Below are 137,953 nucleotides of genomic sequence, written 5' to 3'. Positions count from 1 at the left end.
AGTATATATATATTTATTATACGTATATAACATAATAATAATATATAAAATATATATTACACATATATAACACGTTAGGTTGCTGCCTAGTGCTGTTACCTAGCTATATACGCGCGTTGCCCCTCTCATTTCCGCACCGACATCAACTGCGGCCATATTAAATAATTATATGTACAGGTACATTTTACAATTAGATCATCGTCGTTATTACAATAATAATAATGTGCTGGAAAACACTATAATATATTTTTCTAAAACTCCGCGCCACCGTACGATACGTGCAGCGTTTTCAGTTCATATTATTATGTGGGAAGTGCGCGTATAATAATAATGTATATACCTTTATGTACACCTAACCAACGCACGCATTGATTTGCTCTCTTAGGCGGACGTCGCCCACACCCACATTTCAAAGGGTTTGACATTGGCCATTTTGACACGAGTTCGGCTAAATTAAAATTATAAACCTTAAATATACTTAAATATTTTTTCAAAGTAACGTTTTCAAGTGGTCCTGTGACAGTTACCTTTACCGTTGTTGCCTGTCACGTGATTACGATATAGATTGTATATATAGAAAAACGGTTTCGTGCGAATACAAATCACTTTAGCTGGCTCCTATCGTTGCGATTCAAGTCCGTGCCCTATACCTAAGGAATAATGTATATACGATTTCGACGAATCGTTACAAGCCCTGTTGGGATAGAAAATAACAAAGAAGATTATATAATATACTTTGCTGTGTTGTAGCGTTTTTAATTTTTTGATATTACTCATACAAAAAAAGTTATTATTGCGTTGATCCATAGTTTTTTTTTTTTATGTATTTTCAAACTTAAATACTTATTTTACATTAGAGATGCAAGAAAAAATATATGTGTATAAAACGACGACGCTGTAGAAAATATTTTCTTTTATTTATATATTATATCGTGTACTTAAATAAATTTTATTACTCAACTATGGTTGCGCACAGTCCCAGTAGTTCATTTCGTGCTGAACGCTTTTCACAAATAATTTATGGGCGTGGTGGCGTACAATCAACGCGTATATACTTCGAGACTATATTATTCGTTTTAATTTTCGCAACGTTTCAGAACGTCAAAAATCAAACACAACGAAAACGATCGAATAATATAATACGGCGATTCGAAAATTCGCACGTCTAAGCTATTTATGTTATTATAATATATATGGAATATATGGGCCATATTATAATATAACGCGCAGACCGATCGCTTCGCGTTCCTAGACTAAAATCGACGACGATCGGATCGAAACATTTATTTTTAAACATTTATCCGTTTATATATTATATACACATAAAATACATATAGAAAAGAGTCCTACGTAAAAAAAAAAAAAATCAAAATGTGGCAGGGATTATCGCCGTGTATGGAACCGCGCGTATATTATATGTACTGATGCAGCAGTGACGGTATGGACCGCGTGCCTGGAGAAACACGATAACGCCTCCACGGTTGCCGAGCAATAATATACGTGGGCGGATGAGAAGTTATAATATATTTTAAAACGAGCTTCCTTTCCCTATATACGCAGCGGCTTAAACGAAAGAAAAAAAGTCGTGATGGTTATGGCGATGGTTATACCGCACGACAATATATAATAACGAGTAAAATAGAATAGCGATCGGCCGCGTCGTTATAATATAACATAACATCGCTACTACATATACATTACCTACCTACTTATTCGATAATTATTTGCATCACGATGAGGTTATTATAAAATAATATATAATAATATTATTATATATACATATTATGCGCGTTGTAAGCTTGTATATGATGCTATATTATATGTACAACCTGCAGCTATGGAATATTTCTCTATAGACCGCGTGCCATTTTCTGAATTGGTAAAATGTCCAGCCATTATAATAAACTTTGGCACTTTGCAGTTTGCACTTAGAGTTGCCATGCCGTGTTCAATAAGTATATAGGTCATATTTTAGATTTGAGAACGATGCATCATTTTTTACTCCACCCGAGCAAAAGTCACTTAAAAGTATTAATAAACCATAATATTTACCATTATATTATATTATATTTGTAACTATATTTTATATAATATTGTATTTGAATATTTCCACACACCAAAAGCCAAACGGTAAAATCCCTTTTTTAGTATAATATAGGACTTCCATAATCTATATAATCGAAAGTTTAATACAAACATATTTTTGTTTATCATATTTTAAGGACTATAAGGAGCTAGTCATAAAGATGTTATTTTTAATTTAAATTATACTTTATACGCATATAGCAACAAAATAATTCTAAACTAAGGGAAATCAAGAATACAATACGTACAAACATCAGAAAAATAGAAAATATTATAAAAAAAAAAAATAGAGAATCGTTACTGAATATAAACTAAGTATTGAACATATGGTATTCTATAGTGGAAAAATAATATCCAACAAATCCGTACGTAACCTGTGGAGTAACCCTGTCAGTCAATCACACGTTGACAGTATGTCACAACTTTCAAGTAAATGGAAGAACTCAACAAATTTAAAATACCTACATCTTAGATACGATTCTGGTCCAAATCCAAAATATAACCAACAAAATTTAATGTTCTTGAAAAAATAACTAAATTATTACATAAGGAATATAAAAATAAAATAATACAGAAAAATTGTAAAAAATTAATAACCTATGAAGCCGAAGTTAAAAATGTATATATTTCATAGAACGTCACTTTAATCTCATAGAATATTTAGAAAACAATATACATAATTTTATAATACAAAAATAAATAATACATTAGAATTATATTATAATATCCATAGTTATAAATTATAATATTTGGGATAACTATAACTTAAGGATAATACGTAGTTAAGAGAAAATATATTTGTGTTATTTATTAGATATTTATTTATTAAATGTAATATCTTATAAAGTTATAACTATTTGACAACTTATTAAATATAATTTAAAATATATTGCCGAAAGACCGCTGCAGGTGTACAAAAAATACTGAAATGATACCGAGGTTCGGGCGTTCGGCCATTTATTTCGTTACATTATGTTGTTGAAATTACTAACTGTTATACCCACTATCTAAATATCACATATAATATATGTGTGTAGTATGATGCTACTGATGCAGTGTTTGGTGGGATGTTCCATGTTTATAAATAAATATTGAAGATGTGATGGATAAAATTGAAGTCGATAATTTATTATGACATAGTACTTATTGTTTACCGAGTATAATTAACTAATGATATAAGTACTAATAAAGTCAAACGTTTCAATTTTTTTTTAATTTTGTAATAATTTATAAATTTGTGTAAGACAACAATATATAAATATATCACACGTAAAGGGATCTATCCCCTATATAAACCGTAATTACGCCCCTGCATGATGGTACCTTCATCGACTATCTGTTAAGAATAACGTAAATACAACGTGATTGGTAATAATCGATTAGGTATATAGTTTGCTCTCATTTTCCGGTACTTCAGTTTGCTTAATGTTATGTTTAAAAATATGTCAAAAAAAGAAGTTATATTCGGTCCAATTAATTATCCTTTATATGAATCATAATACTTCAAAAGTGAAAACTTTATTTGGGATTTTTTAATTTTTTAAAGTAATTTCATTCATTTTTAGTGCATGCTTATTATTACACATTTTTTAAGTTTTTATAGCGTAAAATTAGGTAATACAAAATATTTTTACATGCAATGTTAGGTTTAATAAAACGCTCACAATTAATAGGTATAAATTAATTTGGCGAAAAATTTAATATGAGTTTTATATATTTTTGTTTGCTTAGAATGAACATTACGACTCCAAGGTGGTATTGATTATACTGATTAAAACTATTTTTAGTTTTTTGCTATTCATTTTCTAATCTTAAGATATTATTAAAATATGTATTTAGTTAATTTGGTATAGTTTTAAATGATGTTATTGCAGTCAAAGCCTATATTTTTAAGACATTTTCTGCTATTTGCGAGATCGCATTTGTTGATAGTTTTCAAAGCGTCGTATTATTCATTGGCCTTAATGATAAATGAGAAAGATTTTGAAATTTTGTGCACAGCATATTATATTTTGATGGAAATCGCAACGCTTTACGAAAAGCCGTTAAAAATAAAAACAATTTCTCTGTAGTTTTTTGGGAAAATTCATTTCTTTTTTTACGAAAACCATACCAATCTACAAATGATATGAAAAAAAAACGATGTTTTCGAAATATTATCAGTGTCTACTTTTCAGAGATTATAGAGGGTCAATACTCAATATATATATAGGTATGAAACTTTTACCACCCCAAAAAATGATGGCTAGTAAAAAAAAGGCAGCAGCGTCCCGCGGGGAATTTTTACGGCCGCGTCCCGTGTACTGCAGTCGGCTAAATCCTTGTCCCTGACCGCGCCTGTAGCTAATCGTCTGTAAACGTTAATAGACCTTTTGCGTTTTGCTGTTTTGCGCCAATAAGCATATCACAGATTTATGGATATCATTATCAAACGTAGTTTCTCGAGTTTATATTACAATATCATAATATATTACATAGGTATATTGCACTATGCGATATTGTGTTCTCGACGTCATCGCCGAGTTCTCAGTTATATATATATATATGTACGTTAGGTCTTTGGTAGCTGAAAAATATAAATATTAGACATGTTAAGGATATAGTCTTGTGCACTATTTCTGCAGGCCGATCAAAAGTTTTTGTTTAATCTGTATCTGCACGGGTATCGACGCAATGTTTCCCTTTTATAAAATATTTTTTAAATGAAAATTTATTATATTATTCATGCTTTTTATTAATATTTAAATTATATCTTAATATTTCCATTATTTTAATCTACATGATCATCCGTCACAGTGGGCAATAACATTAAGTGTACCGATGAGTACTGGTTGTGAGTATATGCATCAGGACATAATGATATGTAATGTCTGAGATCAGAACACGCCTATATGTTTTATTGTGAGCAGGTGAAAATTCAAAGTAACATTATGGCATTACTATTTAATATTTATAATAGATTCGTTTAATGGATTTTAATTATTTTTAGTATACCTACCCAGTTGAAAAACGCTTACTGCGTTTATAAATTATAATTCGATCAATAAATACATGATATCTAACACAATATGTTAAAATAATATTGCTAGGTATAAATCAACGGCATTCATATTTCATGTAGTCGTATAACCAAAGCACGGATTTATTTATGCAATAAAAAGTACCAAAATATGCTATAAAATATTGTGCAGTAAAAAAAAAGGAAATATGCAACAAATATGCACTAAAAAAAAATGTATATAATATGTACGTCCGTTCATATACCTTTAAACTTTTTATTTCATATAGTTACATACATATATTTATAAATAAATATATGCATATATACTATATATATTATATGTACATAATATTATTTATTGTTTAAGTATAAACAAATTAAAAATAAAACCACTTATTCCCACCGCATTTCGATTTTATATTCATATTCTTAACGGCACGATAAATCGTCAGTTACAAATCGTTTATTATATAGGTACCTATGTGGTATATATATATGAATATATATGCGTGTTCATTTGTCGGTATTATTATTTGTTTACTATTTCAGGATCATCTCTATTGTCGTGACTCGTGGCTATTTTATATTGTTACTGCAATGGGAGTAATATATAATTTAAGAGTTATGTTGAAAAAAATGAATATTTTTATAACAATATATAATAAAGATTGGTGCTACAATAAATTTTAAATTAAACATAATAACATATTTTTTTTGTATTGATAAAAAAAAAAAAAAACTTCAACGGCTTCATTGGCCATCGGGTTTTTACAATTTTAACTATTTTACATTATTTTTTTTCATAGATTACGACGGACAATTATTTTTTTTTTTTTTTTTTTAATCATATTAAAATGTTCAGGTTGTTTTTTGGATCTGGTCCCATGGCCACATCCAAGGTGATAGGTATTTTACATTTTTTTCCAGTTCCTCCGTGTACTTACGACATTCGGTCAGTATATTTACTACAGGTTTGACATATTGGTGGATCTTCTTTTACCATTTAAGTAAACCGTACGACATTCTGGTGTGTTCGATTCTTAGATTATTCAGCGTACCTGTATCGTTTTTTCTATATTCTTTTCAACTTGGATATTTCTATTCATTTATTGTATTTTTGATTTCCCTTAGTTTAGATTTATTTTTTCCCATTATATTTTCCATTAACTTTAATTTTGTTTTGTATACAATGTTTTATGTCGGTATATATAAGTTGTTATCTGTATAAGAGTGGTGTATTTATTAGTTCGGTTGCCCTTTAGCGTCTTAACTCGCTTTTCGTTCCCTTCTACTGCGGTCCCGGTATCTAAATATATGTTATGTTTACTTCTATGTTTTGAGTTTGTATTGTTTTTACTTTTACTGAGTTTAGTAACGTCTGTATAGTGTTAGTAATATTTTTTTTAACTTTTCAACGTATAAGTCTGTGATACTGAAGTTATTTTTGTGATTATTTTCCAATTTGTTTACTATTTTGAGAATTTGTGATTTTCTCAGGTTTGTGAATAATTTAAATTCCTACACCTCTTTCTAGTTGGAACCGTCTATAGAATAATATATATGTATGTATGCCATTTTACGTTTGAAGTATTTTTTGTAGGTACCTATTTTTTTTTTTTAAAGTATAAGTGGAATTGCATTTTCTTTTATTGAATTTCATTGCATCAAGATTTATACGAAATTTTGTGCTCTATAGGGGGAAATGATATGGCTGTATTTTTATTACGTAGAATGTAGATAATAAAATCTATACTTGAAAATTTTGATTTTTGTCTATATGTTTATTTACTGGGTTATCTTTGTTTCTAATAGTTATTAGTTTCTTACGACATATACGAGAATTATTTTTAAGATTTCTTATTTGTTCTAGATGAGCTTAATATATTACCATAACTGCTATGTTTTGTATGCTTTCGGCTATAGATCGAAATGCTACAATGGTAAGTCTTGTGCTGGTGTTGAATGTAGTTTCTCTATAATCACGCTATTTAGATATGTATAACCTTGATTTAAAATAAAAAAAATATCTCATGCTGTTTTGTATTATAGAGCTTAATATTTAGAACTTTTAAAATCATTTCTTATTTTGTTTTAAATTGTATATAACAATTAACAATTAAACAATATATATTCATATATCAATCTCTCTTTGGCATTGGCCAATCTTAATTTCAGTTTGACCTTTAGAACTTTTTAGTCTACCTCTATAAAATCTTATAAATTATATAATTCTTAAGTGACCAAAGAACTACAAAACTGCATTATGTTGATCAAAACTTATATATTATGTAATTGCAAATCGCATCGCATAATGCTTATTCAAGGTATTTTATTTCATTCGTTTATAAAATATGCAAATAAATTCATAATACATTATATTGATAATTGTCGGCATAATAATTAAATGCATAATATACAATGCTTCAAAACTATATTGGATCCGAAAACGCTATTCATGTGTGACAGCGATCACACTTTATTTAAGGGTTTGGGATGTGTTTCCTATGGAATGTAGCTACTGCGCGTAGTGCGGTTAAGTGCTAAAATATGCAATTATAATTGCTATTCAAGTTTGAAAATAAGTAGGTAGTAGGTACTTTAAAAATCACTTATTAATATTTAAATGATTAATCGACAAATATAATATGTATACACTATACGCATTAGAAGCGGGCTACTACTGTTGAGAATTGACCTGTTTTTAGAATTTCGGACTTGTGTAGTATGTACATATTTGTATATGATTACTGTTGAAAAAGCAGCAAAACAATATTTCTTGTAAATTTCTATAAACTATACATTATGATATTTAAATATATATCTATAATAGTAATTAATAGTACATACATATCATGATATATATTATTTGCATTTTTCCATGATTTTAATATCCAAAACATATTAATATATAATCTGTAAATAGAAAATAATATGTTGAAGCTTATGAGAATAAAATGATAAAATTGATCATTAGTGTTTAAAAAATTGTAATTAGGTGTATGTATTAACAAGATAAAAGATTATAAGTATACTCTTTTATAAGTTACAAAAATATTATAATTTTGTATTATTATGTACCTGAATATTAATTTTCTAATTTTTAATTTATTAAATATTGATTAGGTATATTATTCTGTGCAACTTTCTTGCTTATTTTCCGTATAAAATCTATTATACATATATTTGTCTGAAAGAGTTAAGACTTCTACCAATTTCCATTATGACGTCAACCCAAATAACAAGTAACAACCGAGGGTTACTGAATTCAAAATCATTAGTTTCAAGAAAGGGTTCGGGTTCATACATTATTATCTATATATAGCCAGTTCTGATTATTTTATTACTGAGTAGTGAGTGGGAATATACAAACACATTTAATTATAAAGGAACTTTCACATTTGCATTTTACCAACGTCTATGTATAGCTTCTATATTATATATAAATATAGACACACACACACGCATACATATATAATATATATATAGCTTTTATATGAATATACGTATATATATTATACGAACTTAATATTTTAACCAACCGTAAATATAAAAATGCGATAAACCGAGTATATATATAATACCTATATAATCTAAACTATAAATAAAATTAATCATTTAAGATTCCAATAAATAAATGCAGGGTCGCACGGGTCTTTTAGAGAACTAAATCCCAACTAGAACTCTTTGAGGCCTCAAACGAATAAACACTATTATTTATTTTATTTATGGACATGTTAATATTTTCGTAAAATAATACGGATATGCTTCTATATCTCACTATTCGAAATACATTTCTGATCAGCGGATTTCCTCATTACATTTGTCGTACTTGTTCAGTTGTTCAACACTTACAGTTATAATATAATCCATAATCGCGTGTATTATTATATATTATTTCTTATGTATTTTTAATGTAAAGTAAAAGAAAAACAAATGTTGTAACTGTACTACATATTATAACTTCTATAAATAATTACAATGACAATGATAATGATAATAAAATCGTCCGATATAAGACGGGGATGTGGTCGGATTAGAACCTGACCAAATCCCTCGATTTCCGGCACGGAAAACCCATGTCGACAGTGTTTTGGTTGCGTATACCTAAAAAATATATTTGAATAAATACGCTGCAACAATATCGCAAAAAAAAAAAACGTGAACGATTTAGAGTGAACATTACTGCACATGTATATGCGTATATATACATTATACAGCCCGAGATTTTTTCAATTAAATAATTCTCGCGCGCGCGGGTGAGCTATGCTGGTTATATCGTATATAATGTATATACTGTATATACATACTACACTGCATGTATACATGTAATATATCATACGCCCTCGTACAAGCTGCAAGCTCGTGCTTACGATCGTTTTCTCCGTCAAATCGTGCGTATATATATACGTATACACCCTTCGTCCTCGCACCCTCCATCTGCGCCACACTCGCGCGTTATATTATTATTACACATACATACACACACACACACACATACACACACACATATATATGCGTACTCGAAATCTCGACCCAAATTGTTATTCGACTACACGGACGTGTGCAGCTGGACGTCACACACTATATATATATATACGCGATATGCATAATATCATACGCATATGTATATATGATGATTTATTATTATAAATAGTACTGCAGACAGACAGGTCGTTTAACCGCGCAGGCAGACGAATTATGACTGACCGAAGGACCAGTAAACTATTGGTCAGGGCGTTTGTTTTAGTCGCGATTTCGCATTAAATTATTTACCCGCGAGATTAGAATACACGCAAATTTCCATATTTCGCATATATGGTTTATTTTTTTCGAGGAGCAGCCAAAGTTCAGATCCACCGCCGATTCGTTTCCTAACGCATGATACCTATATAATATGATAATGGTATTGATATTATTGTATAATCACTCATCCGCTGTATGGCGTTATATTATATGTGATGTATTTCGTGCACGTTCGTTATTTATAATACAGGCTTAGCACGACCGTTTTTCGGATGTGGATTGTTCTGCAGATCATTAAAACCGTTCTCGCACTGCATTGACACAATTCGTTTAATTATCGCCGTATTCACGGTACATACCTGCTGCAGCAGTTATATCGCTGCGGTAACTACATTTGTCCGCACCGACACATGTTGGATGACACATTATTCAGTATGTGGTTCGTGAGATTTTATAATGGAGGAGGATAGCGAAAACTTCATTGCAAAGCTATCCATAGGGTCTTAGTTCTACCCCCCGCAATAACAATAAAAAGCACATTAAATCTCAATAAATATTGTTTTTAGTATGCCGGATCGTATGTTTAAAAACAATTGTAATTATCATTTATAAAATTAAATACATCTCTTGAGTATTGAGCATGACATCAAGAACTCCTTCGGGATCAATAACCACTTGTCCACGGATCATCAACAATATTAAGACGGTTTTAAAAAATTACAATAGTCAATGTTTGAGATAAGCATACTTTTATAAATCATCGTTTATTTCTATTAAATATATATGTTTTCAGTATTATCATATAATAAAATATTCTTTTCGGGCGAATCGACGAAGATTGGTACTATACTTTAAATAACTATACGGGAAGTATTGAATGGAATTCATAAAGTTAGGTAAAGCATCTGCTTCGATGATCGTTATAGGGAATTTACGATTTGTTTGCATTTTGCCTGCTATGTATTCTTAGTTATTAGCAATAAAAACAGTTTGAATGTCTGGATCGAGATAAAAATATATAATACGTTTCTAAAATAGTTGATATAGGCACAATAGATAATAATTATTATAAATATAGATTATGGGGCAATGATAACAAATTAAAACAGTATATACGTACACGAAAGACATTTCGATATGAAAACTAAGTATACCTGCTGTTATTTGGAGTTATTAAAAAAAAAAAAAGGCACGGCTAGATATATCGCCCTATCCGCTCCGCTAGAACGTCCATGATACTTACTGTTGTCTGTTGTCTATATATATTATATATATTACATAATACTATGGCAATATTTTACTGCAAAGGCTAGACAACTAATACGAACTTATATAATATATGTCATATAAAATAATATAATATATTGTATCATGTAATTTTTAAAATTGATGAACGTATAAAACGTAAAATGTATTGTAACTCGTGTCGGTAGGTATATATGTGGTGTCTACTGTTATTAGAGACATGGGTTTTACGCATTTTTATAAATTTATTATTTGATAAACGAGATTGGTATTTTTGTTATAAATTATCTTTACAACTATACGGTGTGTTCCCATTTAAAGGTACCTATACTAAATAATATTTTTGTCCAATGGCCACGGGTTAAAATGGAGTTCTCGGTAGGAGTTAGAGAATCTGGAAATCTACATTACTATTTCGTCAATTTTCAAGATGTTTAAATTAAAGTTCCTATTTAAATGACTTAAAATTCCAACGATCGACCTATGGTTTTCCTAAATTCCATCTTGCGATGTTGCGTGTTGGAAATACGTCATGTTGCATTATTCGAATATAAATACAAATCTTATAATCGAGCATGCGCATACTGAAAGGGTTGAACATTTGAAAATTGTCAAAACAATTCTACTTTGATCCAATACCATTACATAGATAGACATATTTTGTGTTATAGGTAAAGTTTGAAAGGTATAACATATTGTATACATAGTACCTATCCAAAGGAAGGGTGGTTCGGCCTCTGTATAGCTCCTTTCGTTTTCAGTCCTGTACTACAGGCGCTCAACTGTGAATATGGGTTAGACTATAATATACGTCACATAAATCCTTGGCCACGCGTACAGCGATAACCGTATGTCGTTTTTAAATCCCGTCATACTGGCACATATTTATAATACGTGTTTGTGTACTGTGTATATATGTGTTGTATAGCGTATATATTGTATATAAATATAATATATAGGTATCTACGTCTCGGTGTACGTGTATTATTATAATGCGGTTGCTGCGCGGCCAATTTAATTACAATATATCGCGTGCGTGTTCCGCCGTATCTCCTGCAAAACAGCTCTGCAGCCAAAAACCGTCCGACTATAGCAGATAATGTCGAGCCTGCAGAAAGTTTGGTATATAGGTATACCATTATAACTACATAATGTACACTCTCACCCGACTGTAGTAAAATTTAATAAACACGCGCATACAATTATAAATTATATACGAGTATAATGTATATAATATAAATAGCCGTGAACTTGAATACATCAGCCGATTTTACAACACATTCGTTCTTTAAGAATTTTTCACGAAAGTGCGCAGCTAATCTTTAATTTCGTTAGATTTTTCGTCGAACACGATTCATTAAACTTAACCAATTTATTAAAATTCCATTCGTTTATGCAAAACGCGATTCTTTAAGCGTTGTCACTTTTTTTCCTTATGGATTAAATTTAATTTATACTAAACTTTAAAAAATTGATGGACTCGCACCCGTCTACATATTACTCAAAAATACACATAATAATACTTATATAGTTATATAGTATATTATATTAATAATGAGGAAAATGCCTACGTAGTAAAAAATGATCGAATCTATATCGGATAGTTCTAATATCAAAAAATAATCATTTCAAAAACTTTGAGAGCTTTTATAATAATTCACATAATTTTATGTCAAAGAACAAAACAATATATTATTTGGAAAAAAATTATATTTTCTATTATTTTTTTATCGTATTTTTAACTTTTTTAACTTTTTTTTTTGTTTATTGATGACATATATTTTTATTTTCTTATTCTGCAAAGCAGAATATTTTTCGTTTAGTACTGCAATTTACATAAATCGAATTTTGGACGAGTTAAGCTTATGAGTTATAACTTATAAGTATTTATAATATTGTTTTAATTTTAGTTTTTAAGCATATGTATCAATTTTACTCTCTATCTTCGCCACAAGCCTAGCTTACAGAAGATAGATAATTCAAATGTACAATTGATGTAAAACTGTATATTTGTTTTTAAATAGAAAAAATTTAGATTTAGATGAGTAGGATGTGATGGCACTGGCACATCATGGGTACTTCGTAAAATGTTGATTCACTACTTGACTCATCAAAAATTTAAACACTTCTGAATTATATAACTAATTGATTATTCTTCTTGGCCCGCTTAAAGCAATTAAAGTCGATCGCCGCATCAACAATATTCCTCCATTTATTGTTCACTGATATTTAATTACATTCTCTATACCTCAATAATATAATACTGTGATATTTTATTCAATCTGACAAACGTTGCGTGGGTTGTCTATTCTCTGGGTCGTTTTAGTTCCAGTCAGTATCCTCTCAGATCTCCGTATATATTCAGCTCATCTTACTCTGTTCCACTTTTATAATACTGACTTCTTCATTTAAACTTCTCAATTCCTCATTTGTTATAATTAGAAATTCTCCTTCTTTTGTTCAAAAACTTTCTTATAACTAGTTATTAGTTAATTATTCGTTTAAAATTTAATTGTTATGCTTATTGAAATACTTCGAAAAATATTCTGTTTCGCAATATTAAATTTAAAAATACGTATGTTGCAATTATAAAAAGAAAAAACTTAAAACAAAAAAAAACGATAACGATAACGATAAAAAAAAATATCTATAAATCGTCGATAGTTTTTGAAATAACGAGTGTTATACCTTAAATAAAGCACTCTAGTTTAATTATTTTCTAGTGTTGGCAAAACGGCGTTTTATAAATTATTACTGATGTGTTCTATACATTAAATATACACAGCGAGAGCTCTTCAAAAGTTGCGCTGTTTTCGTTTTGATCGTCTTCACTGTTATATATTGTATTATTAATGTACGTCTATGCACACCTCGCTATATACACGGTGGCACTTAAATTCGACGTCTGCTTTTATTTTTTCTTTCCCCCGACGCGCGTTCTATACGTCATTGCCGGAAATGTATTTCGTGAATGTTATATCCACCCGAATGTACTTCGCACCTTCGCGGTATATAGTGTATATAAACCGTGCGGTAGGTGTGTATGTATATAGGCGGTATACAGCAGCACTACAAAGGCCGTTTTGTTGTTTTTAGGCACGTCCGGCGTCAAATTGACGCACGTCGGCGGCTAGACGCTCTTCCTCGAGTCACGCGCGCCGTCAAAAACGTACCTATACATCGTCGGTTTTTTCGACTACCGTTTACGTGCCCGCGTTATTTTCGCGATATATAATATTCAATAATCATGTATCGTCGGCGATTGCGGTTGCATAATATATCGATTCGTTGGCAAAGCGTCGCGCACGATCGTACAGTATAGCGTGGTTATGAGACTGTATTTGACTCACACATTTACCACGCCGTCCCTGACAATTATTATTGTTTCTTTGTGTATAATATATTTCTACACGCCGTACAATAGGTACCTATACGTTAGGAATATAACAATATACTATACGAGTAGCTAACTCGTAACTATGGCTATTTCGTGATTAGGTATATTGTAGGAATGTAGGATACATGAATTGATTTAAAAACGGATTCGATTGACGTGAAACAGGGTCGTGTTTACAATTGGTTTTTATCATGAAAATTCTTGTTAAACATTGTTTTCTATGTGGTTTTTAATTTTTCTTATGAGTTAAGTTGATTGATAGGTATGTATAACGATAAAATATATGATTAAGTAAAGGGAAGTATATTTATCGCCATCCAGGGGTGGATTTAGGTGGCTCCTAGGCGGAATGCATTATGGAGACCCCTTATACATAAACAAGGAAATATATTTTTTTACTTATTAAATAACATTTATTTATCATATTTAGTAGTAGTAACTAGTAACAATAAACTACTTATTTAATAATAAATGATTATAAAAACAATCAAATTGAGTATAAAAAAGTTTAAGTAATATCATCATAATATTTTTCCTGTATCCTAATTTAAATATCATAAAATTGTGGGGAACCCGAATTTGTGGGGGGCCCCTGGGCCGCAGCTCACTCAGCCCTCCCCTAAATCTGGCCCTGTCACCATCACGGAGTGATTCACAGCTGCTAGATGTTATACTCATAAGTAATAACATATATTACATAAATACATAATACACTATAAATTATAATTCCTCTTTCACATAATTAATAATATATTATTAAAATTAATAAGTATTAGCGGGTAAATTCAAAAAAAAAAAATTATATATACATGTAATGTTAGACATCTCGTTGCAATGTTCACTAAACGAAGAGGTGATAAATTCACTTTAACGAATACTTGCAGTGGTTTTTATGTCAATGCGCATATAGATGATGATAGCCGATAGATATAATATACTACGAGACAGCGTTGGAGTTGGATTGAAAACGAATTCGTATGCGATTATTTTATTTCCGCTACTGTCCCTCCACACCATCGTACAGCCACCATATACCTATATATAAGTCAACTGCAATTTCCTACTACCCGAATTGACCATTTTGGCCCATCTATATATCTTATTTGCTATATATGTGCGTTAAAATAGGGCCTGAATTATACGTATATTATATTTATAGGTATACCTCTAAATAATATTATACAAACGACGTTTTGCCACGACTATGAGACTAGTGTGCACGTGGTATCAGTAGGGTGGCGTGCACGTAAAAAAAAAAATAAAATTAAAAAATACAACCCAAACATTGCAGAAATGGTATATACTGCACTATACATAACATATATATAGTACGTAAATATTATGCATATATTATGTATACATAGTACACGTGCTATGTATATATATATATATTTAACACGCACACACATTCACAAATAAACAAACAAACATATATACACCGCATTTGTGTGTGTGGCGAAGGTATATATATATATATAGTGGCCTTTGCGCAAACGGTATATATGTATATAGTACGCCGCCGAGTTCCCGGGACCCGGATGTGTGCGGGAGCGCCGGCAGTGGCGGCGGCAGAACGGAAATTATGTCCAACGCCGGGTTTCCGGGACTCGGACCTTTGGTCGTCGCGCCGCTCGCGCTCGTGTGCTTAGCGTGTGCGTCTGTAGGAACTTGCGCGTGCGCGAGTGTGTGTGTGTCGATAAACATTTCAAGGGGGTCTTTCCCACTGCACCCTTCCCGACCCGGTGGCCGCTCAAGTGTGTGTGTGTGTTTATATATATGTGTGTGTGTGTGTGTGTGTGTGTGTGTACACGAACGTCTCCTCCGATGCGCGGTGGCCGAGTCCTCTCAGCATAATATATGGTCTTCGAAATCCGGTTCGCCCGGTCCGAGAGCTGCAGTCCGAAGTCCCGAGTTTCGGAGTCCCGTCGCCGCCGTATATATTGTGTACACACACCCACACACACCATAATACATACCGTTTTCATTTGCGGGATGGTCTCGCCGTCGTTCCTTTCGCTATAGCGCGCGACTCCCTGCACGTACCCACCCACGCACGCACACCGCGTCACGCGCGGCGCCCGACGTCCCGACGCGGGGTTAAAACGTGTGGAACCACATTTTTTTTCGTTTTCCTTTAAGTTTATGTACATTATATTATAATATATGCTTCGACATGTAACGACATCTCAGTCCATTAATGTTAAGAAAAAAGTTTTGTATATTTTATATTTTCTACGTACATATACCTAATTGCCATGGCGACCAATAAATAAATAAATATTGTTATTATAATTAAATAATTGTCGTCGTGGGCTGACGGGTGATCGTGACCCCCCCGAAGAGGGTTGTCGGGCGAAGCGAGCAAGGGCAAAGCCCGCTATAGTCATGTATAGTATATTGTATAATATTATTCTGCTCACAAAGCTCTCAGTCTCTGCCACCGGCACGTCTGTGCACACTCGCAGCATATTATTCACGGAAAGCAATTATCGGTTTAATCAGTCCAATAAATGATTGTTTCCACTGCATTTTTAGGTTCCGTCCGCGACCACAAAACTATCATAATATTAAATATTATGCAAAAGCTGCTTTGATCTTTGGTTACTTTTATTAAACATTCAGTTATCACAAACATACATTTGTAAATAACTATCGAATTTAATATTATAGAAGAAACCAAAATAGCAGTTTCCTAAATTAAATGTTTGTGACGGGAATTAAAAATCATTATTTATATATAACACATCACAGGAATCTCATTTCAATAATTTTACATGTCATGTTATAAGTTGAAGCAACTATTTCTGTATGCACTGTATATGTACAGCATACAGTATCCATCGTTTGATAAATCATAAATGCAAGACAAATTATTGTTGCTTTTGAAATTCTACTATTAACTTTGATAATACAATATTTGTATTACTATTAAATTTAGTATTTACCATTGGTATACACTTTGACATTTGATTGATTGAATCACAATTCTTATTCTATCCGCAAATATATTTTATAAAAGCTACACGAAGAAATTCGATCAGATTTATTCGGACGATTAGTGTTTTGCATTTTATTAATTTGTACCAACTACAAGATGTTCACTATTTTCAAACATTATTTGGTTCGAATATTATTTTTTAACAATACTTTTTTATGTAGCGATGACATCGAACATTGACGACGGTCATTACTATATTGTGTGTAATAACTATATTATACTATGATACTTATTTCTTGTCGCCACTGTACAGCCGCAAGCAATGCGATAATTTTACTAAAATCTACGCAATTACTTTTTCCCGACATGCATCATTAATCACTTGGATATAATAATATTCGCATTTTAGAGGTACATTCAGTCGGGAGCATTGAGTACCTAAATAACATTTTATATAAACGACGCCAATGACGGATTTCAGAGTTTTTCTCATCACGTTTATAGAACAGGTATAATATACTATTATAGTGTTATGCATACATTATGCAATATCATAACAACGATAATGACGATGATATTGCGACGGAAAACGTGTGTGTAAGTATCCGCAACTGCTCCGAAGATCGCGCGCAGTCGTTATAACCTCGAGGAGTCGCCGATATTATATCGTGCGCATTCACCGCACATCGTTACATCCTAATCATATTATATATCATCAGGCATAATCGGTCGATTAACGTGCGCGGCACACGATATATAATATATTAAAACGTATCACGTTCTGTGCGTCTCATGTGTCGTGTACGCGCATATACAGGTATATATAGGTACACAGGGGAGGCGGCGGCGGCAGGCAGGCAGACGTGAAAAAGCGGTGAAAAAAATAAACCCCTCTCGGAAAACACCAATTCTTACACGCCGGTTATATTGTATTGTATACGTATATGCGTACACACGCACATCATAATAATATTATAAGCGCGCCCGCGCGCGCGTGTCTGTCTAATAAAATATGTATACCTCTTCTACCTATATATAATAAATATATATATATATATATACACTGCTGCACACCGACAATAAATACACATATGGTATTATAAAATATATTATGCACGTGTTGTACGTTGTACTACGATATTAATAAAAAATAAAAAAAGGAAAAAAATATGACGGAACGACGGGCGGGATAGAGAGAAAACAGCGCGTAGTACATACGATAATAATAATAATAATAATAATAATAGTAATATAATCGTACACATCATAGGTATATAGAGGGAGCACCTGTCCGGGGCGCCGCCGCCGCCGTAGGGGTTAGGGCAGCCAGCAGGCGGCAGCGACGGTGGTGGATAACGTGTCATCGTCGTCGTCGGCGGTCACAGTCGTATGTGTGTGTGTGTGTGTATCGGCAGTGCATTATAATTATTATTAGTGCAGCACGTCTCGTCGACGGTCCGTCCGTCCGTCCGTCGGTCGGTTGACGCGGCGCACGCGGTCTGCCGCGGCGGCGGTCGCGTTATTATATTTGATCGGTAATCGCGAATAATAATAATCATTATTATCATTATTGACCCCCGAACGCGCGCGCGACTGCGGCGTCATCGTCGTCGCTCTCCCCAGCGCTCGCAAGTTATATGGCTGATGCACCATATTATATACGAATATTATTGTTATTGTGATGCCGCGTGCTCGAGCGCGTATGTGTGTGTGTGTATATTATATATGTTCAATAATATCACATATTATGCGTGTGCAGTATTATAATATGTGCGGACGACGTTCGTTAAAACGGTTTGGCGCGTGTCTAATTTTTTCTCTTTTTTTTTTTATTTATAATATATAATATACGTGTGAATGCGGCGGTGCACCATTTATCGACGTGTCGCCGCCGCCGTGGTTCGTCCCACTGCCGCCGCCGCCGCCGTCAACCCTCCGCCGCAGCGACGTATATGTGCTACAACCGCTCAGTTTTTCCTATACATATATATTGTTATTATTATGTGTTATCGTGCTGTACTATTTGCCGCCGATCGCTCATATATATATACGTCGTCCTCTCGGCGATACGCAGCATCACCTATGTTACGTGTACCTATATCTCGCGGGTATCGCTCTCTCCGCTGCGCGCGTTCTCTCGCATAACTCGCGACTCTCGCTGCGTATTTTTATAATATGCTATTCTCATCGAGTAGCGTAGGTATATCGCGATGGGTGCACAAGTACCGCGCGACGACCTCTGCGCGCGTGTACGTATATACGCGATATATTATATATAAAACTGAGCTGCGTATACATATATACAGAAAGAGTCACCGCGCGTGTTGTATATATATATTGCATATAGCGAAATACATTTTTCTCCATTAACTTTTGCCTTGGCATACACACACACACACACACATATATATATAAATACGTATACACACGCGCGAGTTGTGCGGAGACTATATATATATGTATATATAATATACGGTGCGCGCGCAAGCTTCAACGTAGACCCCCTCCTCAACCCTTGCAGTTGGCCGGACGATGGGGTACGCGGCTGGGGAATACACTCGCACACATATATATATGAACGCGCGGGGAAAAGAGTGCGCCGCCGCTGAAGCGATGCGAAATTTCTTTGTGCGCGCCGCGCGTGGAGGGCAAGCTGCAAGACAAATGAGAGTTTCGGGGGCCACGTATATATATATATATATATACAACGCAAAACGGCAGGGGGGTAGGAGGGGGAGGGGCGGCCGTAGTTTTCGGCAGAGCTTATATATATCGTATGCTCACGAATCGCGGGCGCACACCCACACACCCACGTGTACCATAAACGAAGCGCACGAACTTTTATTTTACCACTTTTAGTCTGTCTGTGTGTGTGTGTGTGTGTGTGTGTATGTCTGTTGCCATTTTATGCGAACCCTATATATACATGTACACACACACACACACACACACACACGCCCGCGCGCGCGCGCCGCCCGCGTAAACGGGTGGTGGATGAATGGTAACAGCGGCGGCGTCGAGCAGTATATATATATTATGTATGTGTGCGTGGAATGTGTGTGTGTGTGTGTGTGCGCCCGCGCGTACAGTCGTCGACGGCGGAGCGGGGCAGAGTCGGGATTTCACGGCGCCAGGACGCGGCGCGCACGGACGAGGCGGCGGTGGCGGGCGGACGACGGCTCCGGCTCAGGACGTCCATCATTTGTCAACGTCCACGACACGGGTACACGCCCCGTGCCGCCTGGCCGCGTCGCCATGGATACGCGCGCGCGGCGGCGGCGGTCGTCTCCGCTGCTGCTGCCGCCGCCGCCGCCGCGGTACACGTCGATTCCACTCCGTCACGCCGCCAACGCGAGCGCACACACGCACGCGGCGGACGACCGACCGAGCGTACAGTGCGCGCGCGCTCACGTTTTCGCTTTGTGTGGCGGCTATACCGCCCCTAAACGTCGTCGTATATCGCGACGGCGCGGCGGCGGAAAGGTCGCCGCCGGAGCGAAGAGAGGTCGCGCGCCCGAAGACGGAGCGAATTTCTACAGTTTTTATTTTCCATCTCCTCTCTATATTCTCGCGATAACCCAAACACGATTTTTTTCCACGTACACGTCGGCACTGGCCACGGTGCATATTGTATAAAACGATGATGTTATATTTTAATAATATACAATAATATTATATTATTATTATCATGACCACCGGTATAATAATAACAAACGCACTTGGTTTTCGTGTGTGCGCGCGCGCGCTCGTGTAACCGGTTTTCGATGACGATTACAACGTTAAGACTTCAGCTCTCGCGCGGCGACGTGTGATATGTGATCCGGACGGACGGCGACTACGTGTTACGTGTTATGTGTCACTGTGCGTCCTTATGCACAGGCGCGAACGACACACGCAAACTGCACGCTGGTCACCGGATCGCGTCCGGAATTAGGAATAACATTGCGGGTAAATGGCGCACGTTGTCGCAGACGATGGCCGATTTGCGATATCATCGAATCCGTTGTGTTAGGTTAGGATTCGTACATACATATTTATATATATATATATATATATGATAATAATATACCGCACAAACGTAGAATAGGTACTATATAATATACTTATAAGTGCCGCAGGTGTACAATCTGTACCCGTTATATCATAATAAGAGTTCCTACGCTAATGAGCGATGAGATCGGGTTGGTTGTTTTCGGTCGGCAACACAATAATATATTATTATGTGTGTCTATATATATGTAAATAATAAATTGAATTGCATAAAACATATTTTATTTGCATATATATATATATAGCGATTTTGTACACGTTCCTTAAAAGATATACCTATATTATAATAATATGTAATAATATATATATATATATAGATATATATATAAATAAGAAAGAAAATACTAAACGTTTTTCTTGTAATTATTATTATATAATTAATATATATATATTATATTTATAATTATTATTATTATTATATTATTAATCATTAATTATTATGTTTATGATGTGATGATTACATATTATACATTATTATAATCATCATATTAATATTATTAATTATTATTAATTATCATTATTATATATCACATTGTAAAAATTATACACAACTATAAACGTTACAATCTATATGTACAAGTTGCTGCTGCACGCATTTTTCTTCCATCAAACATGTAAATCTTAACCAACTATATATATTATGTAAAGAACATACAAAAAAAAAAAAAAGAACATATTATACAACATGCATATATATAGAGACACATATACAAACACATACACATATAATATGTATATACACACACATACATATATATTTGTATATCAGACGATGACTATATATATACCTACTGTAGTATGTACATAAAAGTTTCCTCTTATTATTATTATAATGTATAGCTAAAATAGTAAAAGACATTTATTACAATATATACATTTTATAGGTACGTAATAATTATACTTATACAGATAAAAAACATCAAGTGTATTATACTGGCACAAAAAAAGCAATGTCTAGCACGTATTTATAATATATATATAATATATATATATATAAAAGAACAAAAAGATTTGTAATTCAGACATCATCGTATTATTTTGTCGATGTGCGTAGACCGCGTTGTTATTGACGATGTTGATTTTCATAAACATAATAAAAAAATTACCTATTACACTACTTCGTAAATATAACAATAAAACATTATCGCGATAATAAAAAGTATTAAAAGTAAAAAAAAAAAAAATAGGTGAAATGTGATCATATATGAATCGAGATGGGACGTAATATAGAAAATAACGAATAACAATAATAATATTTCATATGTGAAAACAAAACAACAACTTATTATTTTGTGTACATAATATAATATACACTGCAGCGTTTTTTGCATATATATATATATTTATTCTTTTCAAATCAAAATGAAAATCCGCCAATATCCGTATACCGGTCGGAACGTTTAATTTTTAAGTTGTTTTGTCCGCGAGACACGATGTTCGGAAAAATAATTCACCATTAAAATTTTTGGTAACTAAAAAAAAACGTGTAAACAATAACAAACGAAATAAATTTCAACTTTTTCTAGACATTGTACAGATTAATATCGAAATAATCGTGAAATCATACGCTAGGTAATAAATATTTTTTCTCGGATTCATATAGTTATTATACATGTCAATACAGATATTGTTACGACACTATTATTAGAATAATCGTAATTATCATTTTAATATTTATATGGTAATATAAAATATAAAACATGACTAGTAGTTATAAAGTACGTGAAATATAATATTACATATATTTCTTTTTTTTTTAGAAAAAAAAAGATCCGAGATTGTACAATATATACTCATGTGTAACTTTGTCATTTTGTGATGACGGCAAATTTAGGTTTTAAAATGTCGATATATTTTATTATTCTTGTTACGTTATACGTAGTAACAGAGTCAAAATTGGAACAGCTAAATATCAATTACTGCGTAGCAACGACAGGTCTTCCGCAAAAGGCTGTAGACCGTGGATTCAAAGGACCACCCGAAAACATAATCGAAAACGGTCAAATCCCATGTATAGCCGCCAGAAAACGAATAATATAATGATAAAACAAAGAAAATTGACGATGCTATAAAGGAAATACTGCAACTATATATATAATATTATATATGTGTATTATAATATAGGTAATCATATATAGCTCGTTTGGCTGGTGTGCTCTGTACATTTTTGTATTATACCTACAACTGATTACAATTCGAAATGACGCTCGAACTTTCTTTCGTGATTTATAATATTTTATAAGATTGAAAATACCGTTTACAATAATATCGTATTTCGAGTTGACGGGTAATAATGCACATGCACATTAAGCGCGCATATACACATTAATATGCTTTATAATATCGAATTGCCATTGTAATGCAATGTACCTATATATACATAACACGCGTACATTTAACATTGTCCTACGCGGACACATTACATTGTTGTTATAAATGTATATAATACTTACGTACTACTATACACGACTAACGTGTTTACGTCGACTAAACAATAATGAAAAAAAATAGGTCTAAATTATAGGCAATAACCGCCTTACATCGTAATCAATAATATTATGCGTGTACACATATTATAATGATGAATTATCTGGCACTATTATAATATATACATAACGCGAAACAGATAGGTAGCGACGCACAGCATAATATTATGATTTTGTTTAAATCGAATGTTTTCGTTTGTAAATTATTACATTGACAATAATGTTTTAATTACAACACCGGCTAATTAATCGTTATTAAAAAGGAAAAAAAACAATCCGTATAGTCTTATTTTAAACATAATTAAAAAAAAATAGTAATAATAATAATAATAATAATAATAATAAATAAAATAAAATAATAATAGCGACCAGTGAAAAAAATATACATCAGTCAACCAGATTGTTATCAATCATTGTAATGAAACACGAGTACTAGAATTCAGATTGTAATTTACGGTACTACAAATGACCGTAGTATTGGGCCGGGTAATGATGATATTCGTTGTGATAGGCCGGGTCGCCTGGGGGTCTGTGACCTGCCGCTGCGAGCATCTGAGACTGTCCGTCCATCATGTATCCGAGACCGGCTGCCTCGGGGCTGTACGCTCCGCTGGGGCCGGCATGCGGTGAGAATACTGAAAAAAAAATAAAAATAATAATAACTACGATGTCCATGTACAAATAAGTCACGAATCGATTTTTATATTCCGATTGTGTTGTTTACACATAACATATTATATATTATATAATGTATAATATGATATAGTACGATATATGATGTTGAGGATACGTCGAAGAAACTGCCGCTGCGTCATCTACCGCGATCGTTTCACGCGAAAACGACTTTGGACCGACGAAATAGTAATTTATTGCCGCTTAAAGGAAACACTACCACTACTATTACTATTACAACTATTACTATACTGCAGGCGGTGGAAGAGGTGAAAACTTGGTCTGTCCCAAAGCGAGCACTTTTTTTTCTTATCAGATACTGCTGGGGATTGACGGATTGCAGTCGCACAGACCCTTCGGGGTCGAGGTCCATTTTTCTTGTCCCCAAACACGAGAAGGGACCTCTAGCGACAAGATATATTGTTGTCCCTATACATATACATATATATATTCCTTGTCCACACCATTACTGTACTTCCCAATTCCCGCGTATATATATATATATATATATATTATGTGTGGACGCGGTCGTTCGCCTCACTGGAGAAATTCATGTGTAAATCGCTATTGCAGCAGCAGAATATATATAACATAGAATTGCATAATATACAAATACTCGAATATTAAAGGTATATCACGAAAATCACTGCTACATCAGTTGCAGTTCTTTACAGTCGTTGTTAAAAACATCAATTTTAAAGGAAGGATAAATTTATACTTAAAAGCGTAAACGACGTCATGTTAACAACGCCAAACGAAACGAAAAACAGTAGAACGGGAATATATTATTAATAATAAAAAACAGCGTTGCGCCAAGGACGAAACACTAAAAGCTTTTGTTTCATCTCTTCTCCGTTTTGTCCACTGTATAATAATAATAATAATAATAATAATAATATATAATATATATTTCACGAGACGTTAAACACATAGTACTGCGATCGCATATATATCCAAACAAAAACCAGAAAGCGACATGTACACAACACAACGTTTCACACACGAGAGCATCGCCGCCGACGCCGCCACCGCCGAGTGACGGGGCGCGAAATGCTCTCGGGAATAGAAATGATTAGGACCTCGACGGCAGAAAAGTGGAAAGCCGTGTAATCCCCCGGCGACTGATTTTTTTGAATTGCAATTTAATTGGCCCGCTATATATACGACGACGACCAAGCACGAAATCAGCGTTGGTGCATTGCCATCATAATAAAGAAGATAATGTAGTAATAATAATAATAATAATAATAATAATAATAATAATAATGGAGATGATAGCGATATAATCAGTATAAAAGTCAGTATTATAATAATGTCGTTTTCCTCCGTGATGGCTTCGCGTATCGCACCACGACGCGGCGGTCGTATGCAGACGACAGTCGCGACGACGCGGAAATATCGTCGCCTACAAAACAAACGGTTCTAAATAGTCGTCGCAGTTATAAACCAGCGACTAAAAGTTTCCCCCTTGCTTTCACGAAGCACCCCGTGCGCAAACACGGTAATGGATATTAACAGAGATTACTCTTAACACCACCCCACTGCAGCCAGTAGATATATCCAAGATGTCCTTGCACGCTCGCGCTACATCACAGCATTGTCCCTCAATCCTCGCTGCCCCTAATATACTATTATAGATATCGTCGCCTAATATTCTTTTCGACTTCTAACCATATATTATATACGACTACTCTTATTACCGCTACTGCTGCTGCTACCCTCGGTCGCACTCAGATTATATTCACTTTCATATTATGTTAGATCGTATATCGTAAAATTACTATGTACCAAATGATGCGTACGTTCGGTACTCGGTTAAAGCTTTCGAAAAGTTTCGAGAATGTTTTTTCACGAGATGTGGCACGACCGACAAAAAATGTTCTATATATATATACATGATGATGATGATGCGTCCAAATTACGCGAAAAGAGTTTGTGAGCTATGTACCGAAATAAAAGGGGTCGAAGCATTTTCAAAACGTCCGAGGAAATGTTATCGTGTCGGGAGTGAACGACTATATATACGCTAGCAGAGTTGATGAGGCGGAACAGCACTGTTTGGTGGTTTTTATATCCGGTACGCATTTATTTCTTTTCTTCGTAAAATGTATAAAATAATGTCGGTCGTAATATATATATATTATATATGAGGGGTGGAAAAACTTGGACGGGAGGTCGGACCAACGAGACTTGTCTTGTTAAAGCTTTCGGGAGATTTCTTTTTCGAATACTACCGGAAATATAGAATTGAGGCCCTTTATACTGTGCGCCGTATATACAGTTAAGGGGTCAGGGTATATTATAATTTTTATATTATATGATCGACTTCGAAGTAACACTCACGTATACAAGTTATAAGCATTACATATATTATAATATGTGTGTATGTGTACGGTTCTATTTTTATTATTATTTACAATTTATTCCACACAGTTGAGAAACTTTTGAAATCAATTCGTAGGCCAAAGTAAAAAAAAAAACAACACACACATATGAGATGATGCGTATCCAATATATTATACATTTAAAATATAATACCTAGCTATATATATACATATAAAACTACGCTACATGTCTCACGATGACATTCGTTTCTGTATATATTTATATATATGTAACGGCGCGACCCTTTCTCTGCCGCGATTTAACGTCAATGATTCGGGATTAAAACTGATATAATATATAGTGCTATAGTATAATAAAAGCCGCGCGAGTGGTTGGTTTATAGTTGGTTTGACCGTAACTGTTTCCTGGTGGTTGCGTGCTGCACATTCACGTATACATACGTACACGGGGACAGAGATCGCTGAGTGCAGCTATACGGGGGCAAATAAAAACAAAAGTGTCGTATAAAGGCAATTTGCTGCTAATAAAATTAAAACGATCGTGCGCGCCGTGGTGAGAGGAGACGACAATCATCAAAAAAAAAGGGTCTAGATGACTTGCAGTAAAAATAAAATTTCCATTAAACGGGAATAAAACGGTAACCGGCTCGACGCGCGAGAGAGGGTGCACGAAAATCAAGCATGTCGTAACAAGTTTATCGCGCCATAAAACCCCTCGAAATTGCCAGTCAAAAGTTGTGTGCCACCGTCTCGGAATAGCCGTAAAAACCCACGGAAAATGGGGGTATAAAGCAGGGGGGAAAGAGAAAGTGCGTGTGAGAAAGAGGAAAAACCTGGGCTGGAAAATTCGCGTAATTGGACCTGAGGTGCATCGCGGAAAACATTACAATTTGCCACCACCGCCGCGCGTTTATGACCCCCCGCGAATAGTCGTTCTGCTTTACGACGACGGTCCTCCTATATATATACATATACACAGCTTCGCCACCACCTGATTCAAACGATTTACCGCGTATCTTGTGAACAACAACAACAACGACGACGACTATACGACTATATCGCGACGGGGGGGGGGGAAATACTGAACCAAAACTTTTGCGGGATAACAATTACGACGTTTTTACGCGGTGCCACAAACGACATTATTATGTCATTGTATTTACAGAATTTTATTATTATTATAATTCATGGGAATCAAGTATAAATAAGGCACTACCATTGTAATAACTAATAACTAATAATATGTATATAGTGTATATAGGTATTATGTTGTATTATTTTTTTGAGACTTACCGGCACGGTTAGACTGATCGATCATAGGTTGCACTATTCTCCGTCGAGCGTTTATAAACCTGCGAAAACAAACAAACAATTATATTAAGTACATAATTTATAAATATAATATGAATTGATTGGAATTGAATCATAGCGATTATCGGTAGTTTTCAAAGCTAAAAAATTACATCTCATTGATATCAATACGGATATATTAATCGTTCGTATATGTATGTATATTATATTATATATTGTATAATTTGTATACGAAAAATCTTTGGTAGACTTCCAATATCGATTACAGTCAAAATACACCACTGCAACAGCGTAATTCAATATACGAATAATATATTGTGTACGCTCGTAGTTCGGTCGATAACTCGTCGTTTGTCTCGAGTTACGCGCGTATACATAGTATAGGAATGCGCATATTACTCTGACCCGATGATTTGGTTTTTGTGTAATATACTTGGGTACTGGTTATTAAATTTGGAAAACGCGAGCCTGCATGTGTGTGCAACTCATACCTACGCTACGCAGCCGTCTCCGAGGAAGAAAACCCGAAAATAAGGGTCGAAATAATATGCGTTAAATGTATTTTTGCCGATTAGAGACGTTGTAAATAGTGTTGTGAGGGTGGGGGTGTGCACCAGTAGGAGAAGTCGTTACAAACACCCGGTGCACATAACTCGATAGTTCTGACCTAACAACCCCGACCTGACATATGACCCGACCCCCATCAACGCGCCTGTAACAGCTGTTCGCTTGACGCCTAATTTTCCAGCCCTTTTTATTTCTTTAATATTTCGATTCGCGTATATAATATATATTATGGACTATAGTATATTATAATGATGAAAATGAGAATCACTCGAAGGCTTCTCTGCGCACAACAATACCTACAGGGGATACAGCATACTAGCGAACGATCGGCACTTTTTCACGTTTATAGGTAAAAAAGAGTCTTATAATTAATATAATATATTAAAATAATTTGCGAGGGCGATTGTAGAGATGAAGTCCTGTGACAATTTTCTCGTAATTCAGCGCGTGAGCTTAAGAAGGAAAACGCGCATAAATCTCCAGGACCCGAATTCTATACCGGTGTTGGGTATATATATTTATATACACAAGAGAAATCCGATCGTTCTCTTATCGTGTTAATTCGTCGGACAAGTCGATGTCTTTTTAATCCTCACCCGCGACGACTACGTCTCTACAGGAACACCAGCTAAATTCGCTCTCTTGTCTCACAATATATATAGCCTCGCATTAAGGGTGTTGAAAAAAAAACTTTGTCATTAGCAGGGCAAAAGTATTCGTCCAACTCCATTATCACGCGTTTTGCATTAATTGCAAAATCAATAGTCTCCCCTCCCTCTTATTTGGTTCTCTTATCAGATTAAAAAAATAAAATAAATATAAAATAAAATAATCTTAAAAGTGTAAGCCTATTCCTCACGAAATGCGTGAATATGTGCATAACGCCATTGCGTATTTTATGCTTACAAAAATATTTATAATTATACCTAAATCGTTATTTCTACTGTATAATGTTGTCTACTTGTTTATTATTTATTTAAAATGCACGAAAATTGTGTTTTATGTCAGAATGATGTACAATTGTTTAGATGTACTTATACTTACGTATATACATTAGTAAATAAACAAACAATAATTTAAATCGAATTATAATGTAACATTTCTTTAAAAAGTTCATTTTCCCGCAGAGACGCTAAATTAATTCTACGCGTTTTAACACTATATATATGGTTTTTTTTTTTTGGAATAAATAAGTTATTTAAAGCGTGTCTCGGGCGATTACTGTACCTACAATTATTAATGATCATTGTCATTGAGAAATCGACATAAGCGTTATCTTAATCGTTGTTTTTAAATTACAATATTTACATTTTAATTACATTAGTCGGGCTACACGAAAGAAATGATGAATTAATTTTTATAATATTATATATATATATGTGTGTGTGTGTGTACAATAATACTGATAATAATAATAATAATAAAAATGTATATTTATAATTTTACGGGGATAAATAATTTTAAAAAACTCAGATAAAAGCTGTTGACGATGGTTAAAAACATATTTCACAATATAATTATATATAATGTTAAAGTAAAATAATTCTATAATAAAAAAAATTATATATATACATGAACTACAATAGTAAACTAATGAAAATAATATACTTTTAATGCTGCAGATATTGATCAAACAATTTTTAACATGGTGTTGCAGGTATTTTTTACGTATCGATACATACTTATAGGTAAATAATAAATAGCGTGAATAGACAATATGGGAATAGTTTTTATGCCCATTTTCTCACGTAATCAATAGTTTGTTTGGAAAAGTGAATGTGTGTGTGTAAAATATAAGAAGGAAAAATTGATTTCGTGCCACACGCGATTTCTGTAATATGGTTAACTCGACGTGTATACAGGTATTATATTATATTGTAATATACTAGCGACAACAACGGGTCATGTATTTGATTAATGATTCTCATAGTAACTATACATATATACAAATATACACATACAAGTAGGAATATTATTTTTGATACGATCATAATTTTCGTCCCATAGACTCGCAGACATCGTTTATTTTATTCATGCGTATACGTATAATATACAACTATTTAAAGTCTCGAATAAAATATCGCAGTACCTCCTCATTAGTATACATGTGTACATGTATATTTTGTTAACTATATATATATATATATTCTGCCGCAGGTACGCGTATTTTAATTGGTTGTTGTATTCACGAAATTATAACGTAATAATTTAAAAAAGAAAAACCTACGTACTTGATTTTTTTTCATGCAGTTTAGTCTGATCTTATATAGTATATATATATACGTGCGTGTAATAACACTTGCAGCTAATAAAAATGGCAAAATTGAATACTCAACAACAATGTTCGTGCATATTATATATATTAATACTATACACAAGCACTTATATATTATAGGATAATATTGTATGCATGGGTATATAATTATACATGCGTTGATAACTGGTACAACCGCGTTGTACAGAGTATATCATGTATATTGTATATATTTGACTAATATCGTATTATTACAGATGGGTGGATGTCGGAAATCGAGAATGTGTGAAGTATAATATAATATTAAATATATTATAATGTGTACCTTTCACACGAGCAGTATACGTAAATAATAATATATACGCAAGAGCGCTCGCACGCACACTGCACGACCGCGGGCGCGTCTCGAACGCATTGTCGGTTATATATACGAGATTAGCGTTTAGGCCTCGGTATATCTTAGACAGAAATTGGAAAATAAAGCCAGCCATAAACAAGAGGGTAATCTCCGGGTCTCAACTCGACTCCGACCGGCCAGATATGGAAAACGACATCCCTCTCTGCCGCAGACCTATAGACCGACGCCGCCGTCATCCCCGTCCGAAACGACCATATATACCACCCTTCAACCACTCACTTTCCCCACAGTCCATACTGCCGGCCCTCGTTTATCCGGGTGGACAAATTTTACGGCCATTCAAACAACCAAGAATGGTCTTTTCGGCGGCGCGTGGGTAGTGCGGTGCGGTGAATCGGTCCCCGCGCCCGCGGTGAGCCTTTTATGCGAACCCATCACACACAAAAGCTTGACCGCCGTCCGCCGCCACCTCCGGCGTCCCTTTTTCCACCATTCCGTTGTTATTGTAGAGAAAGATCCTATCTCTGCCGCAATGTGTCCAGGAATGTTCCCATATCTCCTCCGACCTCATATATATATATATATATATATATATATAATACACGCGTATACCTCGTGTCCCGGTTATACTCAGTTACGTTATATATATATGCACGCGCGCGTGTGTGTAGAGGGCGAAATAGCTCATTCTTTACTCCCCCGGAACAATATCACCGCCGTTCAACAAGAATGAAAAATGTGGTTAATATCGTTCAGTCTGCAGCTGCAGCAGTGTGGTGGTTTTCCGCGATTTATAATCTTCGGCGCGCGGATTGATCTCAGTTTCTTATGATATCACACTGCGAGGGCAGCCGTGATATACAGCGGTGTATACGCGTCGATATTGGATTATTTTTATTAGAAATTCCGAAATCTTGTCAAGTCATATTATTATTATGTTGACATCGAACAAGTATTATAAACGCATAAATATATGATGCGACAACGGTGAGTATATATAAATGTATATATAATGCATATTTCACCACTCCACGATACTGCATAGTGCATACTACAGCACAAAAGCGATTGTACATATATTATATAAGTAGAACACTAGCAACGGTCGAATCGTTTTGATTCGCTTTTCGTTTGAATATATAAATATAAATATCGTCGTAAAGTGATGTGTGTGTGTGTCGCAATTTTACTTGTTACACGCATATAATATAATAACCTTTTATGTTATAATTATTCTAATATTGTGGCCACTACTGAATGCCCTTGAGGGACTTATCCCAAAGTCCTATATGTCGGCAGGGAACACGCATGTGTTTCAAGTGGCTGGTACGCGCGTATTATACAAGGGTGGCGGCGGACGGCGGTGAGCGAACAAGGGGATCTTGAAAAAAGTTAATTTACGACAATTACATCTGGACACCCTCTTGAGTTTTCCGAAAGCAATTTCGCGCAGAACAAAATTAGGGACCGCGGCCGCGTGATCCGGTGCTACAGGGGGAGAAAGAATAGCAAGCACACACAACCCTTGCTGCAGCGCCGCGCGGAGCATGGCCGCGGCATTCGTCGGCTAGTAACACACGGTTTTGTGATCATTAGCAAAGATCATTGTTGTGTTTCGAGCGCACAAACATCGCGCAGTGTATGTGTGTGTGTGTATAATACGCACGACGTGCGTGTGTGCTTGCGTGCGACGCAAAGGGAATACGCACGGGACCCAATAACCCTTTCTGTATACATATATACGCGCGCGCCCGGGAAACATTCACGGTCGGCCGACCCTAATCCCGCCGCCGTCGCTCGTACTCGTTCACCGTGACAGAACACGACTTTCCGTTAATCACTGTCATTTATTTATACGCACACACACACAAACACACACACACGCGCGCGCGCGCGCGCGCTTACACGCACACCGAAGTATATAATAATATACTTATAAATATATATATACCAACGCGTGTACGCGATAATCGATTAAGTGTAATCCGTTAATGAAACTAATACAATAAAAACAAATATAATATAGGTAACATACTCAATAAGTTTAGTATACTCTGTTCTTCGGCCAATTGCAATAGTGGTACGTGTGTGCACGTAAGTCGACGAATTCTAGCCGTCGGAAATGGTGAACCGTCGCGCAATTTAGATAAATATTATTACATACGTAAGCTGGGTACGTCCGGTAAATCGTTGGTCCCGCGTGGAATATTAAGAATTATGAACGATATTTTTTTGATCGGAAACCGCGCGCGAGCTTTATACACACACACACACACACACAAACACACATATATAATATAACGCGTCTCTCCTAATCAGGTGATATACACGCCGGGACACGTAGCCGCCGCAACGTGCCGGGAAAAATAGTAACGGTTTATACGCGGTGCTACAGGGGAAAAGGGCGAGCCAAATCCCGATTTTTGACCCTTAGCGTGTCCGCCCGCGCGGTAGCTATGTACGGAGCAGCGTACGCGCTGCAAACAAACCAATCTAAATTCGAGACCGTAACAGATAAATATTCCCGCCGGGAACGAAATAGGAAAAAACGCCGTACACATATATACCACGTGGGTGAGTGCATGTATACCTATATGTATATACCATTTCCCCCCCAATCCGATGGAGGACTGGCCATCTATTTTCCGGGTGAGAAAAGTTATTTGCCGACGCCAAAGCCGAAACTATACGCGTAGGTACTATACGCATATACTACTCGCGCGCGACTCGCATAGAAACTATGGTCATTAAACGCTGCAGCAGTGAAAACATTTTACTTCCGGTGGTCGTGGTCGTATATGATATACACACTCTTGTAGCCGAGCCGCACACAGAAAGACGCCGATGATATTTAAGGTTAGAAAGAGGAGGAAAAGGAGGTATGCGCTCCGAATGAAAATTCCTAGCGGTTTGCAACTCGTATAATATTATATATGTTATGATGTCTTTCGTTGCATTATGTGATACATATTATATGACCGTTACGTACTGGTATGCGTAAACTTATATATGCCTGTATAAAATATGTGTATACTTGCATATGGGTGTGCCACGCGATGTCGCGCCAAGATTGGTGAATTTATGGTCGAAATTAATCAAAAGAAATAAATTCAATCGTTTCCGAAGACGAAAAGTTGTAAGAAGTAGGTACGAAATGCACGAGTCGTTGCATTTTCGAACTGTGTATCTGCTGTGCAGTATATTATCTTATATGCATAAGGTATACATATGGTATACATAAAATACATAGTATACATCACACACACACACACACACGCGTGCGCACGCATATACATATATATATATATATATATTACTTTTACACTCGTAAGTTTTTTGTGGCAACAAAGTTAGAATAAGTAAACCCACACAACTGCAGCAAGCACACGCTTAGGTGTATGTATATTTTAATATAAATATATAGCGTCAGTTTATTGTGCGGAAACTTAAGTATATTGAAAAATCGTTCGCGGTTTTTTAAATTCAGTGAAGTTAATTGAATAGGCGATAGAATATTACCCCTTTTTTGTTCAACCCTTTACAGACAATTCGTTTTATGTTAACAAATCTTTTTCCTTGCGTTCTCGCGGCAATTGTTTTAGTTGCGTTCAACGACGAATGGTGATATTATTATTATTACGGCAACCAAGGGGGCGAATAATAATTAACGCGTGTCTCTTTAATTAAAAAACATTATTAATAAAACAATTGTGTTCATAAAACTCGTATTCGATTTAGTGATACACAAAGCCCGGCGCGTTCCTTCTAGCATTGTGTCGTATGCGTATATACGACGCGGCGGAGGGTCACGATAAATATTTATTATGGAAAAATAAAAAATACCAACAATATTATTGTACCTATACATAATATATTAAATCGATAGTTCGAAAAACCGGTATACTTACATATATTACATAAGTACATAAGATTGCTGGTTTATTTAAAAAAAAGGAAACGAGTTTGAGAATTTTAAATCGAATATAAATAATATATTATATACATAGATACTATAGGTATAGAGCATAAAAATAAATGGTAGTTATGACGTCGCGGTGGTTAAAAAAAAGGTTTATTATTATTATTTTTTTTTTTATGGGACACTCTCACCGAGTGGTGGTGATAATGGCGTATAACACAAGTGGCGTGGTGTCTACCCGCCACCACCGACGCCGTTACCGTTCCTGTAGACGGATGACAAGAGGTGACAATGTATGCTAATGGAAACGGTCCATTATGGATTATGGGCCATGTGGTTGATGGCGACGACGACGACAACGATGACTACGACTATACGATGATGACGATACTACACGTTGGGGGAGGGGGTGCTGGAGAGCACCGAAGAGAGAGACAGAGAGCGAGCGAAAACGATGAGAGAGCGATAATAGTGTACGCCGTTCTATATAGCGATGATGACGCCAGCCCGCGACAGCGGATTCTGCAGTGGGCCAAACGACGGGGGAGGGGGGGGATGACGCGGTGTTCCACACTAATATTGATGAAATTAGCCCCGAGTTGCATCATTCCACGAGTACATTTATACACCCGCGCGCGCCTCCTATCACGCTTCTAGTGTTGTTGTCATGCCGGTCCTTTGTGCGCCGCTAATGCAATTATTAGGTTTTGCAGCGCTACGGCGTGCCGGATGAGAGTGCATCGATCGATTATTATTATAATTTGAAGAGCCGAGTGGAAATATATTGTGCAACGATCGCGCGCACGCATATATTATAATAATGATATAATTGTCACGATATCCGCCCGAAGTTTTCACACGATACGCGTATACGGGTATAACGGGTTAGGCACTGCAGCGGACGTCCCGTGGATGCGGAGGAGATTTCGAAAACGAAAAGTATAGCCAGTCTATGTATGAAGTATATATAATATTATAATGTACGATCGGGGCCCTCAACGTCGACAGAAAAAAAACAAGCGCGAAAAGCATTCGTCTCAATCCAAACGCACAGTTCTTTTACAGACCTATCGAGTATGATCGACCGTATAATATAATATTATTACATCGTATAATATATTATATTATCTCTTATAATAATAATAATAATAATAATAATAATAATAGTAATAATAATGTACTCTCGCGTATCCGTCCATAACGCGACGTCGAGTGAACCGGTTTACACGCCGGGCCGGTTGCCCGGGCCGTTTATATGTACGTATATGAATGTATGTTGTGTGTGTCTCTCTCTTTATCCATATATATATTATTATATTTATATTTGTATATGTGTGTGTGTGTACTATAATATAATGGCACGTCGATGTCGATGTCGACGTCGCGGTCGTCGTCCGTCGCAGTCGTCGTCGTTGTCGCATTTGTCCTTGGAGCTACGGAGTGAATATTTCAGACGATTAAACGATAACGATCGTTCATGTCCCATTGCCGGCGCGACCCGCTGTGTCCGCAATAACGTAATACACTCGCCCGTGCGTCTCCCTTATAATAATATTATAGTTGGCACGCACAAAAGCGGTTTTGCATTGTTTAAGAGGATTTGCGCGCACATACACACGGACAAGAGCGCACAAACTTACATATTATATTATTAAACGCGCGCGAATGTGTATGTGTGTTTATAGATGCAGTCGCATAAAACGACCGCAAAACGAGATTCGTCTGTGGGCGCGTGTTTGTGTGTGTGTGCGTGTGCACGAGCGATCGTGTATTTATTCGCAGCCGTACATTCTTCGAGTCGAATCTCACCTACCTTAATAATAATATAATAATGTATAGGTAGGTAATATAATATGATTTCCAATTCGCCAGTGACGTTTGTGTTTGACGATATTCGTTTTGTTTGCGCTTTACCGCCTTCTTTTTAATAGCGAGTCGGATGATTGTTACGTAAATTATGTACTTTAAGAAGAGGGGGTCAATTTTTCATTGATTTTCTCGCGATATCATTATAGATAATATACCTGGCCAAAAAAAAAATACTGCAATTTAATGCTCAATCACTAGTTTTTTTTCGGTTTTTCGTTATAATTTAAAAACTTTTCTATACTCCAACATTATAGGTAATAGCGATTTAAATGCGTGTTATAAATGTGCGTTGTTTTATTAAATGCCGGTATTTAAAATAATCCGAAATATTTTTATCTATACTTATTGCATTTTCACAAAGAACCGTTTTTATTAAACTTCTGCGCTTTATGCATAATTAAAAATAAAAAAATTAACTAATAAATTTTTTTACAATGTCTCATTTTATTCCATGGCAAGATTGGGTCTGGCGAACTCAAAATATATGCCGGTTTTGAGTGTTTGGTCGTATTTTTCTGTGATAAATTAGTATAAACATTGAATATTGATAGAAAATATAATTGATTTGAATTATTTAAAAACTGTAGCTGTAATCAAACGTTCGAAATTCTAAAACTCGGTATTAGGCCGATATCTTACCAATCCGGCGCTGTTTTATTCCGTCGAGGCTATGATTCTATTTATTGGATATCGTTACGTTTTGAATTTTTTTACTATAACGATTTTAATATTATGATGTATCGTCATATAATCTATATATTTATAATATACTTACATTGTATAGGTATAATATTTTTTATGTGCGCGCCTATATAGTTATGTCGCAGCGATATCACCGTTGCGCCAGTAAGTATTAATTTCACGTCAATTACGCGTGCGTAATAATAATATAGCGCACACGATATATATTATGCCGTCCGTCGCAATATAGTGCATTAGGCGATTTGAATTTGAAAAGTACTCGGATTTCAACAAACTCGTTTCTGCAGCGTGGATAAGGAAAAAAGGGATACATCCCACACCTCCTCTCAACCGGCCCACGCGCGTGTATATTAAATTATCTCGCTTACGGTTTTATATCAAAATCAAATTACTCGTGCATCTTGCATAATGAACCGAAGGGGCTTAGCGCGTTAATGTGAGAGCGCCGTGTATATATGTGTGTGTTTGGAGGTCTGCAACGCTTGTGTACGTGTATAATACATCTATAATAATATACGCATCTATGTATAATATCCATCCTGGCAACCGAGTGTAACCAATTACCCGAGTTACACAATGCTACAATCCCAATGGAATTCTTGTTATGTATACATATATTATGTGTGTATGTGTGTATATTATATTATATACAACGGTAAAATAAAAGATCCACCCTGCGTATTCTTCGATACTAATTTCATTTAAAAGTATGTATATATGTATTTGAATGGCTCACACAATTCGTTAGTTATTATTGTATATACTTTAGATTAAAAACCTAAAAAAAAGTTAGTGACTATAAACCTATACCGTAAATAATATTATATATATATATAATTAAATTGTATACATTTTCTTGTGAAAACATATTTTATGATAAAATATTGCAGTGTCCTTCTTAAAAATACAACAAAAGTTATTTAAGGCATTTAATTTAATATAATGTGTAGATATATATATTTCTGAAATATAATATAATATTAAATTTGTGAAAAAATTGCATTATTATTATTTTTTTAATTTTGTTATTATTGACATGTAGAGAATATAGAGTAGGATTTATTTTTCCCTACGCCGTAAAAAAAAAATAAATAAAACGACGAAAAAGAGGAACGGGCCGCTGGAGCGTGAAAATAACGCCCGAGATCCATAAATAACAAGGGGTTGATTCTGCAGCAGGTTCCCAAAGGACGACGTGATGAAAAACTGTGTGATAGGACTTCCAAAGACGAAGAGGCATGTACACACACATACACACACAGACGTGCATGTATAGCGATGAACGTTCTCATGTGTGTGCGCGCGAAAGCCTATAAATAAAGGGAATCTCTGTGCGAGCTTTTCCGCGGCACATATTTACTAGTATCCAAGAAAAGAGCATTCGCACGACAGCTTGAAAGTATAATGTAATATGCAAATAAAAATATTTTACACATCTTTCATATTGAGACTACAATTTAGAAAACCGATAAAATACACGACAGTCTGGAATCAGACGGAAAACGTAAACGAATAGAAAACGACGATTTTTTGCTTTTAAATTAACAGAAAACGAGTTGAACGATACGGAACACGTCAACGTTTAGTCTCACGTACAAGTAGGTTATCGTTCTCAAATTCGTATATTACTGGATTAAAAACTATACCTGTTGTCCATCATAACACGTTATGATACAGTACATACAGATATAGAGATAATATACAGACGGTGTACTTGTCCTACGGAATAATATACGTTTACGCCGCAGTCGGCGGCGTCTGATTGAGACGAACAATCCCCTCGTAGACGTTTTTATGCAAGTGCGACAAACGGATATAAATAGTTTACATCAATTGACACGATTATGATCATCGTTCTGTAACTGCATTCATACGTACATAATATAGAGTCCTGCGTACATAAAATGTTTGTGATAACGTAAATTTTTATATTTTTCTTCTATATGTTTAATTTTTTAAATAACAGTTTGCCTCTTCGGCTGGTATACTCGGCGCCGTTAGCTTAACTCGTCTGTTCTCAAAAATAACAAAAACAAACACTAGGAGATGAAAAATAAATGTATATTATTATATCTACGAGTTTGTGAAATGTGTATCGGTCATGTTAGGGGAAAGCGTATATAATAATATATATATATATAGATAAAATAAATACAGGGCAAAAATATTTCAGAACTCTGGCCGTATTTAATCCAGACCATTAAGTTTGTAAAGATACAGTCACAGAGCGGAAAGGACGGCGGCCTCCCTTGTGTCCGATCACTGCTGCCGTTGTTATCACTAACTCACAACGACCGACCGGAATACACAGGACAAAAGGGGAACTTCGTACATCCCTTTCGTTCATACAAAAACTGCACTATACCGAAGAGACTAATGATCCGGCACGGCTTTTCTCTCATTATTTTTGGCCGCTTCCGCAACACGCTTTAAAATCACATTCGGAATTATAAAATACGCAGTTTCGATATATCATTATAAACGTCACCAATGGTTACTATAATATAACAGTACTATATACACACATGAATTCCATAGGATTAAAATATATTTTATATGTTTTTTTCTACCGAGTGTTTCTTATTTTCTACTTCGCGTTAATAGAAATATTAAATTAGAATAGTGGTAGACGCTGTAAGAGAGACGGTGGGAAATTGTGTACAACGGAACACTTCCGTTTATTCACGGTTTCTGATGAAAGCCGGTCGGCAATGGTGGATGCTGGTTGCGGGGACACGAAGGGGGATGAAGGTTGGGCGAAGAACGAGAGAAAACTGCAGCATCTGTAGTTTTGTAACATTTGCGCTATGTCGGACTGATAAGAGAAATTACACTGTCAGACCAGAATGATATATACCCTTACATTTCCATACTCGGCATACTTTCTCCCTTCTCTTCCCTTTTCCCGTCTATGTTGCTCGATTCCCTCTCTGTTTCATTCCCCCTCTTCTATACATTTCCTCATTTTCCACACCGTATGCACAGACAGCCAATTCTTGTACAATTCTATCATCCCCAGGATTCTATTGTAAGTTCTATACTGCTACTCTTATTTTGTCACCATGCAAGTTTGATTAATTCCAAAAATTTTGTTTATAGACACAACGACATATTATAACAACGACATTATATTTAACCTGTTTTCTGTTATAATATTATCACATGTCAATTTAAAAAAATTATTATTTTATTAGGTACACTATAGTACCTACCTAGTTTTGTTATTTTAATAATTAATCAATAATATCATTGGTTTATTAAATGTATAATTTAACAATTGCGTGTTCGACACCACAGTATTGTGATATTGAAATGCGCGACTTAGGTATGGTACAATTAAAACATGACAAATAAACTTTTTTGTTGCCCTATTATGAAATGTAACATTAAAGAAAATTAAAAAAAAATTCACAATAATATTGATTAAATTAAATCTCATTGTGGACAAAAGTACAGCGTGTAATAACACCAATAATTGAAAAATACAATATAATAGATATAATATATATATACCATACATAGCATAAATATATTATGTGCGTGTGGAATTTTATAAAATAATAATATAGTAGGATAATACATTCCAATAAGCCCAAGGAGGTAATAATAAAATCCCAGCGCAAAAAATCGAAATTCTTATTTATTACGACGACGATGAGTTGGGGAAAAAGGCAATAAGGAGGATATAGACAGATCCCCGTTGAATACAGGGTTGTAACCAGAGAAAAGGGAGACAAGACGGATCATCTTGGCCGACACAGAGAAAAGAGAAGTAAGAAAGTGTGTGGAGGAGAGAAGAGGAGTACGATAGGGTGAAGTAGCGTAATGGTGGCTGGTGGTGGACCCGGGGGGTAGTTCATTAAAAAGGTGTTTGGAAGACTATTAGGGCTCCTATATTACTCCGCCGGGAGTCGTTGTGTGCAATGCTTCTACTATGTTCTATATATATAATATATACGTATATTTATATATACACCTCATGACTAGCGAAATGTTACCACTACCATTGTGGAGTTTCTGTCAAGACAAACTTTCTCATATAATACTAAGAACAGTAAATCCCTCTAAAATAACCTTTCCTTTACTATCAATTACATACGAATTACAACTTACTACCTTAAAAAATAAATATATATCCACTATATTTTGAAACATTTATTAAATATGGCATTATATATTTTAACAACTAACTACGCGATGAATATTAAAATAATAACTTAAAAAATCATTGTAACTTAAAAACATTAATTTTCATAGTATTCAGCTTTCACTGTAGCAGTGTTAATTTTTTCTTTTGTTTATGTAATTTTAATATATAACACAAATTCAAATTCTATATTATTTGTTGTTTAGAGTTTAAATTTTACAATCCGTTTAAAAAATATGTACCTATATACACTTGAGACAGTTTCGATTTATTTTATAAAATAGTCATAGTTTTAATAAAAATAAAATTTCTTCGAACATGACCTAAAGGGTCGATGCGAACATCCCTTCTAAAATAACATAGCCCCTGTTACGGGTTTAAGTAGCCTCTTATATCCGATTCGAAATTGTTTCCCTTTTGCTCCCTGTTTCATGCCAAATCTCCGGGTTTTCTTGACGGTATTATTTGTTTGCAGCAAATCCTACAAATAATGATTTATTTCTAACGTTTGTAATAGCCCTCCGACAAACGTATTAGGGGATATAGGGACAAAAGTTCTATTGACATTACCGAACGCATAATTGGCAACACATATACGTTTATATATATATATTTAATGTGTAATATATATATAAGTATACGATAGTAAATAACATTTAACTGCATATTTTAAGAAATCAAAAAAAAAAAACAAGCGTTTTATAATGTATATATAATAATAGCATATTACAAACCGTAATAATCAGCTGAGTTTGATTATACCATCGATTAAAATGTTAATTTTTTTTGTACGTTCTTTAATTTGAAAAAGTACAAAATACTAAACGTATTACAAGTACGCATGATATATATAAAGTATTATTTATGCTAATGGGAAACCTATAAAAGCGGAAACATTAATTAGTGACATCCGTCGGGAAAAGCGAAATTCAATTGCATTTCCTTAGATCGGCCGACGGAAGGAATACACTCGTGATTATGTCTTGGAAATGCGGTCATTTTCTCTTTAAGGGATGGGGTGGGAAGCTAATGCTGCCGTTGCCGTCGCCGGGTAATTACCGTTAAAAACAATTAGCCAATGAGAGGTCCTTCTAAACGAGTTTTATGTATATCTCGTACACGCGCAACAGATTCCCTTATACAGGACGTAATACTAAACAATTGTCGGTTATTTTGCCCCAGGGAAACAACTACTACACTCCCTTTAACTTTTCAGTTTAGACGTTTCCGTATTTTTATCTCAAACAGAATATAAGAAAACTTAAAATATTAAAAAAAGAAAAAACGTTGAAATTGAAAAAACTTCGACAAGAATAGTCGTAGATACATAGTTACATACTCTTATTATTCTACCATGATAGAAAAATTATCATTATTTCAAAATTATACTGTACACAAAATTACATTACACCTACTTCTATAATGATAAATTAAAAATAATGTAAATATATTAAATGTATTATATATACCTAATAAATATATATTATGTTTATTCAATGAAGAGTTTAAGATTTTATGAAAAAGGTTAATGCTGCAACAGACGAGAATTTTTTTCATATAACATTTGTGTGAGTAACTGTTTCATTTTTGATAATGTTCCAAAATCGCCGATGCATATTTAATTGGAATTTTCGTATGTATATGTATACTATAGTCGTGCTCGTTTTTTTTTTATAGGCCGACTTCGCATACACGCACTATTATAATGTGAAAAAAGAGAGAACAAAAGAAAGAGGAAGCATCCATAAAGAAACAAATTTGTCCTCCGTCGTAACTCTACTGTGTATGAATATTTTCCGGGTCATTCAACATTTTCTCCATTCTAGCGCGTATATACTCGCTCGCTGCCGATTTACCGAAGGAGACACCCTCCCATATGAATACTTGAAAAAAAAAGTAGCAGCATCAACCCCCAGGATTCATTTTTCGTTTATTTCGTACAAGTAACGGCGCGCGTCGCAATAGCAAATTCTCGTTACGCTTCTTCCGTCGTCTTATCACATAAGTTCTCATCTTTCTCAGGTGATTTTCAACCTCATTTCACTTCGCGCCCCATCCCCTACGGCACGTAATTCCCATTCCGCCTATTACTTTTAAACTTTTATTATCAAATGTTCGTCGTCTCCTTTTCTCTGATATAAACTTTCTCACGTTTTAAATTTACCGGTTGTTCTTCCACAGCGGCCCCTATGCAATTGTCGTCACAAACTTCCTACCTCACTTCACCTGTTGAGTACACACAGTTATTCTTATTTTGTTATTTTCATTTTTCTCAACTTTAGATTTCCTGTAAATATAGTACACTCCCTTTCTACTGTCGTTTTCGAGATAACTCTGTTTTTATTTCGTTTCTTATTAATATTTAATGAGAATTCGTTTTATTCCTATTATTTTTATTTATTACTCACGCGCGCATAAATATATATATATATCTTCACTTTTTTCCTTTTTTTTTTAAGTCGTCTTTTCGTTTTCTTATATTATAATAATATCTGTTTTCATCTACCCTCTCCAGCAGAAAGGAAGGGGGACATTGAATGAGAAAAACTTTTTCGCTTGCTTTTGCCAAGCGTCGCGCGGAATTGCGTTTTGTAATTTATGACTTAATGTGTTGCCTTCAAAAAACCCAGTCTCTAAACTCGATCTCTCCGTGCCGCTATCTCTTATTTATTTTTCCAATCCAACTCCCCAAACCTCCACTACTACTATACTACTACTACTACGTTGTAGCGCATCCCGATTCCTGAAACGTAATTAAGAGCAAGTCGTTTAAGTTCTGCGTATCGTGGAAAAAATCTTAAAGTTCGCAAAATACAATGCATTATTATTATTCTCTAAGTCCACTCTCCAGAATAGAACCGTTATCTCTCTTGATTCCAAAATTTAAATTTCTTATTCTGTATTTCCTGATACAGATATATATATATATTATTTATTACTCGTACATAGATATGTATATACAATGTTTCATTCTACTTGACGAATAATTTAATTACCTATTATAGTCATGCTATTTGGTGCTTCTGTCAAGACCATCATATACTCAACACAACTTATCATATTAAAACCAATGATATGCAATATATACTCATATTATGTATATCACAATGAATTTGAAATTGTATGTTCTTTCTCAAAGGTATTAAGTGCATATTAATTGAAACAACGTTTAATAAAATCATCGTAAGACGATAGTGATGTCTACGTTATTCTATATGCTCGCAATAACAATAATAATATCAAAAATAAAAGGGGAAACGAGCACGAAAAATGTCTACCTATATAATATATTACAACGTATATAATACGGGTCTGTATCTGTCTTCGTGTTGATGACCTGGCATTTTAAAAACCGATAGATCGACCTACAGCAGCAGTAAGTTAGGGTCTATTTCTCTCTTTCTCTCTATGTGTATATATATATATATATATATGCATACATACATACATACATACATACATGTACACGCGGAGAGCCAGTTCATTTTTAGCAGTTTCTAGAAGTATACACTACTGCAGCGGTAACGGTGGCGCGGGCGGCGTTATCGTCCGTGTCCCCTCGTTAGCCTTCGGGGAATTGCCAGGGTGGTTTTTATCACTTTCTGTAAAAAATGGATTGTCATCATCATTTACGCGGGCACGAGCGCGTGTGCGGCAACGGACAGGGTAGGTGTAGTACGCGCACCGTAAGGCCCACGGGACGGAAGAATTCCAGTCTTGAAATTATACGCGTGCTACACTATACTTTTTTTTCTCTTCCACCACACCACCGCCACTTACGCCTGTACCTCCAACGACCCTGGGTTCTGACAGTGTTATTTTTCCTTCGATTCACACGCCGCCATTCCTATGTACGCCGTACAATATAACGTGGTTGTCGCGTAATAACTAAAAGTTGTCGTTATATTTTTTATATATATGTTTCCTGTACACATATACACACATACATCATATATATATATTTATAGAAAAGAAACCGTTGTACATTTTCCCATGAGGATCTGTGTATAAAAATGTATATATAAATTTTGTATGTGTATGTGTGTCTGTGTGTGTGGGTACATTTTTTTTCCTCAGCCCCGAGGTCGGCCAAGCGTAAAGAAAAGCTTACCGCCGTCATTAACGTTTTGCGGCGCCCTCTCTGTTTGGGGCCATAGTAAATCATTTAATCTCCGGTCGACGGGACCCAATGCAAACGGGACGTGAAAATTTTTTCGATAGGGTGTTTCAACCTGCTGTGAGCACCGCGCGCGTAATATAATATCAAACCAAGTAAAAAATTTCGTTACTAACACCCCACGCATGTTGGCAAATAATAATAATAATGGCAACAGAAAAAATACACACTTCCTTTCATTATTAAAGTGTTTTATATCATAATATCAAATACTAAAGCGAACACGGCGTGTCTAAAAATAAGTATAGTAATTTTCCTCAAAAAATAATAATAAAAAAAATAACTAAAGAGTTAGTTAAGTCAAGAACGTTAATCCTTAAGTTATTAGAAAACAAACAATATACCTATTTAACTTTAAAAGTTTAAATTTATAATGAAGAAAAATATTAACTTAACTCAATTGAAAAGAATTCATTTTTTTTTTTTTAAATAATTTCTAAATATTTTGTTTAAAATGAATATTATACTATTCCTTCTTCTTGCAGCATACTTTATAGTTTTAAAAGGTTAGGTATGCTTACATATTTGTTTCAACTAAATTATTAAATTATTATTATTAGTTGCATATATTTTATATTTTATAACATTCCTTTATATTCAGTGACTAAATAAAAAAATAATTAGTTATAACTATATAACTATAATAATAATGTTCTAAGTAATCTAAGTTGTTACAATTAACTTTTGTATTACCAAACTTAAGGCTAAGTATTGTTTTTTAACGATGAAATCTATGAGCGTAAGTCGTATTAGGCTTACAACAGGCGATTGTGATATACATCATATATATACTATATAGATACAACACAGGTAATTATGTAGAAAATAATTATGCACGTGCATCAATAAATATTTCCGACTTCCAAACATTTTGAATTTAGTGTAAAACTGTTAAATATTTTACGTAAAATTCCACATAAAAAATAGGATTTGGGCGGCGGCGACTATTTCTTATACTCTATACTGTATACTGTATTATAGTGTATAGTGTATATACATGCACGCGTACCGCATATCGTCGCACTGCAGGACTGTGTCGGCGACCGTTTTATTGGCCTTTGCTGGATTTTTATGTCCTACTGTAACGGTTCGGGTCTCTCGGATTTTCACGGCGTTCCCTTTGAACACGCTCGCGTTTTATTGCGCACCATCAAATCTCAATCAAGAGTCAATTTGCCGGATCGGCTGTTTGAGACATTTAGCCCACATTAGGTACCTTAAGCGTTGATTTACAATCGGGCGGTGAAAACATTACCTAAGTTCAAGTGCCCACTGCAGCAACATTTGCCACGCCATTCATATGACAATGAAACCGTAAAACGAACTTAATATATTTTTTAATCACCATCATTTCAGTCTCACTATAATTATGAAGTATAACGAGTACCTACGATTGTCATACTTGGAACGATTGTAAAAAAATAAATATAAAATAGGTATATTGTAATGATGCAATATATCTAAAATCTATTATACTCTAATATATATATATATATATATATATATATATATATATATATATATTATAATCAGTTTTAGTTTAAGTAGATTTTGTAATACGAATAATCGTTTTAATTATTTAACCGGTCGGTCGAACATCGAAATGATGGTGCGACGGTATATCATTTATAATAACGTACACTAAAAATATATACATAGTACAGATATATAAATGTTACGCGATAGTGAGTGAGCGATTAGAGTGTACCGCATTCACAGTTATGTATACAATATACATTTTAAAAGCGTTCGTTTCGAGTGAGAATGTAAAAATTCGTCGCACTCGACATTCCCAAATATATTACATACGCGTAGAATACGACGTGTATATATAATATACATATATTTATATATGTATGTATGTGCATGCGTGTATGTGTATCTGTGTGTGTATAAGTAGATGCACACAAAATGTAACTGTAACGCGAGGTGGAGAAAACCGAACGCGAAGAAAAGCGCACGCACCACCGAAACAACATGGCGCCGTCTACCCCCTGCATGCCTGGCAGCCAGCGTGCGCATAAAAGCCTCGGCAGTCGCTCTCTCGCCGTTCCCTTCGACTTCTCTCACTCACTCACTCTCTACATCCGTTCTAGCGGAATTTCACGTCGGGGGTCGTCCCAACACTCTGATGAATGTTTGTAATTATAACAGTCAGACCCGTTCTAATTTCGCCGAATACACACTCTCGCGTATATATACTTTGTACACCCACTTGCCCGCATCCTATACACTATAGTGCTGCCAGCCCTCTCCGAAGCGCCATAACCCACCCGACAGCAGTCTTCCCGCCACCAGTGTTTATATGTATATAGTGTATACGTACACGGCGTGGCGTACATTACACGGGGACCCGTTCCCGGGGTTACTGGATATAATCCCGAAAGTTCCAGAATCCAAACTTCGGAAACTACATCATCCTTGAGTTGCCGTGACGAAACTCTAAGCCAAGGGATTAAAATTATTTCTCCGGACATTCGCAGAAACAATGTAAAATGCATACTGGAATTATAATTGATAGTAAATAATGTATAATATTTTATTTCCTTACATTCTTATAATATCGGAGTTCACGGCGCGTCAATAATAAACGAAGAAAACAATAAAAAAAAAATAGTTATTATTGGTTTTTGTGAAAACTATATTGTTCCGATATACAATATTGATAGAGTTAATTCATTTTTCGTGTTTGTAATCGAAGCTACCACAATATTAATAAATACAAATATGTATATCAAATTAAATTATACGGATTATTATTTCTATATAAGAATTATGCCGTTAGATTAATGGTTTTCAATATAACACATCCTCGTAGCTCGCACTTACTTCAGTGAAAGCCTATCACAATAAAGAGAGTTGCAATCATTATATGCACTCGTACACGCCGTAGCGGTACACAGGTACACATTTTCATAATAATAATATATGCATTTTACAGTGGTTATTAAACTTCTTTCTGTACGTAGATTGTATTATTATAATGTAACCAGTGCAGGGTAAAACGTCTGCGTTTCTTTTGTTATCATGTCGAATATAATATACGTGAAAGGTATGCGTCAGAAATGACTAAACTCTATACGCGTTAATATACATTTTGATACTCTAAGACATACCTATAGATACTATATATAGTACGGACAAGGGAATTGGAATAGAAGAGCAGTTGTTCTTTTTTTCATAAGTGAATGATGATTCAGCGTTTTGTTAATACATACTCAGATTAGAGGGTCTTTCGTAATTACAGGTTGATGGTGGATTGGCGTTTTAAAACCATTAAGGACCCACACACATACACATAAACGCGCACGCGAGAACATCAGGCTTATCTGTGTGTAACGTAATATAATATAATATAATATATAATACACACACGTGTGTGCGCGTAAAATAGACAATGATGAGACGACGTCGAAATCAAGTTATAAAAACAAAACACAAATTGTATCGTAATGGTTTTTGAAGTATGCCATATTAATATATATTAACGGTGATCTGTAAGATAATGTCGACTTACCAATTGTTGACTTGAAGTATAGTCAGACCGGTGTCTTGAGCAAGTTGTTTTTTCTGATCTTCCGATGGGTAAGGATGCTGAAAAAAAAATATTAAGTTATTCGATAACGGTATATAATGAAATCCTTTTTATAGAAACATCTGACATATACCCATACATAGAAAACATTTAAACGTTGTACCTACGTCTACATTATATCCATGTACAGTTAGCCTAAACTGTTAAAAATCGGTTTGTGTTTGCGTGCGATTTCTTTAAAAACGATATAGTTAATATTATTATACTTGTGGAGTTCAATGGTAATTATTTAATGATACGTCGTCAAACCATTTTTTTTATATATAAAATATAGTATAATAGTATTATAACTGTGTTTAAATAAGCTCAGACACGATGACGTTTCGAACCAAATTATATATATAAAGAAAAAAACGGTTTGCAATTGGATCCGGAGGCGTTCTAAGCCGCCCACTTTTGACAAGTGACTTCGAGGTAGAGGATATGTTATTTGTTGTATAATGATGCGTTGTCGAGGTCGCGTGCTCTATACGACATCTCCATTATTCTTGAAAACATCACGTACAATAATAGGAAGGGAAAAATCAGTAATATCAACGCCTCTTTGTAAAATGTATAGCGTTGCCATTTCCGTTGCATCGTCATATCGATGTTCGCGAGAATTATTCTCGACTTTGTAGGCGTATCCCATGGTATACAGCACCATTAACGCCCAAACGGCACGTGACATCCAATATATCAAACGTAACGCGTGTACAGTTATGAGCGAATTATTTTTAGAACAAAAATGTATAACGAGAGCGCATGCAGTCGATTCCGTTGAGACAATTATTAATATTTTATTATAGTTATTATTATTATTATGGCTACACTACAACGGTGGGTGATGTTGGTGCAAACACATTTTTATTTACAAATTGATATTGAATAACTAAACGAAACTCGTACGATGTTATTATATTTTATGTATCATAAAAGGCGTACGTTCATATATATATATATTATAAGGTAGGTATCCCGCAATAAAATCACGATATGATATTATGCCGGGAAGAAATTTTCTATCATTTTCATAAGGTGATGTATACCCCCTTTTTGTCGGTAGACGAGACCAATAACGATCGAGGAAGAGGTTTTTTATCCCCGTAGCTCGTTGGAAAAGCAATAAAAGCATTAAAGCATTGCCTATACAAACCGATGGGAATATTGGTTCCCCTCTTTTCACATATTTCCCTATTGGTAAGAAAATATATATACAAGCATATAAAAATAGATGGAAGAATGTGCACGAATATTTTACAGCGCGACAGCTCTATATATAATAGTGTAACTCAAAAACCCGAATCTGTGATTCAAATATCCGATCGGTAATAATATACAAGGTACCTATACTTCCTACACAACATACTAGTAATAATATATGGATTTAGAGTTACTTGAAACATGTAGTTATTTTACACTGACACTTGATAGATGTTAATAAATTAGTTCAGTGAAACGTTAAAATAATGATTTATTACTACAAAAATACGATTTTATGTTTTAATATTTATTTTATCATAATATTGGTAATTATATTAATGCAATATAACGGTATGATATTTAGATTTAAAAAACTTAAATATTAAGATAACATTTTATGCAATTAAACTATCACGAATTCAACCATATAGTTAAGTATGTTTGCAATTGATTGGATTTTGATATGTAATTACAAATTAAAATCTAATGTTATATATGGGTGAATAACTAACGAAACATCAATGTTTGAATACGAACTTAACCTGCACCGAATTGTTGTTTAAACACTGATACGACAAGCGTGCATCTAAATTTAATTCCGAGGGTCATTTACCAAAATAAAAACGGAAGGGGAGAAGAGTGTGCATTTGAAACCGCTGATAAAGCACGAAGATTAAACTCCGAAAAATAGGCCTGTGAGCACGTAGTTCCATTTTTGAACTGAATCCCAAATATCCACGACGGTTGCTGAATGTTTAATGGAGCCCGATTGAAGCCTCTAGGGGCCCCCGGGGGTGTGTATCCCCCCGCCGTTTTAGGACCCATTACGAATGCCAGTTGCATGACCCTTTAAACCAAAGTGAGATAGAAAGAGAGAAACAGAGAAAGTGAGAGAAACGACACGACAGCGAAAGCACTGAGATAAACATTTTCCATCGTATACCCGCGGGAACCCATTGCTGGCAAAGTTGAAAAGAACAGGTTGATTGCGCGCATAAAACCACCGTACTCAAATGTGATTGAATAATAGGAATTATTATAGTTATAATTATTATGATAGTAATAATAATATTGTTTAATTAATTAAAACTTATATCTTCGAAATTATATACTACAGTCGGTATATAATTGTGAAGACATATATAATATATATCATATATCAATGCCATTTAAAGAACCATACGAGAAAACATATGTATTATATATTTTAGAAATTTAAACGGTGAAAAGAGCAAAAATATTTTATGGTGGGATAGAAGCCGTTTCCTTTAACAACTATAACACACGAGGATTTCCTGAGAAGTATAAACCACAGCGCACGTTGTAGATGGGCTATTTCGTTCTTCGTTCAGCCAATATAACAAACAACGGCAAGGGGTTGGCGGAAAAGAAAAGGGTCTTCGGGGAGTCGTGGTGACTATTTCCTTTCCGGATAAGCGACACAGAAATGGAAAAAGGTTTTTTTACTACAATGTAATAGTATAGCGATGTTGCTGCTAGGAGGCAGTTTAGAGGGACGACTCTTAGCGGCCGCATTGATGCGTCGTTGAGTCATTCACATATTCATAGAATCGCCCTCGCCGAGGCAGTTTTCCTAAGCAATTTCCGCACCCCTCTCTGGATTGCTATCTCCTACATATACGCATATTATGCGCACCTCATCACCATTTCACATGTTATAATAATAATTCCGGAGTTTGCGCGCAAATCGGACGAAACCCGTTTTCGCGTGCTTTACATGCGTGCCTTTTATTATTATACCATATCGGGTTTAATCTAAATGAATGTACATAGAATTTTTACACAGCACACGAGAGGAAAAAAGATTTGTATAATAATAACGTTATTATCATTATTATAGACGTGTACGGATTTCCTTTAGGTATAAAAATATATAAAACATGATTCGATTATATTATGTTACGACGGCAGTAACGCACTATCAATTTAGAAGGTAAACAATGATTATTCACCCATTACTTTTTATTTATCTGGTAAATTTATTGTCGTTACGACCGTGTAACAGGAACTCACCGATCAAAACACGGGTTATTACATCAAGGTAAAAGCTGGGATCGTAAAAATCCCATCAAGATGCAATACAGGCTATACGGAAAAATCCATCCAAGGCGGATGTATACGCCATAAAATTCAACCCCTGTTTTAACATCAAATCCACGACTACTATAAAGACAACGATTAGGGTATTGTTATTATATGTAGAAACTTTTTTGATTTTACTTTTCACATTTTGTAGATTTTCAATAGTATAGACGGTTATAGGTTATTAACGCGTACACAATTATCAAATTACAATAAATAAGTCATAATTAAAATTGTATAGGTAATAACTAATAACTAGTATACTATATATATATGTATATAAATTATAATATACGATTCTCGATGAAACTGAAATTATCGTCATATATTATAGTGGAAAATCAATTAATATTACAAACGTGCCGTTCGTAATAAAATTCAATAGACGTGCTTTCATTGCATACAACAATCGACAAAATATAGGTGGCAGGTACCTATATTATTAAATATATATATAAATGAAACGTGTGAGAACAGGTACTGTAATTCTGGTGTCCTAACGCGTGAACGCGATAAAGAGAAAAACCCTCAGTACTTTGTTTTTTCCCTTCTCTGTCCAGTTAAATTTACGACGCTATAAAACTAATATTGCATCTGGTCGTAAATCTTGACGGGGTTAGCAAGCTTTCCCGTTATATGCACTTCAATGTGATAGACTCGGCATAAACACGCACTAGTTATGTAAGTATATAATGATACGTCTTTAAATAAACAGAAATTAGATGGCTAATCAAACGTTAACTCTCATTTATAGGCATACCTATAATAATATAGACCATATTTATATATAATTACGTAGGCAGGTATATATTTTTATTATTATAATATTTAGTCTTGTCATATGAACAGTATGCTTATTAAAATGCAATCATATTCAAAACGAAATCGTTCATAAATATTTATGGTTTTAAACGTTGGAATATCGTAACGGAGACTTATACAACCTGTACCAACTATATATATTAACTATATAAATGGCAAATATATTTTAAATGAACACTTGTGATAGAAATATGATATATTTCATAAAGCTTCAAAAATTAAACAACGAAATAAGGAACATTTTTTTTGTAATCAAGTATTAAAATATTTTTAGAATGTTAAATTTACTTAATTGTTAGAACATTTTCATTAATCGTATTAAATTATTTTCTAACGATTATGATACTTATTGCAGCGTTCGAGTTATTAAAAAAAAAAATTATGTACGAAATATATACTCGCTGTTTTCGAATTGAAATAAAATCAAGAAAAACTCATCGCATAAAATAAGGAAAAACATTTAAATGTGTGTGTACTATAGTGTGTTTTATAAGATGTATTTCGATATTATTTCCGGAGCAAATAAAAATTAAGGAGCTTTTTTAACCCTCTGCCATTAGTCTATTTACCTAACCTGATAAATATTTTGCATTGAAGTTCAAGGATTATAGTTTTATAGGTGTATATACAAATGTAATTGTATAAAAGAAAACAAGGTGGTTAATTTATTGATTTAAGAGATACCAAAGTAAGTAATTTCAAGAAAGGTCATTGCATTCTTAAACATACACGTTATAACGAGTAATCACAATGAAATGCGGTTACCGCGCCATTGTTAAAAACAATCCCAACGGAAAGCGTCCTACAATAGCCAATTAGAATAGCGTTAACAGCAAACTGGAAATAAAGCTTAAACAATGGTCATCTTTGATTTTATTTCTGGTAGAAAATCAGCGCATACCTGAATAATATGCAATGTAATAAAAATTTATCGATAAAGAATAGTTTTACACATTGAATAAAAAACCTTATTATACTATTAACCAAACCGATGATGTCACAGTCGGTACATAATGAATTCTGCATTGTAAAAATCCTAAACAAATGACCATGATATACAAAAATGAATAATAATGAAATGGATACAATTACTTATGTGTTATGATGAACTTCGGTGATAAATCTGAATTTCGTAATACTATAGGTACCTTCACGAGACTACTAATAATAATATCGTTAATTAATAAACTATTTTTTTTTTAGACGTTTTTATTTCACTATCAATTTTGTTCAAAAAAAATTCACAGTCTTTATATTGATATTTTGTTTTTAATGGTATATTTATTTCCATAATATATATATACATGACATAATATGTATATAATGTGCCTATAGTTAGTAGATAATTAAAATTCGAAACAAAATCGACAACAGACAATTTTATTTTAAATTTCACGAATGAATGAATAAAAAATAAAACTGTATTGCTGCAAAGTACTGTAAATAAATTATTACTGTACAAATAAAACGATTTTAGCTAGAACGCAAAATACTGAAGCGATCGAACGACGCCGTCGCTATAACCGTGGTTAAAACAGTTTTCGAGTAACGCGCGGTGAATGGGAAGGGAATATAGCGGAGCAAAGGGAACGTTGCTAAAGAAAGAAACAGAGTATATTGAAAATTGGAATGAGTATACGGAGAGTATAGGCGTATAGCCGTTAAATTTGTCCGGCAAAAAGGGGATTGAAAGGTTCGATAGGAATTTCAATTCAACCCGAGTGCATTGGACGCCGACAATTCGTCGGGGGCAGCAGCGAAAATGGTTTAGAAAAAGAATAAAAAAAAAAAGCTCTGGAAAAAAAGGAAAACTTTAAGACCAGGAGTGGAGAAACTGTGAGCCATTAATCTTGGCAGCCAACAACTGATGTAAACCCATAAATTACTTTCCTCTTTCCCCTTTCACTCTATCACTACCCTGCTCTTTTTAAAGTTACCCCCTCTCTTTATCTCCACCCTCAATAGCGAGATTGAATGTGCGTGGATAAAAGCGTTTATATATGTATATATATATAATATATATATAGCGAAGATATATATATTTATCCAAATATATACGGATATATATGTATTTACATTATACACAGAATATAAATATATACACATCCAGAGCATATTTAAATGTGAATTTTGTTCGCTTAACGAAACTAATATACATCCCAAGTGGGTATTCAAAACGGTTGTTCGAAAAATAAATTGATAAATTAGAAATATAATTCAATTACGCGTAGAGGAGGTTAGAATTTAGTGGAAAATAATCAAAACCTAAATTGAAATATTGACTGATTCCATTGCAATAATCAAAATATAATTTCCTATCATAATATACTATGTGCACAAATATACATCGAAATACTAGACTATGAAAGATTGTGAATATTTCACAATAGAATATTATATCGTAAAAAAATAATATAATGCAGAAAATTGTAAGTTTTTAACCGTAAAATGTGAATGTGTATCATATAGACATATACACTTGTCCGTATATGCACGTATACGGACGCATTAGTATGCGCAAACACGCTTTTAACCAATTAGCAATGATGTCGGAAATTATCTGTTTTTGATCACAACTCCAACGCTGGTCACACGTATTACATCGACAAACCGTAATTTATCATTAGATCAAATTTGCATAACACGGCTAGTTAGTTATAAAATTAAGCGTTGGAACCAACATCGATGTAACCCGTAATATTTTATGACACATAAAAAAACTGAATTACCAATCACCACACATATATTATATACACTACATACACGTAATAAATTTATACGAAATACATTATGGATGTGCCTGATGATGATAATAATAAATTATTGTTATTATTTATTATTACTATTATGGTATTGTTAATATTATTTTATCATCGTCAACATAATTATGTAAGGTAAATATTAAACGCATGTATAATACATTTATTTTTTATTATTGTTTGAAAGAAAAAATCAATAGAAAGCAATAAGTACAAATTTTATTAAATTAGTCATCATTATATACAAATTATGATTATTTTATTTGTTTATTTATTTTATGTTGTTTAATAAATCTTTGCTCATAAAAGATAATAAGTCCCATAGCAGAACACGCTCGTAAAATAGTAGGTGTATAAATGGGATATGCAAATAAAATATAATAAATTTCATGAAAAGTGGTTAAAAAACCGATTGAAAATAAAATATAAACGGAGAAACTAAACTAAATGTGTTTGGTGAATATTGTAAAGAAAAAAAAAATATATTTCAATAACAAATTAATGTTAATGCGAATGCGTAATTAAAAAAACACGCGAGAATTTTTTCGATCGTCACATTTTATTCATACAATATAAGTTACAACATACTATTTAATCATACATACACGTATATAAACATAATAATATATATTGTATTTCTTTAATGTGTAATGTCAATAATAAACGAAACGTACAGTTTCAATAGATTTAATTGCCACTAAAGGACCACCTACCATTAATAAATAATGTTTACATATTATACCGTCTCGCATCTCGCTCGGGGCCGGCTAACGGAGAGACATGAATTGGAGTAATGACAATAATATCCGTCTGGGGGGTCCAATTTCATTTAATTTATAAAAATGAAAGACGCTAACAATGGATGATGGACAAACGCACTTGTACACGCGTTAAAACAATGTAACGATAATACACGTACGCTCCACGATTGACGTGTATTTAATTGTCGTAATTAAACGATCCTATACGTAATATTGGGATGCACCTATCAACGCGTATAATATGATAGTCACTAGTCGCCTTAGAAGCAGCTTGCACGGGAACGATAAAAAAATATTGCACTAGTTATACGTCACAAATTGTTTAGCGTACTACTAAATATTATTGTTTATCATATTATGTTATACGTTTTGTACAAATTCCCAAATTAAACCGACGCATTCATATACTAAAATGCACGAAAAAATTATGTAACAAAACATAAGACGATAAAAAAAATAAACATAATAGATATCTGTATAATATTATACAATATAATGTAGGTACGGATAATAATGGTAACAAAAATTTTAAAAACCATAGGAAAAAGTTCTTATTTTGCCAGAGATGCAAAAAACACAAAGAAGAAGAAGAAGTATAAGAATAAAAAAAATTCATTATAGTATCGTATTTTATTTGGTTATAACTGTCGATCTTCAATATAGACCACTTAACTCTGTCGGTTATTCAATCAGTCTCCGATACTTTCAGACACTGCAGCACGCCGCTCAGCGTGAAGGAGAACTCATTAGACAAGTCCAGACGATTCTATTAACCACGTTCATTCATGTCGTTCCCATCAAAATATATGTTGTCGACGTGTTTTTCGACATGTCCACCATTATATATATATATATGTATGTACAAGCCAGCCAACGTTAATACCGAATATGTAATTCATATTATTTTACACGCGGCGTGCGCGTTCATCGACGAACGCGACATGAAGCGGTTTTACTAGACATAAAAGCGACTACACACAAAAGTTATGGCGGTAAATCATATATACAAATAATAACTACATATGTGTATGTATGTATATATTATATATATATATATATAAATATATATTTCCAAGTGAGGTGGAATGGTGGTGATGTTGAAAAGAGAGAGACACGGAGAGAGAGAGAGAGGTATGTTGGTTGCCAGGACAACGAGGAATTTTAATTATTACGATCAGGCTTAAGGGGGCAAGCGTCGCTGGTGCGACCCATACCCAGTGTTACCAACGGCAACAGGGAATGGTGCCGACCGGTACGGGAAAAAAGGGGTGGGTACATATATATATATATATATATATATATATATATATATATGAGGAAGGAAGGATAAAAATATAACTAATTCCAAATGTCCATTTGAACCCTACGACCACATCCTCGCTTGCTAGCTCTCTATCTCTTTCTATATATATATAAATATACAAACGTGTATACATAACATCCACGCATAAATTAAACAAAGTTTTTTTTATTGTATATATAGAATGAAAGAAAACGCAGTCGAGTATCAAAATTGCAAAAAAAAAAAAATGTATCATATAAAATGTTACTTTTTGGTAGTATACTAAATTGTAATTCAAAGAATAATAATAAAAAAACAACGAATTCAACACAGCAACGGTCTAATAAAATATGGTTATCCATTACGCGTGAACTCGATAAAATTACATTTACATATTCACTGAAATTACATAGATTATTTTAACGAAAGTAATATATTAAAATTAGTTTAATATTTCTATGTTTTCGAGAGAGCCATTTAATGTAAAGTAAGTCTATTTTATAAAGAAAAATATCACGTAAATTCTGATTAGTTGATGGCAAGAAATATTATATGTTAATACGACGAAAAACCGCAAACCTACTAGTGTATGTACTTATATATATTTCTATAGTATAAAAAATATGAACTCATTTGGAACAATAAATATTTTTGTTGTCAAATAAGAATAATTACAATATTATAGTTAGATAATTGCAACGAAAATCTCGGTTTTTAGTTAACGTTGATTTTCTTTCTCTCTCTTTTTCGTTGATTTCACTACATCGCTAATAATTATCATTTACCAACCAAAATGAAAGGAATGTAAAAAAGCATAAAGGCTTAATAATTTCCCTTGAGTTGGTATAAAATGAAATTTAATACCAAGAGAAAAGCTCAACAGAGTTTATGCTCCACCCCTCAGGACAAGATGAAGGACGTGAATACATTCCAAGCACCTGGTACTCCACGAAAGCACCATAGCAGCGGTGGCGGCGGTGGTGGCAGTAGAAACGGCTAATTGTTATGCAAAATTTAATTTCAAACGAAAATTTACCTTTTGCACAAGAGGGCCCTTTAATTACCCCTTTTTACGACAAGTATACCGAACACGGCTGGAACTACAGTGCTCGATGGAGGGTAAGTACGTCACTGCCACCAGTTATACACAACTCGGGCGTTTTTAATTAGGTCTTGGTACCGACTTGTTTTACTGAAGGAAACTTTTCTGCGACAAACATCCGTATCCAAATGGATAAATTACACTGCTAGTTTATTCTCCCTTGGTAAACAAAATTAAATTTCAGAAATTCTCTCGCGTACCATAATAAAACAAAGAATTCCAAACAATGACAATTCTACTGGAACAACACGTGTCCCATGGAACTTAATGCTGGAATTTTAACAACACAGTAAATGTTCCTTGCGTTTAAAATCAACATTTTATAATACAACGATAGTTTTAAACGTACATACATTTAAATCGGATACAAGACAATAGACATTATTTGTTATATTATATATGTATACGCAATGAATAACTATAATATACGTTCTTACGCATTAGCTGTACATTTGCCAATTAAACGTTATTAACTGACATAATTACAAAAACGTGCGTTGAAAATAATAATTATTTTGTAAGTAATAATAATACAGTTTATTTCTTTCTATATATTATAAGTCATAAATCACTGTAATGCAAAAACAACCAAACCCGTGGAAAATATTTACTTGTACATAAGTTATAAGTTTATAACTTATAAGTATACGATGCAGCTATTTAGAACCCATGCATTAAAATGAATATATTAAACAATAATAATTATTAAAATAAGGAAACATTAAACAACCAAACGTTTTTAGTAAGTATAGTGTAAGATGATTAATACATTTTACTTAAAATATATATGACAAATTCATGGGATAATATCATAAGTTTAATGATTAAAAATTAAAATATAATATAGGCTTACCGTTAGATGCTGAAATAACCACGCTCGAAGTATATTTGTGGCCACTTTTGGGAATATACCTCTTTTCTTTTGGTTCTTTTTTCCACCACTGGGATCATCGTCATCCTCACCCGTACCATCACCACTACCGACACTGGCATTACTCGCATCACCTATGTGTATAAAACAAAACATAACATAACAATTCATTTTATTTTAATAACTATTTATATAACGTAAGGAATTTACGTCAAAAATGCAATTTTTATTCTACTGAATAAATCGATTTTTTTTATTATAAAATAATGTTTTTTATATCGTTAAAGACATACTTAAAATTCTCGTATTTAAAAATTTCCAAAAGTACTATATTTGTTGACTTTTTTTTTTTAATTAAAAAAATGAAAAGAGCCTACGGTTATAAATTCGTCTGTCTGCGTGTACAATTGGTAATTTTACGGAAGTTAGGGGTCGTAGAGCTTGTAGCCGCCGCCGTTCTCCCACGCCGGCGGCACTAGTGGTGGGTAAATGTGCACCGTCGCTATCAGATTCACTACAGAAGGTGATCAATCACTGCTACCCACCCCCTCAATCCCTCTGCATTGCTCTTTCTACTCACTTTACCGACCAGAATACATACACATACGCACACATCGTACAAATATATACAATATACGTATATACGTATACTTATACACACTACACACACACACGAGCACAATCAAAACAATATCTCTACCCATACTCTGCTCTCCCTTATCGCATATATGTATATACCTTTTACCGTTGCACACACGACGTGGTGACGGCGGATAACACTATATACACGACCGATAAGGGAACTCCACCACCCTACCACCACGTGCAATACACGGCTAGATGCAGCAGCGTGTTTCCAAGAGACCGTTTTATTCGAATACCGTTTTTCAACAAAAAGCCGAACATTTTTCAGCCGGAACGTTATATATTCTTACAGTAACAAATAAAATCCACAATCGGTTTTAACAACAATGACAATGAGAATTGCGACATTTTATTGCACGACGATAATAATTTTAGTTAAATTCATTAACGTATATATTATATAATATTATATACGTTTGTAAATATAAATATAAAAAAATAAAATAAAACCAACAACAGAATACACATTCAGTGCGTTGTTTTAATGTTGACTGTAGATAAAACAGCCACGCTGCACACTGCGTCCGATAAGAAATAGTTGGTGGTTGGGGACATAAACATATTATACGGCTGCATATTATATAACATAGAGTGTGTAATGACTCATACACACTAAATAAACAACAGTAGTGGTAGTATAGTGGCGGCGAGGAGTAAAAACTGTTTATCTAATGGGTTTAGGTGTTTGTTTGTATTTGATTGGATTACAATATTATATCCGAGGGACTGACCCCCTAAACACATTAGGAAGGAAGGGTTATCTCTCTCGACCGCGCGTCGTTGTGGCGGACCCGTCGTCCCGTATCATTGTCAGAGTTCAACTTTTGAATTCGTAATTTATTATAAGTTAAGCTGCAGCACTATGCGTGTCCCCTTCCTAATGTGTTTTTGTTGCACGTCAATTAAACACGGGATTTTGGTCATCACAATTTCTTTTTCTTTAAAATATTACATTTTTGAATTTCAACTTAAAACTACTTATATATTATTTTAATAAAATTAAAATTGTGTATAAATAAATGTATGTAAGTAAATTTGTTTATAAGATTACCGTCTACCCTATAGGTACTTATTTATATACATTAATCCACATAGGTATTTATTGATAATTTTTAATTATTCTGAATTGAATATGTTAATAATCATTAATTAAATAACAATTAACTCGTCTGACATTAAAATAATTAATAAACAATCAAATAAGAATATTTTTTTTTACTAATATCTAACTATACAATATACATGTTGATGTTTTATGTTATGAGGATTGGTAAAAGAAAATGGGCGGCGGCATATTAAACGGATAAGAGAAAACGAGTTTATGGTCAACGACTTTGAACAAGGCAGCCATTAAAACTAAAAAAGAAAATAACAAGTAATGAAATCAAACTCACTGTACAACTTGGGATTACATACATGCAAACGTATAAAATATTAATATAAATATTACATCACGACCTTTATGAGATTGATGGACTATACCTAATGAGTTTAACTTGTAAATATAGGTAGGTAAGTACTGCAACCAATGACTAATGGATAAGGTAAAGTTGGATGTAATTTAAAATATTATACGCCAGTTATATTCTCACCGAATTTGTAAACACATTGTTTAATAATAACGATAGTCATATAGATGTTTTATTATATAAACGCTTTAATATAATATTATAATAATATGTAATATAGTAAAATAATAATGATAATAATAATATTCTTAATCTACGATTAAGAGAATTTACTAAGGGGTTTAGCGACATAAAACATAAGAAAAAAAAATCTCAACCCCTGAGGTTCATACTAAAAAAATAAAAAAATAAAAATAAAATAAAATAATAGCGTTAAAAATTACTTGAAAGTCTTATAAACGGAATATTATTGTAATACATCAACGTTAATGTCGAGAGAGAATTAACCACAAAAATATGATGATAATGATGATGATGGTGGCGGTGCCTTCGAGATGAAACAAGTTAAAAAAACAACAACGAAAAGAACAGAGTGAGAGAGAGAAAGAATCTAGCCACCAACACTATAATATGGTTAAGGTCAAAAAATGCCTGCAGACCGACAACGACCCCGACTATAATGGAATATATTATAAACGTGCGACCAAAGAGTTAAGTAATTTAATGTAAACCATCTATGGCTATAATAAAGATTAAAGAATGTATTATACATAGGTACGCTACATCATATATGGACATAAAATAAATCGATACATTTTAATAATGGAATTGGTGCCGATTGTGTAATATTTAAAAAAAAAATTATGTTTTCGGCTTTATATTGCATTGTTTGTTTAAATTTATATCATACGACAGTTATTTAAAAATCATAAATACGTTATCGAATTAATACATATCTTAAATATATTATGACAACGGTAAACTAATACTTCTATTTAGAAAATTAAATAAAATATTTGATGAATAACTGCAAATGCACAATATAGTCGAATATAATAAATCATTTTACGTTAAGTCTGTTTAGACAAGAACAAAAATGTCAATCGTTTAAAATGTAAATAAAGCAGTTTTATATTTTCCCGTTCTGCAGATTATAGAACAAGGAAACGTTTGATGTATAATGAACTTTTTTTCAAAAAATTCTTTATATTGGATTATAAAGTGGCCGGAATACGTAATTTAGGGTATTAATATGTTTTCTTTTTTAAATTGCTCATAAATAATACTTTAAATCAGAATATTGAACAATATTCATTATTATTTGTGAGAGAAATAATTAAATGTATACGTTAAATATAATTTTTAATTTGTCATACTTTTATTCTAATTAAAAAAAAAAAAAAATTGATAAAAAAATGTTGATTAAAATGTTTTCTCTTTTATTTAAGCATTGTAGTATAGGCCTGCATATAAATTAAAGGTGGTTGCAAATTACTTACTATTATTTATAAATTATTAATAAAAAAAAAAAAAACGAAAATAACCACATTTCGAATAAAATTACATAAGTTTTCAAATTAAATTATAAGAGCCAAACTAAAACATTGGTCTAACCTTACAGCTCTAACCGTGTGAACAAATGTCCCTTTTTCGAAAATAAATTTAATATAAGCCTTGACTGAACTCTGGAAGTGTTTATTATATACTTTTTCTACAACTTAAGATAACTATAATATTATTTGATATAGTATTATAGTTAACGCAAACCGAAACGAGAATAAGGGGGTGACCAGCGTTCGTTCATTTCCTGGCTGTCACCAACACACCTCCGTTTTACCAGTGGTCCGGTGCGCGTACTACACCTCCATTCCGCACACACAATCACCCTATTCCTACCCTTATTGAATGGTATAATATATATATATATTTATACGTATACTATAATTGAGACCTCCTCACTTTATGGGCTGTTTTTGATATCATCGTCGTCGTTGCCGTTGTCAGCCTGAAAACGGTACGCGCGCACCAACCCACGTAGTAGCTGTCATATGCAGCAAGTATAAAGAGAAAATAAGTACAAACGAAAAAAAGTTCCGTCGGTTGCGGTTACAAGTACCGCTAATCGTATTTTCACTTCTTTCTAGCCCTTTACACATATACACGATACATATATATGTATATTTCTATATACATTTATATGATTTGCGGTATATATTCAACAATAGTTATATCGACGGCAGTATGTAGAAATAACAGAACCGACATTCACGCATTCCAAGATTTATAATTACTATAAATATTGGTATTACGTTAAACCTATCAATATATATAGTTTAAATAAATGAATATTACACAACAAACCGTATATAAAAAAATTATTCTTTTAAAAAAGTAACATATTTTCTGTTTTAATAACGATCACAATTTTCATTGAATTTTCAAACTCTATAGAGTATATAATATATATATTATATAATTAATAATATAATATAATATAATAATAATATAATTAATATTATATAATATATATATTATTATATATATAATGGTATTTTTTAGACGAGTGTTTCGTGTTTCTCTAAGTTCATGTTCAAATTTTCTACTTATATGTTGATTGGTCAATCAATCTCTTTCGGGATATACGAAGTAACAACAGTAATTGGCTCCTTCGAGACCAGCTGGACCCCACTACCACAAATAGTTATCCCTTAGGGGGTTTATTATCATCGTTATTCCGTGTATCTCTTATAGCCACCATCACCATAACCATCTTTATACCATTATTACGATCTTTTATCCAATTTTAAATAAAAAATAATAATGTAACCCACACGTATTTTAAATAATCTTGTAAATATAATAGGTTGCAATTTATTTATTTATACAAAAATAAAACACTTTATAAAATACTACATTACAACTTATATAATCAAAAATACCAACTAAAATATAAGAAATATATTTCATAAATAGTACTATTACAAATCTTAAAAAAAAATACATAAATAATGTAAATTCATCGTGTTCATTATAATTATTGAAAAACAATTAGCATTTTAAAACGCATAGAAACATTACGTATATATAGGTACATACATCGCACGTGTCTAAGTATACATTTAATTGGAGTTCATATTAGGTATTATACAGTTCATTGTTTATTTATTACTTAGTTAATTGTATAGAAATATTATACTTAATAGTTTTCACATTTCATTGCGGATGAAATGTCATCAAAAGATATTTTAATTGATATCTCGCGTGTATCTACACGTGCCATGGTTAGCAAATATTTTCAACAAAATGTATGCGGAGTAAAAAGGGCAAGACGCACATTATATTATCGTCGCCGACAACCAAAAATATATATATACACATGGGGGAGAGATGGATGGCTGCCTGGTTGACTGCATCGCGGCGCACGGCGCTCGCGCGGTTCAGGTTTTCCATGGCAACGACTACGAACATTGGCAAACCGGGAAATGTTTCCACACTCATACCCGCTCTCACCCTCTACTCGACCGCCCTTTCTTTCTCTACTTTACATCCTCTATTACCCCTGATACTCTTTGACAGGGGTTTTCCATTTTTTCTTTTTTTATTTAATAAAGGGCACAACAAACCTAAACGTACACGTCAAATGCTCATTTTAGTGGCGATCCTACGGAAAACCCTTATTGACGGTCAGTAAATACCTTAACTCACAGCCATTTATAAATATAAAAAATCCCATCGTTAATGGAGAAAAACGAGGGGCACAATTTTCGTGACTTTGAATAAATTAACCTATATATAACGCTGTCATAGGTAAATGAAAAAGGTTATTAAATTGTCCATAAATGTTAATAATATACATTTAATATGTACTTACACGAGTTGTAATCATTTGGGCTACCGCCGAGGAACACAGATTGATACAAAAGACCGCGTTTCGCCGCTTCCGCAGCCGATGCCGCTCGGGCGTCTAGTGGTGGAGGCCAATCTCGCCTTTGGCACCATTTACCTGGAAAAATATGAACAATCAGATAAAACAAATAACAAATAAGAAAAATTTACGATATTATTACACAAGTAACATTGTATAATGTATACAATAATTTGAAATACGTCGAATATACCGAATAAGAACGTTGAATTAATAGATTAAAACATGATAATTTAAAAAAATGTATACTAAATTTAAAATAATAGTACAAAATATCACTTAATACGACTGAATAATATTTTTAATATCTTTTATGTGTGTATAACATATTATATTCGTATAGATAGGTATGTTTAAGTATATAGATGTGCCTGTGCCTGTGTGAAGAAAGAATTAAGTCGGACAAGACAACCTATAATTTTAAAACTGGTATTTTAAACGCGTAAAACGTTGAAAAAAAATAATATCTGTCATGTCCATTTCGACTGTTACGAGCTGTCGTTCGAAGGGGTATTTATTTGTATTTATGGGAGGAGATTTCGAAAGCGATAATTACGAGTTTGGAAAAAAATCTATTAAAACCACTGTAATCGTATACATTATTTTATACTTACGGTGATAATAAAGAAAATACTATTTTTATTTACTTATATTATGTATACATATATATATTATATTACTACGCACTCGCAAACGTGTGTGTATACTATATATGTATTTTGGGGGGGAGTCATTATTAAATATATATAGGTGAAGTTTCTATGATTATTCATTTGTTCTGAATCAATACTATTAATTATAGTTACACACACACATACTCGTATATATGCATGTACAAAAATATTGTATTATTTGATACATATAGGTTTATATATATATATATCTATTAATATTTTATATGCGTTATCTTTGCGGAAAATATTATATTATGTAGGAGTATTATCGATTAGACACGTATCGAATATCAATAGTTATATATTAGCTGATAAGACCTAAGAACATTTAGTTTCCACGTAATTTTAATTGAAAAATATTTAAATCGAAATGATCGTCAAAGACTTTTCAGAGAAAAAAAATCCGGTCACGTCATGACTTTGTATTGCCAGATGTCGTGTATTTCGTTGTACACTGAATACAAAATGTGCCATCACCCGTCATCAAATTTTATATGCACGTGCGTGAACAACACGCCGCTTATTATTCTACAACAAATAAGGCCAAATGTGTTTATTTTGTAATATTTTATCATAGAGAGCGTATAGAACACGAATATAGTACCTATACTTTTCATAGGACGCGCGACGATGTCCGAAGAGATAGGTACGTTGATACGCGCAATATTTCAAATCCACAAAAAGAAATAAAAATTAATTGAACTCAACGTATTTTTTACATTATATGTAGCATTTCATTCTCAAATACCTACTAAAAATTAAAATAATAATAATTTATTGGAATCATGTTCGTAAAACTCAAGAAAAAACGTGTATGAACCATATAGGTATTAGGTAGCATGTGTAGTACATGCACGTTATACGAATATATCATAGCTGTTAAAAGAATGAAATAGAAACGTTCAACATTCCACATAAAACAATATTCACGTTCTAAGTAATATTGATTGAGAAAAATAATTCAACGAAAAATATTTAAATCATTATAAATAACGATGTAATTTAATATTTATCATTGTTATTATTATTACCTTTTGAACGTTTAAAGATTAACATTTTTTCAAAATAATATACGTCAAAATTCCCTCTAGGCAGTTACAACAACCTCCGCCGAGTCGAGTCAACCGCATTTAGATCTCCTCTCAGACTGCATGCAGGTAATCCTACAGCGGTGTCGACCTTCTATATATTTAAAAAAATATATTCCCATAAATCAATTTAGTATTTTTTGGATACAAAAAAATATGTATACATACGCATTATGTGCGGTTAAATTTTTACAGCGAGCTCCGTCGATTTGAAACGAGTAAAATAATAATAATAACAAAAACGCTCCAAGCTGTCAGTCGACTAAATAAAATATGTGTGTGTGTGTGTGTGTGTGTGTGCTGTATATGTGTATAATGTAGTCAGATGATAGAAGTACTAAAATAATTTTAATAATAATATTATTGTTATCATTATCGTTATTCTTCTTATTATTATCATTATTATATTATTATTATATCCCAATGGTACAGTAATGCGCGCACGTTACAATGATTGACAGGTGTTTTATTTTTTAGAGAGAGGGACGAAGAGAAAGACGTACGCGATACGTCCATGCGTCTCTCACACGCCAATCCACGCACAGAGTATGAAGTCAAGAGGTCAAACTTATACTACCGCTCGAGGAGGCAATGAGGAATGGAATAAGTTCTGACAACGTGCACACGCGAAATAGACGCCCTCGTGACGGCCATGATCACGACGAAGACGACGGAGACGACTGCGGTGATGATGATGTTGATCATTATAAAGATGACGGTGTAGTAAAGTTATGGTGCTGGAGCTGGCGCGCGGTGGTAATAAAAATAATAATGATAATAATAATAAGAAGAAACGAAAATAATAATAATAATAATACGAACTGAAATTCATTTTCTAAAACGAGTTCTATTATTTCTCCATGCGACGCATTACATATATTATAGTACACTCGTAGTGTATTTAATACGTACAAAATGTGTATGGCCCTACAGTTTGCGTACATGATGGTAATAATCCTACACTTCTACAGCATGTGATCACAGAGTGCGGAGACCTCAACGAGACCAAATAACGTATACAAAGTTCACAAACTTATTGGACACACTATATAATGTAAATTTAATATATGTGTGTACAATATAATATGCGTTTAAAAAACAGTACATGTATAATATATTTTAATGTTTTCATTAAGAAGAATAGAGAACACGACTGGTCACGAATTTTGGACATTTGAACACTGTACTTGGCCATCGTCATCGTCTCTTCGTACGCTCCTCATAATACATATTTATTATTATTATTTTTTTTGTTTGTCCGCATTCATAATATATTCTCTGTACAAAACGCTTAAGGTATATATATTATACACAATAAATTGTTATTCACAATATATCTAGTATAATATGATGATGAACGCAATGAAACAAAACTCGCGCACATCGTACACAAGTCGCCAATTACGAGACGAAAGGCGATTTTTCGATTTTTCTTTTCTTGTGCAACCAACAAAAGAGATAAAATGTAAGATAAAATAAAAATAAAAGATGGAAGGTAAGAAAAACACGACTGCGGTATATTATAAATAGTAAGAAAAACTGTCTCCATTCTCTTTTACATATATATGTACTTGTGTGTGGTGTGCGTATAGCTGCATAGTAGACTCCTTTAAAAATTACCATACAATAATCGCCGCTGCTGTCGTCGTCGTAAACAGACTTTAACGAATAACATTATCTCGCACACGGCGGTAATTACAACACTATATTATTATAGAACGTACCTATATAATATATACCTATTACATTGTTCGCACGAGTGACACACTATACGCGACTATCGTGTATATGTTTTTACGTATAATTATTAATAATATAAAAATGTTAGGTATATAGAAACCGTACAAGCGTTGTATACATGTACCGCGTTTTCTTTTTACGTATTATATGCAAATATATTATGTACACGTATCGGCAATTTGAATTTTGTATACATGGATATATATTTAACTCGAAACGGCGTACACTGCAATAATTTTAACGATTGTTTGATGAACATATTATTTTATGTACACTCGAGAAATCAATATTGTGATCGAACGCGAAAATAAATAGCCAACTTTAATATTTTATTTCCGGCACTGCACCACGTCAGTAAAATATATAAAAAGACATATTATTATATTATTAATATATTATGTCTTTTGTTCACAGTTATATTAATATGAAAATATTATTGTATATATATAAATATTATCATCATCATTCATCGTTTTCGTTCCACACAATTTCTCCCTAATTCTTACTTCGGCCTACCGACAATAATCATAATATATCCGGTTTGTAAACTTATATTATTACTTACAAATATATCTTTGTTCGATTAGTGTCTACATTTAATACACAGGTCGCGGTATACATATATATACCTTTCTATATATTATGTGTATACGCGTATTATATATGAAATTCAGCCAAAGCATTACTACAGTTCCAACAACGCGGATAACCACTGTCGCTGCTGAGTTAAATGAGCCATCACAGCAGACTTTATACATATAATATATATACACGTTTTCTTAAATTCTATAAAGAAATAAAAATAATTCGTCCATGGTGGTAATCATGGGAATTATGTGTGTGTCTGTGTTATTTTTATTGTGTCCGTTGCCGGAAGACACCCACCTATTTACTATACAGCTACGACGACGACGACGACGACGACGACGACGTGATTTTCTCCATAGTTTTTCTCATCGCGTCGTGTCCTGTTTTGTTGTGGTAGAATAATCGCGGTATACACATACTTTAACAGCTTCCGGCGTTTTGAATACAATTTTTTCCTTTCTGTTTTCATCGCGATCGAGGTGGGGATATACATAGTAATGTGTGTATATTTCACGTCGAAGACGATCCAAAAATAAATTGTACGATGAAAATAATAACGGCTTGCACTGCAGCAGCCCGTTACTCGTCGAAAAATATCGGAATAAACGTTACCCAATAGTGGAATTTGCACAAATTTAACAAGCATAACTTTTATGAATATATTATATTATAATATTATATGCGATTAAATTCTGTAAGAAACCTTATATTACCTACAAGGAGTCTCGTGTTACTGCAATAACACGATTATGAGGTTTTATCATTAAAGTCTACCGTTACTCTTATACTTTAAACATAAGTAACATATGAAATCTGTTTAGAGTACCTACAATTATTACTCGTCTAAGAAAACGTACGAACAACCGTTGATTACAATTTTTTACAGTTATCTGTGAGGCTATATTATATAAAAATTAAATGATATTTTCTATCTTATTCTAGTATATTTATAGTTAAGTATTTTTGTTTTATTAATTCATAAAACTTTATGAAAAGGATATAATATCATGCTATAAATAAAAATATTTTTAATAAACTGTCAAGAAAGATAAGAAAATGAAGGTTTAATCTGAAAATTTAGTCCCTGTATAAAACTGAAACTGAAGTACTTTGTTTGGCCTATACTGACGTTAATAAGGGATATTAATGTTTTTGTTTATGCCGCAGCCAGGAATCCACTAACACAATCTCACAAATTCAATTACAGTTGATGGATTTCTGTTGTAGAACATATATAATATATATATATATATTATTAATAGAAAAATATAACATTAAACTAAAAGTAAATTTATTTGGAAACAATAGACAAGAAATGAAACAATTAGGTACCTACCTATAAACTGCACGAGAAAAAAACTATAAAAGATAATGATTTAAGAAACTAATTCAAACTAGAAAACAAATGTACATGCTAAATATATAGTACATATATTGTTAGATTTCTATATCGTTTATACGAAGTACCTACCTATTTCACAAAACTCAATGCTTTTCCTAATATAAAGAAATTATTGAAATTTAAACACCCAAAATGTACAATAATGATATTAATAATAATAATAACAACAATAATAATTCATAGTTTGAAGAAAATTATATTATGATAATTGGAATGGTTAACAAAGCGACGATGATCGTTGCGTGATCGCGAGGTGTACAATTGCTCGGTCAGTTGTATCGTATCCTGTAATTACGTGCATCTCCTCATCATAATGCCGTAATGACATTAATCTTTTGACATGACGACTGCCAAGAGAGACGGAAACATAGAGCAAAGCGACGGACTCCCTGTTGACGGCAGCGATTCGACAAAAATACGTCACGCCATTTATTATGGAGGCGGCGATGGTGAAACCACCAATTACCATTACATGCGGTGATGATAATAGGTAGTGGTGTAATAACTGTAATTGTTTATTTTACAATCGTAATTTCGGGGTACAATGAAATGTGTCGTCGAAAAAAGACTCGATAGTAAGCTTGCGTCGTCTCCGCCCTCTATGACCACGTTAGATATATTATATATTATATTTACATTATCTCCGAGCTAAAAAATAATGTCAAAATATTGTAGAATAAAATATAATACACTATTGTTGTATATTGTACTTCGTTTATTGAAAACCTAATACGAATCTATAAATGGATATTTTCAAAGTAGTCCTTTTAGATTTTATTAGTCTATCGGAGTAAAATAAAAGAGAAAGAATAAAAGCATTCTTCGTCAGTTTATTCATAGTTTGTTATATGATAATAACGGAAGTAAAATTAATTTGTGATTGCGCTGCGTCGCCGCGCCGCTGTATACGAGCATCGTGCGTATATCGCAATTAAGACCAATCATTATATAATCAAATATTAATTAAACACAAAATCGTTGTCAATAAAACCGAAACCAATCATGATTATAATTTAAATAGCCGTTTGCTAATGTTAACATAACGACGCAGGACGTGTCATCGTTTCTGTCCGTCAAGGGTTCCCCGCTCATATAAATAATAAAAATTATTATTTATTATTAGTAATAATATTGTGTCATATAATAATAATAATAATATACATCATCGATAAGCGATCTTATGAGTTTTCCACTTGTAAACAATACCGTGTAGACGTCGTGATATTATATTGCTATATCCAATGGTTTTTGTCACGCGACTTGGTCACACAGAGAAAAAGTCGATACTGTTTTCAGAAATTCCGAAATAACGTTATATTATATTACCTTTGTTCCTTTTGAACAAACCTTTTGCTCGCGACAACGGTCTTATTATTACATTGGTTCAATATATCGCGTGTGTGTACCCATATATTTATATTTTTATAGGTGTTGTTCAATATTTTTATTGAGTTAACTAGCTGCAATATAAGTATATTGGTGAGAGACTGTATGTATAATGCCGCTACTGTTGGAATTACGAGAAAAAAAGTTAGGAATAAGATGGTATCAACGCCTAATAATTATGATTATAATATATTCATTTCAAAATTAATTAAAATTTAATTATCGACAGTGAGTATCATGTAAAAATATGATGATTAAGCAGCGACGATGCGTTATTTTTCCGGTTATAGTGGGCGTATTCTCTCGATAATATTTTTACCTGCGTGGTTTTTAATATTGTTGGTGAAAAAATAATTTCTATATGTGCCTAGGATACGTCCGCTTTTTAATGTTATGTTTTATAATTGATTCGTCGTATATATATTAAATAAAATATGAAAATAATACGAATTAAAATAATCAATGTTTTAATATTAAATATTCAAAAAAATTCTGGCTTTTATTAAAAAAAAAATATTCGAATAGCATATGCATAATATTATTATTAAAATATAAAATTATCGATTGAAAGTATGAAGAATAAAAATGTAATCATTATTATTTTTGGTAAACTAAATAATAATTTTTCTATAAATTACCCTACCCTCGCTCAAACGCGCATTTTTTTATAAAATAAAATAGAAAAGAAGCGATGAAACGAATAACAATCTCGCGGCACACATTCATTCGGATAACGAAAACGTAGAAATATTTCACCTCGATAAGTATTTTTTTACATTTTATTATTTGCCGCGTGTAGACTTTAATTTCAGCTCACGACAATCCCCTTGCCCCGGGGAAATATAATGGTATACATAATATAAACTACTACCACGTAAATGGGTCTTTTTTTTCTTTCCATCATCCCTTCTCTAACGTCTTCACACACATACACACACACAATATGATTGTACATCGCATGTATACATATATACATTTATACATATATAAACAATATACATGTAAAAACACGTATTCACTATATACATGTATGATATGTATATAAATAAATATATATGTATATATATATATAAACTACGGTGCAACGGCGGTCACGAAAACATATAATTCGATAAGTGAAAATATCGACTGGCCCCTGCTCTTCTACTACTACTACTGACACCGCTGCCCCGGCAAAAGCACTTAGAAAAAGAACAATGAAAAAACATAATCCAATCCATTCGCTTAATAAATTAAAGGGCGCTGACGGTGTTTTTTTATACTTATAAAAGCCTATACAACGTCGTTTTGGGCGTAATTCGTTTGGATCCATTAATATTATTGTATTCTCTATAAATATATTATAAACATAAATATAAGTAAAATCTATGACACGAAGAGAAATTTGTTTTATGAATGTAACAGCTTTGACGATTTAAAACAAATATAATTTAAAAAATGAACTATGTTGTCTTTAATTAATAATTTGCTATTATTCAACTTAATATGAACAAATAGTAATATAATGTAATATATTGTTTTATACATACGCATGTATAATACATAAGAGACAAGAGTATATGTTTATTTTTTTAATAGAATGTATAAAGTCGAGAATATATTTAAAGTGTAGGTAGGTACGTCGTATTACGTTTAGACGCATCAAATCAAGTAAGTCATAAAAAAAATTACAAACGATTTAAAAACGTCAATTCGTTGAGATAAATAAGCCATAAAACCAGATTGGTCAATAACGATAAACGACAAATACTGAACAGAAAGAAAGTTGTGCGCGTATATGACGAGTATTGCAATCAATTTAAGGGCGTGCGAGCAATCCCACCGCAGGATAAAATAAACTGAAAAGGGGGACTGCCGCACAAGTTGATTGACTTAAACGCAGCTTTGTTCTTTTAACCACGGAACACACAGCGTGTAGTCACATAACGCGGAAAACCACACATTACGTGTATACCTATACGGATAGTACATACGAAGGTATACAAAATGAATGCAAGTGGATTTTTTTCAGTATTTTATTCAGCGGGCGAGGTAAAGAAAAAAATGCAAAACCGTACTGTTTACGAGAGGAGAAGGAAACGTGACTTGAACAGTCAAGAAGGATTTAATGGAACTTTTCCATTGCGCCGTCGACGATAAAACCCCTGGCTATATTATAGGTATAATATAAATATATATATACATGATGACGATGATGGTGCGCGCGTGCAGCAGAGACTGGGGCAAGTATTCATTTTTCGATCAGAAAAAAAATCCCAAATGTATTATTATATTATTATTTGAATATAGATGATGTAATAAAAACATGGTCAGCTATTTTTTGAAGTATCGGACATAAGACGAAGAAAAGTGCGTCATTTACTTACCACGGAATGCATTATCATTGTAAAAGTGTTTGTAGACTTTACTTGTACACTTACCCAATTCTGAAAACAAAAAAATCTTATTAATACATTTGTTTTAGATATACGTGGTGTTTTATTATCATTAATAAATTATTTGAAAGTAATCAATTTTAATTATTAAAAAAAAAACAAGAAATAATTTTTGTTTTTTTCCTTTAAAGTAGCACTAACAGTAGGTATATAAATACACCTATATATATATAAATATATCTGTGTGTGTATGTATATATGTATGCATATTATAAGGTCTACAATACTATATGTACAGTGTAAGTAGTTGAAATGTAGGCGTGGTTATGGCCATGACGTAAGATAACAATCGCACTTGTTTCCACCATAGGACCACCGCGTTTTGTTCTATGTCTATATAATGATGGGCGTTGTTGTTTAACGCTATAGGTACAACATAATTATTACCGTTATATTATTGTATATATAGCCGATATTCGTATGCGTTTGTGTTGCCGGCTGCACTATACGTAAATCGTCACCGCGTACGGCAGTATGAATATAAGCCCATAACGACAACAACCACAATCGAAATTCGAATCCTACGTAAATATCTATACTTGGGCTAAACACAAGCACATATATAAATATAAACTTGAAATCTACGTATGTATTTTGAAAAAAATGTAACAACAATTTGACCCTTGCACCGCGTTGGACGATTATATCGTGTGACGAGAAGAGCGTTTGTCAACGTCGGAATATCGACATGCCAGGACTGCCATCCCAGCCGTTTTTATTGACCGTTTCACCGCGGCGGCGGCGCGACGTATTAGTAGGAGACTCTTAGTCGAAAAGGTCAAAAAAAAATTGAAGGAAAAATATAAAAGTAGCGACTCAATAACATAAAATCGACGGTTAAAGGAATGTTGTCAGATCCAGATGTTATTTCAGTTGGCGTACAGAGCACTGAGCTGTGCCGCGCTGCTACAGTATCCCGCCGCGTTTTCTAAATCCCATAGGTTATACTTTCGTTTTCTCGGTGTTGCATGTTTCCTCTCCACTTCTTCTTGTATTCTCTTTCTGGCGATGAGTTGATGGGTCATGTAGATAACGTTTGGTTTAACAATTATTATCATCATCCCATCGACTGTGGTACAACTATACACATTCTCACATATATATATTTATATTTATAATGTATATATATAATATATATAAAAGGAATGCAACAACGTTCGAGTCGTCTCAAAAAGAATTTCTCCCACATTTTACAAAACAAACCAAGTAAAATAATAAACTAAACGGAAAGATATGTTTTGTCTCGTACACGGAATGAAGAAATTGTGGATAACAAAGACAACGGGACCTCTCAATAAAAATCGTTTTCCTATATATAGAAAACCAAGTTCTGCATACTCGTCCGACACCTTATAATAAAGCCAATGTGTATGTGTGTGTGTGTGTGTGTGTGTGTATAATATTTGTGAAACCAGTTTACAAGTCTCATGTTCGTTGTTGTCGACGTAGTCGTCGTCTTATAATATGTATATCTATGTATATAATATATATATATATATATACCTTCACATTTACATTCAACTGTTTGCATATTATATATATATATATGTATGTGAGTGTGCGTATAAATATATATAGTCGCAGTTTTTATTCTCTCTATTTCTCCGCCGTCTTTTTAAGCATAAATGTGCGTGTGTAATATGTATATTTAATTCTACGGTTCACATTATTATATATTATATTGTGATAGAACAGCCAAACATAACGTTGATGTCTTCTGTTTGCGAGTTTTCAGAAAACATCTAATGTCATGCGCGTGTGTGTATTTTGATAGTCACTGGTGCTATGCAGAAAAATATGCAAAATTCTTAAACCTAATAATAAGGTAATATTCAAAATGCTCAATATAGGAGCACAAAAAAAAATGCAAACAACCGTTATTTTACTATACAAATTATATTACTTTCACACTCACCCCACCCCCTCTTACATACACATACACTGCATATCATGTATTTATTTAAACATATTTTTTAAAAAAAAAAAAATAAAATTATGGGAGAGGACACGGAAAAATTAAAAACATTGTACAACGAACGCGATTATTCGGCGCGGGCTATCCCTCCACTATACAACCGGTTCTGCGATATAATTTATTTCAAAAAATTAATTCGTTTCGTTTTTTTTATACTTCTTATCCATGTATATATATTTTTTCCCTGTTCATTCCATGTGATATTATGTTTTTAAAACGTCGTTCCCCAGACGTCTACAAAACGACAGGTGTTCCCTCCTAATACACACACACACACTCACGCACACGCACAAGTATATATACACACTCACACACGCGTCCACATATATATATATATATATATACATACATACGTACAACACACGTCATCAGACACAATGGGTCTCGCGTATAGTAGTTATGTTAATGTGTGTCCAATGATAAATCGGAATTTAATATATTCCTGGATTTGCTGTTGTTCAAGAATGTCAAACGAACGCCCGATGTTTCCCATAGGATATTTTTACTTAAACTCAAAACTTAATATTATAAAACTCATATTATTTTTAAAAAAAAACTCACTATCACACTACGACGAAGACAATGACGAAAAACTGATTTAATTCACAATTCATGTTAATTTTTATTTATCATATCAAACTAATAATATTCATTTGAGATAGGTATAAAATGTAGGTACCCTAATTCCGATTTAACTTAATTTACAAATACGCACCAATAAAAATTAGTGTTATTATGAGATGCAGTAATATACTAATATATATTATATATATAAATATTTACTATACCCTACTTACGAACACACGTGGTCAATTTATTAGTCCTTACAACATAACGACTCCAGGTTTATAGCAAAATAAATAAAAGTCAAGGTCGAGGCATATAGTGTAAAATTATTATAACTTTACAGAACACTGACGAATCGAATAAATTTCAGTATTTTTTAGTAATTTATAAATATAGTAATAAATACAGTCTATGGCACGTTGTTAGATAATTATTATTCTTGAAATGTTATACTCTTCCCTTTCGTGTATACGAAATATAAGCTAATGTAATATATAATGTGCTATATCATATTTCAGTATCTCATAATACCCGGCACGAGGCTCATTTTTTAATTTAACTGTATTATAGATCATTGCCATCCGTATTTAACGAAAATAAAAAGAGTCGTCGTCTATAATTATCATAATACATTACATACAGCTAGTACTTACATAAAAAAATAAAATGTCTTTATTTTCTAATCATATATATATAATATTTTTTTCACATATAATATGTTTTATTATTTTTATCGTCATTATTATTGATATAAATATAATAATACGCAAGATTTTTAATATTCTACGGTTTAACGCGGTTTTCCTCCGAAGAATGCATGAAATGACCATCATGTGTGTAACATTGTATACGTACCACACGTTATAAAATATATATACCTATAGAATAATATAATATTCTGTACCTCAATATATATGTATATACACGTATCACATCATCATGATGTACACGATTTTTTTTCTATTATCTAGGACTTTTTTTCATTCTTATTATTATGATTCCTGTTTTTTTTTTTTTTTTTATAGAAATTTAACAGCTATTTTTTTATTTTTATTTTTTTTTGCTCATTGCTTTCCCTCATATGTGTGCGTGCGCGCCCGAACGCGTGAGGATATCTAAAGACGAAACTGGCGCGATTGCGTTTTTATGTGGACTACGAACCAAACCTGTCGCGTAACGAATTATTATTATACTTTGAATATATATATATATTGAATATACACACACACACACAAACGCGCGCGCGCGCACATGTACATAATATAATAGTTTCTGTATCATAAACGCGTATAACACGTTGTTGTTAACGTCGATATCAATTTTATTATTTTTGCGAAAATATTTTCTGTTTTTATAAACGAAAAGTGTTATGTATCTAAATCGACAATATACATATTATTTTCTCCATTCTCTACTTAAAATACACGCGTGAGTCTGACACACACTTATTTTAAATAATATAGCATACTATATTCTATACTCTATATAGTTCATAATATTTTAATATATTCGCATCTAATATTTTAGTTTTGTCCCACTGACCATGACGGATTGGAAAATCTAATTGTATTACATTAGGTCTAATAGTTTACGAAATGTTCTTAAAAAACCTTACTTAACCTAATAGTAATTTAATAATTAATAGTATATAAACCGACGATTAAAATAATTGTGTAGATAATTGTATTCTATATAGACTACTTTCAATTGATATATGTACAACAAATATCGCCTGGAAAACAAATAATATTTATCGGTATACCCTAACTTTATTTAACAACCACGCACGGTGAGAGCATTTAACATGTAATGCAATAGTAGTTTTAATAAAAATACAACACTATTATGAAGGGGAAGATGGCATTACAACCGTTTACTTTTGTGTATATTATATAGTCCCAAAATTCGTGTCGTTGATGGCGACCACGATTATGCAAATTCTACACTCGAAGAGAATGAAAGGAAATAATACAGCTGTAATTTACTACGCAGGCAACGCGTACGACGCGTATAGGTACATAATAATATTACAATAAATGAAGGGAGAGCAAAAGAGCAACAAAAACTGATATTGTCCGAATCGAGTAATAAAGATTTATAAATATTATTATATATCATATTTAAGCGTATACAACTTTTTATAATATAGTCAGAGGAAAAATAAAAAAAGCATAATGATTAATAACAATAAGTCAAATGTTTTAGGTGAAATAAAAACTCAATAAAATTGAACATATAGCGTTTAATTTTGCATACTACTGTTGTGTTTAAAATCTGTGTGGACAACTTTAAAACAATGTATTCGTCGGCGATGGCAGCAACGGCGATGAGCATATACAATTATTAAATAGCGTTTCAATTTATGTATAATAATTTCAACGTTCACTACCGGGGTTAACGAATATAATCCCCGAAGAGCACACCCGTAAGATTATAGTTTGTCGCGCGCACGCTGAATTCTAAAAAGGCGGTGGTAAATGTCGCCACCCTTTGCCCCGTGAGATACACCACTGCGGCGATCAAATTTATAAGTGAATCGTTTTACGACGTTTTTCCGACGACGACCCTGTCGTAGGTATGTATAGTAGTCGCATAAATATTATTACCATTATTGTTATTATTATATTTTAGAAAGAAAAGAAGACGTGACTTTTGTTAAAGTACCCCACTGATCTATACCAGGATCAGCATCAGCCACAGCCACCGTCGCTTATTTCTACCTGCCTACCTGGGTGGTTTATTTACACTTTTTTTTTTTAACATATATACCTCTACATATATGGATGATAGATATAATATAATATAATATATATTTTCCCCGAACCAACGGTTTAATCGGTCGGCTATGTGCCCATGTGCGTCCCGCTGTTTCGTGTTATTGGAGCCCCCCATCGAGTTTGGCAACGAAAACCACCGGCCCCGGCACCGACGTGCACCGCGTCATGTATCTATATGCCGTCATGCAGAGAGAGAGACTAGCAGTGCCGCATTTATTATTATTATTATTATAATACTCTGTGGCGCACGACCCGTGCATTTTTATACGTCACTAAATACTTTGTGTCGGACACACAACGAAGATGACTGCTGGTTATTTCTATATAATGTAATTGTTGTGGTAGGAAAATTTTTTTTCAGAATTTCTTCTTCACGTCGACCTAAACGATCGCATTCGTTGTGTCGGAGATGCTTGTACAAAAAGAACTATAGAGGAACGTTCGTTGTTTGTATGTGCATGTGCGTGCGTGTGAGTTGTGAGCATCGCGCTCACACACAAAAACCTTTTTGTCCCCTATATAGTCGTTGTTCGGCATACAGTTCTCTTTTGGTGCAAGACCGTTTGAAAAGTAATTCGACCAAAAAATAAATTCTTTGGCCAAACAACGGTACCACCTTTTTTATCGTTTATTTTCTCCCCTCGACATTTGATACGTCTAAAAATTACATTTACAACGCAAGGGATGCATTTCACATAATTCAAATATTATATTATATTTATCATTATATTATTATTATTACCGATTCATTCCCATTTAATTTTTTTTTTCAAGATAGAATAAACCAAGAAACGACGAAGAAATAAAATTATTAATTTTATTTAAACTAATAATAATCAGAAACAATAGGCGGTAGATTATCTCACAGCCAGCCAGCTGTGCTCACGACAAGCTTATACACACACACACACACACACACACACACACACACACACATACGCACGCACAAGACAGCCACACAACAAAAATGGCCGCGTCGCCTCGGGGTCATTCCACAAACACACACACACACAAAATAGTCGTAGCTGCTGCATCATCATTTAAGCACCCATCATCATCATCACGATTGTGTTTAAGGATATAATATATATACGTATAATACTAACCAAAGAGCAGTTATTATTATTGAATAATATTCTGCATGAAAAAATTGAAATTCCATAATAAAACTTACGCATGTACAATCAATATATAATATGTATAGAACATAGGTAAATATAATAAATAAACATAATGAAAAGATTTTGTTTTTTGAATTAATATTTATTATCACACATAATAAAATGATAAAAATTTAAATTCAAATTTTTGAATAAAAAATAATGATTAAATATTTTTCTTTTAAAAAAATAATATAATAGCTGTATAGATATTATATTTGCCTTATTTATGGTTGTATTTTAACAGAATCATCCATAAAAAAATAATGCTGATAATTATCTTTGTTTTTAGATTAATGTTTTGTTTACATGCATCATTTTGGTTTGACAAAAACAACGGTGATAAAATGAAGAACAATGAAAAGAAAAAGGGGTAAAACTTTAAGTGCTTAAAATAAAAAGCACCATCAGAATTCTTTTGTTTTCGTTATTATAATAGGTATAAGTATAAGAAAAATAAAATAAGAACTTATTTAGTACAAACTGATGTATAATTAATTTATTGATGAATTTTGATATGATAAAACGAGAACCGTCACGTTGTTATAACAAGTACTCAAACCATATTTTACTAGTGATTTTTAATATTAACCTCAGAAAAAATATGGAAAAGCGCCGAAATAGTAGTATAGTCGTATAATGGCATTAAATAATGTATTATATTATATTAAAAATGTGCAGAGGCAGGTATACAAAATAATAACAAAAGGCAAGACATTTTTGTCGAAAGGTAAGCAAGCAACTCTACCTATACCTTCGCCTTATGTTCTCGTGTATACTTGTATTTGTCGTATGTGCAGCAGTATTAGTGTGTGTGTGTGTGTGTGTGTGTGTGTGTGTGTGTGTGTGTGTGTGTGTGTGTGTGTGTGTTTGTTATATGTGCGTCTCTTTCTAATGAATACACGTCATAACAATAGGGTCTCCTGCACTAGGTAAAAATGTTCTTTTCATACAATATAATATAATAGTGGAGCCATTGCATTGTCAGATAGCCTTATATATCATTAAGAATAATATAATATAATATTCAAACCGGTAGGTACAATATAATATATAGAGTTCCATTAAGAGAAACGTAGTTTTTATACTTTTAAACGTAGAAATATCTTTTAAATTTAATAATATATAATAAATGTATATTTGTACATGAATAATATAATAAATTTAAAAAATATTATATTTTAGTAATATCGATCTACCTACTCATTCATATTATCGTTTACTATTTATTTTAATGTTGTGTTATAAAGGTTTTCATCTTAAAATATATTATAATCAGTATAAAGAATAAAAGGTGTCATATCCCCGCTGTTTTTCATTCTGAAATCGCATCCCAAGGGGAACATTTGACGGCAAGGAAAGATGTTGATAGAGGAGGAATAAAACGACAATAATAAAACGAAAAAAAAGGAAGACCGACGAAATAAGCTCAAGCGAAACATTATTTTTCCCCTTTAGAAAGCAAAAAATGTGTGATAAGACTTAGTGACTTTAGGGGGAGGTGAAAGTAATTAGATCACAAATTTCAAGAAAAACGTGGTGGTTATTTTCCACCCACCCATCCTTGATCTCACGTGGCCAGGCCACCGCCACCGCCGTTGCCGCCTAGTATTCTCATTTAATCCCACGGGAGACAAGTGACAGGGGTGGCTGCGTACTAAAAATACTTATCAGTAAATAAAGAAAAAAGGCCAACATCATATACTGCTGTTGCGAATATCATTATAATTTTTTTTTGTTATTACTATATATTTTTTGTGAAACAAAAGCAGTAATAACTTATAAACATTAAAAATATGAAACTTTATCAAACCAAATTCATCGAAAAAATTACATTTGAACCCAGGATAAATATTATATATGTCTTTTATTGACGCAAATGGTGTAAAGAATAACTATACACTGAGCACTTAACCGCGTTCGAAAACTTCAAAGATATAGAGACAATTTCCATTGTTACACTACACTACTATATGCATAAAAGTATATAACATGAGATCGGAAAAGAAGGAAAAAATTGTGATATTAAAGTTTATCACGATAAAATTATTTTTCAGTATTATACCAAGTCCTATAAATATATATAATATATATATATATATATATATATATGCACGACGAAGACAAAACTTGAAATTATGAAGGCGTCACTCCTGCTACTTCCATCGTCGCCATAAACTGGCGGCAATACTAGTATTAAGACAGCATCCCAACAGCAAAGCGAGCAAAGAGAAAACCTTTTAAGAAGATGGGAAAGTTTGTTTTCCCACTGCGGCGTCTAAAAGTTTCTACCGCCTTCCTCCTTTTCTACCAATATCAAACAGCAACATGTGAAATACTCTCAAAACCACCCCTTGTCGCTGTTAAAAACAGCCACTAAGATGAGTTTAAGTTAAACCTTTAATATTACATCGAAATTATTTTACGCTTTTCTGCTTTTAGGTAGACAGTAGTACTGGAATTGTTGGTATTTCAACGGTGATGTGTCGGAACGTATTAAACGGCTGAATGCTCAACTTCTTAACATATAACAAAATTTATTTAAATTCCAAACAATATTATACGATTGCTATTTTAATTTATTGTTTATCTTTCTGAGAACTTAATGTCTAAAGTACAAATATTATATTTAAATTGAAAATATAAATTTATAACATATAATATAATATAATATATGATATAATAAAAACAATCCGTTCTGTGGGTTATACGTTATATTTCTAATTTTCTAAATTAAGCTTATGAGAAATTGAAAATATAACTTAGAGTTATATCTAATCACTAAAATTATAGTGCATGAATTTAAATAATAATTATTTATAGATTTAAATTTATATTCTATTTTATAAATAATATGATTGAAATATGCAATCCATGTTTTTTTTTATATATAATGGTGTACTCAAACTAAACGAAAATATTTTAAACTGTATTTAGTTTATAATTCAATAGTCCAAAATATACTGTTTATAATTCTAATTATTGGGCTATAACAAAAGTAAATTTAATTTAAAAATAATTGTTGATACACCAACCAGTATCATAATAGATTAAATTGTCAAATTTCGTAATCGTTAATTAAAAATAATGTTTTGTTTGAATAAAATTATACTCAAAATATTCAATCCTATACATTTTATATTTTAAAACATAGTTACAACCTCTTTACTGATATTATAATATCTTCTAGGTAATATGCTCAGCATATATATTTTAATATTATTATCTGTTAATATCTCAATATCATCATAATACATCACAGAAACAACAACGTGATGACGGCTGGCATAAAAATAACATCAATGTCTAAGACTTAATCGTTGACGATTATCGAAATAAACAGTAATATAGTATATGATCATATTCTGGCTGTAGGGATTGTCCCCATCCATATAATAACAACAAGGACACACGCAGGACAAACACTCAAGATGATGGCACTTGAACAACGTATGTGTCCAGGCTCAAGTGACATACACGCGTAGGTAAACATGTTACTATACAATAACGTTCCGTAGGGGTTCAAAAACTCCCTAAATACAGAACGAGAACCACGCTGCAGTGGCGCCTCAAATGTTATTTGTATTTCTGTTAAGTGATATTTCTAGCCATATAAAAAAAAATAATACAAATTAAGTGTTTGTCACTTACCAGGATCACCGTGGTCGAGACTTTGCTGTGAGCCCGGTTGTTGTGACATCGGCCCAGGCGTGCCTCCCGAACCGGGAGATCGGTCATCGTTCCCGTGTCCACCATACGATAATGAAGATGAAGGTGGTCTCTGAAAAAATCAATTAATATGTGCATTAAAGAACGTGTCGTTATAATATTACGTGTGACTTTTCTGAAAAGTATAAATAATCAATAGGTATATACGAGACAAATTTTAACCGTGTAATGGAGTAATATGTTTTTCAAGGAAGAAAACCACTAACAAATGTATACAAAAACCGCCACCGTTGCAATATAATATTTAGTTTCACGGTTTCCCATGGGATCAAATACGACGATCTTTCCTTCTTCCTATACTTTTACTACTTAATCGTATGATAGTACTACTACTGCTGAAACTGCCGCCCCAAATGTAACCTTTTTCTGCTTCCCTTACTACATTTCGTAATGCTTCCTCATCGTTGTAGGGAATACCATCCTCTAAGGGATAATATTCTCCTACCCTCTCTTACAAACGTACGATGTCCTAGTGACCCTAAAATGTCAATAATTCTTCATGTATATATATTTATTATTATTATTATTATTTGATTAAATATTAATAACCGTTACTGTCACTATAATATAAGACTATAGTAAATTATAAGATAAACCAAATTAGAACTAACTTCCTCTTTCCTCTTCAACCAAAAAAATAATAAAAATATAATGTACATAGTAATTGTATTTAAATTATAATAAATAATATTTTTTAGTGTATACATTGTAACATAATTTATTATCTTATCGCAGTTAAATATTTGTTATAATATGTATGAGTGTTTATTGTTGACTGACTACTATATAAATGAAACGTTGAGGAAAAGGTATTATAACACCCAAAGCAATCGTCGTAAAATAAATAATGATTTTTTTTTTTATTATTATTTACTGAGTACACAGATAAAACAAAAATCCATCTATATACCTCGCTACTGCTATTATATAGGGATATCCTTTTTTACTTTTTACATTTTTTATATGTTATTTTTTGATAACTCAGTATGACGACAACATATTTATATAATTTTGTTTTTTTAAACGGATTATACCAGCATGTATAATCAGTACCTATATAGACACAGCTACGTATTTCTAGAAAAATGATACAAAATCCGGTTTTCTTTAGTTAGTATTTTAAAGTAACATATAAGTAATGGATTTTGCGTGTACTCGTGATCAGTGTCGTTCTATTAGGTGTACCAGATAACGTGGGCGTGAATGAAAAAAAAATAACATCTAGCTTCAACGGTTATTATTAACCTAAACTATACTGTCAATTTTACATGAACAAAGTCAATTATTTCATTAATACAGCTATTAAATATTATAAAGGTTTATGCGCAATGAATACGACTTCAAGATTTAAATATTCAGTATTTATCAATAACCACCGATCATAGATGTTAATGATAATAATTATTAATATTTTAGTATATATTTACACATATTAGTGTCAAAATCTGGGAGATTTCATCATTACGATTATTGGTATCATATAAAATCATATTATCATCTTACTTACACTTATTTTTTGCAATAATCTCAAATTAATTTCGCGTGCTCGATGAAACTAATGCCGCCTCCGAGGCGTATAAGCATGTTCAATTATACACTCTTTATAATAAATAAAATTATTACCGCACATACACAACATTAAGAGTGATTTTCGTTGGTCTGCAGTGGTTAAATTCCATCAATATACGCACATGTATATATGATTATGCATTTATAATATTATATATCATGATAGCAACACAAGTGACGACGATTGCGTGTTCTTCTTGGCACTTTGTAGTATGACGTGAAGTAAAGACTGCGAATGAGGGAGAGAGGAGGTATGAGAATATACCGTAAAAGCGGAAACAGCAATGTGCACACATGTCGATAGATTTTTAACACGCGGGGTGTTCAGCACACCCACGAACCGTAGTAATTTCTTGTAACGCCGACTGTGTGTTTCCGTTACAATCCGTCAAATATATATATATTTTTTTCAGAAATAACGAGAACCATACATGTATTTTTCTTGGTATACTCTCTCTCTTTAACACACACATATATACACACATACACACACACACACACACATATGTCATATACAAGTAGTTTACCGGACATTTTAAAGGGTTAGACTAAACGAATTCCCAGGTGTGTATTTACTTCCGGCATATTTTGAGTATTATTATGTAGAAAGAATGAATTTGCCATAACTACCACCAACGTACCAAGGCCGAGAATTGTTTTTATTTTTTCATTTCATATACAGAACGATGGCGGCAGAGGATTGTGAAAAACGAAAGGGTCTATCCCGTACCAACAGTGTAGACTCTGCTTCCGGTCTTTTCATAAACCCTCCCACACATGCGCGCTTTAGGCAAATAATATGATATATTAAAAAGAAAAAACCGCGATTATATTATTTTCGATTGACGACGGGAACTGTAAAAACATATTTCATTTTATATATACTATTGTCTTTGTGTGAGTTGTCGGTTCACTGAGACCATTGTTAATTTTTTTCGTTTTCATATTTTTTTTTTTTATTATTATTCCATAAACCACTTTTGTCGAAACTAGACTAACTACCACAGCAATTTTATTATAATTTATAATGTATGAAAATCGTATTTTATAAGGAGACAACCGGTTTAAAATAAGCAACAGCCCAGATCAATAAACATCATTTAAATGTTTAATTGAATTTCCTTTACTTTATTATAGTATACTTTCAACGCTAATATAAATATGCAAACTACGGACGGAGTTTAAATTTATAAATACATTTTATTGTCATATTGTGTTTGCATAAAAATTATACGACTGTATATGTATAAGTTTCTTTGCTATTGCTCTCATTTCCATAAATGGAAATAATTAGTATTTACAAAGAGCTCTAAGTAAATTACGTTAAACCATATAAATTATACAAAAATATATTGGTCCACAAATTTGCTGAATTGTCCAGTGTCATTGAAGGCATTATTGTCCCAATTCTTATTGCATGGACTCAAGGCGAAACGAGTCAAGCATCAATTTTAATACTTTTCATGAAGCGATAATACAAAAATAAATTATAATAATTTTTAAATAGTAAGTAATAGTTTTTATTTAATAAGATTTTAACAAAAATTATTACGTATATAATTGTAATAGTTTATAATTGAATAACGCCGCAGTCATATGCCACTAGAAATGCCACTCACACTGGCTGGAAAGAGACAATTTTCAGTTATTTTTAATATCTACCGCGTTGCATGAATTCTAAAAGTCACTCAAGTCCTTAACTAACCTACAAGTTATAAAACCTAGAAAGAACCGAAGTATACTTTCGAGGTTATTCATACTCTAGCGCATAAAACAATAATTTATGTTTGATCACTTTTATTTAATTTCGGTTTCTATTTTATTTCAATTGTACAATCACCTAACTATATATGTATATATTTTGTATATTAACATAGTTATGGCATCATTAACTAATACTAGGTATTTATAGAAACAACAAAATATATACGTGTCTATGTGTTGTATATAGACACGTTTTATCAAAATTACTGAAATGAAAAAATAATAAAAACGGCGAATGTTATAGAACACAATCATGTTTCACTCGTCTTGTACCCTGTTTTATACTTCGTATCTGTACACTTTGACAACTCAATTCTACCGTACACATACATAGGTCTCACGGGTATTGCAACTGCTACTTATGAAAATTTTATGAGTTCGGTGGTCTGCTGTGTGCCGTTTTCTTCTAACTAGACATATCTCCATCGTGGTCGCGTAGTTGCAGTATATATTTTTCATGGTCGTTCGGTATTCTGTTTTTTACACCACGGCAGGCGTTTGCTCTTGCCAAATTAATGATTGACACTCGACGCGTTGTGTGTACGTATAATATAGTATGTACAAAACCTCTATCGTTTCTTTTTTTTTCTTCCGATTTCTTTTGCAGCTAGTGCTTTTCTATATCTATCTTGCGTGCCAAGTATATGAATTATTTAATGCCTGCATGCAGTAGCAAAATTCACTCAGTCCGTGATGCGTAATCGAAACAGAGAACTGAAGGGGTGCTACCTAATAGTTTGATAAACACATCATGTACTTCCTACGCTACTCTACGTTGTTGTTGGTTTTTTCCAGTTTCCAACCCTGTCGTCTTTCACTATTTATTCCCCGTGCACCGGGATTTGACTAAATAAATTATAATATTGTCTACACGTGTTTTCTTCTTTTATATCGTGGAATAAACAACACAATAATATGATCACGACAGCATCAACGTAGATTTTATATCATACTATATTATATACTCCAGAGAAAAAAACAACACTAAATATATAATTTAATAGCATGTTATTGAAAATGGGTATAGTGTAGCGTAACTTAAATTTAGGTATATAGTGATTATAATAATAATAATAATAATAATAATTACAACTAACCTAAATATTACTGAGTGAAATTATAATATCATGCGGTGTCATAAACAACGGGAAAAAATAATAATAATAATAATAAATAAAAATCCTCGATAAACGCTAGTATAATATATATATATATATATATAAACAGAAGTTAGTCGGTATGGGTGGAGGGTTGGCCGGCCGACCGGCGCGTGTCCACCGTCACCGCTGTCAGTCGCAGAGCACAGGCAGACATGTCCGTTGCAGACGCGCAGCAGCTACGGCAGAAATAAATAATAATACAAATAATTCTTTGGCTACACGCGCGCGCGTGCCACGTACATGCTTACTTCCTGCCGCCTCCCCGCGAGAGCAATGTTTTCCCACACGCGCTCATTCGCACAAACACACACAAATGTATGCATATCGTATGTGGAGAGAAAAAAGCACGACATAAATATAATAACGCCACTGCAGTGTAATTTCGAAACAGCCAATATATGTATATGCACAAAACAAAACGCGTCCGTTTCGGTGGTCCAAAACGCGCGGGGCGGGATTTTCTCGTTTTTTTCCTGTATATTGTTTTGTTTCGCCATCACGTGTCTGTGTGTGTGCCAACGCACACGACCCCGAAGGCTGACAGACACCAGAATAATGTTGTACCTATACATAATGTAATACCGCCGTGGTGACCTCAGTTTTTCCCTTCGTCAATGTCCACGTCCCAACAACACACGTATATAACGCCATCGTTCGCTTTCAAGACTTTGAGATGGTCCGCGTAGACAATGGGGATGATAAACGAAAATGAATTTAAAACCCACATTTGATATAGCATAGTAGTTTTTTCAGAGTACAAATATGAATGTCATGTTGTAATTATGTCGCAATTCCGGTCAAAAGATCATTTACGTATTGGTGATTACATGCATTGGATTTCAAATGTAAAAAGAAAAAGAAAAAAATCACCGTATAACTGGTCGGCGGTGGTGCGGCGGAGAAAAATATCATCGCGTTAACTGTATTCATTGCGCCCGTTTTAAAAGCGCGCGACGCAACGCGGCAACGGCAAATATTGTATTATTATTAGCACAGCTGCTGTGGCGATGCAATCTATATTGACACGGAGACACAGACCGACCGAGCGAACGAGCGCGCGCGCGAACAAATAACGCGCGTCGTTCTGGCGGTTGATTAATATTTCGACGGCATAGCCTCCGCCACCGCAGCCGCTCACGCAAGTGTTGTGTTAAACGCTCGTAAATAATATTAACACAGTCGTGTGGTTGGTGAGTGGTGTGACACGTGAAAAAAATCTGGAATAACGAATCGTTGTTTGTTTACCGGGGTGTACTATGTTATAAATTTCGGAATTTGTCTATTCGAGCAATAATAATTATCGTTCTTTGTATTTTTCTCTTTTCGTTTGTCAACGCATATTATTTATCGTCGATTCATATATTATTATACAATCGTATTACATATTATGTGCGCACAGACGCCATCATCACGTGTCGGTCGCGTACGCGCGGTACATTCGAATCGTTCGACATCTAAGATCGATTAAAAACCGCACAACCACCTGACCCGCGCCTCGTCACGGCTGCGTTATATATACATTAATTTTTTTCTTTAATCGTTCAATTAGTATACACACACACACACACACACACACACATCAGATATATATATCGACCAGTTGAGCGATATAATGGGAAACGCCAAATAAGAGATTGATCTCGACCGTATACAAACATCTGCAGTGCCAGCAACGCATTCCTGTACATTCTTCATTGTTGTATAGATCACACCGCCGGCATTGCGACCAGCTATCACCAGCACCGATATATATAAATACATCAGCTGTATGCTTATATAGCACGCCGTCGTTTTTCGAATCATCATTGTTTTTAATTGCTGCCGATGCGTTGTGCATTTTTTCAACGACCCAGTCTACTACCTGTACATACAAGCACACTATATTATAGTGTATACACACTGTTCTCTTTTGTAAGTGGTGTCCGCGAACTGTTGAATTTTTTTTTTCATACATATTTTTTTTCACTTGGTATGGTACCACATTTTGCAGAAGTGCGACTGCCGGCGAAACAACTGAAACAATTCTCGACTACACGTCTTCATTTTATTGATGTGACATTGGATTTTTTTCCTCTCGTCTCGTTACTACTCTACACATGAATATAATGATATAGGTACTGGTTAGTGATAGCCGCTCTTCGTTACCTAACACTAAAATTATTATGTTTTTAACAATATACGGGTTTAATAAAACAATTAATGACTAAAGACGATGACAATAAAAACATTATAATAATTTTAAACTAGTTTCGAAATTGGTCATACGCTTGTATATTATGCACTTACTTATATATTTAACACATTTTATTTTTCAAAAACTAAACAATGGTGTGTTTGATTTTCAAACTACGCCAGTGCTGTTGTTGATCCAAAAATAACGAAAACAACAACCAACAACAATGATAAATAATAAATAAACTCTAGTATGTGTGTATATGTGTTTGATACGTGTGCATGCTAGGGGAGAGAAAAAGGCGCTACGACCTACGACCGATTTCAATATACCAGCAGCACCAAAAAAAAAAAAAAAAATAAAAAAAATAAAATAAAATAAAAACCGAAAATAAAAAAGAAATAACCGTATGAACGCGGTGCATAATTTAGGGTAAACCCCGCACAACCGACACGCCATCGTCATCGTTTTGAGGGGCAGGACACACCATATATATATATATGTATATACTACACCGAGTAATAAAATATTTAAACCTCTGCAGGTACCTACGTATATACATATTATACAACGAACTTTCGGTGAATTGAATTAAAAACTTTGCATTGTCACGAAAAGTGTTAACTGAAAATATTAATACTACCTATATTTTAAATAATAATAACAATACGCATATAGAACGAAAATAGAATGGCCGAACTGTTGTTTTCAAAAAATATATATTATAAAAACATATATACATATTACGCCTACATAGGTAGTGGTACCGGGTAGGTTATATTATTATGATGAGTATATAATTTCATAGTTATCACGTTACCGCCTGCGCATTGATTATATTCGTTTAACCGAACGTATACAATTTAATGCAGATTACAGTGTGTTCGTGTACTATTTGTATACGGCGACTGCTTTGGCTGCTGTTAAAAAGACATTACACGCGCGCGCGTATACTTTTTAAACGTTTTTTTACTACCGATGTTCCTACATATTATTATGTTGATGGTATTATATCGTGACGACCTTAGTTTATCGCTTTATTACTATCTATTTTGCACCGGGTTATGTACTTAATTAAATAATCGAGAGAAAATTGTATATTTTACATTTGGAACGCACACGATAAAAAAAATGAGGCTACATTACGTTTATATACTTTATAGCTCATTATCTCTTCTTTTATACTGGGGTTGTATCATAACAAAACCATAATAATAAAATAAAATAATAAATTATAGTTTAATAAAACAAACTTGAATTTCTAAAATCAATACAAGTGTCTTGTAAGTTGTAATATATACACACATAATATAATTATTTAATATAATATTTAATGTCATAGTGCTGCAATTAACGTTTTGGAATTTGAATTTAACGTTATTATAGATATATTTTACCACAACCCTTGATTAAATATTTTTTTTATAATTATTATATTGTGTGTGAGTGCATGAACGCGTATGTATATACATAGTGTTGACATATTTAGCAGCTGTTGAATTTTTAAAAATATATACATCACCGTGGCCAGATAGCGTGTATGTCAGTTTTATACGATATATACGGTGTGCATATAGTGTGTGTATATACAAAGTCTCGCCTTCGCTTAGTGTTCTTTTTTTGGCATCATCACACCCTTTTCACTAACTATTGGGGGCCTAAAACCGTATGTGTGTGTGTGTGTGTGTTATATATATTTTTCACATAATATATTTTCACACGACGACGATTGCATCAGTATACGTCTCAAGGGCTGCTGTAAACCACATATGTTTCCTACATATTACTTACTGATGTTTCCATTCCTAAGATTGAACTCACAAAGTGTATCCATGTTTAAACTAAAGTAGAAAAAATAATGCATATAACTTATTATCTAAATTAAAATTAGAATTCGAGCGACATCATGTCATCGTACCTACTACAGAAAATGGATATATAAAATTACAAAACGAAAAAACTATACGGATCCGAATAATTAAATTGTAATTGATACGATATAACTAAAATAGTAAAATTTATAGTAATGACGTGGTTTTGGTGATAAGCTAAATAAATTAAAATTTCAAATAATCAATGGCAATGAGAAAAGTACACACTTAAAGGTAGTACAATTGAACCACGTACATAAATGCATGGGAGTGTATATACAAATTAATAATTGGTCAAGACGAATACTTTAGTATGTATTTTATATGAACAGATTTATTGTAATAACTGCATTTAATTAATAATTAATAAATATGAAATACAGACTTGATATCATCATATTAAATTTATAGTAAAAATATTTATTTGGTAATTCATAATATTTGGTGTATAGAATAATATGTACTCGTGCTTTATTTATGTATTGGTAATGATACATTTTATTATAAGAAAAATGAAGAATTAATGTTTAAGTATTATGATGGGTCTTATAAGATCGGTGCTAACTTTAATTAAAATAAAATCTTCTTTTTCACCAGACTTAGCTCCGGTATACAGGTAGTGTTAAAAAAAAAATATGTCGTTAAAATAATGTGTAACATATACCATTGAGCAATAGTATAATAAAAACACGACTAACATCGAAACCCTAGTTACCCGCGTAGAGAACATTCGGTTGACTTTAAGTTAATCGACCGGCAATGGCGATTAACCTAATCGGATTACAGCAGCGGCGACAGTGCATGCGGTATGTAGTGTGCGTGTGTCATGTCGGCGGGCTGGCTGGCTAGCTTGGCCGGACGGCGACCGTGCTGTGCAGCTTGTGTGCCTCGTACAGTCCATCATATCGGGGAGTGCGGGCAGGGTTGGATTCGATGGTGGTCGGGGAGAAACTGCGATATATATATGCGATATACACGTCTAATTACGCGCAGGGGAAAATATACGCTAAGCGTCGCGCTCCCTTTTATCATTAACTATTGACAACATCTACGGCGGCGGCAGCACGACGAGCAATTGAGCAAAGTGAAAAACACCACCGTCTGGCTACAAATCCTATTATGTGTGTGTGTGTGTTAGCGGGGTGGACGAACGTGCGCATTTATTATTATTATTTCACTACACCTCCCCGTCCCAGGACCCGTCACAGCAAATTGTTGTACATTATCTAATTAGGTAGTATACACTGTAGACAACGTTCGTAGCCGCATTATATTACACTAGACTCTAGTAACTAGAATTTTTTGAAACTGTATATCGTTATATATTTATATATTATATATAATAGCAATTTTATAACTATTGTTAGGTAATATTATCACCGAGAACGTTTTATCGGACTAAAAATACGCGTAGTGTAATTAATATTTCAGCACGAATGTATGCACATTTTATTAACTGGTGTACACCGACCTCCGGTAATTATGCTGTATAATAATTATAAAGGTATAACGAGTTAAATATATGGTGTTTTTAAATATTAATATACTGACAAAAAGTACCGCAGTACCAAAGTCAGTAAATAGTAGATTTTGAATTTTTTCTAGATACATATTAAAAGTATTTGTTTAACATTTTTACAAAAATAGTAATTTTTTATAACTTTTTTTTTTTAATGATATTTGGAAAGCTGTATTTAATTGTTTAAAGCAAAAAACAAGGATATTTATTAAAATTTTAATCACATTAATATTGATTTAGTAATAATATAATTAATTTTATTTGAAACTTAGGGTATAGTATTCAGAATATATACATATTATACATAATATATAAGTATATAACGACATTACAATATTTTTGCCACCTCGACTGCTTTCTTAAAAATGTCATTTGTAGGACAGGCGATGTCAAAGTAATTGAAATTAATAAAATTATATTTAGTGGTGATGGCCATATAATGAAATAATTCACTGACAACGTCGAATAAAAGCGCCTAGAGCGCGTAGTCACTCAAACGAAAAAAAATGACACACATTGAGTAGGGCGCACATATAACGAAATTATACCAATATAACAACCACCCTACGAAGAATTCGTTTGCCCAAAGTTGGGGCAAGGAGATTATCATATTACACAATTCCATGCCATTACCTTTAAATTATAAATACTTAAAAACGCATTGGTTAACACGCGCCTCATCTCCGCAGTATGAAACGTACAGCAGCCGTCAATAATTGGATGCCCCACACGATTTTATTAAATCAAATCAAAAATTACCGTACGCGCCGCAGTATAATATTATATTATAGCGTATGAAAATCAGATTCGATTACGAGACTCAACTCGACGGTCCACTGAAGGCCTGCTGCATATTATGTCACCACGATGACTTTGAGTAATCGGTTAAAACTTTTAAAAGTTCCAACATTCATGCGCCTGAACGTTGGTGACTACGATATTTCAAGCGAGTAAAAAAAAACCTATATAGCCGAATTCATTATTACATTATAGTATCATCGTCATCGATACTTGAACGGACGCACTTCGTCAACAAACCGCCTCCCAGTCAAGTGCCGTAACAGACACTATACTTGAATAAAGCGTGATGATCGCGATAACCCGCGTACGCGTTTATCAACGTATACACACACACACACACACTTATACGTTTTATGTGCATTATAAGATATTATATTAAAATATATATGCGGCAGTGGGCCGCTGATTTATCTGTACATTAATGCGAGATGAAAATATACGATGTCACATTGTGGCTCATCTCGGAATACACGAACACGCGCAGCGTTAGTATGGAGCGTTCGTTGGCATTCGGTTTCACGGAAATATCTCCTCTCTAGTCCGTAGTGTCTATGGGTTGTGTTCGTTCATTTGGCGGTTCAAAAACCCAAATAGCCATGTCCCGCCGCCGCCGCCACCCCGCGCACATGTACGACGGATGAATATATAAATAGCGTCCCGTGTGTCTTTGTCTAAAAACTAACTATAGTCATACGCGAGTAGGTTCATACTCGAGGCGCGCAAAATAATATGTATATATTATACATATCGTTATGATATAATATCATGCAGCTGGTGATATAATTATAAAAATATATATTATATACAAGTACAAGTATCCGGAGTAAATTTTTGAAAAAAAAAATATTAATATTGACGACATTAACGAGAAAACATATAGTGTACATATACAATATAGTGTGATGCATAATAATATACACAATATATATATATAGTAAAACGATATTTTTGAAAGAAAAAATGGTTTTATATTATATCGAAACATATAAAAACAATAGTTCATGACTTTATAACCAGTTCCGACGTAATTGGATACAAGAATTATAATGTAATATTTCTAATCGGTTGAAATATATTATATATTAATTAGTTTACATCATTTTCTATTTATCATGATTCGGAAAATAAAATGTATTGATCTATTCGAAAATATTCCCGGATTTTGTATCATTGCTGCAAAAGATAAAATCCCTATGTCAATCAACCACGGTTTATTTTAACTCTTTTCAATAACAATTTCGTTATAGCCCACCGTATAGAATAATATAATACCTATACGACATTGAGACCCTACCCACTATGTTCGTGTTTTTTGTTTGCCCGTGTAAACTAGTCTGACGATTGCGAACCAGAAAGGCGGCGGAGAGAAAACACAATGATGTACCACGTGTGTAAGCCTGAATAATAATAATAAAAAAAAACCGATTTCCCCCTGTCGACGTCGTCATTATTACTATTATTGTAGTAGTGCAGTAGTAGTATACCCTCTTCGGTTTGACGGAGGGTGAAGGGTCGGAAAAGGGATGGATATATACGCGTATGTACGGTGTGACGGCGGCGGTGGTGGTGTGAATGATGGTCGCCCGTCGAATTGACACCAATTACCAGCAGCGGCAGTAAAAACCCATCTCCTGCGCCACCACTGACGACGTGGAGTTTTTCGCTCGCACCCCAAAAAAAAAAAAAAAAAAACGTATACACCCGAGTGGAATGGGAACGTGGACGGGGGCCTCGGCCGGTATAATACACGTAGTGCGTATATAATACAGAAGCCACGGCCGCACCCGGTGTGTGTGTGTGTGTGTATTTGTATATATGTATATACCGGCGGTGTTACAATGCTCTCAAACGCGCACAAATTCTCAACTTTTTTTTCATATTATTATTATTGTTATTCCATTTCACGCGCAACCCTGCACCCTCCTAACCCACCCTCTGGCATGCATGTGTAAGTGTATATGCCTATTATTGTATTTGTTATAAACCAGTGACTATGCGTGTATATGTGTGAGTGTGCATGTGTGAGCGTGGTGGTCCCCCTATATATACGTACATATATATATAGTAATAGTAACACATCGGTCTTCCCAACAACGAAAACGTGGTGGTGCTACATATACCGTGCAGTGACACGAGGAGAACGTTGCGGCGACGGCTGCATATAATATTATTACATATATTATGTATACGTGTTAATACGCTTTAAACATTGTCGCCAATATCGACAAGAAAACAAACGGCAAAATCGGTCTATTTATATGTACGAATATATCTGCCACATTTTGAGTACATTCATCGTCATTGCAGACGTTTCGTTCACGCGATTCGAATGAAATGATACGTGCTAAGTATATTTATTTTTTGAATCATTAATACGCAAAGGTCTAAAAGTCCTATAAACGGATTTATATAAATTCAACACCCCCGACTACAGATTGCGGCCTATAGTAATTGGTGCAATAATGGCGATTTCAACAAGAATGATTAACTTTTTTTCTCTTAAAACGTGTACATAAAAACAACATAGATTATATTATATAATACAATTATTAGCTGATTATTTGTGTACTTACAACGTCTGGTGTACTCGCCCCGTCTGTGTGCGATGTTGAATCCGCGTTACTGCGGCCGTCGTTATTGCCGTTAGTAGCGCCCCCTAGACCGCCCAAACCTCCCAGTTCAGACATGGATTTTCCACCACCTCCACCCGCTGCTGCTGCGGATGCTGATGACGACGAATCCCGTTCGTCAATCACGAGATCAATTGGCATTTTTCCCTTCAAACAACTGATGTAACGATGACAAAAGTTGTCACACAGTTCATGAACCTGTAAGGAAAAAAAATTACATTTTTAAACGTATATTTCTATAATATATAAATATATACGTCTTTTATTATTATTATTATTCACTAGTACGTGTACCGTTAAAGTAATAATATTTCGCACGATATTGCGACAGCGGCCAGGCACACACACACGCACACATATGTATACGTGACGAAGGGCCGTTAGTTACGGAGGATTATGAAGAATTTTCCGAAAAAAAATAAAATAAGAAACACATGTGTGTGATGGTGTAGTGTTACCACGGCCGTTGCAGATCGGTCACATTTCATGGTTAGACCACACCGTCATATATAAGACGGGTAACATTATTATGTTATAATAATATTATATATAAATAGGTATAGTGAATATGTTAGTTACATGTATGTATATAAAAAAATAATAAAATAGTTGACTATCGTCATTATCGGTGCAAAAACCTTAAAAATATTTATCATAGAATTCATTGTCGGTTTTTTTTTTTAACTGAAATCATATGTACGATGTACCTACTAGTAGATTTTTTTTTAAACACTCATAAATTATACTTGCGCCTACTCTAATTTATTATATGTTATATGTTCGTATTTATTCTAATTAAATACTTACTTTTTCTAACTCCAATAGATGAAACCGTAACACCTGAATTGCTTGCACCATCTGTAAAAAAAGTCATATTTAATGATTTATTAGTCGTTAAACATTTTTTTTACACTTATAATAAATCACGCCCAGTAGTAACACTATAGTTACGTAATAGTAGTAGTTAGTAGTATTATAGTAATATAGTAACTATAATAGTCGTAATAGTATAAGTTGTAGACTGTAGTATATTATAGAGGTTGTAGTAATTAATAGTTGTTGTAGTAACATATAGTAATGATATATAAGTGTGTAATAAACAGTTTTAAAATCTGATGACGATTTTATTAATTTCTTAATTATTATAACTTATTATTTCACTGTTAAACACGATCACAAGAATGACTAGATTTTTCTACATCATATCACATTATAATAAAAATAAATTATACATAAATACATTTATTTAAACGATAGGTACTAAATATTAATTAAAAATTTTTTATTTATATTTTTGTAAATATTAAACCATCACTATCTGTGTATAAGTAGTGATGACGAGCGTGGCTTTATAGGTATATAAGACCTGCTGTATGGTGTAACACACACAACAACCAAGAGACTATAATTCATATCGCCGTCGCCGTTGCCGTCCACCTCCTTACTACTCTTGTTACAAATTGAAACGTTATTTTTGATTTATATGAAGTGTACGTCATGTTGGTCGTTTTTTATTTAATCCGCGATTATATCGACGCGTGGTTTGGTGGTCGGTAGTAATAATTAATTAACGTGATCATCGATTCTCGTGTGTTAAAGATTTTTAACGCCGTTGACTGATGTTTGTGTACGTATTTTTCGTAATCAAATTATATACCAATTTATAAAATTTGTTTGTACAAATAATAAAATATTAAATACACTAGAATTCAGCTCTGTATAGTAAGAACGAGGTCAAACAGTTAAAACAATTTTGATTGGGTATTATTATTTATTATAAAATATGTATAGAAATCTGTATGATGTATATATAGTAGAAATACACAATACACTGATTTGTTACAATTACGATAAACTTGAATATTATAATATGATAAAATGTATTTAGTCGCTTTTTTGAGAAATTAATGAATATAATAATTCGAAAAGTTTTGAAGATACAAATCTATTAGCTCTATTACATTAATAAAAAAATGAACAAAAACAAACATTAGTATGGTTATACTAACATTATACATTAACAATGGTTAAAGAATTTAAATTATTAATACGAAATTATTTATTCAATGAAAAAAATAAAATAAATAATAATATAATCATAATTAAAACTTGTACTTATGTCATTCTCATTTCGATTCAAATGCAAGAAAAATCAAGAGAAGAAACCCAAATATATATGTATATATAGATTGCATGTATATGTGTGTATATAAGTTAAATATATATATATATATATATTATGTTCACCAGACTCCCATTGTCCAGGTAAACCGGTTTACAATCGCTGCCACATATTTTTTAATTATAAGCTATTTGTGAGCACCGCCGCCGCCGCTTTGCCCTTTGGGACTCTCATGAGTTGGAGACCATATTTTATTTTATTTTTATATTTATTAATATTATACAGTGTATTAAAAAACATGAAAATGGCGGCGGACAATCATAATAATGCAGTGGAAAAATAAATCGAAGGAAAAACTATAACAACGTACTTATACGATATTATATATGAGTATTATATAGTAAGTATATTATAAGTACAACACGACGCTGTTGGTCTAAAATTAAAAACTCTATTAATAATATGTTTAATTGATCGAATGCCAACAAAATGATGATGGTACATTTATAATAACGAACCGTAGCCAACAACTATACACTATACAACTACTAACCGTAGCGTGTGTGTGTATAGTGTATGTGTGTGATTTTATATTATAAGCATCGTGCACCGGAGGGATATACATAATATTATTTTGTTTCGTTTCGTTTTTTTTTGCTTCTTGGAAAGAGAAACGGTGGACACCTTCCACGAATTCGACACACCCTCTGCTACAGGTCGTTCCGTCGACTATAGCTGTTACAATATACGTACCCTCGTCGGCGGCGGCGTCGTCGACGACGACAACGACGCGGACGACGCGGACGGCGCGGACGACGTATGGTGTTGGAATGTGTAAAAATGTGGAAGAAAAAAACACACACACACGAGCGCGCGACACACACACACAAACTCAGAGAGGCCAACAACACATAAGGTCAACAGGATTCCATTTTCCACTCTTCTGCGTTGTGCTATAGCGATGATGATGATGGCGCATATGTTGTGTGCTGCTTTTATATAAGTAGTTGTCCCCCGCAGAGAAACATAATATATGTGTATAAGATATTTAGTATATATATAATAATAATATATATAATTATATATATAATATAATGCATATATGTTTACACACAGGAGAAATATTTATATATTATATTAATATCGCGTTATTTGTTACGTTGTCTTTGGCCGTCGTCGTTATTATTTTTTTTTTTTAATTTCGTGTCGTATGAGAAATATTGCTGTTGTCCATTTTTTTGTCTTTTTTTCGTGTTACTGAAGAGATACAAGTAAACGATATCGCCGCAACATCCTGTTTAAGTAGTATTTTCACGGATCACGATGTCACAATAATCACGGTCCAACAGTTCTCTGGCCCGTAGTATGCATTATAAAGATGTGCCACTCTATATATATTAGCACCTTTAGTAATTGTTATAGTTTCTGGTCAGTTAGGTTTCTGTTTTGGTGCTGGTTATAGACTCACACCGTATACGCCACTACAATTTCCTAATTTTTAGCACCATCATATAGGATAGCTACACCATCCATAATGTCTTCCATCTCACCTTAACATCATTATTTTTAATGCGCTATATAATATTATAATCATTGACGGCGGCGTCGGTGGTGCAGGTAATACTCAATTTCCTTCTAGTTTATAGTTACGCCTCATTGCAATTGATCTTTATTTTTTCATCACCAAATTGATCACTACGGGGTTTTTGTGGAATTAAATAATAGTAATAACATTAAATATATCTGTATATTATATTATAGTGGAAAACGCGACACGCGTTTTCTCTCTCTTTCGAATCGCAATAAGCTGACAGAGATGACAAACGTTAACGAGCTGTATTTGTTATATATATATACACACACGCGCATTGTACTAACTTCAGTATATTGTTCACTTGACCGTGATGCAAACGAGACAGCAGGAACAACAAACAATAATATACTGGAATTAGCCAGTAAATTTAGGTACATATGTTTATACTAATATTTCCAGCAATCATACTATCCAGACCTCAATCCAATATCATACTTCCCAAAAAAAAGAAACACTACACGATAAATTCTATCGTATCAATATAATATTGTAATTCAATACAAGTAGTGTATCTAAACTTGAAAATATCAAAACGATTTTGATCTATAATATTGATACAATAAAATTTATTGTGTATTGAGTTCCAACAACTTTATTTTACTATTATAGGTGTCTAAGCAAGTACTATGCATTTTAAAAACGATGTATTTGATCGTAAAATTAATATTATTATATATTCTTACCAATGAGTCGACTTCAGCATCAGCCATATAAAACGGTTTCTCTTGACGTATCTAAAATAAAATACCATAATGTGATTAATTTTATCATATTAAAGAATTGTATATTCGTATAGTATTATAAGATTATGTTTCGTTTTTTCAATAATTTTTCTATAAGTAGGTGGTATTCGAATATAATATATTGTTAACGGTGCCGCCGCTGTCACACATTGGTTATTTTATGGATTGGTTGTTAAAAAGAACAGCAGGTAATATAAGGCTCGACCGTAAGTCGTTTTTCAAATTTATTTCATGATTTTTTTTTTCTCGCATTTTTCGATTTAGCCGTAGCAATAAGCAACAACAATGTAACTGCGCGGATACGATTTTGTAGTCAGCCTTCCAGCCAGTCGGTCGGTCGGCGGGCGCGCGCGGGACGTGGTGGCAGTGGTTTTACGATGCAATTAAACCCGTCGTAGCCGCGGCCGTTGTTGGGGCGCGCGCGCATATTTTTCGCGTCTGTCTATAAATATACATATACATATATACACACGTATAAGTACACATATACAAAATATATAAAATATGTAAGTGTGTTAGTGCCCACCGATGTGCGTATAGACAGCTTAGTGCTTACATGCGTAATCTTCATTTTTTTTTATTTTTTTTATTATGTTTGTCATATTTTTATTGTTTTATATTATAATAAAAAACGTGTATTTAGAATTCTTTAACGTATTTCAATCAGACAGCGGATGAACTTGAGTAATTAATTAACATAATAATATTAAAAATGATTATGGTAGGTATGTATTATAAATGTATCTATAAGCTATACTATATAATAGTCTAAACTATATTACTATATATTGTAATATACTGCTGCATAGTGATTAGGCTAATGAAACAGATCTATAAATCTTATATAATAATAATAATAAGAATAATAAAATAAGTATAAATATAAAACCAGGGTGTTTAAGTAGCAATAACAATAAAAATAATAACACTATGGGGGTAGAAATAGCAGCATGTGACTGCCGCGTTTACGAGCCGTTTACATTTAAATGCCGTGGCTACCGCAATCGCAATGAACCTGTGAGACATCACTTTTTTTACGATGTTTATTTCAACAGATTAATTTTAGAATAATAATTTAATGTGATCAGTTTTAACGAATACCATAAAAATATAATTGTTTAAAGTAGGCATATATAAAAGAAGTTAATTCATAATAACGTAATCCAAAAACATCTAAAAAGTTAATGAAATTTAATTGTAATGAGTTATCTTATGTATATCCAAACGTTTTAACCAATCTAAATATATTAGTTTCTTATTTTATATTAATCAAGTGCATTACATTTTCCTACAAATTGTTTAGTTATATTTAAAATATATACTTTGCTTTGCTTCGTGAATTATTATTACGATAGTAAAATATCTGAAACCCTTTTTTTAAAGATATGATGATCATACATGTATTATAATTATAACAAGAATTCTCAAATAAACAAAGTAATAAGTTGTTTAATACATAAGATTAATAATATGTATACATAAAATATATTGTAATAGCACTGTGTAGATTTGAAGGACATGAACACAAAATAAATCTATCACACTGTATTTGGGACTATTTTCATCATTGTATAATTATCTAGTTTCTATAATAATGCCAATAAATTGCAAGTAATATTCTAATAATACTATACAAAATTCATTTTTACAAAAAATAAATAAATTTTAATCGCTTGAAGCTGCATTTAATTACTTTTTTTAAACAATAATTCATTGTTGTTATGCTCTACGCCTGTAAGCGTTAAAGTATATTATAACACCGCGGTAGACAGACTAATTTAATTTAAAAAAAAATGAAAATCTTAAAAAATATGAACAAAAAAATACATTACAAGTACTTCTACTATGTTTGTTGTTATTATTATCATTTTTATAACGTTGTATAATATCACCTACCTTTAAATACATTTTAATACATTGTACAATAAATACTTTATATATATTATATTATATTACACTCTTTCTCAATACCGACTGTTGTTGTCCCGCAACGACCGTGGGACGTTGTGAAGAAATATGTTAAGGTGGTCTAATGGATTTTTTCTCTGATACGGTACACACAATGTACCTTTGGTTTTTTTTATCCCCAGGATCTTATTATATTACTGCGGCTTAAAAAAAACGACAACTACGGCATTAACGACGTAAAGTAATAAAAAAAAAACCATGGTAGTATTGGCGAAAACGATGAAAAACTAAAATACACAATAGAAATAGGTGCTTACAGTCAATATAATAATAAAAAAAAAAATAGTTATTTTCATCATAATCTCAATTTAAATATTATTTAAGTAGTAAAATCAAAGAAAATCTAAAATTAATTTTATTTCTAATTGCTTCGATATTTAAATTAAATAATTATACATATTATAATATACAATTATATAATATTAAACACAGTGCATTTTACAACAGTCTATAAAAACTTATAGCGGTAAATAAAAATTCAAAACGTCTACAGCCACCTTAATATGTTTATTAAAAAACAAAAACAGCATAAAAAATATACTACAAATATGGTTAGACGATGAACAATGATCACTTATACTAATAAAAAATATATAATATAAAATATAACGATTATCGATATCGTTATTATATATAGTATTTCAATCGGCATTATATACGAATATAATTTAGTTGAGATGTATAATTTTTTTTCATCGTTCCTTGGCTCGAATTCATAACTGAGAATATATATAGTTACTGAAGAGCTGCAGTACATGGATTATATTGATTTTTTTATGAGTAATAACCAGTTTCTAATGTACAAGTACAACTATAACCACATTTTACACAAAAGCACTTTTTAGTTTTTTTTATGAAAAATATCACAAACCCTAATCGTTTTTAAACGTGTATAAGTGCTATATTATTTTATTATACTTAGTTTTCTGTAAACGCTTTACTCTGTTCAACGCAATTACGAAGCCTAAATAAGAGCTATATAATAATTTATAATAAATAACAACTTTTAGCATATAACAGTAACTTTATTGCAGTATTATCTAAGTTTAAATTATTTGGACTATGCAGTTTATAGTATACTGTAAAATAATTTTGAAATTAATATAATTATTTTTCGAAAAATAATTAGGTAGGTTGGTACAAAAAATGAATTGAGGTTTTGTTGTTTGGTAAGGTATATAGTTATAAAAAAAAAAAAATAAAATAATAATCATATTAATGGGTTTTCTAGAACAGAATATCCGCGAACTATTTCAATATTTTTACCAAGTGGTCAATAAACCCATGTATTAATGAACGTTTAATATAAGCATATTATACTACATTAATGGATTTAAAAAAAATGATTATGATAGAAACAGGTTAATAATATGAAATAAATGTATTAATTAATATCGTATATGTATAGTGTTGTTAATTCTATGTAATTAATTATAAATAGAAACTAATACATAATAATGGAATATATTAATATATATTTTATACATGTATGTAAGATAATAAAACACATATGATAGGATGTTCAATAAATATCAAAAATATCAGATTTCAATATTTTTCTGTAGTAAGTCGAGTTCACCGACATCACTTAGTCGATTGTATTTTATATAATGTAGGTATGTTATTTTGTCACGTTTTAAATATTATGTAATGTCATGTTGTCATATAATAGATTTTGTATTATTATTATAAGCGAATTTTTTAAAATAATTATTCAATCCAATGCACGGTACAAAATTATAAGATAATTAATAAAATTTCACATACATTAACGCCCATTTGGTAATAATAGTTCTCAATATTTTTATAATATCAGCTTTGTCTGCAGCAACGATAACGGTGAACGCCCTATTATAATTCGGACAAACGTGCCATCGTGATTTTTAAACGAAACCATCGTCGATCAATAGAAATAGTAAAAATAGTAAAAAAAATCAACTTATTTTTTTAGATAACATAATATATTATTACATTATTATATATTATATTAAATGTGACGTCCTGTTTTCTATATACCTACATATTATAAAATAGCCTCCGCCACCGATCAGATTATTACTGCCTACTACTACAACTACTATTACTGCCTAGTGCCTACCACTACTACAACTACTACTATGGTGTGAACGCATACAACTATTTTCACTCGCACTAATACACACGCACGCGTGCGCGCGCGTGACTGTAGCAGCACGTAAAAAAGTACTAAATAAGCGAATGAGTAGCAGCGACGGCGGCCAAGCTATGAGTGTAGTGGCCTCGCTTTAATTATCATATGATTTAATGTATATATATGAGTGTGTGTTTGTTGCAGCAGCCGACGATTCGGCTTTACGGGACACTGGTGCGATGGGTTCCCGTTTAACATGAGGCACAATATATATTATATAACTAAATACAAAAATTGCATGTTTTATTATATTATACACCAAATTCGGCCGTGGTCGACTGCTTACACAGTCTATAAGTGGAAGAAGATTCCAATAATTGGTTTTTAAAACAAGACGAGTAAACCTTTATAAGATATAAGATAAGTATATCAACGCCGCACACTGACCGCATAAAAATGTAGGTTAAGGTTAAAGCGGTAAACTCGACTATAACACCAATGTGTACGATATATATCGTACAGAAACGATTTGGAAAGAAGATCGTTGTGTTATAAATTATAAAATACGCACGCGACTGTATTTAAAACTCGATAATAATATGTTTATATATATTATGTACACACCGAAGACAGACAAAATACTGCTGTGATATAATTTCTATAAACAAATGAGCCTGCAAGTGTGTAACAGCGGTATAGTCGATTTAAACTGAAGTCATTTTTTCCTTCTTTTCAACACAACCCCAAACCTAATGTGCTGTAAATTATTATTTTTAGGTCAAAGAATCTGACGCATCCCTACGTGTTTTTAATGTATACAATAAGTCACATATTGAATATATATAATATATATTCGACACGCACAGTACCTAATCCGATTAACTCAGCATTCGTGTGAGTACGACAACGACGTCGACCTCCCAAAAAGACGATAGAAGCAAAAAAAAAGAACTAAACATAGGGAGAATTCATGGACCCAACCCTAAAACCCGGGTAGTGAAAAGAAAAGACCATGAATGCATCTGCACAGCGGGAAACAACAATCAGCCAGCCACAAGGTAAAAAGAACATTATATTATATATCTAACATAAAGAGGGAAAGAGAAAACGAGAATTTGTACGCCGCCTTAACATACCTGAATACTCAGAAAAACGTGAAGAAGAATCGAAATACTATTGTATGGGTAGTACAATAATATTCAACATTTTAGGTTAAAATATACTTTAAAAAAAAATCACAATCAAAGATAAATAACAGCATATACGAATATTTGTGAAATAATTTATTACACAAGAAAAAATTGTGATTTTGAAGCAAATATATAAAATTGTCAAGTAAATTAAATAATTTTAATTATTTATATGAAATACTATTATATCAATATCATTATACAATTAAAATAAATTTTATATACACACTATTAAGTTTAGATATATGTTATTTTCATAAACAATTGTAAGATGAATGAAAACTATATATACAGAAACAACAGTGGATAGTAGTGAATATGGTGGTAATAAATAACATCGTTAATCGTTCTACAAAGTGGCTAGGCAGAGGTAGACCAAACAAGGTATCTTCTACAACCATGCTGACGGTTATCTAATGCTGTATAAAAGAATGTTTAAACTGAGATTATATTACTGTTTTTAAAAGAATGTTTCAAAAAATTGTGTTTTTTGAAGCGTAATATATTTATTTATTTATTTTTATTGGCATAATAAATATATTATAACAATGATAAAAATGATTAAAAATACCAATTAAAAACCTAAAAGAGAACTACACTAACAAAAGCTTTTTGTTAACAGTTATTCAAAATAAATTGGAATATGTTTAATTCTAAATACTCATATTCAGTTAGATAGTATAGTTGATTATTAACTTTTGATTTTTGGAATGCATCCACTGAAACTAAAATACGCTTGCGTGTTGTTCTAAAAATAATTATATTTATATACACATATATATATATATATACACTTAAAAATTGTGTCTTATAAACATTGATGAAAGGTTGCATAACTTTGATAAGTACCAACTAGAATTTGTTTATACGCGTATGATGTATATTAGGTATATAACAATTTATAACTTAGTTGTTTAAATAATTGGTTTTATAGAAGCAGAAGAAATATGATTACTAAAATTGTAATATGTAAAAATCAAAAGGTACCAAATTACATAGATTTAAATACTAAACACTATCAACTATACTGAAGAAACAACATTTTTAACCCCTCCTCCGACATTGTGTAATGAGTATATATATTATACATATTATGTGCAATGAAAACATTTGCTATTTGTTTCAGGGTACAGAGAACATACAATCAGACTGTTGGAACGTATAAGTATTGAATTCAAGTTTATGACGCGGGAAATAAATATACGGCTCTTGCTCTTGGGAATAAATGTAATACTCAGTTTAAAGTACTCGTATAAAAATATTTAAAAAAAAACATTTATGTAAGTAATGATAATAATAATAATAGCAGCTAAGACAAGTTTATACGTCATCTCCTTTTTAAAATCACCAACGACATTATTATTATCGTTATTATTATAAAAAAATATATAAGTATAATATATAAACAACATTCCAAGCAACAACGTCAGTCGGACCTCTTATATGTTATTTTTTTTATCATATAAATTATTTTTATTAATATTGTTATTATTTTATTTGTCTAATTTTTTTACTAAACACTGCAGTACTCTATATAAAAATTATAAATTGTTAATGTTTTAATACACAGTAAAATAATTTAATATCAGTTTTTTACTACAATCATTAGAACATCATAATACTATACACACAACATGCACGCGTAACGTGCAAACAACATTTATTAAATCCACTTTTAGCTCAGTTAATACGGTTATTATTATTTTAATCGGAATGAAATCATTATAATTTATTAATAAAGGTATACACGGAATTAATCGAACGCACCTAGCCACGCGTTAAGTATATACAGTGTTTGGGGGTTGTCTTCTGTATCGCAGCACTTTCGCGGTACCCATATATCGTCACACGCCACTATATATTATATTATACCTACTACCGTTAACTCCTGGGTATCCGCCCTAAACGATGCGAGTGTGTCGTCGTGTTTTTGTAATATCTATAATTATACGGACTATAACATGGCCCTACTATAAAATTACACACACGGTCATACGCAATCACGTAACACAGCAATCACTACCGCTAAACGACGCGACCGGCCCATTTTTTTTTCGTCAGAACATCGTCTTCTCTAAATGGTACGCGCGCGGCTTGTAAAACGTGCGCAATTCACTTATATATATATATATGTATACGCCAAAATAGCCCAAGGGTCTTGCACTATATACACGGTATACATACAAACGCGCGCGCCCGCCGAAAATGTACATATAGTATATATATATTGGCCGGACGTTCTTCCCTCGCATTATATCATTACCTCCTCCTCAACGCAACACCTCCGTCGGTCTCAGAAATACAATACAAATTATTTCTCGATGAGGGTTGTAAATAATATAACGGTGGTGAGCCCGGCGATAACGCGTATTATTGACTACGTATATCGGTAAATTGTTTGTTTTTATTTTGTTTTTTCGATCGCCGCAAATATACGCTATACCTATATATGGCTATATATATATATAATATAGATAGGTCTATATAGTTTAATAGTAAATAGAGTGCATCGTACAGTGGTGTATGGGATACGTAAACTCGGACACCACTCCGCGTTAATCGAAATCGTGTGGTGCCACGGTAGACGTAATTGAGGAGAAAAGGGAGAAATCAATCAATAATATTATAATAATAATAATAATAATAAAATAGGTAATGTTGTAGTGGTATAGGCAAAGCGTTATGCGAAAAATAACGACTGGAGAGCGCGCATCCATAATATATTATTGCCTACACAGAACTATAATAGAAAACGAAACGATTTCGCGTGTGTGTCGCCACTGTTAGACAGCTTGTTTTATCCAAACGGCCGTATACGCCTGCTGGAGCTATAGTATGTGGCTCGAGAATAACGCTTAAAATCTTAAAATGCTACATGTACACGCGCACTAATAAAATAATTAAAATATTACCTGTTTAGAAAACACGGCGATGTCTTCGTTGAAGGACTCGGACGAGCACACGTCACCGCCCGCTACGCCTGGATCCCGGGGCGTGCACGTGGCTAGTTCGCATTTTTCAAATATTAATGCCAGAAGCGGGAACAGCGGGTGCCTAAAAAGGGGACGGTAAAAAAGAACACACGACAATTAATACACAATGGTTAATGTTTGGTAAATAAGAAAATATTAATGTAAGTGCGGTGGTATTGTATGTTGTTATATTAATTATTATTATACCAATAATACTACGGCAGGTACACTTTAATGTACCTAGGCGGTCGCATTATCGTCGCTATATATTTATATACACAAACGGAGGCGGTCAAGAATAACAATAAAGGTGAACCTGGTGTGTATATAATGAACACGAAATATTTGATTTAAATTAACATTAAACACGCGAATACGACAATGAAAAAAAAAATGAAACCGTTTCGATGACGTACGAGCTAGAGAGCATGTAATATATAGTAGTGTAAAGCGGCGAAACGGAATTCGATATACTTACACCGAATGGATATAGAAAACAATTTTAGGTTGCGCGTATCATATTATTAATATACGTCCAATTTTTTTCCACATTGTCGCGTCAAAGAAATAACAAACTGCAGTATGTTATACGGATTTGTATAACATTTGAAATACACGTATTATCCAAATGAAAAATAAATGTATCGCAATCGATTGCCTAAATGTATAGTACGACAAAGTTAACAATATCGTCAACGGACGTCGTAGGACGCGTGAAATACAAAATACTAAACGGTATAAAAAACAATTGTGGTACCTGTAGCAAGCCAGCGGAATATTCGAAGCGGTACGTTTATGTTTTTACAACATCGTTTGATAGACATCAAGATGTGTTCGATCCGTATACACGCGAAAATGATGGGTATATTATTATTAGGGTCAGAAATCAAAAACGATGTACGAAAATAAAAACTACGATTATTGTTCCGCGTATTTAAGACGCTCTATATCAAATCGTCAGAATTTAGAAAAAACCCTACGACGGTGTTCACAAAGGAACTGGACTGCGTGTTGGAGGGAAAACGATCAAATACTTTGGTCGTGGTCGAAGAGTGGTTTGCGCAAGGAGATTCCAAACGAAACAGAAACGTGCAACCGCGCGTAAAAGCGTGATGTGTCTAGCTGTACCACTACCGTAGTTTGTACCACATGTGGTCCGTGTTCATAATTGTATTTTTATATTTTTTACTAACTAAATTGTTGTGTTCGGGCAAAACGATTTCACGGGTAATTATTAATGAGTAATGACCACATATTTCGATAACCACCTAACCACGCGATGAAGCAGTCGAACGCCTTCAACTACGTTTATCGTTTGCTATAATATTGGCCATTGGATATATGATGGTAACACGCACGGAATACCACGGTGATATTGCAGATAATATAACACATTGACAGCTGTGTCGCGGAGGTTTACGCGAAGGAATACCATACGGACTTTTACGTTTTTTTTTACGAACTTTTGAAAAACATTCTCACACACAACATACGCACTGGCTACCAACACACTATAGACTTACCCGTAAATCGAATCTTTGTCGCGTTTCTGTGCTTCAGGCACGACCACCGACGCACCACCGGATGTGTGATTGTTGGCGGGCGTACCACCGCCTGCGGCCGGTGACACGTGGTTTGGCGGTGTAGCGGCCGCAGCAGCCGCGGCCGCCGAATGGAACATAGCCGATACTGGGTGTTGCTGCTGCTGTTGTTGCTGCTGCTGTTGCTGGAGGTGCGCAGCTTGCTGTTGCTGATGGTGGTGGTGGTGCTGTGCGGCCGCGGCAGCTGCTGCTGCCGCTGCAGCCATGTTTTGGAGGCCCCGATGGGCGAGATGCTGTTGCTGTTGGTGTTGGTCATACATGCCACCGGTACCGGCGAGCCCAAGACCGCCAGGAACTCCACCGCCGGGCACTACGCCGGGCGGTACTACGCCATTGCCGGCCGCGGCCGCGGCGGCCGCTCCGACCACCGCGTCCATGTACTGTTGCTGCTGTTGCTGTTGGTGTATACCCGGTTCGTCGTACTGCAAAACCGAAAAGGAACGCGCACACACAAACAACACAAACGTTTTAATAAGGTACGGTAATGATGGCATAATAATAATTATTATTATAGGTAGGTAGGTAAGTAGGTAGGTAGGTAGGTATTATGTGCACAACGGCAGGCAATAATAATAATGTGTGTAACGTTGTACAGAGCGACAATAGATAATCATTATTGTTATTGTTGTTGTTTTTTTATTGTTTGTTAAGTATTATTCATTGCAACACAAATTTAAATGTAAGTGTTAGATTTAATAGTAGAATAAAAATAATTTTCGTAATGTTCATTCATATAAAAAAAAAGAAAACAATTTAATCGATATAAATCGAATACCTGTAAGGAATAAACTATAGTACTTTAAACTATGTATATTCACTTATGAACTATAGTGGCGCCTATACGTTATTTCAAAATCTATACTCATTGAATTAATTAATTATTATATTGAGTTAAATATTTTATACGATGTAACGAAGAGGAGTATAATTAAAAAATATTTAACCTAATAATAAAGTAAAAATGGCAAAGTATTTTAAAAATAAAACATGTTTAGTGATTTTTTGGTTTAATTTTTCTTATTTATAAGTAGGTGTTATTAAATTATTATTTTATGCGAACCTAAAAGGGAGTTCACGCATAATTGTAAAATAACAATTTATAAAGTATTCACATGTTTTAAATGAAAAAAATCACACAACGGTTTATGTTTTTCAAAACGCCATGTGTCTTGTAAGTTTACGCCTCACCCGATATAATAAAACATGGAGATGTTTAACATCATGTCGTAGTGGTATTATGACAATCATATTTTTAATAATGATTTGACAATAAAAGTATGCATTACAATAAAGATAAAAAGTAATTATAAGACATGTGATATTATATTTCAGATTTCTATCGTACTCGAGTTCGTTATAAAATACTGAAGTATCGCACTCAAAATAATTTATAAAATATGAATCATGCATAAACATAATAATAGCGATAATATTATATTATAATATATATTTTAAATATTATGGGTAGTTTTTATTATTTTGTTAAGTCTTTACGTTTATTTTAGATACATTATAATACATTTAAATATTATCTATGATTATTATGAGAAACAGTTTTTCTATATTTATTTTCCAAAAATTAATGCAAAAATATATATACCTTTAATATGTTCACACAAATCAATTTAATTCCCACTAATAATATGTGGTGCGTATTCCTAAATAATAAAATACGTTTATATTAGGTAAAACTATAACTTAATGTATCAGAATAATATTACTTTTTAAAATAAAAATCATATTATAAAATATTGTAATAACTGTTTATAAAAAAATGTTACAGAATATAAAAATAATAACTTACATTTTTTAATATTGATTATCATGTATAATACCTATACTGAATTAGTATAAAATAAATCTGATTTATTTGTAAGTACCTATATTATAATTTATTTTATAGTTAGTGTACAAAAACAAGTATATAAAAGAAGTAATATCAATTTTTCAAGATTCAATTGATTATTATTATATTTTGCTTGATAATTATACATACCTATTGCATCAATGATTAATATGAAATAGAGCATTATATTCTGCAATATTAGTGTTATTTAAATCCTTTTAATTACATTTTATATAATACAAATGCAAAAAATGAGTTTTATCATTATATTAATAACTGTTTGAAGTATGACCTTTTTTATGATCTATATGGAAATAAAAATTTGCATGAAATACATTACGTACCTACAATTAAAACGTCGAAATTTTTGATCGATTGATGATAACCCGGGGCTACATTTATAATGATTTATTATTATTTAAACGATTTCGTAGAATCAGTGCGGTAAAATTATGATTAGGTAATATATAAATAATGAGTAATTAGATGACGACGAATTAAAAGAATACCAAAGGCGGCTGCCGTGGCGATAGTATATATAAGTTGTAATTGCGCCAGCAGCGGGCGTGCCTACTACATCAAAGGTTTTATTCGCTTTAGCCATCGCGGTTACTATTAATTATGAATTATAATTAATAACAATAATATTTTCCTAGTATACGACCCGAATAACCTAAACTATTTCACGCTGATGTATAATCGATCTATTATGCAGAGTAATCATTGTTAATTATTTGGTAATATCACTGTTATACATAAAACTAGGTTCTAGATATAATTTTTAAAGTGATAACTATAGTATAGTTATTATAATAATAATTAATACAATTATAATAACCAATATTTATATTTAATAGGTAGGTAAATTAAGATTTAATTGATTTTTTATTATGTTTTGGTATTTAATTTTAAGAATGTTCAGTTTTATATAGCTGATATCTTATAAAAATGTAAATTCTGAATTAATGAATCATAAATATTTAAACATTTTATGACTGAAAATAAAAATATTTTGAATATTAATGGGGAATGAATATTACTAATACAAATCAACGTAAAGGTTAATTTGGCACATATTTTGATAATATTCAAATTAATTGTCTAAAATATTGGAAAGAAAAATATTATACTTCATATCAGTTACAGGTCCATTCTAATCATTAATAATCAATAAAAAAAATATATTGATTTCATGAAACCGAGATAAAAATTATAAACATATTTTGAATAGTTAGACTTTTGAATAATTTTAAAATTGTCAATAATTTATTTATAGAATACAGAGATTGTAAAATAAATATAAATATTTAAAAATTTCCGTAATTAATAACTTTATTATGATAGTTTTTAACATATTGCACAATAACAGTTTTACTTATTTTGAACTAAAATTATTCAGTGTATAGAAAATATTTAAAACACACCTAATATTCTTTTTTTCATGCACAATTAAAAAAAAAACTATTATCAAGTATTTTATTTTCTAATTAAATACGTTAAATTATATAATTTAGGTACAAAAGTTGATTTGTATTTTAACTTTTAAATGAAATAATGCATAGGTGTTATTTTATAATTTTACATTAAAATGTACATATATATGCATAATATATATTAATAAATACATTAATTTATATGTAAATAATATTTATTTACTGAGTGATAAATATAAACCCTGATTAATTTTATTGAATATTATGTTATTTTTGTTGTGTTTATATAAAATTATACGTCAATGACCTATTGGTAATCAAGTTATAACGATATTATGGGTTGTTAAATAAAGATATCGATAGAAAATGGAATGTGTTGTAACTTCTAATCTAATGTTTGATCTGAAGTCAATATAATATCACATTTTTATGTCATATAATCCGGTGAATATTTTACTATTTTATAAAATAGTAGAGTCAATAACCAATATGTATTCAACTAGAAACTAGTTCATACGAATATTTCAAATAAACAAATTTACTATTCATAAAATGTCACTTTAATATTCACCGACGTCAATAATAAAATCAATTATTTGAGCACGTTACCAGAATATCAATAAATTATGATCGGATAACGATATATTTTCTCATTTTGAAAACCTACAAGTAAGCATGTTTTTAAGTCATAGGTTCAAAATCTATTTGCAATGAATCAATTAAATTTATCATATTTACCTAATGATTTACTCGCCGTACAATTATACATTTTAAATTATCAAACATTTAATTGTATGTAAGATGAGAATGTGAATGCTTCAACTTACCTACCCACCTACCAACTTATTTTTAATTTCTATTATAAATTCTTAATACTATGTAAATGAATATTTTATATCGAAATAATGTGTGTGTAAATTAACAACAAATTCCTATAAAACTATAAAATATGCGTTATAGCTTATAGGCGATTATAATATATAAAATAAATACCTACTATAAAATAATTTAAGTAATGTTAAAATCTAGAATGTTAAAAAACAATAAAACGCCTATTATTTAGTATTAAAAGTATTAAATGGCTATTGAAATATTTTAACGCATCGTTTTATTCACTCAATACACTTGATGTAAAATCTTATTTGGGAATAAATTTTAAGAGTTGTCGTTTTCCGAACTTCAAAAAACAACTATTGCGCGCGCGTATAATAGGTTATAGTAAAAACTAAACATAAACTAAAGTTATATGTATAACTAAATTATTACTGATTAGACATTAACATATCATACCTATTATTTATAGGTTGCTTAATAATAATTACTAATACATATACACAATACGTGACAACAAAATTACATCAGTGTCGAAAATAATGTTGTGTGTATTGTTGTTGCGTTAAAAGATCCATAATGACAGCAAATAATTCTTTTAACACAAAACATTGTCGTTATTTTTTAATATATAAAATATAATATTATTAGTTTATTACATTTTTCAACGACCAATGTTTTTTTAAATTCTATTTCTTAAACTAATACATTAACCGTAATATTCGTACACATATGATATATATATATATATATATATATATATAAAATAAAGTGCATGTATACAGACGTATTATATATATTGTTATGGTAAATGTTTAATTAACCACAGTAAATGTTATTCTTATTATAAATTATAATATAATATATAATAATTTAAGATAAAACACGAACAAATAATAATAATAATAACAATAACCACAATAATTGTACACACACACACATCATTCCGAGCAAAACATAATACGCACCATACACGGTATATACCTATTATTCAAAGTATTATAAAAAAAACCCGCAAGTACCTACGTTTAAGTGACGACGGCGGTGGGCGGAGGCGACGGCGGCGTTAAGACAAAAGTGACAAAACGAAGGAATAAAAATAACAAAAGCCACATGGCCTCGGTTCGTACACGCCAGCACTTCAAAGGGTGGTATTATATAGTGGCGTTATGTAATACTAAGTCATCGTGTATAGACCATTTTATACGTACGCGGAGCATACATAGTATACGAAAAACACTAAACACATTGTTCACGATATGCCTAGTTGTCGCCGAGACGTAAACTGTATAATATTATAGTTAAATATATATAATATACATGATATTAGGTATTACGATTTACAGTATCATTGTTGTTATATATGTAGGTATAGGTAGGTACGTTTTGTTGACGCGGTTATTGATGATAACGTCCTGGCAAAGTACCTATACCACAACCGCGTTATTAATAGTCGATCGTTTCGCATACTATGCGGGTTTAAAATAAAATAATCACCGTCATAACTTGGAATGTCGCATAAACGAAAACGAATCTAACGCCGCCGATGCAGCCACGAGTCTCAATGACGAACACGCGGCTTTTTAAACGGATTATTATTGTTAAATATATAAAAATGTTGTTCAGCACGAATAATAATAATATATATATATTACGACCGGTCCGATGCATATTATGTTTTATTCGTCGTAATATTATTGTCGTTCATATAAATAATATTGTATACATAACTATAGCTAGGTATATAATAATATCGTAATCTTAAGTAGATATAAAAACGCACAATAATACATACATAAACACTCACCCTGGGTTGAGCCATGTTGCTGGAGGAGCCGCTGCTGTTGCTGCTGCTGCTGTTACTTATGTAGTTGTTTATCGCCGTTGTGGCTGCTTTTGTATACCAACAGCAGACCGTTTAAAACTATTACTATTATAGTTGTTGTGTATATAAGATCACTGCAACCAGTTAACACGCGATATTGAGAACTATTTTTTTTTAATTTAAGCTTATTCGAAATATATTATACGTTGCAGTATTGGTATATTATATCAACGACAAAACAGCGTGAACGACGGTATAATACAAAAATAATTGCAAATATAGGTATGTAGGTACGTTAAGTGAACATTAAGACCGTATTAGGTATATTATAATATACACAGATATATAATTGTCAACGCGATTGTGATACACTGCAGCTGCAGTTGCTGATCGCTGTCGTATAGACGGGTTTCAACAGGAAAAAGAAATACTTTTAAAAAAAAAATCAAAAAACATGTATACAAAACGAACGGCGGCACACTCGTGCATATATAGCATATATATATATTATATGTGTGTGCGTGTGGCAGTAGAGGTAATCTATATTTTTATTGAAAAATGATAATAAACAGAATGATCGACGACGACGACAGCGACGGCGGCGGCGCGGCGGTTATTATCTTTCGCAAAGCGGCGTATTAACTACTACGACGGCGGCGTCGGTGGCGGCGGCGACGACGGTACGATAACGGCGGTGGCCACTACTGCTTGTGCTGCTCGATACGCTGCTGCTGTTGCTGTTTCTGCTGCTGCCGGTGCTGCTGCTAATAGTGCTGCTGCTGCACGCCAGCTGATCGGGACGTCGCATTTCGGCGCGCAAAAACGTGCGGTGTACGACGTGCCCTGTCCGATGCGGCGTATCTCGTCGTGGTGGTCGTCGCAGCAGCAGAATATACAGAGATCAGGGGGCACACCACACCGGTGGTCGTCGAGTACGCGGGTATGACTAAGTTGTTAGTCGTACCCCGGTGTGACGGTCGTGGTTGCGCGGTCTCGCTGGTCCGGTGGCCGCTATATCTCGTCTCTTCCCGTCGGATCTCTTGGTGCCGGGAGGGAAAAAACTTTGACCGGCACGCGGAAACACCACGCGCTCGCACACACGAACTCACAAACACACACACACGTACGTACGCGGTGTGACGTGCGTCTTGAACACACGAGAGACTAACGGACCGCGGGTAAAACGACTGTACCGTCTGCTGCCGTATATACGATATTAATAAATGCGGTCGGACCGAAAAAAAAAACACACGCGCGCGTAGTACTCACACGCGAAAATCACACAGTCACGTAAACGCGCGCGCGTTGTTGATATTATTATTAATATTTTTCCACACGACGAAGATCGCAACGTACGAGCGCGCGCAACACACGACGAGTCGAATACTAAACTGGACGACGGACCGGCTGTGTCGTGTAGTGTCGGCGGGCCCGTGTTCACGACGGCGGCGGGCGTACAGAGTGCGCGCGCGAACGGTTTGCGATGTGGCGGTGGATACGACGGCGGCGGCGGCGGCGGCGACGACGACGACGACGACGGTGACGCTGTGGGTCAGGTCGGGGCGGCGGGACGGGGCCTCGCACGCATGTGCTCGGCATCGCGTAGTGGGCGTGGCCAACGCCGCTTACGACCGCCCACCGTGTGGTGGTCACGTGACAAAAATGGAGCCTCACCTCCGCCCGTGCCGTCACCCGTCGTCGACCGTCCGTCCGTCCGTCCGTCCGTCCGTCCGTTACGCGCGCACAGTTCGTCCGTCCGTCCGCACAGCCTAACCGACGGCGGTGGTGGCCGCCCGGGCCCCGCGCCCGACGACCTGCCAGCCACCCGAACCGCGCACAACCGACATGCCCCACCCCTATTTCCCCGCTTACCATCCCCTCGGAGCCCGTCCGAAAGACAACACTCCGTACCTTCCCGCCGCCGAGCTTTGTTGTGTGCGCGGCGGTTGAAAAGTTCGATTTCGGTTGTGTGTGGTACGTGCATGCCGCGCGCGCGAACCGGACCCGTCTATTATCTCCGCGCGCGCGCTCGGAAATCAACACGACACGCTCTTTTGTCAATACCCACCGTGTTGGTGGTGGCGGCGCTTTTTTTTTTCCCCAGCAAACTTACCGAATGAAAATAATAATATATAAACTGCCGCACGACACGTTACATTATCTTTTAATTGTTATAAATCAATGGACTACCTACGCACGTACATTATATTGTATACAATTACGCCGTCATCGTCGTCGTCATGATGTGTACCTATATATAATAATAATAATAATAATAATATACTCGTCAATATAATGTGTAGTAACGTTTAACTACGTAGACAGCATTCACCACGTATAACACTTACGATTTATACGTTAATACACAATACATAATATATCATTTTTTTATTTAATCGTATACGATAGGAGACGATTCTGATTACACTGCGAATAATACATATCATAATATTTTTTTATAATAATTTAATATTTATATTTGTGTATACGCGGCGTGTTTGTATAACACGAGTGCATAATATAGTGTATAAACCCTATATACATCTACACATACGCTCCGCAGATATTATAATATTATTATTATTGTAATAGGTTCCTGGCGAGTACGGCCCGACCATATAATAATATTATTATATTATATATACCGCGTGTTTATTCGAGAGAACCACTCGAAAACGCTATTACAATATAATAACATTATATAGGTATATAGTAGGTATACACATTGTTATAAGTATCTATATTTTATTTCTGCGATTACACTTTACTTGTGCACATGCAGCACATAATATATAGTATTATGTATACCTCTACCAATGTACAATGAGACGAAGGAGCGAAGTGCGAAGATAGAGATCTATCCGTCACCATTGTATATATATAGAGGTATAGGTAAAAGTATACTTTTTAACACGTTGTCACGTTGCGGTCGAACAGCGAAATATTCATATATGATGATAGTTAGACATTTATACACACGTTAAATTTAATTTGCGTATATATAAAGGTATATAATATCCCTATAATTCCCTATATAGATGTCGTCTATGTTGCGTGCTCGTAGGTATTACCGAATTGATTTAGAAATACGTAATGTGGCGTATCTGGGTATAAGTACGTATATTATATGTTATACTTGTATACTTATTCGCGGCTATACTCGTATTTATGTGTGTACGATGGGGGACAAACCCCTCTAATACTTATACTGTTTTACGCGATATTTTTTACCCCTATATACAATATAGACGAGTTCGTAATGTACAAGTAATAAAATGCCCTAACCATGTACATATACAGTGTGTGCATATATAATATACGCTATATATAGATTATTATGAGCAGTACTTATATACATATATATAGGTACACATATGCACATGCACATATTATATATATATATTATTGTAATAATATATTAATCCCACCTCCGACGTTAACGCCAATGACGACGACGCCACATGCACACACACACTCGCGCACGTTCACACCACTGCTAAACACCTGGCTACCCCGTCGGCGGCAATCGATTTTCGCCACCGCCGCCACTCTCTACTCTTCTAAAACCACCACCGTGGTCGTTGTCGTCCTTTGGTTATCGCCTCCCTTTCATTCACTCTCGTTCTGTCTCTCTCTCACTCACTCTATCCCTCTCTTCTTCATTGTCACTATCTCTCTCATCTATCTCACCGACTCTCATTCTCTCTCATGAACTATACCTATGTGTGCAACCCGTAGCTGCCGGTTTGGTACACTCGTGAAGACCTCCAGCCCGATCTATCTTTACTGTTTATTGTTACACCTACAGGTATATATAATATGGGATCTTCATACATTTAAATACCATTCTTTTCCTCTCCGTAAATATATCATTTATAAATATCCTATATTTATATTAGGCATATAAAATATATATCATATTTTATAGATATAAGTCGACTTGTAATTAACATAAATTATAAATACAAACAATATTTAAAGGTATATAATAGTTATAGTAATAATTTGTATACATGTACTCGTTAAAAAATATAAATTATTTAAATCAATTATACTATAATGCGATGTATATATAGGTACCTTACTTGTTATACATAACTATATACTAAATTAAATAATTAATCTCGAATGAAACGAGGATCTACTGGACAAGATATATAGGTACCTATTATATTATATAACTATTGTACCTAATATAGACATATAGTTTATATAAGCTATATTACAAAGAATTGTCTATTATCCGATCAACTTAGCGAATATAAACTATAAAAAAAATTTCTTAAAAAATTTCTTTATTTAGTTTTAAGTAGGTATTCTTTATTAATAATAACTTACCTGTAAAAAAATTAAATTAATTGTTCCTTTTCCAAAATTCAAAACGGAATTTGAAAAAACTACATAATAATCTACAGTATTATTCCGATTACAATGATTACAAACGAAATAATTTTGACGACAATGTATAAAAATATGTCATATTTTTAATGATGCTTTAGTAGGTAAACAAACACAATTTACAATCAGAGTAATAAAATATTGCCAACGATTAGCGAAAATGTACATTTCGAAGAAAAGAGAAAAAAATAAAAATAAATTAGTTATTCATTACAATATGAGTAATATGGTACGAAACAAATTTATTTAAATTAGATAAAAATTAAATTTTTATCATATTAATCGCAAGAAAAGACATCTATATACTATTAAATCTGAGCTTTGTTTTAGTACACCCTGCAATAACAAATTCTTCAAATCTTAATAAAAGAAACCTTGATAAGTGTAATAACTTACACATATTATTTAATAACTATTATAGTGTTACACCCATAAACAGCATAATATATATTATATCCAATATCACTATTTGTATAAATGTCTTAATATTGTGAAATAATATACAATTAGGTATAACAGTGATATTTAGGTAGTTATAAATATTTAAAATACACAAATAACAAATATAATTTTATTATATTATATATCGTAATATATACCTATATGAATAAATTACCTGTACATTAGCCTTATTTAAAATGTATACATGGAATATGCAACTATAATATATAATAGTATAATTATTATATATATATAGGTACTTAAACTATAATAATGTATTGTGCGATGATATACATTTTATAATATTTAAAATATTTTTGTTAAATAAATAATTTATAATATTTATTAATTTACTTTTAATGTATATATTTATGTTCATTTTTATTCTTAATTTTTAATTTTTTTGTTATCTTATTTCATTAGTTATTTCCTATTAGTTATAAATAATAACTTAATATTATAAATGTATATATTGCGTGTAAAATCACTTATCATATTATTAAGTGATGTCAACCCTTCACACTATTATTTAAATTAGTCAAATCGCGGAAATTTTATCGTATTCCCTAAAAAAGTTTATAAGGTTATAGGTATACAAAAGTTTAGTTCTGTATATATAATAAAGCAAAAGTCATTCAAACGTTCTAAACGTCAGGTTACGTCAAGCGATTTTCAGAGATTTAAAAATAGTTTATCCGGTACATCCCTTCTATATACAACATATTATACATAGGTATGAGTTTATTTTATATATACATATTATTTATAAGCATGTAGACATGCAGCACCGGATATGCGGAGGGGGCAAATGCCAAATGGTGACTCTTGCCCTGCATGGGCACCGTTCGCTTAGCACATCACGATGACAGAGCCTATTTACCATCCTGTGTATATATGTACCGGATGATCTACTGAATAATTAAGATATAGCCAAAGACATATAAAACAGAATTCAAAATCCCCTACTATATATATAATGTATAGTGTATACCTATATAATGTACAGATTACAATTCAAATGAATAAAATATACATAATTATGCAGTACCTATGTAATATATTTACCTATAAATACGCATTTTTCAGTATTATTATGATGTTATTATTGCAGTTATTGCTTTACGTCTGTATCTCGAACAAAACATATCATATAGGTACTTAATATGTATAGTAATAATATTATCCATATATTATAGACGATAAACATGATTTCGATTTGGAGGGGCGGTGTTTCTTTATTCATTTCACTAATTTTATATTACTCCCGGGCTCCAAATACTTCTATCGTAGAATCTATATATAATACAGATATGATCAATTATGTATATATATATATATATATACAGTATCAGCTGAAGTACACTTACATATATATAGACAGGTATACTGCTAAAGACGCGTATTTTTAGGTATCCGTATATAATGCGCTCAGTATACTTATATACTTATTATATTTATATATAAATTCCGTATTATACATAATATTATTTTTCGTTGAGGTTACAAGTTTGTGAAATATTATGACCTGTACTGCAAGTGGACAAAACCTGCATTATATACGTATATATATATATATATATATACCTGCAGCTATATATATATATATATATATATACACATACATACCAACCTTACCTAACCAATGCACAATGGTCTTCAGACATGTGCAGCGTTATACCTACCTAAAGTGTATAATATGTACCTCTATATACGTATATTATGTATATATTATTATACATCGTGGGATCCGTTTATATAAAGAGGAATATAAACGGGCACTGAACACATACACACACACACACACATAAACACCACTAAAACCGAACTGTCAGCTCCAACAAAATATAATATTTATGTATATTATACATATAAAGGTACGTCTCTGATAACCGACGATAGATTGGCCGGCCGAGTATTATATTCATGCGGTGTATACCCGCGTATACATATATGTATATATAATATGCGGTATCGCGCAGCGGCGACGGCGACGGCGACCGGGTATACGGAGTTAAAAACGCGTACGCGATAAATATTAAATCGCGTGTATTTTAGAGAGATATTTCGTACAGATATCCATCGCTCGCGCGGTCCGTCGTCCGTCAAGAGGTGCTGATGCGAGAGCGACCGACGACGATACGGCGGTGCTGCGCGGAGAAGGTCGCACGCAGAGATGGCAATAATAATATAGGTACCTTACCTACCTACCTATATATACAATATGATATTACGTGTACACCATACATACATACATACCATACACTCCAATATAATATAATAAGGGGATAAGTGAAACAACAACAACAACAACAACAACAGTCGTCAGCTTCGGTTTAGTGTGATAAATCAGCGCGCGGGACGACGCCGACGCCGCGACGCCGCCGGTATCGCGCGGCGGTGTGCCGGCAGACTTTTGCAGCGCGCTCACAGCGGGAATCCCGTTCGACCGCCTCCGCCACCGCAGCCGCAGCCGCCGCGACCGCCGCTCGTGTATAATAATATAATATAGCCAATGCAGTCGTGTTACTGGTCTTCGGCGGCGGCAGTATAGGATTCCGTCTCTATGTGGCGAGAGATAGCCGCGAACGGGATGGGTTTTTTCCATATACACACACACACACACACACGTAGAAACGCGCGCGGCGAGTCACTGCGTGGCAGCGCACAGACATCCTGCTGAGTGCCGCTATGTACAGTATAATATATATATATATATGCATGTATGTGTATGTGTATATATGCATGTATAATATTCCAGTATATACTCGCATATACGACGGTATTATACATATACGCATATATATATATATATTTTTTTAAATCCTCTCATTTAAATATTTTTTTCCATCACATAGGTGTATGTATATATATATATATATATATATATATACATTAAATATACTCGCTCGCGTACGTGTGTGTACACGACGCGCGTATTATATTATTACCGCCGCCGACTCGGTTCCTTTCTAATATATAATATTATATTTTTTATATATACGTTTGTCTTCAATACGTAGATTTATTCTTTTTTTCATCACTGTCTTCTCTTTCATATTTCTTCTCGTGTATACATAATATATACATATTATAATAACTGCTGTAGTAATACATTACACGGAACATATTTTAAATAATAATAATAATAATAGCGTATTTTAATACATAAATATAATATATTATGTTAATATAATATATATATATGAATATTATACGCGCGCATACCTGAGTATAAAACGTTGGAACATCGTTTGGTATATTATAATATAATAATATTATATAAAGGTTTTAAACGCGCGGGAGGCCGGCACCTTTATTGTGTATATGCATATAATAATATACAGGTACAATTGCTTATACGAAAAAACGAAAACGTATTTTTTTTTTCCAGCCGAAACAGTATTGTTCGTATATTTTAGTTTTTGGGGAGAAAAAAAAACTTACGTATATCATATACGTATATAGTACTATATTTATCGAAATCGGTATTATAGTCACTATAGTAAGGAGTGGGATCAGTGCTGTGATGTATCTAAGATACAGTATCTAATGATACTTTCTAAAAAAAAATCTGTATCCAAGTTTTAGATACAAAATATTAGATACTTTTTAACTACAATAAGTTATTGCTATATATATTAGTTTTTGTAAACATAATTATATACCTATATATTATATATTTACCCATTAAGCCTGTATTTTTATTTTATTTTGTTATGCTATGATCTATATATCATAAATTTATAGATATTATTACTAAAGATCATAATATTTGAATGATAATTTCATTGTATATGTATAAAAGTATAAAATTATATTTAAAGACTGACATAAAAATTATTGTATTTTAAATGTAACTTAAGATATACTCTCAAGATGCTTCTGAAAAATGTATTTGTATCATCTAAATACTGATTGAAAGTATCTTACTATAACTCACTGATTTGGTCGGACGTCAATATGAAAATCTATCATAATAAATGTCCATTATAATTATTGTGTGATGAAGGTTTTGTTAATTGATGCTGCAATTATTAAATATTAATGCAAGACAAAACAAAAATTAAATAAAAATATAATGGTTAGGTGTAAATAGGTATTTGTCGCAGCAGAATTTCAGTTAAAATAAAAGTTGTATCATACGCATATCGATAGTTGCAAGAATGGAAACCTTATAGTCACCGATAAGAAAATGCGTAACGCAGTATAAATATAATGGAAATTAATTAAATATATTAGCGGTATACAATTACAATAAATACTTAACTTCCCAGTCCCAGTTCTCGCGATTTAATTTGATACGAAATATAACTATAATGTATATATTATACTTCATCCTTGGCCAAAGACCAAACAAATCTAATTAATTATAAACTCTTTTTATAATTAAATAAATTAGATTATTTTTATTTTTACCTTTATTTTAAATCGAAAGTGAAACAAATCTACTTTTTAGTTTTATAAAAATTTGAAAAAATGTCAATTCAATATCTATAGACTATAATATGATGTGTATAAATAAATAATTATACCTTTAAATAGGTTGAAAACTGACTAAAATATATAAAGATGGTATAATAGTATATACGTATATATTATACAACTTGTGAACTTTCAAATGTCATAATGGTTTCGAAGATATTAAAAAAATTATAGAGTATAATTATATAAACAATTGTATTTTTAGTTAAATTTTAACAAAAATATTGGGTCAACTGAATTGCTCTTAAAATCTTTCTTTGTTCTATGTAAAAAATCTATACAATAAAGTTTTCAATGAGTTGCGAGTTTATTTTAAGGAATATATCTTATTAAACTAAAATTTAATATTAATAAACGTATATTCACTATTAATAGGTACATTTATTGAAGTGCGTACAACTTGTAAGGATCAAAACATTATTAAAATATAAACTACACTACTTAATATTTCTGTAACACTATAAGTGTACTTCAAAACAAAATATTGCTCATTAGTCATTCGAAGGCATAGGGTCGTAGTTAAACAATAGCATCATGAAAACGGTCGTCTAAGACGTTAAATACAAATTACAATTTTAAATCATGTTTTTTTTTTTTGTTTTTTTTTTTTTGTAATGAGTTATAATGTATAAACAGTCCGCAGCAGGTTTGTGGTATATGATATGGTTAAACGAAAATAAAAAATGCATTATTTATAATTTTATAAGTCCACGCGCGGAAGAAAATACGCATTTTTATTATTACCATTGAATGAACAATCGAGGATACATAGCTATATATATAGGTGTAATGAGCTATAACACATAAATATATAGGTACTTACCAAATAATAAATATACCTACATAGTCGTGTAACTATGTTATTTAATATTTACATCATATGATGAAAGTTCGTATAATACAAGTAAAACGAGTTGTGTAAAATATGAGGTAACTTTGATCACCAATATTGACACGTGACAATTATTTTGCATATACTCGTAGGTATATCTAGGCTATCTGCATTCCCTCCATAGTCATTACTTTTCGCCGTTAAAAAATAGTGGTATTTTTTTCTTCTATAGCTGAACTACTCTAAACTCGAATATCAGTTGTTATCAAAAATTTAAAGGTGTATACTCGTAAATAATATACATAATATATAATGTTAGGTATACAATGATGATATGATTTATTTCGAGCAGTGTCATTTTATTAAATTAAATCAAATATTAACTATCATTTAGTTGTATTGAATACAATACAACTTTACATGGAATTAATAAATTAAAATATATTTTATGCATTATAGTATCTTTACCTTAAGGGTTTAGGCTTGGAGTATATTGCAAGTACTGTATATTATAGGTGCCTAGCTATGTAGTATGTAGCTACATAATATTATATCATATAATATAGTTGTCACGCCATCGTGACAACTGACATAGGTACAGATTAACCATTAGGTATAATAAATCAAAACGAGAAAAAAATATTGGCATCACTAATGTACTACGTAGTACGTGACATATTACACCATGTGGACCACTGGGCCCAGTTTAATAAAAATATGACCTGCCAATTTTAACCTTATAATATCGTTGGCATTTATTGGCTTGATATGACAGCTGATAACTGATATATATTTTAGTAACTATAACTGAGCACTAAGCTGCAATGAGTTCTAAGTAAAACTGTATTGGTTCAAATATAATTGAATTACGAATGACTAAACAAACGTTTAAAAAATAGTCGAAGTTGTACGAAACATAAACGGAATTATAACTATACTATACTACATTAAATTCAGAAATATGGTTCAACAATTAATTGTGTTTTATTATATTTATAATTAATCGTAAAAATGTCTGACGATTCTTCATCGATCTTTTTGTCAGGTTTTTATGTAATGCAAATGTATATTTAATGTAATTTAATGTATATTTTAAATTGTTTACAATCGTTTAATGTTTTAATAAAAATGTTCAATTTCATAGAAATGAATTTTTGATTCTAGTATACCTTTAATTATTATTTTTTTTTTTAGTATAATAATATGTTATATGTATACTTACATATATATATACTGTATATATGTATACTATACAGGTAATACGTATTATACGAGTACACGCGCTCGATCGAAAACAATGCATTCTCTAAACCTGTAACCATTATTGATAACTGATTTACAATAACTTATTTATCTACTTAAGCTACAAGTGTCATAGCCATATATGTATATCTAAATAGTTTTTTAAACTGTATTTAAATCGATATATATGCATACGGCTAAATGTACATGGATATAGAAACACAGTCACACAGACTATAAAAATAAGTATAATAGTTATAGATAGTAATCAATAGTGTAAGTCAATGATTCAGCGTTTAAAAAAAATGTGTTCACATTGATATTTTGTGAACGACAAGTAAACGTCACTCATCACTATTATATATCAAATATAGATCATGAACATGAATGAAATTCATATTTTTAAAGAATTTGAAAGATTTGTACGTCGTTCAGATGAAATTTATTTTTTTAAATATACATGATATTATTAAATATTATCATGTTATTTTGTCAACATTTTATCTATACACAATTTTTAAAATTGTTTATAAATGTTTAAACAATTTTAAAAATATGTCGTTTGGGCCATTCGTTCAATTCGGGCTATTAAACGTAGTATATTTTCTACGTATGTAGAGACATTATATGTTAGATAATTTCTATTAGAAATTCATTATATTTTATCAAATAAATTTATTTAAAACGATTTAATTAGGCTCTGATTTCAATAAATTTGGTACCCCATTAGTCATTAGTCTTTACCATACAGTTATTAATAAGTATTTATAGTATTTTATTATAAAATAGATAATCTAACTAAATAATGTATATATATATATATATAAAACTATAATAAGTAATATATTTATTAATAGTATTTTACTTATTATTATATACATTTTAATTTATTACATAATATTATATTAATTCAAAAAACAACTATTTTCTAAATTAATTTGCACTTTACTACATTTTTATAAAAGATTTATAAAATAATGATTTAAATAAACGTGTTTAGTGTTTAAGAACGTGAACATAAACGTGTACCTTAAAAAAATTGAATATGCACTACTTCATTCTTTACGTAAATGCAAATGAATTCAAATTTCAAGTGAACTTTCCGAAAACTGCCGATGATACTAGATATTAGTTATCAGGTACTATAGTTATTCACCTTTATATGGTTATATTTTATTTTCATTGTATACGAACAGAAAATAAATAATACTATATTTTATCTTTTGTAATATTCAAAAATAAAATGAATTATCCAAAATTCTTCAAGTATTAAACATTTCCAACACGATATATACATAGGTATACAATATATAAACTATAATATTTTTGTTCTCAAGATCACATTATATAATGATATAAAAAAAAATAATGAAAAAAGAATACAACTAAATAACTTAAAGAACCATAACACTCAAAAACATAAGTACATCATAAAATGTAATATAAAGTGAGATAAAAACGGAGATACTATTAAAAAATGTTTACAGCGATTATATTTTAGCAAACGACAATCATTTGAAAAATATACGTATGTATGTAATAGTATTATGTCATAATTTTGTCGGTTACGTGTACAGAGTACGTTACATTACGACTTCCGTTGTTTAAACACTTATAAATTATAATACCTAACTAATACTCAATTTATTGATTTAGACCTTTATTTTTTTTATTGCATATTATGTTTTACAATACGTTCATTATATAATTAAACTAAAAGGGTGGACAAGTGGCTATCGCTCTGTTGTATATTGTCGTATTATTGTCGAGTGAGTCACATGATAGATGTATTAACTTAAATACCACTATTTTTGATATCGCTATTAAAATAATTTATTTTACTATTAGTAAATAGTAATACCAGTAGTACCACTGTAGGTTGATTTAATTTTTACCAAAAATATTGCATTTATTATATGATTATAATATTTAATTTCTGTGATAATAAACAAAATATATAATATATTTTATATTATATTATTGTTATTAACTTATGAATTAATACCACCTTACCGTAGAACCGAGTGAATGGTATATATAGGTAATATCTCAAAATAAATAATCTATATATGTATTTTGAAAATGTCATTGATTAAATTAGAAGATGTAATACAACGTACATTTTTTAAGTCCTCACCTATAATGTTTTTAAATTATAATAAAATAATTAACATTATTATTCGTTGTTTAAATATGTGATTTCATTCGAATTTTAACTCCAAATATCTATAAAAATTAATTATGTATGTATATATTTTTATTATTTTATTTTACCATATGAACTATACTTATGAGGATTATTGAACTAAACTTTCAAACCTTAGCTATAAATATTAAAGATTTTATACATTTTCACTACAAAATACTTGTAGTTTGTAAATTTGAACTTCAAAAATATAAAAAAAAAATTGTACCTGTGTATTTTAAATATTTTTTTATAAATATGAATACGGGTGAATATAATACGATGAAATGATAAATTGTTTATAGATTTACGATCAACTTTTCTATTAAATGCATTAATGACAACTTATAAGAAATCTTGTATTACACTCCGTAGTTTTTGAACGAGTAAAAATATTTTTATTGACAATTAAAAAAAAATTAATTAATATCGAAAATTTCAATAATTTATAAATATCTCAAAAACAGTCAAAATATGATATTAAAATACACATTATACCATTTACAAAAATAAAAATATAAATACTTGTTGAAGATTTAAACTTTTTACTACTTTTATTTTTATCGACTAATGAGATAATTACAGGGATTTTTTTTAACAAGATCCAATTTGCTATCTTAAACCACCTCCCAACATTAAAACCGAAGCATTTTTACTGCCCAAAAAGTCGTAACAGTAAAAAAAACACATCATTATAGACTCATTACATTCATCGCTCCACTCAGAATCTAAAACATGTTGTCATGAAATATAATACCTAGGCAGACAGATCGTCTTTGCAAAGAATCGATTTTCGTATACAATGATATATCATTGAATTCAAATTTAATACACCTATTAGAGTAACGAGTAACAGTGTACAGCAAAACGGTACTCACTTGCAGCTTATCTCTTTTTTAAAAATATTTTGTATTGTTTGTCGAAATACTTTATTTCTGGGATTTTTATTCCTTTGGTCCCGGATTTTATTTTTTCGTGGATTATTTATCCTGGTAATTTTTATTCTGATTCTATCAATACTAACTCATAATAACGATTGGTGAGCAAATAAGTCTAAATACAACACACACTCTAATGTTACTGCCTACATTCAATACTTAATCTATTAAAATATTATCACAAGCTTAAATATATTAATTGTACACAAAATCATAACAATAAATAAACATGATAAATTTATAATATTACTTAGACATAGAAAATGAATGGCGTAGGTTAGTATAAAAAAAATGGATTGAAATCCAAAACAAAGTGCTTATATTAAAAATAATGTTAATATAATAAAATAATGTATATTTTTTAAAATATAAGATAGATTCTAAAATATTTTAAATGTATGTGGAAAAATGTATTATGATATAAAATGTTAAACAAAAGTACGAATTAAAATTGAAACTATCTTAAAAATAATTAAAGGCCAAAAAACATTGTACACTCTCTGAAATTCAAGTCTGCGCACGTCTATGAATGAGATATAACCTTTTATACGACGCTAAATAACTGCTAATAGTAATAATATTACGTATTAACGTATTTGAAGTACGAGACGGCGGCAAAATTATGAAGTCACACGTTTTTTTTCAAATATCTGTAACTGGCTAAATACGGGACAACAGTTTTGAGCGGTACTAATATTTGTATCATGTAGTTACATTTTATAAATTTATATTAAACAAAATATTATCTGTTATATATAATTCAAGCGTGTAGCCAGTATGGGCTTAAAGTGAAAATTCAATAGCCGTATACACAGCTGGTTCCAGGCTCCAGATTGACTCAATATAACAATATAATATTAATATAATACCAATACCTACATTTTCATTGTATAATTTTTCAAGCACAACACATCCAACACACCATACACAATACTCTTATTATTTAATCCCTGTTGAATGTCCCTTAAAATCACAATAACGACCATTTCAGTCAGGTAAATGGCATTTTCTATAATCTTGGTCAATCGTAAGCGGAAGAGATTAATGTACTTTTGACAATTTCAAGACTACCTGTAGCGTTCTCGATATTCATGTTTTGGTCATTTTATATAAAAATCTCCATTGGGATTCAAACAAATATTATTGTACATTTATAACATGTTATCGTAATTTCTACCTACCACATGATCTAGTTTTTGCTAACAATAGTTAAAGAAGAATAAGGGATACATTTCCAGTAGAGTTCGCAATTGTTCGATAAGCTTCTTACAAGAAGGTTTATTATTGTGATCAAATGTGTTGTTGCCAATAAGGTCATTAATCATCAAATGAAAAATATGTACCTACTGCAGACTATTCGAGTAACAAAATAATAATATTTTCTTTCAAATCTATTGATGTATTATATTTTTTCACATTACTGAAAAAGGCGTGGGTGGTTTGAATTTGATTAAGCGTAATATTTTCAAATAAGGACATAATAATAAGCTATTGGTACATAAGCTTTTACTAGTATCAAGCTATCGGCCTCCCTGAAGTGTGTTATATATGTTATTTCAATTATAAAAATACACTCAAATATTGAACAACATTTTACTGTCATTACATTCCAGATTTGATTATTAATTTGTATAATTAAAATCTGCCGCATTTTATTATGCATAAATATTCCTATCACGTGCCCAAAGAATGCAATTGAGTGAAGAGGGGTTGTAATTCTCGTTGACTTACTTGTATTTTTATATGTTATATTTAAAAGTTTTTCAACAGTTTGAAATTAAGTATAATGCTGTAGGTAGTTATAGTTAAAGTAAAAGAATGTTTACAAAATAATTGTTCTACTATATTTTTGTTGAGTTAACCATCTCATTAAAAAATAAGTACCAATATTTATAAATATTATATACATCTGTGTGTGAAGTGATGTTCTTTAAAGATAATATACAAATAATTTGTAATTAGTATATAATATTATAAGTACCTAAGTAGGTATATTAAATAAAATAATAACATTTTTAATTTTGATTTATATTTTATAACAATTAATTAATTTATTATTATTATATTTTTTACTTTAACTCAATTATATAGGTACATTTGAGATTTGAAACTTATAGATGTTTATACTCTTTAATGTTCAAATATATACCTATGGAAGCCGCTTAAAAGTACAATGTTGCAATATAAATTATGCTTTTTACACTATACTACGTATTATAATGTACCACCTGTGTTTAATTTACATAACTACGAGTATAGAAGTACCGCATACAACTGTAAGTTTTTTAGCTTCTTGGAAAAAGTTTCCAAACAAGAAATTCATAAAAAAAATATAAAGTACACATTATTGTAAAATCAATATATCCTTTCTTTTTCATCTCATTGAAAAGCTAAAATATTGAAGTTTAACCATATAATTTGATTATTTTTCAAGTAAGTATGTAAAGAATATAATTTGTAAAAAAAATTTATATTTTGTAAGCCGAATAGAAATTAGCTATTCGACTTTACATATTTCCTGCAATGTTTATGCGTAGTGAATATTTGTAAATACTATAACCATATGTTAGTATTAATTTATAATTTAAGCCCTTTTAGTTAGTTCTTGAATAGTTGAATCTCATTTATTAGTTATTACATATTGCACCAAACCAATATATACTAGTAAATCCAATAGGAAAATAATACAAAAAGTATAAGTACAACAGTTTATAACGCAATTCTGACCAAATCGCGTGCGTGATGCCTAATAAAATCAAGTAAAAGTTATATTTGTATTTTATGTTCTATAAACTTTTGTTCGAAAAATTTGAATTTCTTTTAAATTTATTGGAAGCAGTTAAAATAGTACCTTAAAACATGGTGGCAACTGTTCGTGATTGGCAGCGGCCGTCACGATGCTCTGGGTGACGTGTTCGTGTCCGTGTCACGCCTCCTGCTGTACTCGTGATTCTTGACTCGCTTCGATGATCACTTGTATGCTATCATACTGTATCACGTCACGTAGTAAAAGTTGTCTGAACATTATTGCTACCAACAAACCATTATTGGCCATTATTGTTTATCGGCCTTGTATTTAAAATTGGTTCCAACCATTGTAATACTGTTCTGCATTAAACTAACCAAATCGCAATTCATATATATTTACATTAAATTAGAGTCAGCCAACAAACGAGTTTTTAACGAATTATTATTATTCATCTAGTGTAAAATCTTGCTTATTCAGATACCCGCAGGAAAATAAAAATAAATCGTAATCATAATTAAGGGTTCGAGTTATCAAAAATGAATAAATAAATAGCTAGGTTTATATTTATGTGTATGTACCTTATACTTACCTCTTATTTATAGGATTTAAGAGATTTCTGAGAAATTAATATGTATTTTTATAATCCGTTAATATATCGACGTGCGAAGTATTTATATTTAGTAAATAAACTTTTTGCGTTACGAGGATTCATATTAATTAT

At 32.4% G+C, this 137,953-nt stretch overlaps 1 protein-coding gene across 3 annotated transcripts; it reads right to left on the bottom strand.

Annotated features, from left to right (window-relative positions):
* Positions 1-21,822: 21,822 nt before the first annotated feature.
* On the bottom strand, positions 21,823-121,430 carry LOC132927443 (homeobox protein homothorax). Of its 3 annotated transcripts, none has more exons than XM_060991972.1 (13): positions 119,936-121,430; positions 113,953-114,452; positions 112,370-112,511; positions 104,130-104,180; positions 100,538-100,588; positions 99,674-99,928; positions 86,166-86,295; positions 75,967-76,026; positions 66,669-66,800; positions 60,726-60,877; positions 49,784-49,860; positions 28,256-28,314; positions 21,823-24,580 (listed from the first exon to the last, which is right to left on the bottom strand). In XM_060991972.1, exons 1-13 carry the CDS (start codon positions 119,960-119,962, stop codon positions 24,405-24,407), a joined length of 1,812 nt encoding a protein of 603 aa, XP_060847955.1. In that variant the 5' UTR covers positions 119,963-121,430; the 3' UTR covers positions 21,823-24,404. The 3 variants fall into 3 exon arrangements, with proteins under 3 accessions (XP_060847955.1, XP_060847956.1, XP_060847957.1); XM_060991973.1 differs by having other exon boundaries at positions 119,948-121,429; XM_060991974.1 differs by lacking the exon at positions 75,967-76,026 and having other exon boundaries at positions 119,936-121,429.
* Positions 121,431-137,953: the final 16,523 nt, after the last annotated feature.

This window comes from Rhopalosiphum padi, chromosome 3 (genome assembly GCF_020882245.1).
Source record: "Rhopalosiphum padi isolate XX-2018 chromosome 3, ASM2088224v1, whole genome shotgun sequence".
Classification (NCBI taxonomy): Eukaryota; Metazoa; Arthropoda; class Insecta; order Hemiptera; family Aphididae; genus Rhopalosiphum; species Rhopalosiphum padi.
The sequence above is the reverse complement of the archived record's forward strand: the minus strand, read 5'-3'. Positions and strand labels throughout refer to the sequence as shown.

What these genes read in the sequence shown, in the direction of transcription:
- LOC132927443 (XM_060991972.1), bottom strand. Translation starts at nt 119,962, where the DNA reads ATGGCTCAACCCAGGGTGAGTGTTTAT. An exon ending in GACAAAGATTCGATTTACGG is followed by an intron (nt 112,512 to 113,952) that starts GTAAGTCTATAG and finishes TCCCCTTTTTAG; the next exon opens with GCACCCGCTGTTCCCGCTTC. An exon ending in CCCAAATGATTACAACTCGT is followed by an intron (nt 60,878 to 66,668) that starts GTAAGTACATAT and finishes TTATACACATAG; the next exon opens with GTGATGCGAGTAATGCCAGT.